General features: G+C 42.3%; 1 protein-coding gene across 1 annotated transcript; it reads left to right on the top strand.

The window, feature by feature from the left end:
- Positions 1-39338: 39338 nt before the first annotated feature.
- Positions 39339-141687, top strand: LOC122539675 (neurexophilin-1-like). The gene is made up of 2 exons (XM_043674669.2): positions 39339-39545; positions 132481-141687. Exons 1-2 carry the CDS (start codon positions 39492-39494, stop codon positions 133243-133245), a joined length of 819 nt encoding a protein of 272 aa, XP_043530604.1. The 5' UTR covers positions 39339-39491; the 3' UTR covers positions 133246-141687.
- The last annotated feature ends 527 nt before the right edge of the window (positions 141688-142214 follow it).

The raw sequence follows: 142214 nt of genomic DNA, 5'->3' as shown, positions 1-142214 counted from the left end.
GGACCAAAGGTTACAGGGAGAAAGCAGGATTAGGCTATTGGGTTGGACGATCAGACATGATCGTGGTGAATGGTGGAGCAGGCTCGAAGTTTGAATGGCCTCTCCTTGCTCCTATCTTCTATGTTTCAACTGATTCTCTGAAGAAATGTAAAACTTTGAAGAGGAATTGTGAGTCTGTGGGATTCCTTGCCCAGTGAAGCAGTTGAGGTTACCTGGTTGAATGTTTTTAAGGTAAAGATAGATTTTTGAACAGTAAAGGAATTAATGGTTATGGTGAGAGAGTGGGTAAGTGGAGCTGAGTCCACAGAAAGATGCTCAGTGGTTAGCACTGCTACCTCACAGCGCCAGGGACCCAGGTTCAATACCCGCTTCGGGCAACTGTCTGTGTGGACTTTGCACATTCTCCCCGTGTCTGTCTGGGTTTCCTCCGGGTGCTCCAGTTTCCTCCCACAGTGCGAAGATGTGCAGGTTAGGTGAATTGGCCATGCTAAATTGCCTGTAGTGTTAGGGGTGAATGTAGGGGAGTGGGTCTGGGTGGGCTGCTCTTCGGAGGGTCAGTGTGGACTTGTTGAGCCGAAGTGCCTGTTTCCACACACTGTAGAGAATCGAACCTAATCATGATCTTATTGAATGGCGGAGCAAAGCTCAATGGGCCAGATGGCCTAGTTCTTATGAATCATACTAGACTTGAAACTACACTGTTTTTCTCTCTACAGATGCTGCCAGACTGACTGAATTTCTTCAGCATTCTAAGTGTTTGAAAAATAATTATTTTAACAAACATAAAAACAACCTTCGATTGTATACACAGAGATCTATTTTTTTCAGAGATGATATTGCTTGGGGCAGCATGGTGGCTCAGTGGTTAGCACTGCTGCCTCACAGTGCTAGGGACCTGGGTTTGAGTCCCACTTTAGATGACTGTCAATGTGGCATTTGCACGTTCTTCCCATGTCTGCATGGGTTTCCTCCCACAATCCAAAGATGTGCAGGCCAGATGAATTGGCCATGCTAAATTGACCATCGTATTAGGTACATTAGTCATGGGTAAATGTAGGGGTCTGGGTGGATTACTTTCAGAGGGTTGGTTGGGCTGGAGGGCCTGTTTCCACACTGTAGGTTATCTAATCTAATATATGCACTTTAAAGAGCTGCTTGGTCACTTTTATCAAAAAGCAGCATTATACAAACTACTTTTGGCTGGAATGGTCACCATAAGATACAGGAACAAAATTAGGTCTTTTCAGCCCATCAAGTGTGCTCTGCCATTTTATCTTGGCTAATCACCTATCTGCATTTTAGTAAGTTGGGTTTCCATAACTGGCAATGCTTAAGGGGAAATTCTAGCAGACCAACTTCATATAGGGTTTTCACTATTAGGAAGCTCGGCTATTGGAAGTTCATGGAAAGGCTAAGTCAATGATGCGATATCTGAACTGGCTGATTCCTTGAGAATTTTTAAACTCATTCACGTGATGAGGGTGTAATTGGCTAGGCCAGCATTTATTGCCCATCCATGATTGCCCAGAGGGTAGTTAAGAGTCAACCCACATTGCTGTAGGTGAGGAGTCACATGTAGCCAGACCAGGTAAGAATGGCAGTTTCCTTCCCTGAAGAATATTATAATGTGAACCAGATGGGTTTTTCCAACGAGCAGCATTGGACTCTTAATTTCAGGATTTTTTTTCCTTAATTTCAAATTCCATCTGCCATGGGTGGGATTTGAACCCAGGTCCCCAGAGCATTACCTGGGTCTCTGGATTAACAGTCCAGTAATAATACCACTGGGCCAGCCCGGGTGTCCTTGGGTGTTCAGGGAGAGGTGGGTGCCACAGGAAGTGGAGTGCATTATTTCTCCCTCCAACTCTATTTTGATTTAGTCCCTGCCCCCCTCCTTCACTGTTTGATCACACAGCATTGCCTTTTGTGAAGGGCATTGCTTGTCACTGGCCACGCGGGTGTTTTCCTTTCTTCCTGGTGGTGGAAATTGAATAAAGATTCATACACCTTGTGTCTCTCACTGTGTCTCACATCTGCACACACACAACATGGGTGCTGGGGAAAAAAATAAGCACTACCGCAGTAAGAGTAAAAAAAAACACTGGGCCATCACCTCCCCCAAAACCAGGCTGTTTTGTCGGATATGTAGGTGATGTTTGACTTTCAGATATTAATCAGACTCCACAACAATAGAATGTTTACAGTGTGGAACCAGGCCATTTGGCCCATCGAGTCCACACTGACGCTCAGAAGAGCATCCCACTTTAACCTTATTCCCTTTAATCCTGTATTTCTCATGACTAATCCACACATCCCTGGACACTATGGGCAATTTCGTACAGCCAATCCACCTAAGCTGTACGTTTTTGAGCTGTGGGAGGAAACGGGTGGACTTGGAGAAAACTAAGAAGCATCCCTTCTCTCTTCTCAGTCCAAAGCATCTCATTCTCAAAGCTCAAGCAGCCTGTTTTCCACAGATTTGTAAACAGAAAAGAAAAACACTATTTTAGATCTCTGATCGCACCAGCTCATCTTTTGATGATGATGTTTCTATTTTAGTCAATCTTTCCATCTTTTGAACATATTGTGACTGTTTGCACAAGAATAGCACAGCGTCACAGATTTTGTGCTGACAAGTTTTGGACATCATCTATCCGTTTTAAATTGCTACCTCAGATAAATAAAGCGAGGTCTGGAAGGCAGTGGCCAAGTGGTATTATTGCTAGAATATTAATCCAGCTAATGCTTGGGGGATTTGGTCTGAATCTCAGCAGGTTTGAGTTCTATTTAAAAATATCTGGAATTAAGAATTTACTGATCACCTGTCTGTTTACTTCCTCCCTCCTCAGTATCCAAAAGCCCAACCACCCCTCTTCTTTTCCTGTTTCTAGTTTACTCTATTCACTGCTCACAATGTGGTCTGCTCTACAGTGGGGAACTGAAGCATAGACTGGGTGACTGCTGTCCAGAACACCTACATTCTGTCTGCAAGACAGACTCTGAGCTTCCAGGTAAAAACAGTTGCCTGCCACGTCAACAGACCAGCCTGTTCCTTGGCCAACATCTCTGGCTCAGACGTGGTGCTGTGGTCCAGTGAAGCTCAGTGCAAGCTGGAAAAACAACACCTCATTTACCACTTGGGAACTTTATGGGTGGCACAGTGGTTAGCACCAGAGACCTGGGTTCAATTCCTGCCTCAGGAGTTTGCACATTCTCCCTGTGTCTGCGTGGGTTTCCTCCCACAGTCCAAAAGAAATGTGCAGGTTAGGCCATGCTAAATTGCCCGTAGTATTAGGTGAAGGGGTAAATGTAGGGGAATGGGTCTGAGTGGGTTGCTCTTCGGAGGGTCGGTGTGGACTTGTTGGGCTGAAGGGCCTTTGCACACTGTAAGTAATCTAATCCAAAACTCTGCAGCCTTCTGGACTTAATATCGAGTTTAACAATGTTAGGATTTGAGACTCGTCTTTAACCCAACCCTCACACACCATTATGTGGGCTGCTACCAAATACCATTGTCAACTACAAATACTCCCCATTAACAGCTACTCATTTCCCCCAGACTGATCTTTACTCACTCCTTTGTCTGAAACATCGACTGTCCTACTCCTCAGACCTGCTGTGCTTTTACAGTGCCACACTTTTCGACTCTGACTCTCCAGCATCTGCAGTCCTCACTTTCTCCACTCCTTTGTCTGACCAACTGTTTTTCCTCTCTCTTTGGGCCCTAACTCCACCCATCACTTCCCCTGCCCCCTCCCCCCACCTTCTGCATAAATACCACCTTTTTCCTACTTACTATCAGCTCTGAAAAAAAGGGTCAGTGGACTGGAAACGTTGACTCTGATTTCTCTCCACAGGTGATGCCAGACCTGCTGAACTTTATCTGCAATTTCTGTTTTTGTTTCTACATCCTCTCAGTACTGCTGTATAAACACGCTGTTTTGTGCAGACACTGAGACAAATAGGATATTTGTCAGGAGGAATCTGTCTGCCTTTGACTATAAGATCACAAGAAAAAGGAACAGGAGTAGGCCATTTGGCCCCTTGAGCCTGCCCTGCCATTCAGCAGGATCCCAGCCCTCTCTAACATTCTTCACATCCACTCTCCTGCCTTTTCCCCGTAACACTTACTGCTCAAGAAACTATCTATCTCAGCCGTAAACATACACAGGAGATCCGTCCCCAGAGCTGTCTGTGGCAAGGAGGTTCAAAGACTCACAAACCTCAGGGAGAAGAAATTCCTCCTCGTCTCACTCTTAAAATGGCGTCTCTTTATTCAGAGACTCTGCCCTCTGGTCCTAGACACACCCACGAGGGGAAACATCCTCTCAGCATTTACCCTGTCAAGCCCCTTAAGAATATATTCCTATGTCACCTTACTGTACAACACACCAAGACATCAATCTAACACCTACACCATGTGTCAGCTGCCCGTATGTTTATTCAAACAAATGGCCATTTCGGAAACTTGTTGGAGTTTACTCCAATCCATTGTCAGTCAGGGGTTCCTTGTATAGTTATAGGCACAGTCTACACCCAGTCTAGGGGTGTGGCCATGGTCAGTCAGTCTTTTAGGCTGGATACATAAGACCATAAGACCATAAGACATAGGAGTGGAAGTAAGGCCATTCGGCCCATTGAGTCCACTCCACCATTCAATCATGGCTGATGCGCATTTCAGCTCCACTTACCAGCGTTCTCCCCGTAGCCCTTAATTCCTCTAGACAACAAGAATCTATCAATCTCGGCCTTGAAGACATACAGTCAGGGGATCAGTCCTACTCCAGTCCGTGGTCAGTCCTGTAGAGGTGGCACAATTGTCAGGGAATCGCAGGGAGGTGGAAAGGAAACAGTCAAAGCTGTGCTCAGCCAGGTCTATGGGGTGTTCATTGACATCGCTCAGGGCACTGGGGGAATGCAATGCTGGGGTCTGAACATTGAGTGGTAAGGACAATGTAAAGGACAGGGCAGGGGGTGTCTGTGGAGGCAAAGAGGAGAGGGGCTCACTGGCCACAGTGGGAAGAGCAGCCAAGGCTGGGTAGGAAAACAAAAGCCTGTGTAGAATTGGAGATCAGCAGGACGATGGGTGGAGGGGGCTATGTGATCCGGCATCAGATGGCATGGTACATGGCAAGAGGGGGAGGGGTTATTGGCACAACCACCACGTGGCCTCAACAGGGGAGTGTACAGGATTGCAATGGGCATCAGGAAGGTGTAATGTCGAGGGACAAGGAGGAAACTTGAAGACAAAGTTCAAATTGGAGGGTCTCTATTTCAATAGGAGGGGGCTGTTACTGGGGAATGGTTGGAAATGAGCTGTCATGGTAGTGCAAGAGGACATGGACAAATGGGACATGGAGGTTCTAGCAAGGGGATTGGGGTGTGTGGGGACATACCTGATGACCGGGTGGAGCCCAGGGCTGATAGTGTCCACCCTGAGCTACATTCTCTGCCATCACTTGCTCTTCCGTGAAAGTGAAATGCAACTGGAAAATGGCTGGGGCAGTGTCCTGGAGGTGTGGAGCCAGTGTTCAGGATGGGTGGAGCCAGTGTCCAGGATGGGTGGAGCCAGTGTCCAGGATGGGTGGGGCCAATGTCCAGGATGGGTGGGGCCAATGTCCAGGATGGGTGGAGTCAGTGCCCAGGATGGGTGGAGTCAGTGCCCAGGATGGGTGGAGTCAGTGTCCAGGATGGGTGGGGCTAATGTCCAGAATGGGTGGAGTCAGTGTCCAGGATGGGTGGGGCCAATGTCCAGGATGGGTGGGGCCAATGTCCAGGATGGGTGGAGCTGATGTCCAGGATGTGTGGGCCAGTGTCCAGGATGTGTGGGCCAGTGTCCAGGATGGGTGGGCCAGTGTCCAGGATGGGTGGAGTCAGTGTCAGTTTGATGGGTGACAGTGTTGGCTCCATATTTACTGGAAGCTAAGGTATTGAAGAGGCAAATACAGGCAAACTCCAGTTACATTTCTTTTACAATCACCTCATCAACCTTGCATGCAGAGTGAATGGGTTTCAAGTTATTCACACCATGCCATTGATAACTGCAAATTAAACATTGGTTTGACAACAATGTAAAAGTTAGCATGTGAGATGTGAAAGGGTGCTGTGGCAGTTGAAGACCATCACTTCACGTAAATATTGCAATGGAAACTATATGTTCCACATTTGACATGAGTCTGGAATGGGAAGTGCAACAGGAACCCCCTTTTTGATGGAACATGCTGGTTCCCTCGACAGCACAGCACCTTCTCCAAGTTGGTACACATGCTCAGGCTGAATAAATGTTGGCAACACGGCCGTCATTATCAAGGTGCAGCATGCCTCTCTGTAAGGTCTGCACTATGTGCATTGGCTGTTCTCAGACCGAAGAACCTGTCTTGCTCTTTATGCTCCCACCATAGATCATCTCCGTGGAGACAGATCTACTCAGCTTCTGGTCACTGTCGCTGCTTTTCTAAGAAGGCAAGTGCATGTAGGAGAGCCACGATGGCCAAGCTCATGAGTAGCAGCAAACTGCCTTTATGGCTGAGAGGGACTTAGCTCAGGGAGCAGCTACAGAAACAGGGTCTTTCGTGATGGGTCATACCTACAGGAGGGCCAGAGCATTTCACTCCCTGACTCCATTTATTGGGGCTGAGTAAGACACAGAGTCAACATAGGCTCCATATATAATAGGACGGTGTGACAGAACTGTCCCAGATGCTAGAGGGGAACATCACACCTACAACGAGGCCATCCTCTTCTACTGTCTGGGAAGGTGACAGCTGCATTGAATGTATATGGAACTGCCTCCTTCCAGGGAATAGCTCAGTCGTGCTCCCACAAATCCATCAGGACTGTGCCCCATGCCATCTGTACAAGGTCACACGGGTCTATTTCACTCACCCCTTGGCGAGGGCAGTGCTGCCCAGGCAGTAAGACTCAGGAACGTAGCTGTGATCTCCCAGGTGCAGAGTGCCATCGAACTGCCCACATGTGGCACTGAGAGGGCCGTATCACCATGCTGCGGAATTCATCAACAGGAAGGGGATCAATGTTCAGGTGATCTGTGATCGCTGATAATCCATCCTGGAGGTTTGTTACCACTGCCCTGGTAGCTGCCATTGCTCCTACATCCTGCAGCACCCTCATGCTCCTGCTGTGTTAGAGGGTTCAGGAGCCTTGTGAGGCTGGGTACTGGGGGACTATGGCTCATGACACCATTGCACTACCCCCTGACTGATTAATTCTGCCCATGCCATGGCCAGGGCCATGGTGGAGCAGGTGGGGCTGCTGAAGATGTGGTTCTGCAGCTTGGACCAGTCTGGGAAGGGGGAGGGTATAATCCAGACAGAACGTGTCACATTCTCCTGGCCTGCTGTACTCTGTACAGTTGGAGCACAGACTGAGGCGATATACTAGATGATGGAGGACTGGGTGAATGAGAGCAATCTTCCAAGGAGGAGAACAAAGACATTGATGCTTCAAGCCAGGCCGGGACCAATTTCCAGCAGCTGAGTCCTGGTAGAGTAGGCCATTGTGGAATGTATGCCAGCCATGGGTTCTCATGCCAGCATTTGGTTTGCTTTATGAGAGCAAACTGCCCGACTAGACAATGAGAAGATGAAAGTCTACAGTGGGCATTGGGGACAGAGTAGTGCTGACCTGGAGAGAGCGTTTGATTGGGAGTAAAATGTGTGGCCTGGTGATTAGACAGCAAGTTGGGTAGGAGTATGTTGTGCGAGAGAGGGAGTGTCAGTAATGCCAGCTCTGTTCCATGAGCTGTAGATCTTTGTGGATGCTTTGCCACTACATTCCTGGAGAGGGGCACTGCCGGGATTGCCCACATTTGGTACAGCAGTCTTTTACAGATTTTACAGATGGCATGGGTGCCAGAGATGCCAGCCTTTCAGCAGATATTTGGTATTCTGGTCTCCTTCCTATCGGGAAGGTGTTGTGAAACTTGAAAGGGTTCAGAAAAGATTTACAAGGATGTTGCAAGGGTTGGAGGATCTGAGCTACATGGAGAGGCTGAGCAGGGTGGGGCTGTTTTCCCTGGAGCGTCGGAGGCTGAGGGGTGACCTTAGAGAGGTTTACAAAATTATGAGGGGCATGGATAGGATAAATAAGCAAAGTCTTTTCTCTGGGGTCGGGGAGTCCAGAACTAGAGGGCATAGACTTAGGGTGAGAGGGGAATGATATGAAAGAGACCTAAGGGACAACCTTTTCACATAGAGGGTGGTGCGTGTATGGAATGAGCTGCCAGAGGATGTGGTGGAGACTGGTACAATTGCAACATTTAAGAGGCATTTGGATGGGTATATGAATAGGAAGGGTTTGGAGGGACTTGGGCTAGGTGCTGGCGGGTGGGACTAGCTTGGGTTGGGATATCTGGTTGGCATGGACGGGTTGGACCGAAGGGTCTGTTTCTGTGCTGTACATCTCTATGACTCTATGTTTCCAGGTGTGGCATGAGGTCTGATGTGGCTAGAAGGGGCAGAGGAAGTAGATAATGAGGTGGGTTTGATGAGAAAACATGTTGAGCCCTATGGCGAGAAACACTCTGAGGGAATCAACAAGACTGGCACCTAGCCAAAGAAACATAGCATTGAGCCCAAAATCTTTTCCTTTCTCTGACATTTTCACTGAGGACAGAGAGAAGGGAGATAGTCCATACACCAACAATATCCCCTCACGGAGACATCACTGAAAGCAACAGGACTGAGGGGATAATGCCATCTGTCAAAGTTTCTGCCAACTTCCCTTCATTTGCATTCCAGAATAAAGCAGGCATGCATTTTAGTTGCCAGTGTCTGATGTTGGCAGAGTGCTGCTTCTTGTAATCTAAAGGGCTGATTTCCCTACAGCATTTCAACACAGAGTGATTGATCACATTGCAGAAACTATAAATGTAAACCAGACTGGGTCCTGTACCGAATATTTTTGTACCAATTCTTTACTTTACTGCAATTTTCTGTATGGTTGCATTTTGCTTGCTTTGAGCAATTTTTTCTTTCTTCATTAAAGTCTCAGACTTGATGAGAACACATTCAAATGAATACCAGGTGAAACTTTCCTGATCTTAGGGAAGGATTATGCTTTCTCCATACAGAGTCTCCTTCGATTCAACAGCAGAGGATGTTTCAGATACCATGGAGTTGTTAATTATCCTGGCAACAAATGGAGGAGAAACTAAGGGTAAAAACAAAAGAGCTTGACGAAAATGCAGATGGTGGATAAAACATTAAGACACAGACTGAGGGAGACTTGAAGAAAGCCAGGAAAGAAGCAAAACAATGGCAATGAACAGCCCTATTAAGGCAATGGTGGCAACACTCCAATGTACAAAACTTTTCAACAGGAACCTATTTTTTGCTTTACAGTATTTACAATTACGTTTAGATTTTTTCAATCAGCAATCTTTTAATAACTTTGCATTTTTAAAATTTATTAATCAATCTTCCATGGGGTTGTGAGGGTAGAGTCACTGTCATGTGGCATTTACAGGTGTAACAGGATCAGAGGGGAGGAAATATTTGAACCAGGACATACAGATATGATTCAGTCCACATTTCTAATTCTGTTCTTATTTATATCGAAAACTGATGGTTAAGTCTTAACATTTACAGCATCTGAGAAGTAGTAGATGGAATTTATGCATATTATCCCAGAAGATGTTACAAGTAATCATTATATTTCTTTGGGTACACACACCAAACCCACATACTTCTAGTTCAAAATCCAATCTCTGAAACAAATGATATTAAAATATATATAAATGGCACACATTATATCATGCTAGGACAAACAAAATTAAACTTTAATGTCACTACTTTGTTTTTTTTTAAAGATTAGATTCCCTACAGTGTGGAAACAGGCCCTTCGGCCCAATCAGTCCACACCGACCCTCCGAAGAGTAACCCAACCACACCCATTTCCCTCTGACTAATGTTCCTAACTCTATGGGCAATTTAGCATGGCCAATTCATCTGACCTGCACGCCTTTGGATTGCGGGAGGAAACCGGAGCACCCAGAGGAAACCCACGCTGACATGGGGAGGATGTGCAAACTCCACACAGTCAGTCACCCGAGGCTGTAATCAAACCCAGGTCCCTGGTGCTGTGAGGCAGCAGTGCTAACCACTGAGCCACTGTGCTTGTTAAAGAGCTGTGCATGTAAGAGACCTGAAACAAAAATAGAAATTGTTAGTGAACCTCAGCAGGTCTGGCAGCATTCATGCAGTGAAAGCACAATTAATGTTTTGAGTCCAGCAACTCTTCATCAAAACAACCCTAATCATTTGGTCTTCCACTGGGAAAAAACTTTCAACATCCACCTAGGCTGACTCAAAACTGGAACTTAAGGTTGTTATGCACAAGCACGGAGCAGCAAAAGAGATTAATACACCAAAAACGTTGTGTCAGGCACCCTTGAATATATATCTAATTTCACTAACAAAACTTGTAAAGTAAGTAATATAGATTTTGATGAAGCATACCCCATTCATAAAACTTTTCTCCCTTCCATTCACCTCAAAAGATGTTTGCCCTATTAGTATTTGGGATTGTAAGTTATTAATATTGTGATGAGGGAAACAGTATGTGTTACTTTGGTGAAGAACCACATCGACGTCATTTACTTTAGCAATGAGAGTTAAAAATGACAAAAAATAAATAGTTTGAGAAAATTGAGTGTAGAAAGTGAAATAAAAAAGGGGAAAAGAATGAAAACAGACAATACTGAGAAAACTCAGTAGGTCTGGAATGTTCTATTTTTGTTAGAGTGAAAGAAACCTGGATTGTATGAGAGAGAAAACAGAGATAGATAGATAGGAAAAGTAGAAAAAGATTAAAAATGTAACAATTTTTTATTTAGAAAATCTTGAATAAATTATGCTTGTAGGATTGAGATTATACATAATACAGGCAGACAATCCTTTATCCGAAATCCCAAAATCCGAAAAGCTCCAAAATCCGGAAGTTTTTTGTGAGTTTTTTTTCTCATTAACAAGGTTGTTTGGCGCGAAAACAGTTAACCCAAGTCGACACCCACTCGACGCATGTCACTCAGATGCGACATGGGTGGGCGTGGCCCAGCATCGGCAAGCCTCATTTCTGTCTCAAGTCCTGTTTTACTCATAGTGAGTCTGTTGTGAGGTAAGATTTTTTAAAATTGCACCATCAAACTGTCACTTATTCTGAAATTTGAAAACTTCTGAATTCTGAAAACCAGCTAGTCCCAAGCATTTCGGATAATTAGATTAGATTAGAGTACATTGGAGTAGATTACATTACAGTGTGGAAACAGGCCCTTCGGCTCAACAAGTCCACACCAACCCGCCGAAGCGCAACCCACCCATTTACCCCTTTCCTAATACTATGGGCAATTTAGCATGGCCAATTCACCTGACCTGCACATCTTTGGACTGTGGGAGGAAACCGGAGCACCCGGAGGAAACCCACACAGACACGGGGAGAACGTGCAAACTCCACACAGTCAGTCGCCTGAGGCGGGAATTGAACCGGATTGTGTACTTGTATATTGCTTCCTTTCTGTGTTGGAAAACATAAACGTACCTCTTCATTGATGGGTCATTTACATATTATGGCCAAAGGCCATAAAATTCACCATGCATTTAGAGTCATAGAGTCATAGAGATGTACAGCATGGACACAGACCCTTTGGTCCAACCCGTCCATGCCGACCAGATATCCCAACCCAATATAGTCCCACCTGCCAGCACCCGACCCATATCCCTCCAAATCCTTCCTATTCATATACCCATCCAAATGCCTCTTAAATGTTGCAATTGTACCAGCCTGCACCACATCCTCTGGCAGCTCATTCCATACACGTATCACAATCTGCATGAAAAAGTTGCCCCTTAGGTCTCTTTTATATCATTCCCCTCTCACCCTAAACCTATGCCCTCTAGTTCTGGACTCCCCAACCCCAGGGAAAAGACTCATAATTTTGTAAACCCCTATAAGGTCACCCCTCAGCCTCCGACGCTCCAGGGAAAACTGCCCCAGCCTGTTCAGCCTCTCCCTACAGCTCAGATCCTCCAATCCTGGCAACATCCTTGTAAATCTTTTCTGAACTCTTTCAAGTTTCACAACGTCTTTCATCAAAATCTGGGGGCAAAATGCTTCTGCTACATAAATAGAAATTAGTGATCTTTCTTTGTATTTATCTCTGTTAAGAAAGTTATTTTAGGTGTAGATTTCTGTTGTGAGGATATTATATTTCCAGGTCAGACATAATTGGCCTGTCATCAAATTCACAGTCACCTTCATGATCACAAGTTGCGTAACTCCAATTGTTTGTAGAATCACAATATTATTACCATCAAATCATTTCAACCTCCCATTATCAATAAAGTAAGCAAAAATATCTGAAAACACTCACGACATGCCTTCGAGCAAATGGAATCTGCAGTGTCAGAATATCTCGCTGTCAAAATTGGATTTGGTAACTCTTTTGGTAGGTACATGTGACTGAACTGCATGTTTTTCTATTTTTCTTATAGTGACCTAAAAATGTTCTCCACTCTCCACTCGGGAACTGAGATCAACTATTTTGAGATTGTTTTCTCTTAACGGTCAAAGCAATCCCAGGGTTTGCCCCCTTTCCCTCCAGGCATTCACCAAAAGAGAAAATCCCCGATGAAGGGATTTTCCTGCTCCTCGGATGCTGCCTGACCTGCTGTGCTTTTCCAGCACCACTCTGATCTAAACTCTGGTTTCCAGCATCTGCAGTCCTCACTTTTGCCCAAAAGAGAAAGGGGCCAAGTTTATGAGGGAGTGACTCCTTTTAATAAGAGCCTGCAAATCAGGCTGTCCTAGCAGCAACAAAAACATGCAGTAATGGAGGGATTCTAATTAACCCTGTTTACTGCCAGAACTGTTTAATTATGATTCCTGTTGTGTTTTTTAGGAGATAAAATGTAGTATTCATTTCTTCAGTTTATAGAGGATCACAATGTCTACATTAATCCTGAACATGTGAGACACTCATGCTAATGTGGACATACCAATTCAAACTGTGTGTATGCTTTATTTTCTAGTCAAAAAAAAAATTTAGTGAGAACTAAACTAATTAATCATATTTTTGTGCCACCTTCCTCATTCAGATATAATAAAAATATTATCGTAAGTGTCCAATAGTGTTTGGCCCATATTAACAGACAATAAATATTGAAACAATGGACTCCATCAGAAACTTTGGAAAAACATTACTCATTGAGTCATACAGAATGTAAACAACCCCTTTGTTCCAATTTTTCCATGCTGACCAAGTTTCATTCAATGTTGAAACTTTATTGCTGGAACAGCACAGCAGGTCAGGCAGCATCCAGGGAACAGGAGATTCGACGTTTCGGGCACAGGCCCTTCTTCCTGAAGAAGGGCCTGTGCCCGAAACGTCGAATCTCCTGTTCCCTGGATGCTGCCTGACCTGCTGTGCTGTTCCAGCAATAAAGTTTCAACATTGATCTCCAGCATCTGCAGACCTCACTTTCTCCTCGAAAGTTTCATTCAATACCAATCTTGATTGTCTTTCATTCTTCAGAAATCCACTCTACTAACACTTTAACCTATTGCATGGTTATCCAAAACTTTCCATAATCAATTAATAATCCTCAGTTAGTTGTCATGTGTGGGGAATATTCATGAGAATGATGCATGTGATTTTCACACAATAATAGATAAAAAAGGTATGTTGTTTGATTTAAAATTTTATGTAGAGATTCGTGAGGATGAATATACTAAAAGTGTGTTCATGTTGTCAATCTTAAATTCACATATATTTTTTAGCTTCTTACCACTGAATATGAAATGCAGTCAAAAGTGCTATCTATTGATGGACACATTTTAATCACTGTATCATTGAGGATCAGCATGTTAGTGCCTCTCTCCCACTTCCTTTGACTCTCTGAGATTTCTTCCAGTTTCTGATGACACTGTGGACTGTTGAACACTTTCAGAGATCATAATGAGAACGGATGGTCTTAGGGATCTCTTCATCAAACTAACAAGACTTCTCAGGTTAGAACCTGTGACCACTGTCAGTAAGAAGCCCTGTACAAGAGTACTCTATTGCATTACTCAGGAGCAATAATCTCAACACGCAGACATTAAAGGTCAAGTGCATGGATATGAATGGTTCACTGCTTAATGAGCCAATTATAATGAGCCAATTTTAAATGGTAATAAAAACCCAATAGTTTTAGTGCTGCCTGATTGGAAATGGAGGAACAAATTCTGGCAGAATGTCTATGCTGCAACTTAACTGACAATTTATAGAATGTAAAACCAGCAGATATTCAGTTAAGATACTTGTTGTGTTGCAGAGAATCCATTTTCATCCCAATAGGGGAGTTGGCCTATAACAATTCCAGAGCTGCTGATTCATGGTGACTGAATACGTCAAACACTGTTCTATCAAATTAACAAAATGTGACAAGAAAACGTGATACAGGAAGTAGATATGACTAACCAATTGACTCTACATACAAGTAGGGTATAATAAGGCTATTGCAACAAAAGATAGTATTTTAATACAAATATACCTATCTATGTTTAACATGATTTGGAGATGTCGGTGTTGGACTGGGGTGTACAAAGTTAAAAATCACACAACACCAGGTTATAGTCCAACAGATTTAATTGGAAGCACACTAGCTTTCAGAGCCACGCTCCTTCATCAGGTCCAGAACCTGGTGTTGTGTGATTTTTAACTATGTTTAACATGGAACATTAGACAAATCTTCTCAAAACTCGCTAACACCCAACATATCCAACTTTAACATGTAATAACAATCATTAAAAATAAGTATCTGTCTTTAAGGTGTATAAAGTCAATTATATAAGTCTATCCTTAGCATGAAAAAAATTACATAAACTCAACTCTATTTTTAACATGAAATAACAAAAATAAAAAAAACTAACCATTGTTAATATGCAATATCAAACATGATTATTATCTTATAATTCTAGGAGCAGTAATATCTAATCGTTTGTATTAATTATCATATCCATTTCTTTTTAAAAAAAACATATTAACAAATGTTAAGCATGTCTAAATATCTTTAACATGTAATATCAAGCAGGAATATCAATATCATTCAGTAATGATGGATGCCAGCATCTGACTATCTTGTTTCAAACCAAAATCCAGATTTTCACGCTGAAATTCAAGGCAGATTACATTTTGGATTTGAAACTTCGGACAATGTTTGACTTTTTTACATGAGATTCATTCCTTCAGTTTCGACTGACAGAAACGATTGCAGTAGGTCTCCTCAGGGTGGCAGTCCTTAGCTAATTTCGTTCAAAATTTAAGAAGTATGTAATTCCAATTATCACCACCAAGTGTCAGCATCATCCAGCCTTTTCACACGCTGTTCTTTGTTAATGTATTTTTGTGCAAAGGTTATTTAGTATTTTCAATTGTCTTGATTACTCTTCTTTGATTCAGGTCTTCTCCATATCCATAGCAACCTCTTCCACCTCCACAGAGATATACCAAAACTAAACTTTATTTGAAAGAATATGATGAGTAAATTAGTGTTCTACAAAGTGTGTACTTCACGTCCTGTCTTGTAATACCAATTTTCCTCATTAATTACTGGAATGTGGGCGTTATTGACAAAACCCGCCATTTAACACCAACACTAGATGCCCTTGAGAGGCCTCTCCTTGATTTTGTGTAATCTATTTGCTGAAGATACTCCTCTAAGAGGGATTTCAGAATTTTGATGCAGTAACTAAAAAGGAATGGTATATATCAAAAACTTCCCAATGTTCCCAATAGGTGCTTTTCATAGGCAAGATTCCTGGCCAAGAATGAAGGGTAGTATCTTATTGCTTTAGCCCCTGAAGCAACCACAAGTTTGGATTTGGATTTTGATCCCAATTCCTCAACAAACAGATTTTACCTTTGATCTTTCCTGTTAGGGAGGATGGACGGGATATCAAACGCTGGAATAAAGTATCTCTGGCAGGAGCCACAATGATACCAGTATGAAGCAGGGAGGAGGAAGAAAATGAATGGAAAATGCTAAAAGGCCATCCACTCATTGACAGATACCTCTACGGAGGTAATACCTGAAGGACATAGAATACAGAGGATGGCCAGAGTGACCAGTCTACCTCTCCCAAAGGACACTATATGAGGTTACAGAGGAGCTAAGCAGTGGAGTGTGGTGCACACCCTATGGATTCAGTGTGTCAATTGTTCACTGACCTCCTAACATCTGGCAATGTGAGCAGTCTGCAAATCCCCAACTGGAGCTATCAACGTCTGCATCCCTTGAGCAGTCTTCTGCTTAGCAATCACCTGGGCTGTACATTTTGCTAACACACACATTTCCTTCTGTGCTGGCGTTGGTGGGGATCCAGCGAAGGTTTACTAGGATGAAGTTCTTATCATAAAGCAGTGGTTGAGGACTCTGGATCTATACTGGATGGATTTTAGGAGGATGAGGGAGGATCTGTTTGAAACTTACAGAATACTGAGAGACTTGTAAAGAGTGGTCATGGAGAAGATGTTTACAGCAGCAGTAGAGACGAGGACCCGAGGGCACAGCCTCAGAGTGAAGGGACAACCCTTTACAACTGAGATGAGGAGGGATTTCTTCAGCCAGAGGGTGGTGAAGCTGTGGAACTCATTTCTACAGAGGGCTGTGGAGGCCAAGTGATTGAGCGCGTTTAAGATGGAGGTAGATAGGTTTATGATTAGTAAGGGGATCAAAGGTTACAGGAAGAAGAAGGAGAATGGGATTGAGAAACATATCAGCCATGATTGACTGTTGGAGCAGATTCAATGAGCTGATTGGTCTAACTCTGCCCTTACCTCTTATGGTCTTAGGGAGCTGACCACAACTTTTCTCCCCACTCAACCTTGCATAGATTTTTACTTAACATCAACCCTCCCATAACAGAACATTTCTAGGGGTAGTTATGGACACAGTTATCTCATGGAAGCATCAATAAGATCCAAACTCTTTTCTGCAAGTCAATGGGATGAGTCTTGAATTTCCAGTGTGGTGGGGGCTTTGCCTTCAATAGGGTATTTGTACCTGAATAGACAATGCTTAACTTAGCTCCCTTAACTTAAGAGCTAGGCATGCTTTTGAAAATGTCAATGGATGTTTCTCATAGTCCCCAATATATACATCAATTACTACAGTGTCTGAGCTAATACAAACTATTTGGTTACAGATAAAATGGTGCACTTTCACCAACACATCATGCTTCAAGTGGTCCCAGTTAAGATGAAGTCTGAGACTTCCATACTTTCAGGTCACATGCTATGAGAAATTGATGATATCATGAGCCTGTCTCTTAAAGATATACTGTATACTAGGTGTGAGACACAACTCAACAAGTCTGATTGCTGCTGCCCATTTGGGACGAAATTTCAGGCTGAGCAAAAGTAAGAAATATTTATGTACATACGAACGGTCTTTATACAGAGTGAAACTTTACAACAAAACTGAGCGACAGCTTTTTTCACAGTTTATCAGTTCACACACATAGTCCCAGATTCCCAGGAGTTTAGAATTGTCATGTTTCAGAAAGAGGCTGGGAGAGTAGACATCCCTGATCTGCACCACCCAGTCCGCCAGGACCTCTTGCCACCTGTCCGCAAAGAAAAATGGCAATTTCCCTTTATCTGCCACATTCGGGGCAAACGTAACAAACTGTACAGACTGACAGTACTTGTTGAAGATGGCATCAGCACCAGCAATGTCCATCTATTCCAGGATAGCCCAGGATGGCAAGTCTTCCTGGCCACGTTGAGTGATAGAATTAGGCTGACATCAGATGAGAGGGGATCAAGGGGGTGTAGTAAATAGTTAGGGTAGTGAGTAAGTGAATTTTGGAAAATAGTACACAAAAATGTATTGGACCTCATGGGGAAAGCCACCCTTTACAACACACACACCTTGGTAAAACAAACATTGCTAAAATACCAGGAGCGATTTAGCCCAAAGTAAGTCTGAAGAGAGCTTGTGCTGTGCCAAGCTTGGAGAAATACCTCTTTTACGTTAGCCACCAGATAGAATGCTGGTGGGTATGGATGCCCTATTTAAAGGGCCTAAATTTGCAGAGATTTAATAACCAGCGAGTTGCCAGCTGGTACTTTGCCTTGCTGTTGGAAGTCAGTTCAAAGACTCTCAGGAAATTGAAGGAAAAGATTTCCAAAGAGATACTGGAAGACTCAATCTAGTGTGGCAGGGAGAAAAGAACTTGTTGAATATCTTGGAGAGATTTGATATTTTATCTATAAGACTCTATATCAGGTTAGACTGTCCCATATAAACATGGAGTGGGGGTGTTCGTTTGATATAGAAGAACTTTACAATAGTTTAGTCTGTGGGGGGTTTCCCAATAAATGATGTCTAATTTTAAGACCTTAACTCTGATGGAAAGGTCTTAAAATGTAAAATCTTGCTTTGCAATTCAGCTGACTGCTTGGGAATCCATCTCTCTTTGAAAATGTTTTGGTTTCCATGGATATAGACCATGACAGAAACTATCATCCAGCTATTTACATGAGAAAAGATGGTGAAAGGAAGTTCTACATGAATATCGACAGTACAAGGTAACAAGAGGAATTGATAGTCAATTGACCAGGACAATTGCTAAATGAAAAATGTGATTGTAATGATCAATATTCATTGTAAATAATGGTTACAGGAGTCAATAGTAAAGGAGTTCCTGCATTTCCTATAACTAAGTTCTATTGATCAAAGTCTGTCATGACCTCAGAATGTCCTCAACCCATTTTTTTAATGGTCAATAAAGTATTTATTAAAATGATAACTTACATTTGTTCACTTAGCATTAATTTCTACTTCACTCATTAATTCCCCACTTATCAATTTATTCACGAGAATAGTGATTCTTTAGACAGCTGATGTGAACTAGCCTCTATTTTTGTACAGAATGAAGTTAATTTAAAACAGCTCCGTGCTGTAATAATACTCATGATAATTCCATAGCTTCTGATTCACTACTGCTTAGCTAAACGTTACACCCATATCCTCCACGCAACAATATCCATGCAATATCCATGACTAAAGGTCCCTGATCAGATCAGCTTCCCATTGCAGCAGTCAACAATGCTCATTGTAAGAAAGAGAGTCAAAGTGACATGCAGAAAAATGTAATTTAATTCCATGACAGTTAATGGAAGTGCCCGATATGGTGTACAGATTCACTGTGACACAAAAAATGTTTTCACTTTATCCTATGACAGGTAATAAAATCCTACATGCTGCCAACAAAATAGTGCAAGAGCCTTTTTGAATTACGAAGATATGGGTTTAAAGAAAATGTAATGGAACCGCGTGTGCGCTGTGAAGTGTGCGATTAATTTTCAGAAGTCCATGCTGCTGTATAATTGAAAGCCCATTGGTGCCAATGTTTCAGTGACAACATGACAGTAAAAGCTGTATACCCGCAATAGCCAGTGAACTGTCAGCACCTCTGACCTGCGTGCCCTGTTACCAACACCCAGCCTTACCAGAGACCACGGTAATGAGATTAAATAACCATATTTTACAAACAAAATGACTGACGTTATTGGATTTTTTTAATGCCCAGGCTGTAATTTTGTCCTCTTGGCAAAATGCAAATTGTATCCTACCACTTCTGGCTGTCTCAGGCTAAATCACTTAAATAATTAGCATAAACTTCCAGAGCACCGTTGTCCTCACAATGAGAGCTGGCGGCACACTGGTTAGCACTGCTGCCTCCCATTGCCAGAGATCTGGGTTCAATTCCTGCCTCAGGCAACTGTCTGTGTGGAGTTTGCACATTCTCCCCGTGTCTGTATGGGTTTCCTCCGGGTGCTCCAGTTTTCTCCCACAGTCCAAAGATGTGCAAGTTAGGTGAATTGGCCATGCTAAATTGCCCATAGTGTTCGGCGAAGGGTAAGTGTGGGGGAATGGGTCTGGGTGGGTTGCTCTTTGGAGGGTCGGTGTGGACTTGTTGGGCCGAAGGGCCTGTTTCCACACTGTAAGTAACCTAATCTTAAGTGCACAACTCACATTTAAAGGGGTGTGCAATTGCTGATTAGTCAATTATTCATATTGATTCTGGGGTCCATGCTATGGAATCTGAGAATGATACTGTACTGAAGGAGATTATTTTGCCCTTGGAGTTTGCACCTGCTCTTTCAATGAGAAATCCAGCAGATTCCACTCCCCAACTCTTTCATGTATTTTTATAATTCTTTCTCCTTCAAGTATTTTCCCAGTTTCCTTTGGAAAACTACTGTTGAATCTATATCTATCATCCTTTCAAGCTGTGAATTCCAAATTCTAATTATCTGATGCATATAAAGGCTTTTCCTCATGTCATCTCTGGTTTGATTAGATTTCACCAGAATCAGGCTCCTGGGGGGAGGGGGCAGTGGTCCTGCCTACTGAGAGCTGGCAGAGGCTGGCTTTTTATTCAGCCCAGTGGCATCACTGGGGAGGTCAGGACTAGCTGCTGGAACAATAGAGATGAAAACCCCCAGATTGTGAAGTAATCTGAGCCACAAGTGGTTAAGATTAGATTCTCTACAATGTAGAAACAGGCCCTTCAGCCCACCAAGTCCACACCAACCCTCATGCACCTAACACTATGGACAATTTAGCATGGCCAATTCACCTGACTGCAGATCTTTGGACTGTGTGAGGAAACCAGAGCACCCAGAGAAAACTCACGCAGACACGAGGAGAATGTGCAAACTCCACACAGACAGTCACCCGCGCCTGGAATCGAACCCGGGTCCCTGGTGCTGTGAGGCTGCAGTGCTAACCACTGAGCCACTGTGCCATGATTTGTCTGTCAATTGCCTTAAATCTGGATTTCCAATGCACTGACCCATGACAGTGTGATTTTGTCCCATGTTCACTACATAGGTTGCCACAATGTGGGTAGGGTTTGGAGATGGGTCAACTCTTGGAAATCTTTAGAGCTTACAAATTGCATTAATCCTCAGAAATACATTTTTGTGTCACTTCTAATCCAAATTAGGTTGCAAAATGGCTGACAGAGAAGGCAGTGGGCAATGGTAATGTCAGACTAATACTCCAGCACTCGAGGCTAATCGTTTAAGGGAACTAAAAGAACTGTGGATGCTGGAAATCAGAAACAAAAACAGAAATTGCTGGAAAAGCTCAACAGATCTGGCAGCATCTGTGAAGAGAAATCAGAGTTATAGTTTCGGGTTGAGTTACTTGTCCTCAGAACTTGCAGCAATTTTATATTTTTGTTTCCAATCACTTGAGGGCTTGGGTTTGAATTCTATAATGGCTGATGGCATTTAATTAAAACAAAATCTGACTCTAATGGCAACCATATAACCATTGGTGATTGTTATGAAAAGAAAGTCTGGTTCACACATGTCATCCTTGCCTGCTTTGCCATCCTTACTCGCACTAACCTTCATGTTGACTCTAGGCATTCAGAATGGACGATAATTCTAGCTTAGCCAATGATGATTACAACCCATCAACAAATAATTTTTAAAATGCATTAATTGTATTTTCACACTTTATAAAGGTATCATGAGTTTAGTTTTCAATTGCTGAATGCCATGCTGTTACTTATTTTTATCACTTAAGTTTCTAAGAGTATAGTAGATTAGATTCCCTACAGTGTGGAAACAGGCCCTTTGGCCCAATAAGTCCACACTGACCCTCCGAAGAGTAACCCACCCAGACCCATTTCCCCCGACTAATGCACTTAACACTATGGGCAACTTAGCATGGCCAACTCATCTAACCTGCACATCTTTGGACTGTGGGAGCATACCCAGTCACCCAAGGCTGGGATCGAACCAGGGCCCTGGTGCTGTGAGGTAGCAGTGCTAACCACTGAGCCACCGTGCCCACGTTAAGGCAATGGTTTCCCCAGCCGAATGCTGTGTTCTGAGCTGCAAAGGGGAACACAATTGCTCAAATTGATCTGTCGTATCACCAGAAGAGGCATTGTAGCGGTATGGGTGTGCTCAGGAATTCAGAGAGAAGCCTGGTTTTGTCCTCTGTGCTCCGCCTTTGGGCTGTTAACTCATTTGGAAGAGAGTTTCACATACATCCTCACGTACAGTTTCCATGGAGGTTCAGCCACTTCTTGGTGATTTCACTAATTTCTGACTGATGGGGAGATGGGAAAAACTCCCATTGAATTTTCGAGTCTAATTTGCAAATGTGAACCTGGATGATTACCATCAGGTAATCGAATGAGAAAACATCCATTTTGTGCAACACAAGCAATAATATGTGAATAGAAACAATCTTGTTTAAATGCTGCCTATAATCCTGATAAGATTGGGATTTTTTTTTAGCAGATTACAGGGTTATTTGCAGCATTGTTATTTTATATACTTATCACTCCCCACTCTGGCTGTGTTGTAATTAGAACAACTGCGAAACAAATTGCAAAATGTTCCTTTCCACATCGCAGCACACCTCTGATGTGACAGTCAGAGAGGAAAAGATAGATCCATATCCCATCTTTACTGATACTGTCTTCTTCTAAAGAGGATGACTGCTGGAATAGATGAGTAGTTCTACATTCACACCTTGTTATCATGAAGTTACATATGGCAATGTGGGTCAGAGATCCATGGTACAATATTCCAGTCCTCCCTCTGTACCTGCAGCCTGTACAAGGAGAGCTTTCAGCTGGGAACGCAGACTCTTTAGAACGTTTCTGTAATCCCATGGGCATGATTTTCTCCATGTATAAGTCACAAGAATTTTATCAAGCTGTCACATCAGGACGATACAACACTGACCAATCACATTCTTGCCTGACCATCTTGACATCAACATTTGTAGCCAAGCGCAGCAGCAACATTTTTGTTTCACTGGAAAGAATCGCTGATTCCGATAAAACTCAAAATTTTATAGTCTGTGCAGTTTTCTCGTCACAGCCATACAACTGCCCACTGTGCTGTCAAACAAATGCTGAGTAAAATTAGGGTTGGGCTATAAATGCTGGCCCAGCCAGTGATGCCCAAATCCCATCAGTGAGTAAAACAAGTAGAATCTTCATCATGTTGCATAGAGAACCTAAGAGCTCCCTCGCTGCCCATAATCAGATTAATTTGTACGGAGGAAGTTGGGTAATTTTTCACCCTGAGAGTGTGTATTCAAATTAAATAAATCATCAGCAAACTTTCATGAGTTTAAAATCAAAGTAGGTTTTTATTTTCACACACTGACCCTGAATTAACACAGCATCACAAACTTGCTCTCCCCCTCTCTCACTCACACTATCAGATAAATAAAGATTGTGCATTTCTACAGTTATTAACTAATTCAGTCTCTGGTTTATGACTTCTGGTCTCCCATGAGGGAGGCCTATGGTCCTTTGAATGGACTTGAAGGCTTAAAGTTGACGTAGGGGTCATATAAAATGAAGGGTTCACAGCAGTTTCAGTTCAGTTACTAAGAGGTCTGTTCATGGGTGAAGTTGAATAGGTTGGAGGGGAAATCCCTCTCCCTACTGGGACTTCCCCACTTTCAATGCATTATTGTTAATTATTTAGGCTACTTGATGACTTGCAGCAAGTTCATGACCTCGGTCTCTGTCCAGTAGCATTGATTTTACAAGTGACGTTTTTATCTAAACTTTCACCCTTGAGGGGATGTGAACCATTTAGTGTCTTCATTTTAGAATTAATCACCACAACAGGTTATATCCTTCTGTTTGCTTTCAGAAAGGGGCATTGGCCCATATCAGAATGTTCGTTTGTTCTCTCTCGAGACAGGGGAGTGGATCTAATGCACAACAGAAGTCAAGTGACTTTGGGCAGCCAACTTTTTCATCATTTTTATTATTTTTTAAAATCTAAAATTAACAGCAAGTTCAAAATATGACATGTCTTTACTGGGTATGACAATTAAGAGAATTCCATTATCCCAAGAAAGAAAATGAAACGCATCAAACGATATGTAATTGTAAGTATTTAACCTGAAAATAAATTTCTCTACAATTTGCCGTGAAAATATTATTCTTTCAAAATTGGTTTTATTATATTTCGGAACAGTACTTAGCATTTCGAGTCCACCTCACAAAAGCTCATTGTCTGGTTACCTTCATGCCACAACCTGGTGCTGTGGCTACAATTCTGACATCAAAAAGTGGCAGATCTTAGTGAGAACGTCCTTACTGATGTGCAGACATTCCCCACACCATCCTTGGCTGATTTTCCGATTTTGATTTCGATTTTATTGTCAGGTGTACTCGAGTACAAGAATACAGGAGTACAGAGAGATTTGCACCAAGGCGCCACTCCCTGGTGCCGTCTTGGGAAACAAAAGACAGGATTGAAAACAGAAGCAGAAATTAAAGAAACAGCCGAGTAAAGTATTCCCACCTCCACCATCAGGAGTCCTTGCCGTCTGAAAATCAAAACCACAAAGTCCATCCCTCAGTCTGTGAACACTCAGGTGCTCTGTGACCCTGCACACCTCTGTGACCGCAGCAGGGACACCAGCATCTCCGCCAAGAGGTACCCGAGCCCAGTCATGGGCTGGAGCCACATCACCACCACAGGAACCGAGTCACCATTCATTCAGGGAAAAGAATTTATTCTATAAACATCTTGGAAACAGAGTTCCCTCTCATTTCTTTTTTGGCTGAATGGGCCGCTGAGTTCCAAGCATGGCAGTGACTTCCAGAATCCAATACTGTGATCAGTGAGCCAACACCACATGCCGTTCACAAAACCTTGGGAGCAGCCGCATGTGCAGCTGGAGGGAACACTGGGAGACCAAGGCCTCCTGCTAAGATCCCTTTCTCTTTCTTCATCCTCCCTCTTCAAGAAACTTGCCCTGCTCTGCAAATGCTCTGCTAAGCTTTGCAGCATTGTAAGACATATGCCTTCAAGTGAACATGCTTCTGGGAACAACTAATTCAAGCAGAAGCTTTGAAGTCAACAAAAATATCTTGAGCAGCACCTGGCATACCAATAATTGTATGACAACTTGAAACATCTGAAAAGGACCTCAAACACTTGGAAAACTGAAACAACAGCAAACAAAATCAGCCAGCTTCCTAACCTCTGTTCTGGTCCCAACAGATGTTATAACTGAACCTTCACATGAACTTGGCTCGATAGATCATATTTTGGTTTGTTTTTGGTTTTAACAATGTAGGCCCTCACTGAAATCGATTCTGCTGTAACAACAAAACACAAGTTTATTAACAAAATAAATTAAGTTAAATTAAAATAAATCAAACTATAGCATAAAGTCAATAATTTTTAGATGCATTTTAAAAGTACAATCCTATTAATCCCAAACCAATCTTTTATAAAGTGAAAAGAAATAAAACAGCATTTGTGTAGCATCCAAAACATACCTCTGACACGAGTGAAATCAACTTCAAATAATACTTGCACCAGAATTTGGGTGTTTAGCGCATTGTGACTCAACTTGTGGGCCTGAATTGCAAATAGCTTCTTCCCGGAACTATCGGACATCTGATTGAACACACTCAGCTCTATGTAACCTCTTCAGGTAACTGTTCTGATCTAAGGGCTGACACTCTAAGGTAACCAAGTTCATTATATATTATTCCCTTCTCAGGAGCATGAGTCCAGATAGCCACACTATTCAATGGACTTCACATTCTCAACTACATTCTGCATTTAACATTCTGAGAAATGAGTCACAATAGTATTGTAGCAGCAAAGCAGCATGGCTATTCTATTTTAAAACTTATCCATACTTGCCAAACTGTCACTGTTTTAATATTTCTAGTGTGTAATCAGAAGCTGCAAGCATTTACTGTGTGGTGGAATTTCAGGAATGACATGATGCAAACTCTTTAGTTTGTACCTCCCATGTTTTTGTACATGGTGGTCTTTCAGCTCGGCACGCCAGACTTCCGGCCTGGTATGGTGGTCTCTTGACTCAATGTGACAGACACTCAGCCTGGGCATGGCCTCAGCATGGACTGCCGGTCTTGAGGTGATTCCTTGAAGTGCATTCCCCAAGCACTTAAGAAAGACTCTAACGTTTGAACTTTCAGCTTTATTTCATTATTTTCTACTTAAAACTCAGAAGGGATCACTGCACTATAATTACTGCAATGTTTAACTTTTAACATCATTCTTTCTTTCTACTTTGTTCTTAAGATTATGTAGCTGGGCATTAGTACCTAAGACGGCACCTTGTGTGGTAACATTACCCACTTTTCACTATACTCCTGTACTTGAGTACACATTAGAGTGAGAAGCAAATCAAAAATCAAATGCAGCCTCAGGTTGAATGAAGCGAGAAGGTAAGTGATAATTATGCCAGGCAGAAATCCCCATTGTGAAGTGATGCACTCCTCTTAATTCTGACAAAATATGTTGTGGCAAGTTGGAAAGTAAATACATACAGCTAATGATAACACAGGTGTAAAGTTGGGAAACACTAGAATCAAAAACTGAAATATTGTCTTTTGTAGGATGGTGTAATTAGAGGAAGGTAAATTGGCAGACAATTTCCATTTCAATGTGAATTTATTTATGATGGAAAAAAATTGACACTGGCCTTACTTGCAGATACATAAATGTTTGTGAGCAATGTTCAATGTGTTTGTAACCCTTATTGTCATTAATATTTTTTAGATGATCACTGATGTAGAGATAAACATCTGCTATTGTTATCAAATTATAGTCATCATAGCTCACCTAACCCTCTGCTTACAGTTCACAAAATCCAGCTCTCAGAATGGAGTCACAGCTAGAGCAGCATAAGCTCACAATAAACTTCAAAGTGTTTCACTGGACAATCAATATTGGTCAAATTTATTTTAATTATGTCTGTGTTACTTTCTCTGCTCGACTTCAACTAACTTTTCAAATCAATTCTGAATTGAAACAGTCAAACAACTCATTTATTTTAGTTTGGGATTTTATATAAATTACTTCTAAAGATACCAACTAGCCCCATGGTTTGTACCAGTTATGTATTTTTTTAAACCAGTGATTGTTTCTTTTTGTACCAGCCATGTGAAACTGCAGCCTAACACATGAATGCCAATGATGTTGTCAAGTAGCATTAAAACCATAAACAAAATAATGTTTCAACCAGATCTTATGTAATGACAGAGTTGCTTTGTGCGTAAGTATAATTATGGAATTAAATTGCTTTTATAAATAAAACCTTTGCTTGCTTTGACACGATGTTGTTACAGCTGAAGAGTAAATATGATCTAAATGGAAAGAGCCACACTCCAACCTCTGCTTGCTGTTAGTCTTATGATCTAAATGTATTGTGTTTTATTATTTAGTAGTTGTAAACTTAAACTGACAATTTTCAACTTTGAATCTTAAAGTATTAAGCAATCTTCAAAGTCCATTAATTCATCATAACCATCCAATAAATGGCCAGTTATATGCAATAAATGTTAATGAGACTAGAACAGTTAAATCAATCCCAGAAATGAGGCTTGTGAAATAATTTTAATTGCATTTTTAAAAAAATCTTTAGTTGAAAATTTTTGCAAACAAATACAGACAGGAACACAGATTTTCATTTCACTGACATTTGGGGAGGTAATCGTAACATGTAAGATTTAATTTGACATAAATATTTTGCAACCAGCTTAGTCAATATTTCTCCATGAAATCAAACAATGGCAAAGGTTAAAGCAACATTTTAAGCTAAAAGCCATTTCATTAAAGTATATAAAAACAAAATAAAATACTCAAAAACTCCATTCAGGCAGCTTCTATAGAAAGAAACAGTTAATGTTTCAGATCGATAACCTTTTGTTTTTATATCAAATTTCCAGCATCCACAGTATTTTTCTTTTACATTAAATTGGAACTTTGGTACAGAATAAGTGCTGCACAAGGATGAAGATTGATAATAGACTGATAATCGTGTTAAAGCCACCTCTGAAGTCTAGCTCTTAATCATTATTTATGAGATTAAAACCACAATCCTTTACTGTAGAACTGTTATTGGCAATTATTTGGCAGCAATCAGTGATGATTCCACAGCTCAGGAAGGTGATAATTAGCAGCAGTAAAAATACAAATGATAGTTAACTGAAGTCAATTATCACATAACAGCCTGCACCATACGACAATCTCCAGGATGCATTGGAAGGTGAACCCTTGTAATGAATGGAGCATGATAACACCACTGATGGTGTGTTAAGAGAACATCATCACTAATGTTACAGAATGTCATAACTAATGGTCCAATTATATTGCAGAAGTGTTTCTTGGAACTAGTTGTACGATGTGCGAACTCAGCCCATTTACATTGCTTGCTAGATTGCGTGCACCATCTGCAGTACTGATCTGCAAGCACAATTGTTCACAAATCACTATTCTAGGGGTATATTTCTAATTTACTCATGGGATGGAGAACCCATGAAGACAAGGGAACGATAGCTTTACACAGTGCCATTATTGCTGTCCAATTCTCCCAAGCAACTCATGGACCGGCTAAAAGGCATAAAACATCAGCTGAATTCTGAGAAGAATCACTGGACTCAAAACATTTACTCTGCTTTCTTCCCACACATGATGCCAGACCCACTGAGTTTCTCCTTCAATTTCTGATCTTCAGCCTCCACAGTTCTTTGTTTCATAAAATATCCATTCTTTAATAGATAGATTTTTTTTTAAATCAGACTACATATGGCTTTGACAATCGGGCTGTGGATAAATGGCAGGTATCATCTATTTTAGTTGCTAAAGGCAGGAATCCTGCATTTTTCAGCAAAAGGTGGGAATCGTCCATTTTGGAAAACACAGTGAATGTGTGCTACTATTACATTAAAGCCTTTTCACCAAAAAAAAACATTGGGAAGCCATGATATCAGAAATAATATTGTCAGGAAAATTTAATTTCAGAGGTGGAGAAAATAGAACGGAGAATTGGACATACAGTCATAGAGTCATAGAGATGTACAGCAGGGAAACACACCCTTCGGTCCAACACATCCATGCCTTTTAACTGTTGAAATTATATCAGCCTCCACCACTTTGTCTGGCAGCTCATTCCATACACATACCACCCTCTGCGTGAAAAAGTTGCCCCTCAGGTCTTTTTATATCTTTCCCCTCTCACCCTAAACATATGCCCTCTAGTTCTGGACTCCCCGACACCAGGGAAAAGACTTTGTCTATTTATCCTATCAATGCCCCTCATGACCTCTATAAGGTCACCCCTCAGCCTCTTACACTCTTAAGGCACAGAATAGCTTCTAAATTAGATATCTAATCAGAAGCTGAACAAGTAAATATACTTCTAATTGCCATTGGGAGTATCTTTTATGATTTTAAACCTCGCTAATGTTTAAAAGAAGCAACTTTTGAAGTACTGAAAGCCTTCGACAATTACTTTATCTCACAACAAATAAAATTCTTGAACATTGAACACAAATGTTCAGCAGATTAATGGAGAAATGCAACAATGATGATTCAAAGTCAGCATTCACATGAAACAGAATTGCTGATGGAATTGCTGGTGAGCCTGTGTTAGCTTTATTATAGTCAAAAGAAAAATTGTCACTGGACAAAGCCATTCAGCTAGTGAAATGGGTCAGAGTGGGATACTCTTTGGAGGGTTGGCATTGGCTTGTTGGGCCAAATGGCCTGTTTCCACACTCTAGGGATTCTGTTCTATTTTTGTACACCTAAATTGCCCAGAAACTATGGAACTTAAGATTAAACCTGTGCCACAAGCTGTTCACCAAAACAAGGGATCCCAGATAATAGAAAACTTATATGTTCTTCACAGTCAAGAATTTTCATTTTTGAGCAGGGAGACATGTCTTGAGTTCAATCTTCTTCGAATGGGTTAAAATCAAGAAACAGCTATTCTTGCAGCCAGCAATCATGTGACAATGGCCCATGGTACAGTCAGGTAAGGAGCAGTCTGGTCTTCATTCAACCAGTCAATGGATAACCAGTAGTGGATATCACAGGTTTCCTGGACTCATAGTAAAATCCCAACAAGAAGACAGCATCAAAAATAGGCAATATTTACATGAGAAATTTGTTTTGTGTTGTTAACAAAATGGAAAGCTACAAACATACTGCGTGAGGAGAGATGTTTTCCCCTTCTGTTTGTTAGAAGGGCATGTGGTGCCAACCACCACCACCAATATGTGCTTGGTTAGTTTTTAGATGCTCCTCATTTAATGACTGTGTTCACAGGGTCTACTTTGTCTAAGATGGTAGCAGAAAACCAGTAGGTTGTTTAAGAAAAAGGGTTCCTGTTTTTAACAAGATTTAGTTTATTACATGATAGTAAATCAGGTACAAGTTATATTTGGAAGAGAGAGATTAATATTGACATTATTTGGAAGACATAGGGTGTGTATGGTCTGATGCATATGACATATAGACTGTCCCCTTTGGGATTCTAACAACTTCTGTCTCTCCCTGCCAAAGTGCCACGCCATCATCAGATCATGTAAGGCTTAATCCAGTCCTCAGCATTAACCTTTCAGAACCATTACCTTGTAGAACATTATTACAATAAAAGGAATTTGGGCTGGAGGTATCAACAAGGTTTGTAAGGAAGTATAGGCAATGAGCTAGCTAATGAGCAGTATATCCCTTTTCAGCTCCTTGATGAATCCGTAACTGAACAACACACCATGGTGAATAAATTACTATGACAGAAGCTGATGTTAGCTGCTGGAATGACATGGAACAGACACCTTCAAGTAGTGTATTTGATTATCTTAACTTTCCCAGAAGAATTCTCAATGTGACAAAGATCATACTAAACCAGAAGCAATCCTCAAATTCAAAACTACAAGTTGTTGGAAAAGCTCAGCAGGGCTGGGGGTATCTGTGCAGAGAAATCAGTTAATGTTTCAGGTCCAGTGACCCTCCTGAGGATCCTCCAATTCAAAAGGACTTTCAGACCTCAGGAAGCAAATCAAACTCAACCTTCTACAATCTAGAGATTTGCTAATCTATCAAGTTCAACACAATGCGTTCTGAGATAATACTGAATTTGTGAAGTTAGACAATTGGGGAAATATGCAGGTGTGGTAAGTGGATATATGCATGTACAAACACAAATGTATAGTATTGACAATGGAAAGTCTTTGGTGGAGGTTGTATAGGGAGTTAAGTTTTGTAAGAGTAAATATTAAGTTACCCCTTAATCATCACCATTCTGATAATGGCATATGGGCCCGTGGGCAGGACAGCTTCAGATCTTGAAGGAATAAGTCCTAACATCTGTATCCTCCTCATAGTCTCTATGACAATATCCATTACATCAATATAACATGTCACCAGCTGTTAATATGTAACAAACCTTTCTTGGCCAATACTTAAACTTCTAATTACACGAGTAGGTGGCTTCCCTTCACCACAGTAGACCTTGCAGACTCCTACAGTTAAAGAGATGGTAAAGGCAAACAACCTTGTGATAAGGTGGAGACATTGTTTAACTGCACAAACAAATGAAACATCATCAGACATCCACACAATTTAAAACGAGAGAGCAAAAGCCTATCATTGATCTGAAGTCTAATATTTACAAGAAATATATTAACCACTTGTTCAGTTTAAACATTTACTGTCATAATGACTCAGATTCCCACAGGTCATAGTTAAGTAATGTCCATAAATGATTACACAGTTAAATTTGATAGCCATCCTCCACATCTTATATTACATTTGAGAGATGTTATGAGAGATATGTTCATATAACTTGTGATAATAGCAATAGACTGGAAGCAAAGCAAAGATATTCAGATGATATGCGTTGATACAGTTTCTCTTGTTGCCTTGGTGCGCCATGTCTGAGATCTTTGACTGAATTGGTATTTAAATTACATGGGTGTTACAGTGTACAAGTATCCAGTTTGGCTCAACGACTCTATCATTCTACTTTCCATAACACTACCCAAAACAAATAATTCATTGACATAGACCTGAAACAAGATTCTTAAAATTTGAGCCAAGGCTGCAAGAGTGAAATCAAGAAACACTTCTTCAAAGGACAGTAGAGATGTGGAACTAGTTCCACAAAACACACTGAAACTTTCAACACATACGGCTGTAGATTTTGATTCAATATGGCATCAATCAGAAGCTGAAAGGCAGAAAGATTGAGTCAGTCACAGGTCAGTGATGACCTAATTGAATGGGGACATACACTCAATGGGATTAGTGTCTTATTTGTGATCCCATGTTATCTTATTTATGAGACCTTGCTGTGTATAAATTGGCCGTCATCTATCACATTGCCTCCTTTACAACAATTACGATACTTCAAAAGTACTTTACTGACTCTAAAATGCTTTTGCACATCCTGAGGTGGTGAAAGTTGATGTATCAATGCAGTTCTTTCTTTTTCTTCATCATCAATACCTCAGCTGTAGCATCATGCGTTCTCCAATGCATGTCCAGAGAAAAAAGTAGCAAGGGTTTTATTACTGGGGAGCAGGAACAGGTGAAATTGCTATCCTTGTGAATAAACAACATAAATGAAGCAATGACAATATCTTAATGCAAATGTGAGTTGTTTCACTGCATTGTGATTTTGCCAAAAATAGATGAAGAACACAACAAACGATTTTTATTTCTAAATCTTGGACTTTGCATTAGTAACTTAGAAATAGAACTAGACTGCTGATTGAAAATAATTTGTGATGTGAATTGCAAAATTTTGCTATGATGTTAGATATTTTATTTCCAGTTCTACATGTAGCATTTAATGTTGGGAAAGAACAATTAAGGTGTGCAGAATATTAGACACTTAGAAATAGCATTGAATGGCTTCAGTTATGCAGATGTCCAACTGCCTTATTATTTGATAATTTGGTCAATTCCAAGCCTGCCACTCTGCAAAATCCCTGACCATCCCCTTATTCCCAGGCACAATTAAAATGGATTCAATGTTGGATTATCTTGTAGCTATTGTATCAGGTCCATACACTGTTGTTGAGATCAGTCATTCCTTCATTTATCATACTCACATCCATGTTTTATTTCGGAGTTTGACTGGTGAGTGCATATATTTTGTGCAGTGTGGAGAGCCTGTGAATGCATCTAAAAATATGTATAACTGCTTCAACACTACAGTGGCATAACTTTATCAGAGTTATGCTGGAGTGAGCCTTGGCAGTTAAAACAAAAATTTTGCTCTACACTTTTCAATGGATGTGCTTAAGGTCAAGAATGGTATGCTAAATTCATACTGTTACACATATTGATTTGCACAATGTTCCTGAGGGAGTATTGCTCCTGGCCTGTGCATCAGCCATCTTCCTGTCATTTTCATGACATATAACCAAGGCTTTCTATATAGGACTATAGAAATAGACCGTAGGAACAGAAGGAAGTCACTTAACTCTGCCAGCTCAACTATCTCCCAAGACTGATGATTCTGTTGCACATCGCCATTTAATTACTCTGTCATAGACCCTGGCCCGAACCTCTGGAATTCATTCCCTAAACCTTTCAGACTTACCTCCTCCTTCAAAACTTCTTTGTCAAAATGATTTTTATATCATCGATACTAATTAATGTACCTCCTATGTGGTTCAATTAAATGTTGTTTGATAATGCTCCTAATATTGAGGATATTTTGAGATATTAAAGGTGCTATATAAATGCACGTTGCTGATCTGGAGTGTGTGCAGATATCACTGTCACTCATAGAATAGCATCAAGCCTGTTTTCACATTTACTCTCCAATATTTACACACATTGGATGGTCAGATGTTGGCCAGACACCATAGAGTCATAGAGTCATAGAGATGTACAGCATGGAAATAGACCCTTTGGTCCAACCCATCCATGCCGACCAGATATCCCAACCCAATCTAGTCCCACCTGCCAGCACCCGGCCCATATCCCTCCAAACCCTTCCTATTCATATACCCATCCAAATGCCTTTTAAATGTTGCAAATGAACCACTTCCTCTGGCAGCTCATTCCATACACGTACCACCCTCTGTTTGAAAACCTATGCCCTCTAGTTCTGGACTCCCCGACCCCAGGGAAAAGACTTTGCCTATTTACCCTATCCGTGCCCCTCATAATTTTGTAAACCTCTATAAGGTCACACCTCAGCCTTCGATGCTCCAGGGAAAACAGCCCCAGCCTGTTCAGCCTCTCCCTATAGCTCAAATCCTCCAACCCTGGCAACATCCTTGTAAATCTTTTCTGAACCTTTTCAAGTTTCACAACATCTTTCCGATAGGAAGCAGACCAGAATTGCACGCAATATTCCAACAGTAGCCTAACCAATGTCCTGTACAGCCGTAACATGATCTCCGAACTCCTGTACTCAATACCCTGAGCAATAAAAGAAAGCATACCAACCGCCTTCTTCACTATCCTATCTACCTGCAACTCCACTTTCAAGGAGCTATACAGTTAGTAAGTTTGCAGCTGACACCAAAATTGGAGGTGCTGTGGACAGTGAAGAAGGTTACCTCAGATTACAACAGGATCTTGACCAGATGGGCCAATGGGCTGAGAAGTGGCAGATGGAGTTTAATTCAGATAAATGCGAGGTGCTGCACTTTGGGAAAGTAAATCTTAGCAGGACTTATACACTTAATGGTACTTACCACTGCAACAGAATGGTCATTGCAAACTGGTCCTCTGGGATATTTGCTCTTGCTGGAGATAAGAATCACTCTGAAATTTAAAGAAGCCACCTGTTCAACTTTCATCTCACTGAAGGAGCGATTTCAGATAAGTAGTACATTAGGAGCACAATCAAACACATTAATTGACACAAAGGAAGGAAGACAGTGACCAGTTGGTACAATAATTGTAGCAATCTGATTGTGTAGTGACTATTTCACCTTTTGATATGTTGGCCACTACTTAAACATGTCAATTTGCTGGAAGTTCTAGCCTGAAGTAAACTTGCCCTGACAGGAGCTAACATTGGACTTTATCTTATTCAGTCACCTCTGATTCTTTTGCAGGTCTTTGTCATTAATGCCCATGATTGAGCTGTGTACTGAGCCCAGGTTCCTTTGATGTTCTCTGACGAGACTGCCTTTCTGATTTCCGTTTATGTATTTTAGGGTGCCCTTGATTTTAAAGTCTTCAAAGAGAACTGCAGTTTGGTAAGTACAGTTTACAATCACAAGTTATACATGATCAGAGCAACTTCAAGAGAGAGAAGCAAATGTACAAGATTAAGTTATTGTGCAAAAACAGAAATTGCTGGAAAATCCCAGCAGGTCTGGCAGCATTTGTGGAGAGAATTCAGAGTCAATGTTTCAGATCCTGAGGCCTTTTTTCAGACTGGACCTGAAAGGTCAAAAGCATAAAACAGGAGCAGAAATTAGGCCATTCAGCCCATCAAGTCTGCTCCACCATTCAATCATGGCTGATAACCCCATTTTCCTGCTTTCTCCCTGTAACCCTGGATGCCATTTACAATCAAGAACCTATCTGTCTCTGTCATATGTGTACTCAATGACCTGGCCTCTACAGCCTTCTGTGGCAGTGAATTCCATAGATTTACCACTCTATGGCTGAAGGAGTTTTTCCTTATCTCTATTGTAAAAGGTCTTTCCTTTACTCTAAGACTATGCCCTCAGGTCCTAATCTCTCCCACCAATGGAAACAATTTCCCAACATCCACTCTGTCCAGGCCATTCGGTATTCTGTAAGTTTTAATTAGGTCCCCCCTCATCCTTCTAAACTCCAACGGGTATAGACCCAGAGTTCTCAAATGTTCCTCATATGTTAAGCTGTTCATTCCTGGGACCATTCTTGTGAACCTTCTCTGAACACATTCCAGGGTCACTAAACCCTTCCTGAGATATGGGGCCCGAAACTGTGCACAATACTCCGAATGTGCCCTGACCAGAACCTTATAGAGTCTCAGCAGTACATCCCTGCTTTTATATTCAAGTCCTCTCAAGATAAATGCCAATATTGCATTTGCCTTCCTAACTACTGACTAAACCTGCAAGTTTACCTTGAAAAGGAACTCCCAAGTCTCTCTGCATTTCAGACATCTGAACTTGTCTGAATAGTCCATGCCTCTATTCTCCCTATCAAGGTGTATGACATCACACTTGCCCATGTTGTACTCCATCTGCCATTTCTTTGCCCATTCTCCTAACCTGTCCAATCCTTCTGCAGCCTCCCCGCCTCCTCAATGCTACTTGTCCCTCAATCTTTGCATCATCTGCAAACTTAGCCAGAATGCCCTCAGTTCCTTCATCTAGATCATTATTGGATAACTCTGAATTCTCTCCACAGATGGTACCTGAGCTACTGAGTTTCTCCAGCAATTTCTGCTTTTGTTTCATATTTCCAGCATCCACAATTCTTTTGTTTTTGTCAAGCTATTGAGCATGTTGGATCTATTCCAGCGTTCAGTTTGATCATGAGTGATCTGATCCCCATCTCTATTTGCCCATTTTGTTCCATTAACTTTGCAAGCACCAATCAACAAAAGACCAATGGGTTTGAGTTTTGGTGTATCAGTCAGGGATACTATGGCACAGTTGTTATAATGCTCCTGGATTAGAATCCAAAAACCTGGATTCATGATCCAAGAATCTGAGTTCAAATCCCACCTCAGCAATTTAAAAATAATCAATCATCTGGACCAAAAGGCTAGTAACAGTAATGGTGCTTAAATCCATCAAGATCATTATGAATCTTCAGGGAAGGAAATCTGCAGTCCATCTCTGGTCTGGCCTAAATGTGACTCCATACACAGGCAAAGTGGATGACCCCACCCCTACCCCTCTGAATTGGCCTCGCCAGCTGCATTCAAAAAGATGGCTTAAGGGCAGTTTGAGATGGATAATAATTGCCAATAAGACCCACGTTCAAGGAATAAGCAAATACTTATTTCTGAAAAGTCAACTGTCTTTGAATCTATCTGAGGAGAAAAAAAAGTTAACTTTTCCAGTCAGGCATGAATCTCTTCCAAGCCTATTCACACCAAACTCGACACGTTAGCTCTATTTCTCTCTTCAAAGATGCTGTCGGACCTACTGAGTTTCTCTAGCATTTTCTGTTTCTTTTCAATTTCAGGTTTCCAGCACCCACAGTATTTTTGGAGGGAGATATTTTGTCTCTCACTTGACTGTCCAGCTCAATTTGGAGTCGGCGCTGTGCAAAGTTATTGGCATGGGGAGGGGAAGAGGGAGGAAGCATCGTTCGGACCCACCTGCCTCATGGAAAGAGATTTGAAAAGAAGGGAGGGGGGGGGGGGGGGGGGTGAGCAAGTTGTGCACGTATATGAGAGAGGGAGAGAGGGGTCAGCACGGTGGAAGGGGTGGGGAATGTTACGTTCAGATGCTGCTCCCCCAGTGTCTGGGTGCAATCTGGATAGCCGCTGGCAGATGGTGAGTGAAGCAGAAAGCCAGTGAGTTGGAAGGAAGATGCGAGTTTCTCACTGGTTCGCCCTCCTTCCCCTCCAGCTCAGCTTCTACCTGGTAAGACTAAGATCGGTAAAATCCCAATTTCAACTCCACTGTCAAACTTCGCGGGGTTCTTTATCCCGGTTTGAATCTACACATGAGGCTGAATCAATAGTTTAAATCATTGAAGTGACAATAAACGCTTGTTTTCAGATGAATCGAGCCAGTTTAAACAGCTTCTAGAAAATCAGCAGTTGCTGATTGGTTGGATTTTTTTTAATCAATCTGTTCAGAGACCTTATTACACACCTCTAGAAGTTTTACTATAGATCCTATGCCTTTGGATCATTAATCCAGGTCATTGGATTACTATAGATTTGACCGACGGCTCTATTTGAAATGGCTGACGCGGTGTGTTGAACAACGTCCGGGATATTTCAGCGCTTGTGGGGTTAATACTTCGCTTTAGTCTGAGGGCTGCTCCTCGTTGTTCATTGCTATACAGCCCCCAAGAGCAAGAGGGGGTCCCGGTCTAGTGTGAGCAGAGAATGTCCCCTCTCAAGTCTTGAGTTGTAGAAGGAAAACTTTAACGTGCCAGTATTTTAGCACAGCTTCCTCACATTGGGCGCAGGCTGTGGGAACGATGCGGACCGACCTCCCCGGGATGAGAAGGAATTTCTGCGCATCTCTCTGTCTTTACTGATCGAGATCTCAAGCTCCGAGAAGGAACGGAGTTCGTGAAATCCCCAGAATATCGAAGTTAATCGAAATCCCACTGGAGCCAGTGGTTTATTAATAAGTGGCTATATTTGGGCAGGTCACTGATTCCCAAAGAGTCTTTCCGTGGGATTTGATTTGACATCATTATATTGTCACGTGGGGATATATCTGAATTTGAGAGAGAATGTTGTAATGACACGAAGGTAATGACAGAGAAACAAAGACCACCGAGAGTAAAGCCCATTGGGTCCCTGGCAGACCCTTGCTGCCCGGTAAACAGCCAATCAGCTACTGAGATCCCCGAGTGATCCACAAGCAGGATTCAATGTATGAGTTGGAAGTGTGGTGGGAGGGATATCATTCCGGATGGCACTGTGCCAGTGGGGAGGACATGGTAGTGCTGCCAATCCATTTGTTCCCCACCTACAACTCACAATTACATGGGGGATGGGCGGAGATAGGGCTGGGAGAGAGGCGCTAGGGATGGGAATAAGGGAGGGGAAAAAGTTGGGGAATGAGGGGAGGAGGGCTGGGAGTGAGGAGTGGAGGGCTGGGATGGAGTGGAGTGGGACTGGGAGTGAAGGGTGGAGGGCTGGGATGGAGTGGTGTCGGACTGGGAGTGAAGGGTGGAGGGCTGGGATGGAGTGATATGGGACCGGGTGTGATGGGTGGAAGGATGGGATGGAGAGGTGTGGGACTGGGAGTGAGGGGTGGAGGGCTGGGATGGAGAGGTGTGGGACTGGGAGTGAGGGGTGGAGGGCTGGATGTGAGGGGTGGAAGGATGGGATGGAGAGGTGTGGGACTGGGAGTGAAGGGTGGAGGGCTGGGATGGAGTGGTGTGGGACTGGGAGTGAGGGGTGGAGGGCTGGGATGGAGTGGTGTGGGACTGGGAGTGAAGGGTGGAGGGCTGGGATGGAGAGGTGTGGGACTGGGAGTGAGGGGTGGAGGGCTGGGATGGAGTGGTGTGGGACTGGGAGTGAAGGGTGGAGGACTGGGTGTGAGGGGTGGAGGGCTGGGATGGAGTGATGTGGGACTGGGAGTGAAGGGTGGAGGGCTGGGATGGAGAGGTGTGGGACTGGGAGTGAGGGGGTGTGGAACTGGGAGCTGGGGGCGGGGCTGGAAACTGGGGGCGGGGCTGGCCTTGAGGCGCGGCGTGGGGGATTAGGGGCGGGGTTTGGAGCTGGGCGGGACTCGGGGTTGGGGGGCGTGGTTATCACCTGGAGGCGGGGCTAGCAGAAAGCAGACTCCGGCTCCTCACCTGCTTCCCTCTTCATTCCGCGCAAGCATTGTCGGAGCAAGGTGTGTCTGGGGCTGGGCGATGATGGGATGGTTCACTCGGTGTTCCCACTCAGAGGCTGTCTACAATGTGGAGAGCCGGTCCCAGATGTGAACGAAGCAGCTTCAACAGACAGAGCAAAAACACACCGCGAGTTTAAAGGAAGATGCGAGTTTCTCACTGGTCCGGCGTGGTTTCCCTCCAGCTCAGCCTGTACCTGGTAAGACAGAGACACTGCACAATGAGAGACCAGTGCATAACTTGTAATGCTGGCGCAACGTTGTGCTTTTCTGTCTGTATAGAGAGAGAGAGAGACAGAGAAGCTAAACCAGGGGTTAGATTCATATTTACATTTCCCCTTTTAATTGCCAACTTGAAATATCAATCGGTTTCTCCCTGAATTGTTAGGATGTCTGAATTTTCAAAGTCAGGTTTTTTCCTATTTGGAAAGCGATTTGCCTCTGCCTTTCAACACCCCTCTCAAAACAAAAGTGTATAATGGGAGAGGACAGGCAGCTATTTCAGGGAGAGTCAACGTGAAATCTAATGTGAATAGCAAAGCGCCTGGATGGAATTAAGGTTTTGGAGGTTGACAGTGGAAGTTTTATCGGTGTGACGCTAACGGGACACTCGTATGTGTTGGCCGCAGGCGATAGAATTTTGTTTTAGCTGCTGCTGGACTTGTCTGGGTGAGGGTTTATCTCTGGGGAACATGCAACAAACAGGCGTCAGTTCCTGTGGGTCTGAGGGCTGCTGGACAGCTCCCTTGTCTGTGATGAATAAACAGCAGAATCTCTCTCTTCTCCCCCACACACACACCTGCAAAATTCATCAAATATCCCCCGGGAATTCAGCGCCCTGGGCATGGGGAGGAAGGGAGATCCCTCTCCTGGGAGTAGCACCAGCCGACACAAGGCACTGGGTTTAAAATCGGAATGAATGTGTCCCCCGGGAGGGGGTGAACATTCACCCAGGCAGCTGAGGGGAAAGTATGAGTCGCTGTATTTGTCAGGCAGCTTGTTGGGCTGAGCTGAGGTTCAGAAATCTCCGCGAAACCAGCTCCACAGCTTTATTTCAGTTATTTACTGAGACCATGTGGGAAATGACAATGTTGGCCCCCCTGCAGTGTGAAAAATGGGTAGCTCTCAGAGAAATTGTGGGAGACTTAATCTTGCCTCAGTGTCGCTCTCTAAAGCCTTGTAAATAATTAGCATTACCTTTCCTATGCGTCTGTAATCCTGGATTTTAACGCCGCATTTGTTTTAAGCATTGTTTGTGGCAAAATTGGATAAACTGGTTGAGGTGCAGTATTAAGGTTGGAGTTATACTGTCTAAGTTCAACCCAGTGCCAGAAGAGACACTGGGATGGGCTTCACACCCATTAGTGTGAGCTTTCGGGAACCTCCAAAACTCTTCCCACATCATAGTGCTACCTTTTTAATAACGCAAACGCACAATCACTCTCTGTGATGATCTGAAAGTGGCGGTATACTATATTATGAATCTGAGGGGTACTAAATTGTATGCTGGCAGTCATTGACCCAGAGTATTCTAGTGATTCCACCCTTTCAGTTATGTCTGTGTCCATAAAGCTTCAGCACAGTGTCAACTCCCATACTGCCTCATAACCATTTGCCTTGATAATGCTATTAGCAGACATTTTTTTGAGAAGGAAATCCACAGGATTAGCTGTAAAAATGTTTCACTGTTTTGATTCATGTGAAAAACTGAGATTGCCTTTTCAGCGTGAACTGTCTTGTCCATTTATGCTGGCCATGGGAGGTTAATTGTGTGCCTAAAATTCCCAATCTTTGAAAAACATATATTTGCCAACTAAAATGTTAATGAGCAAAATCATTTCCAAGTGTCAGCTCTGAATGCCACACAAGTCAAGTGACATTTAAATCCTTGAGTCATGAATTCCCCTTTGCACCTCGCAGAACACAAATGTGTTTCCATCAGCTCTCACCAATGATGAAGGATGTCTGTGAATGAATTACATGACAGCTTTTCAATGAGGGGTTCAGATAACATCAAAGTGAACCTGAGCTGGGATTATCATTATCTGAATCGCAGGATTATTTGTTTTTGTTTGCATTAAATTTTCTTTTTCTTTTTTTATGTGATTTACAATCACAAGAGTTTCTTATGTTTTCCAATTTGCTTTGTTCCTGGTGCATTGCAGTCTGGTCAATAATTTTCTACACAACATTTGAAGACAAGACTCATATTGCAATGTAGGATAAAAAAAATCATTAATTTTATGAATTAGTATTGGAAGGTATGTTATATAAATAGATCAGCAGAATTAGAGAGTTATTTAAACGATAAATTTCAAGAAGCAACAGAGCTCTATGAGGCAAGTATTCATCTCCTTGAAGGTGAATTGTTTTACTTGTTATTCATAGTATTTTCATCTTGTTCCTTTTTTTTCTCACACAGTCACAGTTGCTTACTGTGTGTTATCATAATTGGGATTTATAAATTGCATATTTTTTTCTGTTCCCACTATTTCCCCAGACTGACAGATACCTTTCATTGAAGGAGCTAAATCCCAAGGTTTATTGACTGCTATTTATATTGCATGTTTAAAAAATATTTTGTTAACTTAGAATCAGAATATTATGTTTGAGAGATTCACACTCTCAAATGTGACATAAGTCATGCTGAATAGTTTATCAGGCAAATTTCCAGTTATATAATGAGTGAGATGTATTACTGTTAGCCTGTGAATATGAAATCGTGCTCTGTGTTCCACAAATATCTTATTGGTTGTCCAAAGTACCTCTCCCCTGCAAATGCCTCCCATTTCCCGAGGTAATGTAACTGTTCAGGTATCACTGTGAAGCCAAAGGAGAAATCATAGTTTGAATCACAATTTGAAATAGCATTGCCACTCTGCTTCCCATGGGCAGAAGGTAAGATTTTCCTCAGGAGTGAGTTGCTTTGGAGTTGAGAAAAGAAGTGGGTCAAAAATTGATTGTTAACAGTAGAGCAATATGCTCGACCATTTGTCCTCAAGAATATGGGCATCTAAGTTGAAAGTATTGAACCGCAGAAACAGTGGATACATCCCAGTTTAAACACCAGGTAGTGCTATTCACTAATCTCCAGGAGCAATAAAATTGCTATGATTGGTCTAGAAAATCCTGCTGTAATGTTACTTGTATGGCTGTGGAGTGAAAGTGGGATTGGGCTCAGCTTCGATGTCTCCACCCAGCAGAGTAGAATAGCTTGCCATCATTTACACATGAAAACTACCTGCTTTGCTGAGGTATCAGAGAGCGACCAGCACTTGTGGAACTATATTCCAGGAAATGAAGAAAAGATTAGGGAAGTTTGGCAACTGGGGTATACTACTGACCAATTCCGTTGAGGGAAATTCCTCTTTGTTACCTGGTGACTTTTAATATTACTATTGGATGGAAGCCTGTGGTGAAATCCTCTTTAAATCCATTTTGTTTTGGTACTGAGCAAGCAGCAAGTGAGCTATCTATGACTGGTAAGATTTATGGTGCTCTAAGTTTCAAGTATTTCTAGGTGGCAACAGCCAGTTCTGCCCAGCACTAGGGAAAGGGCTCATTACAAAGGTTTACAATGAGTCACTCAAGCCATTCGGGTCTCACTGAACAGAAGTTCAAAGGACACAGATTGAAAAACGTCAGTAAGTATGTGACAGATGAAAAGTAGACTCTATATTAGGCAAACTGACTCTTAGCTATCCCATGGGGTAGACAGTTGAACTACATGACTTCTGTCTGAGGGACAGAGGGTTAAATCTGAAGGGCAATTGAATAACTCTGTGCAGTTAGGATTGAGACCAAGTTCTGGGAGTTATTAGGCAACTCGGGGTGTTGCAGTCAGGGCTTAGGAAAAGTCCAGGGAGTTGTGGTGACTCACAAGAAATCAGGTACCACTAATGGTTTGTTCAAGCTGAGGGTTGCCATTTATAAGGGTGTGACTGCTTGAGGCAGCTGAACAAGTTAGGGGTTCAGGGAAAGACACACAAGGAAAGATCCAGTTGAGTGAAGTTAGCTATCAGCAAAAAGCTGAAGTTGTGGCAGGGAATAAATACCTGGGCACTTTTTGACATCAAGGAGAACGTGAATCCAAAACAGGAGAATGATTAACTTGAATGAGATCGGTGGACTTAGAAAAGAGGCAAAATGTGAGGGACTTACTGAAAAAATAAAGCTACAATATTTCAGAGATTTGAAGAAACAATAGTGTATTACTATACAAGTTGAAACAGTAAGATACCCTACAATAGATATGTATCTTATTTCTGACATCCAGAAATGACACATGGCAAACATGGATAATATACTGTGACTGAACACTTCACTGTTCACAGAAAGTAGCAAATGCAATCAAAATAAATCTCACGGAATTCAGATTAAATCCCCTTGGATGTTGATGACACAATGAATCATCAAATTTCATTAAACCTCAGATGTGTAGGTGCAGGCTGGATGGACCGAATGGTCTCCTGTGATTCTGAGACTAAAATTCTTCAGTTTTGCTCATTGGCCTTGCAACTCCTTCTCAAGTGCCATGAAATCTTGTGGCTTTATTCTCTTAATAAGTCACTGGGATCTCACCTTTCATCCACTTTTTAAAAATAAAAGTTGGTCCGTAGCCAGGTCAGAATATAATTTGGTGATCTCGTCTGGGAATACACCAAACCTTCCTGTATTACATGCAGTCTACAAAGCAGTGACCATTTATCCATCACTGCTTGCAAATTCAGGAAGTTGAACTTTCCTACAAAATGTAACAGGAATTCTTGTAAGAATTGGAGTTCATGCAACAATCACAGGCCTTTTCAGTTCCCTGCGACTCAGGTGGGTGTAGGAGCGAGTAGAGAAAGTACATAAAGAAATGCCATTTTGTGAAGTAAGTAACAGTGTCAGCACAAATTGAAGGATGGCAAGAAGAAAGACGAAGAATAGTAGCAACATGAACTAGTTGGTACAATAAGAGGGGAATTATTTCTTGCAGATAAAGTAAAGTCACCATTGTTTGTTCGACAAACATAGCATCCATTTTGAATTGAACAAAGTCCAGCAGACACCGGTTTTCTGAATAACCAATTCAATATTGGCAGAGGGAGGAATACCAATTAACTATTGAGGAATATCACCATCTTCAGATAGTGTCATGGGATCTTTAGCATTCACTGAACAGAAGCACAAATAAAAAAAAGACACTGCCTTTCTCTCACATTCATGTGCTCAGGCTAAGGGTGGGACTTAGATTCACAATCTTGTGACTCCAGGGCAACTGTACCAAGCTGTACCATTAAAGAACGGCTTGAAGTAATGTGGGAGACACCAAAACAATTCTTTACAATGTTGTGACAATGTTATATAAACATTTTAAAACATCTCAACAATCATATTTGTCAATAGACAACATTGACACACGGAGGTCTGGTTGGCACAGTGGGTAGGGTCCCTATCTCCAATTCATAAACTTTGGATTCAAATACCCCTCTAGGAATTGGTTGGCCAAAGAAGGTCCATGCATAAACAGTTTGAGTTTCAAAATGATCGAATTGAATATCCTTCCATGGGTGATTTGAAAAGATTCCTGCTCAGAATGTTGGAGTCTCTACCATCACTATACTTCATGTCAGAGTATGACATATACGTTGCTACAGCGACCAGGACTCTTAATGAATGGTAGCACACTGCCACTCTAATATCTATCTATTATAGTCTGTAGTTTCTCCAATAAAAATGTTTGTTTTGCTATAATCATACATATCTTGATATGTCAAACATCGAACGTCTCAATTCATTGAGCTGCAACACCTCTGTGAAACTTGACTAGATTCAGAAAAGATTTACAAGGATGTTGCCAGGGTTGGAGGATTTGAGCTATAGGGAGAGGCTGAACAGGCTGGGGCAGTTTTCCCTGGAGCGTCGGACGTTGAGGGGTGACCTTTATAGAGGTTTACAAAGTCATGAGGGGCATGGATAGGATAAATAGACAAAGTCTTTTCCCTGGGGTCGGGGAGTCTAGAACTAGAGGGCATAGGTTTAGGGTGAGAGGGGAAAGATATAAAAGAGACCTAAGGGGCAACTTTTTCACACAGAGGGTGGTACGTGTATGGAATGAGCTGCCAGAGGAAGTGCTGGAGGCTGGTACAATTGCAACATTTAAAAGGCATTTGGATGGGTATATGATTAGGAAGGATTTGGAGGGATATGGGCCGGGTGCTGAAAGGTGGGACTAGATTGGGTTGGGATATCTGGTCAGCATGGACGGGTTGGACCGAAGGTTCTGTTTGCATACTGTACATCTCTATGATTCTATGACCTCAATATCCAAATCATAAACCTATTCTTAGGTTGTCTTTGAGTACACAGGTATTTTGAAGCTGTTCACCAGGTTTTGCTTGTTTCTTTGTTGGCGTGTTTGCAACTTTTTAAAATTCATTCACTGAGTGTGTGCAGAACTGTATTGGCCAGTATTTATCGTCCATCTTTAGTTGTCCTTGAGGAGTGAGTGTTGAGCTGCCTTCTTGAACCAATACAGTACATTTGATATTGGTACACCCATGCTGCTGTTAATGTGGGAGTTTCAGGATTTTAACCCAGTGACACTGAAGGAATGGAGGTGTATTTCAAAGCCAACATAGTGAGTGGCTTTGAGGAGAACCTGCAGGCAATCTTGTCCGAGATGGTCGAGGGTTTGAACTGTTCTGTTTGCAGGTTGAATTCCTGCAGTGCACCTTATAGAGTGTACACACTGCTGCTACTCAGCATTGGTGGTGGAGGGAGTGGATGCTGTAGAAGTGGTGTCAATCAAATGGGCTCTGTCTTGAAAGGTGTCAAAATTCCTGAGTGTTGTTGGAGCTACACTTCAAGCAGGCATCTGGGAATATTCTCCATCACACTTTTAACTGGTGCATTTTAGTTTATGGACATGAGTTGGGAAATCAGAAGGTGAGTTACTTGCTGCAGGCTTCCTAGGCTCTGTTTTACCTTTGTAACTATAGTATTTACGTGGCTAAACCAGATCAGTTTCAGATCTATGATAACCACCAGATTGTTGATACTGGGAGATTCAGTAAGTTCAATGGCATTGAATATCAAGGAGTGATGGTTGGATTCTCTCTTGTTGGAGATGGAAATTGCCTGGTGGTAATTTGTGTCGTGCAAATATTACTTGCCATTTGTCAGCCCAAGCCTGGATATTGTCCATGTCTTGCTGCATTTGGTCATGGGCTGCTTCAGTATCTGAGCAATTGTGAATACTGCTGAACATTGTACAATCATCAGTGAACATCCCCACTTCTGACTTTATGTTGGAAGGAAGGTCATTAATGAAGCAGTAGAGAATGGATGGGCCTCAGACACAATCGTGAGGAACTCCTGCAAAGATGTCCTGGAGCAGAAATGACTGGCTTTCTATACACACAACCACCTTCCTGTGTGCCAGGTTTGACTCCAGCCAGTGGAGAGTTTGCTTCCAAATCCCATTGATTCCAGTTTTGCGAGGGCTCCTCAATGCTATACACAAATGCAGCCTCAATGTCACTCTCACCTCATCTCTGGAATTCTGTTCTTTTCTTCCAAGTTTAGACGAAGGCTGGAAGGTGGCAAGAAGCTGAGTGGCCCTGGCAGAAGTGCAGCATTACTATGCAGGTTATTGCCAAGTAAATGCTGTTTGATAGCATTGTTGTTGCCCCCTTCCATCACTTGCATCAACGGATGTGGCAGTAATTCACTGGTTTGGATTTGCTTTACGTTTTATGTACAGGACATACCTGGGCAATTTTCCACATTGTTTGGTAGATGCCAGTGCTTTAGCTGTACTGGAACAGCTTGGATAGGGGTATGATTAGTCTGAGGCATAAATCTTCAGTACTGTTGCCGATATGTTAGCAGGGCTCACAGCCTTAGTATCCGTAGCCATTTCTTGATATCATATAGAGTGAACTGAATAACCTGTGACTGGTATCTGTAATGTTGGGGACCTCCCGAGGAGGCTGTGATGTGTCATTCATTTTGCACTTCTGGCTTAGATTGCTGAAAATACTGGCAAAAAAACAACAGAGGATAGTTGGTGCTTGTTAAATAGCCACTGATAGTTGGATGTTTTACTATTCTGACTAACAGCAAGTCCCATCGCAGTTAATTAGCTTTATATTTGAAAATGTGGACCAGTAAGTTCAACTCATCCTACTTATGTGTTTGTCAGAAGTGGACACATTTCAGAGCTAGAACTGAAAGCTGTATAAATTAATAGGACAGTTAGTCTCAATGGTCCCATTCCCTTTCACCATTGTTTGATCAAGTAAAGAAGGAGACAATAAGCTGCCAGCACTCCATCAGAGCTATTTAATCCACAGCCATCAGAAGGTGCGAAAGAGTAACATTCCCCGGAATTCTGCCTCCTTTCTGTGAAGAAGATTCTTCCCTTTAAAAAGTAACTTGCATCCAGTTGCTATGATGGTAGTCTTGCCACACTGGATTACTTACAAAGGCCAGGGGCTAAGGCTGGGCATGGGCCCGTTCTGAGAGTAACGCTGGGTCAACCTTCCAATGTCTCCAGATTGTTCTAGAATGTCTGAAAGGAGCAGAGGCGAGTGTTGTCTTCAACTCACACGCCTCCAGCTAATGTGCTGTTAAACTCATTGAATGGCTTGTTAACTGCTTGGAGAGGCAGTCAATTTTTAAAAGGTAAGAACAATTGGTGGCAACAGCATCATCTGTGCACAACAGTTGGGAGCTATTATTGATCCTGACTGCTGATTTGAACTGTTGTCACCAAATAAAAAGAATAATCAAACGGAGATGCTCATGTACTGCTACAAAGCTAACATAGCTGAAGCAGAGCAGTTTAATTTCTTGATGAGTGAATCTTCAGGCTTTTATGTGAGCCATGAAGCACCTGGTCTCTGCTTCCACACTTGTTCCATTCATCAAGGCAACAGCAAGCTCAGTATCGCTGTAGTCTGCCTTTGGGAATCACTCACCAGACTCTGTTGACATCTCCAGGTGCCTCTAATGGCTGCTCATCTTGCCTCTGGACAAATTTGGCCCCTTTGTACTTAAAAATTGCATTGCATTACTGATGTGATGTGAGATACAGTCAATGATGATCTGACTTCCCAACCCCACATTGGAGATCCAGGGAACTTCAGATTCAAAACCTTATCCAAACGCTTTGTGTTTTAACTCAATCATTGCTGCTGTCTTAATTCCCAAAGGACAGGGGCACAATGATCAACTCCAAACACAACAGAGAACTGAATATTCATCTTCCTAATGCATGTGGCTTTGCAGCACTAACTGTTAAGTAAAAAGGCCGAAGCTTTAAAATGAATTCTTCAGAACATCTGACTCAGCTGTGTTAGTATATTTTTTGAAATTAATATTGCTGAGAACAATAATGCAGACTCCAAATTTTCTTTCTTTGCGTGGTTTAATTTACTCAAATTGAGAGCTTGTAAACTATAATATAAACGACTTTAATTTCTCACTTCCAATCTGTATTTCACAATTTGTCAGAAAATGAAAACTGTGTTGACAATCCTCTTCCCTCTGGAAGTAAAGATGGTGGGGGCTTTTTTAGGATTTCTCTTTAGTTCCCAAGGTTTGGTGTGGGAGGTAGGAACATTGCATTGAGAGAAAATGAGCTGACAACATGATGCAAAAAAAAGCCTTTACAAATGTATTTAAACATTTAATAGCAATAATTTCAGTCCAATAAAGCCTTAAATGCTGAACTAATCACTTCTAAGGCTTATGCTAAGACACAGAGCTATGTTTATTATGATATTGGGATGTTTCTACATCTCCTGTTAATTACTGAGAATTATTTTAATAATTTCACTGAACTTCCTTTTCTATTGCATTGGGCTTATGTGCACCTTGTTTGTGGAGTGTCTGTCAAGAATAAAGTTTAATTGGTTAAGCAAAAACTATAAACACACATATATCCAAATAAATGGTAGTCTTGTTAATGTTGGTCATTCAAATTTAAAAATAGCATTCAGCTACTGTCATCTTTCAGCATTTTTGATGCCTTTCCACAGAAAGTAATTAGAGGAAAAATAAGTTAATCCAAAATGTTTAAAGCAACCTTTTATTTAAAAGTAAGAGCATGACAAAAGGCCAATTATGCTAACAAACAAAAGTCACAGACTCCCTACAGTGTGGAAGTAGGCCGTTCAGCCCATTAAATCCGCACTTACCCTCCAAACAGCATCCCTCCCTGACCCAATCCTCCTACCCTATATTTCTCATGGCTAATCACTGAGCCTTCAGATCGCTGGACACTATGGGTAATTTAGCATGGTCAATCCACCTAACTTGTACATCTTTGGACTGGGGGAGGAAACTGGAGCACCTTGAGGAACCCCACACAGAGACAGGGAGAGTGTGCAAACTCCACATAGACAGTTGCACGAGGGTGAAATTGAACCCAGGTCCCTGGTGCTGTGAGGTAGCAGTGCTAACCACTGCGCCATTGTGCCATCCCACTGAACTGCTGTGCCATTTAGAAATTGTTGGAAAGCTCAGCAGGTCTGGCAGTATATGTGGAGAGAAATCAGAGTTAATGTTTCAGGTCCAGAGACCCTTCTTCAGAACATTGCTTAAAAAGGGTCACAGGACTCATAATGTTAACTCTGCTTTCTCTCCACAAACGCTGCCAGATCCACTGAGTTTCACCACCAATATCTGTTTCTGTTTGTTTCAGATATCCAACATCTGCAGTTTTTTCTTTTATAACAATCATGGTCACATTATTTTCCCAGAAACTGTACCTTGCACAGCAATAACCTGCTCAGTTTGGGTTCTGCCAGGGCCATCCAGCTCTGATGTCATTATAGCTTTGGTCCAAACCTGAACAAACCAAGCTGAACATGAAAGGTAAGGTGAAAGTGTCTTCTTTTGACATCAAGGGAGCATTTAACCAAACATGACATCAAGGACTGCTAGCAAAACTGAAGTAAATTAGAATTGTAAAATTCTCCATTAATTGGAGAATCATACTTGGCACAAGTGAAAATGGTTGTGGTTATTGGATGCTCATCATCTTAATTCCAGGGCATTGCTGCAGGAATTCATCAGGATGGAGGTCCAAACGTTTTCAGTTGTTTTACCACTGATTTCTTTGAATCATGAACATCCGCACTTCTAACCTGATGATGATTGCACAATATAAATCATCATTTGCAATTCTTCAGGTACTGATGTAGTCCATGTCCATATGTAACAAGACCTGGACAATGTTCAAGCTTGGGCTGACAAATGGCATGTTACATTTGTACCACACAAGTGCCAGGCAATGATCATCCCAAGCAAGTGAGAATCTAACCATCACCCTTTAATATTCAATGACATTACAATGGAGGAGGCAGTGCTGTAGTGTTAAAGTCAATGAGTTAGCAATCAAGAGGTTCAGGCTAACATTCTGGGACATGAATTCAACTACCAGCATGGCAGAGGGTAAAATTTGATTTCAACAAAATCTGAAATTAAAAAGACAGCTGAATAGTGACCATGTAAAGATTGTTGTTAAAACAAATTGGTTTATAAATGCCTTTTATGGATGGAAATCTGTCATCCTTACCTAGTCTGGCTTATAGGTGACTTCAGACCCAAAGCAATGTGACTGACTCTTAACTGTTGCCTGAAATTGCCTAAGGGGCTGTAGAGATTGTGAATAGAATAGAAATTCCCTGATTGGGGCTGTTTACCTGGTCCAATCAGGGAGCCCTGGCTGACAGATATAAACAGGAGCACGCCGCAGGGAGTGGAGTGCATCATTTCTCCCTCCAACTCTATTTTGATTTAGTCCCTACCCTCCCCTTCACTGTTTTTGATCACACAGCACAGCCCTTTGATGTGAAGGGCAGTGTTTGTCACTGGCCACTCGGGTGTTTTCCTCTCTTCCTGGTGGTGGAAAGTGAATAAAGATTTGTGCACTTTGTGTCTTTCACTGTGTTTCACACCTGTGCACACACACACCATGGGTGCTGGGGGGAAAAAAAAGCACTACCGCACTTAGGTGGTAGTGTGGGGGTTAAATTAAAAAAGGAAAAAAAAAGAAAAAATAAATAAATAAAGTGCTATACCCTTTAAAAAAAATAAACAGGAGCATCAGAGGTTCTGTTCACTCTGAGAGCTGGCTCTGAGAAAGTTGGATCAGTGCCAGGGGCTCTCTACGTGTAAATAAAGGGTGACTTGGTGACAGGATACCGGCCTCTGTGGAGTTATTTCAGGAGCCAATCAATTCAAGGACAGCAAATGCGAACAGTGCCCAGATCCCATTCAAGAATAAAAATAAATCTGCACTAACCTCATCCTGTAAGGTTACCATTGAGCAGATCCTGACAAAATCTCAAAATTCTGCGTAAGCTCACACTGGATCATGATGCATGGGTGAAACAAATTGAAATTGACAGAAATCAGAAATAAAAAGTGAAATACTTGCAAAATGCAATTGAGTAGCAATAATGATAATGTTCTGGATTCCCTCAAAATGTTTGTGAATATTGTTGAAAGGTTTCTGCAGCATGTCATTTTAAAATCCTCCCCAAACTTCAATCCAGATTCTGCTTTGTGAGTTGATTTTATCTCATTTTAAATCAATTTTAGAGATTGTCTCTCACTATCTTTTGAAGGCAATAGGAGGTTTGCAAGTCTGAGCTTTTTAATTAGCCGACAGGAGATGTGTCAGAGCTCTGGAATTGACGTATCTCCTGGGGCATAACTGACTAGGTCAGTGCCTTCATACAGAGACTTTATATCACTCATTGGTTGTTGCACTGATTCTGCTTATTGGGGACTGGAGTTTGAAGGCTATTACTTAACAAACCTGGGAAGGTCAAAGCCCTGGATGTGTTTGACACGCCACTGCAACTTGAACAAGGTTGCGCTGTATTTTAACAGGCCAGCAGGTGGTGCTGTCTCACAGTTGCTGAGACACTCACCACAAATGGGAGGAAGTGGTGCAACACAGCCAATGGCAGAAGACTGAAACTCTTGCTTACGTGAATAATGTGGAGGAAGAAGTCCTGCAGAACATACTGTGTGACTCTTCTATAAGTTTCTATGCAGAGTTATTTTAAAATTGATACAGCACAGAAGGAGGAGGGCTTATGCCCGAAACATCGATTCTCCTGTTCCCTGGATGCTGCCTGACCTGCTGCGCTTTTCCAGCAACACATTTTCAGCTCTGATCTCCAGCATCTGCAGACCTCACTTTCTCCTCACAGCACAGAAGGAGGCAATTTGGCCCAATTGTATATGTGCCAGCTCTCTGCAGGAGCCAACTTGCCTAGTCCCACTCACTCACCTTTCCCTCTAGCCCAATCATTGTTTTCCTCTTCAGATAACAGTTCCATTATCTTTTAAAATCAGTGGCTGAATCTGCCTCTCAGCCATGTATTGTAGGTCCTAACCACTTGCACTGTGTACTGATTGTAACAAAGTCGAGAATGTGGCTCTGGAAAAGCACAGCAGGTCAGGCAGCATCCGAGGAGCAGGAGAATCGATGTTTTGAGCATAAGCTCTTCATCAGGAATGTGTCACTGTTTGTAACAAAATCAGCCAGCTGGACCTTTTAAAACATGCGTTCCCTGATTGGGGCTGTTAGCCTGGTCCAATCAGGGAGCCCTGGCTGACAGTTACAAACAGAGGTGTCTGTTCACTTTGAGAGCTGATTCCAAGGGAGCTTGACCAGTGTCAAATACTATGCACCTGTGATTAAAGAGTGACTTGGTAATGGGATACCGGCTTCTGTGGAGTTAATTCACAGTGTAAAAAGCTTTTCCTTAAGTTGACTGATCATTTTTCCAATTAATGCTGGTTTCTCACTATCTACCTGCCTGGGCTTCTCATGTTTTTGATGCATATTAAGGAATGCTTATAATCAAACAATACTCCTGGAAAAAATGACAAAGATTCTAACCATTACAATTATTTAACGAAAGAGATGCCGTCATTCTTTTGAAAAACTGATGTGGTATTACATAAGTGCGGTCACACAGTTGCTAACAGGAAGTAGTGCTAATTAGATGAGTTAGAATTGACTAAATGTTCCTATCGGTAATCAAAAAAATTAATTTGACTATGGTAAAGTTGCATCTTAACTTTAACTTCTGTACAGATTCCTCCACAGCAGTGATGCATTTTCTGAGGGAGCTGTGTTTGGCTATGCTGTAATCAACTGGACCCCTCAGCTGTAAACCTAACCCCTCTGAATTACAATAGCTTATTAAACTCAGCAAATAGTCGACCATATAGCCCCTAATTTAGGGATTTCAAGTCTCTAATCCTCAATTGTTAATGAATCAGTTTGGATTATGTCAACAGTGAGTTTGTCCAGGCAACAATTACAGTCGGTGATGTTTGATGATAATACATATATATTTGTTATTGTTTAGCTTTTGTAAGGTAGATGGTTGTTACTGTTTTATTAGATTCAGACATGCTATTCTATATTCACACAATCCCTCTGTTTTATAGCTCATTGTACTGTAGATCTAACTCAAAAACTGTGTTGTTCTTTCTCTGTGAACGCTACATAGCTCATACTGAACAGACTTTCAATAAACAATACTTTCCCTCTGTCATCCTGTACATCGAATACTCAATATACATTAGTATTGTGTTCTGTATGTAGATCTATTCAGTAAATTATGTTCGATGGATTTAATCCAATCATAAGTATGTGACTGCAATGTTGCAGGAGTTGATTTTAAATGTTTTGTCTTATAGATATTTCTTGAATGGGTTTTGAAGACGAATTGCATTAGTTGAGAGTTAGTTTGGGCTTAAAATGGCCGCTGACTCAGCCTTGTCTGTCTCTCGCTGGATAAATCAGATTAAAATTATACCAAAGGTGTCAAAAACATTGTGGAAAAATACATGTTAATTTTTGAACTGTAGCTTTGAAGGAATTTATTTAATGTTTCTGTACTTTAGAATAAAATATAGATAAGTAAAGAGTGTTAATAAAGACATGATTTGTAATAATTCTTGGGGCCTTATCATAAATTGCACTCTTGTTAGTAAACTCCTACAGGGATTGAACTTGTCTCTTCCCACCTCCTCCTCTCTCATCTATTCATAAACTTGCTGGAAACCCTGGATAGTTTTCATCTGCCCTGTGCACATTGCACAGAGAGATACCGTACTGTCTTTTTCAATCTGAAAAAAATCCTATTCTGTTCATTAAACTGATAGATAACGGCTCACTCCTGGGGACATTTATCTTTGCAATTGTCCAATTGTCAGGATATTGGCAAATCTCGAGTTGAAGCTTAAAATGCATTAGATTTTGAGTCAGGGAATTAAAGCTTCTCAAGTTCAGAGATTGAAGTAGAAAACGGAAAGCAGCTCCAGTCATGTCAGTCCGAGTTTGTGACCAGATGTCTCTGAATTTGAATGCCAGCTTTGCCTGACACTGAGTCTGCCTGCCACATCTTTGATGATGCTATCTGTTCAAATGTACAGCTTGTTGTCACTCTAGCCCTCTGGTAGATTCCAACAAGGCTGGGCAAGGACAGCAAATTATTTATTTTCTCTATCCTTTTTACATTTTATTAGTATCCATCCTTTTTAAATTATGTATTGATCCTTCTCCTGTTCATCATACTCTTGGCTGTTCAAGCCAATTATTAGCGATAGAGTGCACTGCCATTTTGACTCATTCATGTCTATTGCTCCATCCAGCAAAAGCTTGCAGTATAAGAAAATTGTGTTGTCCTTTTGTTCTTTTTGTTTGGAACAATACTCTGAGGTATAAGGGGCTGACTTGTGATAAAATAGTTCATAGTTTGTATGTATGCAGTCATCCCTCAAACCCTGTGTGTGGAGCATGTTAGCATAGGGAGGCTGTTGCACTGAAGCTGCTATGTGGTTCTGGCTGACCAGAAAACGCTCTCACTCTTCCAGTCTGTAGTGTAATGTAAGGATATGCAGATCGATGATCAGTCTTTTATGGCTGTGTTCTGGCACACCTTCCATGGCCACCAAATGCTGAGGTGGTACTCAAACCTCGAAGCCACAATGCTACCCACTGCATCACAAGATGTCCTGGTCAATAGTTTACTCAATGGCCAAATCACTTAAAAATTTGTTCCACGTTTTTTCACGCCTTCCCCCATGACACATACACCAATCTTCCAATAAAATTGGAGCTGATTATGTTAATTCAGCTTTCACTTGAGTGAAGCTGATTCAGAGCAGACTAGTAATTGGATGTAGAATTCCCCGGACGAGAGACTAATTACCATCTCAGAATGGTAATTTACCCAGGAGAAAGTGAGGACTGCAGATGCTGGAGATCAGAGCTGAAAATGTGTTGCTGAAAAAGCGCAGCAGGTCAGGCAGCATCCAAGGAACAGGAGAATCGACGTTTCAGGCATGAGCCCTTCTTCAGCCCATTCCTGAAGAAGGGCTCATGCCCAAAACGTCGATTCTCCTGCTCCTTGGTAATTTACCCACTAAAGCACTTGGTGCAAGGGATTGTCTGATGCACAGATGAAGTTTCACGGACCTTTTCCAATGTCTGAACCTAATCTGTGACAGTTGATGGGCTATCCAACCGTGGATGCAATCGTAGCAGGGTCTGATTCCTGTTCTTCACTAATGATAACATGACTCATAGAGTCATAGAGATGTACAGCATGGAAACAGACCCTTCGATCCAACCCGTCCATGCCGACCAGATATCCCAACCCAATCTAGTCCCACCTGCCAGCACCCGGCCCATATCCCTCCAAACCCTTCCTCTTCATATACTCATCCAAATGCCTCTTAAATGTTGGAATTGTACCAACCTCCACCACATCCTCTGGCAGCTCATTCCATACCACCCTCTGCGTGAAAAAGTTGCCCCTTAGGTCTCTTTTATATCTTTCCCCTCTCACCCTAAACCTATGCCCTCTAGTTCTGGACTCCCCAACCCCAGGGAAAAGACTTTGCCTATTTATCCTATCCATGCACCTCATAATTTTGTAAACCTCTACAAAGTCACCCCTCAGCCTCTGACGCTCCAGGGAAAACAGCCCTAGCATGTTCAGCCTCTCCCTGTAGCTCAGATCCTCCAACCCTGGACTTTCCAATATAATTGGAATATTCCAACATAATATAATCTGAAACAGGCACCCCTGGCCCCCTCCTTCACCTAGAGACGTTGGTTAGTTTTTATGGTGCCATAACTGTTGACTGGACTAAATCAGCACAGAGCAAGAATCCAATCTAGAACTCTGCTGCCCTGTATTGCTCATGAGGAGATTTGGCTGTGCATGTACATACTCAGACCAGTCAGATGACTGAAAACAGTTTTGAAACTATTTTGAAACTGAAAGTGGCCAGGTTAGTATTTGAACGTAAAGTACTTTATGTTCAGTGATGTGTCATGACTTCCACTTCCATCCAACCCACCAATAATCATGTATAAGATTCAATCAATATTTTTAGTGTGATTAAATCCCGCACTATTCCAGCAGTTATGCTGAATTCCTTGTTAGTTTTTTACAACATTTATCAGTTTGGCATAATAGTCAAATAAAAAGACCATAAGATAATTCAACAGAATGAGGCTATTCAGCCCATCAGGTCTGATCTATCATTTGATCTTGGTTAACATATTTCTTAACCCCATTCCGCCGCCTCTTCCTGTAACCTCTGATCACCTTACTACTCAAGAACCAAGCTATCTCTGTCTTAAATATACTCAATGACTTGGCCTCCACAGCCTGTACAGCAATAAGTTGCACAGATTCGCCACACTCTGGCTGAAGAAATTCCTCCTCATCTCAGTCCTACAATGTTGTCCCTTCACCCTGAGGCTGTGTGTTCAGGTCCTAGTCTCTCCTACTAGTGGAAGCATTTTTCCAATGTCCACTTTATCCAGCTCTCCCAATATTCTATAAGTTTCAAACATCTCCCACTTCATCTCTCGAATTATTCTCGTAAACCTCCTCTGGACCCCCTTCAATACTTTGAATGCAGGGTCAAAAATTGCTCACAATATTCCAAATGAGGTCTGACCAGAGCCTCACATTGAACTTGCCTTCCTAATTCCCAACTAAATCTGCATGTTATCCTTAAGAGAATCCTGAACTAGGACTCCCAAGTCCCATTATACTTCAGATTTCTGAAGCCATTCCCTGTTTAGAATATAGTCTATGTCTCTATTCTTCTGACCAAAATGCATGATCTCACTCCATGCTCTATTCTATCTGCCACTTCTTTGCCACTCTCTTAGCCTGTCCAAGTCCTTCTGTGGCCTCACTGCTTCCTCAACACTATTTGCCCCTCCCTCTAATACTACCTTCTCCCCAGCCTCTACCCCCCCCGCCCCCACCCTCTTATATCTCCACCCTTCAAGCACTCTGCCTGTATTCCTGATGAAGGGCTTTTGCCCGAAACATCGATTTTACTGCTCCTCAGATGCTGCCTGAACTGCTGTGCTTTTCCAGCAGCACTCTAATCTAGACTCTGGTTTCCAGCATCTGCAGTCATTGTTTTTACCTAGCTTTTACCAAGCTAAATTGCCCCACCATGTCCAGGTATGTGAAAGCTAGATGGATTAGCCATGGGCAATGCAGGGATGGGGTAGGGGAGGGGAAAGGGTCTCGGTGGGATGCTCTTCAGAGGGTTGATGTGGACTCAGGCTGAATGGCCTGCTTCCCGACTGTCTGGATTCTATGAAGTGGGTAACTCTCGGGTGGATGTCAAGTATGCCAAATCTGACATTATGTTGAAATTATCCAAATGATCTGGCCGATATCTATTCAAATCAGCATCACAAGCAGGGTTTCCAATTTTATTGAACTGGTGTTTCGGTGTGATCTTGCTGTGCACAAATTAGTTGCCCCATTTCCTACACTGCAGTGATAATTCTTCAGAAGCACTTCACAGGCCATAAAGCACTTTCAAACATGACTGTCATAGAAGGTGCTGTATAAATACCTCGTGCTCCCGCGAGGAGGTTGAACAGTTCATCAACTTCACCAACACATTCCACCCTGATCTTAAATTCACCTGGACCATCTCTGACACCTCCCTCCCCTTCCTGGACCTCTCCATCTCCATCAATGACGACTGACTCGACACCGACATTTTTTACAAACCCACCGACTCCCACAGCTACCTGGATTACACCTCTTCCCACCCTACCTCCTCCAAAAATGCCATCCCGTATTCCCAATTCCTCCACCTCCGCCGTATCTGCTCCCAGGAGGAGCAGTTCGACCACAGAACACACCAGATGGCCTCCTTCTTTAGAGACCACAATTTCCCTTCCCACATGGTTGAAGATGCCCTCTAGTGCGTCTCATTCACTTCCTGCACCTCTGCCCCTCAAACCCCACCCCTCCAACCTCAACAAGGACAGAAACCTCCCCCCCCCAGGCCTCACCTTCCACCCTACCAACCTTCACATAAACCACATCATCTGCCGACATTTCTGCCACCTCCAAATGGATGGCACCACCAGAGATATATCTTCCTCTCTGCTTTCCGCAAAGACTGTTCCCTCCATGACTAACTGGTCAGGTCCACCTCCCCCAAGAATCCACCCTCCCCTCTTGGCACCTTCCCCTGCCACCGCAGGAATTGCAATACGTGCGCCCACACCTCCCCCCTCACCTCCATCCAAGGCCCCAAAGGAGCCTTCCACTTCTATCAAAGTTTCACCTGCATACCCACTAATGTCACTTTTTGTATCCTTTGCTCCCGATGCAGTCTCCTTTACATTGAGGAGACTGGATACCTTCTCGCAGGGTGCTTTAGGTAACATCTCCGGAACACCCGCACCTATCAACCCCACCACTCCGTGGCCAAACATTTCAACTCCCCCTCTCACTCTGTCAAGGACATGCAGGTCCTGGGCCTCCTCCACCACCGCTCCCTCACCTTCTGCCTCTGAACACTTCAACCCCAAGGTATCAATGTGGACTTCACCAGTTTCCTCATTTTCCCTCCCCCCACCTTACCCCAGTTTCAACCTGCCAGCTCAGCACTGTCCTCATGACCAGTCCTACCTGCCTATCTCCCTTCCCACCTAAACACTCCACCCTCCTCTCTGACCTATCACCTTCATCCCCACCCCCATCCACCTATTGTACTCCTTGCTACCTTCTCCCCAGCCCCAACCCTCTCCCCTTTATTCCTCCACTCTGGCGGTTCCTGATGACGGGCTTTTGGCCAAAATGTCGATTTTCCTGCTCCTCGGATGCTGCCTTTTCCAGCACCACTCTGATTGAGACTCTGATTTCCAACATCTGCAGTCTTCACTTTTGCCCTGCTGTATAAATACAGCTCTTTCTTGTAACTGAGGGGCGTTGCCAGTGAAGCAGCCAGCCTGATGTTCAGGTGAGGTGCTGGGGAGGCAGGTGGATGCTATGGAGTATGTTAATCAGGCCAGGGAAGCAACTCCAATCACGTCAGACATCTTATTTAAGGTGTGGGCTGTTTTCCCAGCAGCTCAACCTGGGCTCATCCACTGGCCTTGTCTAATTCCTGGGCCGACCGTTGTTTCCAAAAGAAAAAGCCAAACTTCCTGGTATTAAAATCTCCAAAGCATTTTTATTAATACTCCAACAAGCCCTGCAGCTGTGCGTTTTGAATAGCAATAGTTGGGCTTTCTAAAGAATGTTAACGGGAAGGGGGAGAAAGAATTGGGACCTTGCAGTGACAGAAGGATCACCTCAATCAGGTAAGATGCATTTTCTCGTATCCTGTCCAAGAACTCTGAATTTAAAGAGATTTTCTACAGATGAAAAATCCTGGAGGAATTCTTCTGGCTTAGCTTTCAAAAAGCTGTCCCTCATTCTACTGCTGCTTGAAGCTAAACCATATTTCACAGCATTAGCAATTTTGCAAGGAGCCAATGGATGGTAACTCATTAGCTGTTTTCACTTAATTGTTGTGTGACATCTGGTAATTTCTGAATCCAGTATCTGCAGACTGCCTCCTGTAACCCCAAGGTATTTAAGTTGATCTGATGCAGCACGGAGATAGTATCAGGTGAATACCAGGCCAGACGGCAACTATTAAAGACAGACTTCATTGTACTTTGAAAACAGCTGCTTTGTGCGTTAAGGAAGACAGGCCAGCTGGTAACACTGAAAGGTGTTTATTTGCGAATGGTTCAAGATAGAAACAAAAAGGCAAGGGCTCCGATATCCGTGTTTAAACAGAGGCGACAGCGATAAATCAGAATTGCTAAATGGCTGTTTATTTTCAGCAAGGATATTCCTATCATTTGTTAGAATTTACTGATTACTTCACCAAATTTAACCAAAGGGCGATGACAATTGGCTGCCCACTGCAAGGGCTGCTTTGGATTTGTAGAATTGTTTAAATATTTGTGAATAAAAACTGAATTTTTCTGGTTGATGGGGTGCAGATAGATTCCTCTTCACACAGGGTGGTACGTGTATGGAATGAGCTGCCAGAGGAAGTGGTGGAGGCTGGTACAATTGCAACATTTAAGAGGCATTTGGATGGGTATATGAATAGGAAGGGTTTGGAGGGATATGGGCTGGGTGCTGGCAGGTGGGACTAGATTGGGTTGGGATATCTGGTTGGCATGGATGGGTTGGACCGAAGGGTCTGTTTCCATGCTGTATATCTCTATGACTCTGACTCTATGACTGGCATGTTGTAATTCTCCTCCTCCTATCAAGCTGATCTGACATCAGACTTAATGGAGACACATAGACCGAGATTTTTGATTGGTGCATGTTTCGTAGGGAGGAAGTAAAGTGCCCAATATGGTGTGAATAAGCACAGTCCTTGCCAGAAATGTGCTGCCTCCGTTCTGGTTAGAAAGGCCCTATAGTTACCCAGTGCGCCTTAACTCAAATCTGTATTACGCCCATCACAAAGAAACTTGAAAGTCTAAGCACTGTTTCTGATTTTTCTTTTAATTTATTCATAGGGTGCAAGCATTACTGGCTAGGCCAGCATTTGTAGCCCATCTCTAAAGGGAGTTAAAATTCAACCACATTGGTTGGGGTCTGGAGTCACATGTAAGTCAGACTGGGTGAAAATGACAGATTTCATTTCCGAAAGGACATGAGATCAACCAGTTTTTTTTTGGTACAATAATCATCATTTTTGTACATGATTGCCACTATCCAACTTTATTATTCCAAGTATTTATTGAATTCAGATTTCACCATCTGATGTGTTGAGATTCAAACCCATGTCCTCAGAACATAAGAACCAGGAGCAGGAGTAGGCCAATCGGTCCTTCGAGCCTACTCAGCCATTTATTAAGATCATGCTGATCTTTTCGTGGACTCAGCTCCACTTACCCACCCTCTCACTGAAGCCCATAAATCCTTTACTGTTCAAAAATTATCTATCTTAATTTTACAAACATTTATTGAGGAAGCCTCAACTACTTCACAGGGCAGGGAATTCCATAGATTGACAACCCTCTGGGTGAAGAAGTTCCTTCTCAATTCAGTTCTAAATCTGCTCCCCCTAGTTTTGAGGCTATGCCCTCTTGTCCTAGTTTCACCTGCCAGTGGAAACATCCTCTCGACGTCTATCTTATCTATTCCCTTCATAATTTTATATGTTTCGATAAGATCCCCCCTCTTCTGAATACCAATGAATATAATCCCAGTCTATTCAGTCTCTCCTCAATTGTCAACTCCCTCAACTCCAGAATCAACCTAGTGAACTACTTCTGCACCCGTTCTAGTGCCAGTACATCCTTTCTCAAAAAGGAGACCAAAACTACACGCAGTACTCCAAGTGTGGCCTCACCAGCATCCTATACAGCTGCAACATAACTTCTTTGCTTTTAAACTCAATCCCTTCAGCAATGAAGGACAAATTGCCATTTGCCTTCTTAATTACTTGATGCACCTGCAGACCAACCCTCTGTGATTCATGCACAAGAACATCCAGCATGCTGCAGTTTCTTACCATTCAAGTAATAGTCCTTTTTATTATTATTCTTACCAAAATGGATGACTTCACATTTATTAACATGTACTCAATCTGTCAGACCTTTGCTCACTCACTTAAACTGTTTATGCCCGTTTGCAAAGTTTCACAGTTCTCTGCACACTTTGTTCTATCACTCATATTAGTGTCATACACAAACTTTGACACACTACGCATGGTCCCCAATTCCAAATCATCTGATCCCTGAGGCACGCCACTTGTCACTGACTGCCATCCAGAATAGCACTCATTAATTCCCACTTCTTGCTTCCTGTTGGTTAACCAATCCTCTATCAATGCTAAAACATTGCCTGTAATGCCTTGCATCTTTAACTTATGCAGCAGCCTTTTGTGCGGCACCTTGTCAAATGCTTTTTGGAAATGAAGAAACACCACATCTACTATGTCCCCATTGTCCACCGTGCTTGTAATGTCTTCATAAAATTCCAATAGATTAGTTAAACATCACCTGCCCTTCATGAACCCATGCTGCATCTGCCCAACAGGACAATTTCTATCTAGATGTTGTTTCTTCCTTGATAATAGACTCAAGCATTTTCCCCACTACAGAAGTTAAGCTAAGTGGTCTATAAATCCCCCCTTTTGTCTACTACCCTTTTTAAACAGTGGCATCCTATTTACTGTTTTCTAATTGTTGTGGTTCTGTTCACCGAGCTGGGAATTTGTGTTGCAGACGTTGCGTCCCCTGTCTAAGTGACATCCTCAGTGCTTGGGAGCCTCCTGTGAAACGCTTCTGTGATCTTTCCTCCGGCATTTATAGTGATTTGTATCTGCCGCTTCCGGTTGTCAGTTCCAGCTGTCCGCTGCAGTGGCCGGTATATTGGGTCCAGGTCGATGCGCTTATTGATTGAATCTGTGGATGAGTGCCATGCCTCTAGGAAATCCCTGGCTGTTCTCTGTTTGGCTTGTCCGATAATAGTAGTGTTGTCCTAGTCGAATTCATGTTGCTTGTCATCCGTGTGTGTGGCTACTAAGGATAGCTGGTAATGTCGTTTCGTAGCTAGTTGGTGTCCAGGGAATTCCTAGAGGCATGGCACTCATCCACTGATTCAATCAATAAGCACATCGACCTGAACCCTACATACCGGCCACTGCAGGACAGCTGGAACTGACAACCGGAAGTGGCAGATACAAATCACTATAAATGCTGGAGGAAACATCACAGAAGTGCTTCACAAGAGGCTCCCAAGCACTGAGGATGTCACCTAGACAGGAGACGAAACGTCTGCAACACAAATTCCCAGCTCGGTGAACAGAACCACAACAACGAGCTACAAATCTTCTCCCAAACTTTGAACTGTTTTCTAATCTGTTGGAACTGCCCCAGAGTCAAGTGAATTTTGGAAAATTACCACAAATGCATTTGCTATTTCTCCCGCCATCTCTTTTAGTCCCCTGGGATGCATTGCATCAGAGCCAGGAAACCTGTCTACCCTTAGCTCCATTAGCTTGCCCAGCACTACCTCATTTGTGATAATTATTGTTTCCAGGTCCTCACCTACCTTCATCTCTTTGTCAATTACTGGCATGTTGTTAGTGTCTTCCATTGTGAAGATACAAAATACCTGTTCAATGCCTCTTCATCTCCCATAACGAAATCCCCCTTTTCGTCCTTTAAAGGCCCAATGTTTTCTTGAGCCACTCTTTTTTTTTGTTTTATATATTTATGGAAACTTTTGCTGTCGGTCTTTATATTCTGAGCTAGTGTTTTCTCATAATCTATCTTAGTTTTCTTTGTAGTTCTTTTGTGGCTTTCTGTTGACCTTTAAAGTTTTCCCAATCTTCTAGTTTCCCATTGATCTTGGCCACTTTGTATGCCTTCTCTTTCAATTTGATAGCTTCCTCTATTTCCTTAGACACCCATGACAGATTACCCCTTTTCCTACAGTCCTTTTTTACGGGATACACTTTTGCTGAGTATTTTGAAAAATTGCTTTAGAAATCCTCCACTGCTCATCAACTGTCCTGCCATAAAGTCTTTGCTTCCAGTCTGACACTGAGCAAGCCAGAATAGTATCAAGAACTTCCCATGTGTAAATAAAGGATATCTTGGTGATGGGATACTGGCCTCTGTGGAGTTATTTCAGCAACAAGACATTTTTACGGTTGCCTGAGCAGGTCTTACTGATCTAAGAGGCAGCACAGTGGCAATGCATCTTTTCCTTAATACTGCCTTGAAGCCTGCAGTTATGTATTCAAATCCTAGAAGCAGGACTGAATTCACAAACATCTGAATTATGGCCAAAATAGGAAGAGCAGCATTTCAGATGATTCTCTCTCGGAGAGTATTGCATTTTCCAAAGCCATTGTTTGTTGGATTGATGTTGACTGTTGTGGTATAACTACAGCAGCTAACAGTGCTTGACACAAGCTCAGAAATGTGACTGCATGTTATATCACTGCAGAAGATGGACAGCACAAGCCACTTTTCTTGAATGTTGGAAGAAGCTGCAGTCTGGCATGACTCCGCTGAATCTCATTTGGTCAATTGATCCACTTGCTTTTGGCTGGTAGTGAGTCCAGTGGCAGCAGATGGGTTTTCACTGTGGCCTGCCAAACTACATTGCAGTATTACTGAACAGATAATTATCTTTTGCAAATAAGGGATGATTTTGGCAGGAAGCCTTCTAATACCATCAGGACCTGCTATGAATCCTGACCCAATAGCTTTCAGCAACATACCCACTGGTGGAAAATTACAAGAGGAAGTCTACTCATTGGCCCTTGTAGTGCAAAGTTCCAGGTTAATGGCCTGATGGCAAAGATTCAGATCTCACCAAGACAGCTGGTGGAGTTTAATTCAGCCACTAACTCTGGCTTAGAAAGGTAGTCTCAGTAATGCTGAGCATGAATCTATCATTGATTGTTGTAAAATAACCATTTGGTTCACTCCTGGCCTTGCCCGTTGTAGTCTACATGTGATTCCAATTCCACAGCAATGTGGTTGACTCTTAACTGCTCTCTACATGCCCTATTCAGCTAAAGAACAATTAGAGATAGCCTTACGATTCCAGCTGATGTTATTAGTTGGCAAGGTAGATCTTAGACTGATATCTGACTTGATGGATCATTGTAGATAAAAAAAATTAATGGAGATAGTCATTTACTCAAAAGTAAACATGCAAAATTGCATATCTAGTTTAACGACGATCAAACAGGAGTTTGCAAAAGAAAGAAGATACAACAGAATAAACCAATCGATGTACATATAACACAATTTGAAAGATTTCAAAATACAATAAAATACAATTTGTCCCAACACCATCAGTTTACAGTATTGAATTTTTCCTCACAGTAGCAAAATTCTATAAAGAGACAGTGTTATGGTTTTTAAACACTGAGCATCTAGGAGTTGCAACTTTGCTATCAGTGCTCCACACCACACTACAGCCTAGCTTGCAGTGAGGAGCACAAAACAGATGGGAAGGATTTTAAAGGCTTTGATGACACACCTTGAACACTATACTGATGTTACTAATGAATAGTATTTGTTCAAGATGAGAGCTTGGTGGGAAAGGGGGAAATTGGTCACTGTTTGACTGCACTGATACATCTCATTGAATCCTGAGAGTTTGCACACCGCAAAATGATATTATCAGAGGTATGATTGTTTTAGGCATAAGTGATCCTGCCTGAGAGAGGATAAATCCTCTCAATAAGTCTGTTACCATGTGAAAAACCAAAACTGGTCTCATATCTCTTTTACTTTTAATATTTTCAACACAGAAACAGACCACTCAGCACAACTGGGTCATGTAGGTATTTGTAAAAGGGTTCTCTCACCTTCTTCATCAAACCTCATTTTTCTCCCACTGGTGTTTGTCTTACTTTCCCTGAAATGAATTGACGCTACTCACCTCAACTTGTGCTAATGTGTTTTCTGTGTAAAGAAGTTATGTCATGAATTTTCCATTGTATTCTGGCCATGTTAAAATTGGCCAGTGTGTCGTATGTACCACTTCTGGTACCTTGTGGGATTTGCCACCTCTACAACAATGTTGTTTAAGGTATATTCTGCTACCTTGCCTGTGACCTAACTAGTGGTTAGTGGTAGAAGTTAGTAATAGACATACCACTGTAGAGTCTCTACAGAAGAGACTCTGTCCTGAGATAACAAGAAGGTTAACTGCATTATAGTGATAAGCACAATTACATTTGGTCAGGCATAATTACGCAGACCTTGGAGAGCTGGTACTGATACATCTGCTCCCTCCAAAAATTACAATGGGCCTCCTTGTCTCTACCCACAGATTGTATGTGAGATTCCTAGGATGGGTGAAGCCAGTGTATCTTTAACACTCTCTTTTTCAAAACCATTTTCTTCAACAACACCACCATATTCCTACAAAACAACAGAAGCGCTTTGATGACATTAATGTTTACATAGATGCAAGTTTGTCATTTATAAAATTTCTCAGCAATGGTGGCTGGAACATTAATTAGCTCACTTTGGGAAATTTTGATTTCACTTTTGGTATTCAGCCTGTTTCACAGACACTGCTGAGTCAGAACATTGGGGGGTTCAAGTCCCAGTACAAACCTCAGAGCATTATCATTTAGACTGATACTCCAGTGCACTGCTTTGTACAAGATGCAGACTTTCAGGTAAGACAATAAACTAAATGCCCTTCTGCCCTCTTAATTCAGCTATGACACTATTTAAAAATGCATGAGAGTTCTAGTTCCTGGCCAACAGATCTCTCAACCAGTAGCACAAAAACCAGGCATCTGTTCATTTAAAGCCATTGCTGTGTGTTGGAACTTTCTGGGTGTTTCTTGGATATTAAGCTGGCTTTAAAACAATTTGGGATATCCTGGTATCAGAAAAAATGTTATATAAATACAATTTAATTTGTTATTTTGCCTTCAATGAAAATTATGGGTCAATTCATCTGATTTTTACATTGTTCGCAGTAACTAGGATATACTTAGTTGTTATGCTATCCAAAATAGAAAGCATCTTCATTTCAGAACAATAATATGCATACACTTAAGAGGGATCACTATTTTAGATGTGACCACTTTGAGCTCTCAGATGCAATAGGGGACACTATGAAGAGGATTGCAAGTAAACATTAGTGATCTCCTGCTTACAGACCAAACACCAACGCTCAATGGTAAAGGGAAGAAGTGCTAACAAGAGCAATCTACTACACCAAGTGTTGGCATTTTCCAGGAGTGCCACCTTGCCAACAAAGGCAAAGGGAGACAGGTATTGGACCACAGAGCTGAGCCATTCACTCTTCCTCAAACAGGATACAAAACCAATGGGATGGAGCCTGACTCTGGTCAGAGGTTTTGCTTAGAGTAAACCAGGTGCAGAAATTCAAGGGTGTGCAGAGCTCCGTTATTTACATAGACTTGGTGCTATAGAAACGCAGAAACTAGCAATAGGAGTAGGCCATTCAGCTTTTGAGCTTGCTCCCCCCATTCAATATGATCCTCTAGCTCAATGCCATATTCTAACTTTCTACTTTCACCCTTTGATATCTTTAGTATTGAAAAAAGTACATCTCTCTTTCATGAATATATTCAGGATGGCATATCCTGACAGAGTGGGGTTGTTTTTCAGCACCAAGCATGGTAGCTTATCAAGCAACTTTTGTTTTTTCACTGGTTGATCTTTGTTTCCTAAGGCACAGATATAAAACTTACAAAAGTGTTCTGCCTTGACATACAGGTCAGGACTGTTCCTTCAAAATCTTTGGGACCAATTGGTTTTCATGTAAGGAATTATTTTGGATTTTGTAGTTTAGATTAGTTTGAATTTTGACAGTGTAGTCCATTCCAATAGTTTGGTAAAAGAACTTCTCTTAATCTGAACAGATCTAAAAGCAAAGTTTGTTTTCCAAAGGGGCCCAAACAGACCCGCAGACGCAGAGAGTTTGGAGCATTTGGCTTTTTGATTTATTTGGGTCGATTTAGATCAAGCAAAGTTTATTTCCAAAGGCCCCAGACTCAGCATGTTATTGGTTTGGTCGTCTTTGCATCCAAAAAGATCTTCAGTCTATTTTGGTTCTCAGACGTATGGATGAAGGATAAGGTTCCACATGGTAGATTAATTAGTATAGGTTAAATCACATGGGATTGAGGGTGAGCTTGCCAATTGGAGAGGTGGCAGAGGGTCATGATGGAGGGTGTTTTCTGGTCTGGAGGCCTACGACCAACAGTGTTCCACAGGAGTATTAAGTTCACTTTTGTTTGTCATTTATATAAATGATTTGGATGAGAATATAGAGGGCATGGTTAGTAAGTTTGCAGATGACTTGAAAATTGGTGGTGTAGTGGACAGTGAAGTTTATCTAAGTTTATCTAAGATTACAAAGCAATCTTGATCAATTGGGTCAATGGGCTAAGAAAATGGCTGATGGTGTTTAATTTGGAATAAATGTAAAGTATTGCATTTTGGTAAAACAAACAAGGACAGGACTTAGGCAAAAGTGAGGATTGCAGATGCTGGAAACCAGAGTTTAGATTAGAGTGGTGCTGGAAAAGCACAGCAGGTCAGGCAGCATCCGAGGAGCAGGAAAATTGACGTTTCAGGCAAAAGCCCTTCATCAGGAATGGAGGCAGGTAGCCTCTAGGGTGGAGATATAAGAGGGTGGGGTGGGGGGTGGGGGGGGTGTGGAGGTGTGGAGGCTGGGAGAAGGTAGCAAAGAGTACAATAGGTGGATGGGGGTGGGGATGGAGGTGATAGGTCAGAGAAGAGGGTGGAGCAGATAGGTGGGAAGGGAGATTGGCAGGTAGGACAGGTCATGGGGACGGTGCTGAGCTGGAAGGTTGGAACTGAGGTAAGGTGGGGGGAGGGGAAAATGAGGAAACTGGTGAAGTCCACATTGATGCCCTGGGGTTGAAGTGTTCCGAGGCGGAAGATGAGGTGTTCTTCCTCCAGGTGTCGGGTGGTGAGGGAGTGGCAGTGGAGGAGGCTCAGGACCTGCATGTCCTTGGCAGAGTGGGAGGGGGAGTTGAAATGTTGGGCCACAGGGCGGTGTGGTTGATTGGTGCAGGTGTCCCGGAGATGTTCCCTAAAGCGCTCTGCGAGGAGGCGTCCAGTCTCCCCAATGTAGGGGAGAACTTATACAATTAATAGTAGGCCCCAGGGTAGTCTTGTAAAGCAGAGAGACTTAGGGGTTCAGGTACATAATTCTTTAAAATTTGTATCGCATGTGGACAGGGTGGTTAAGAAGCCAGATTTGAAAAGTGTAGTGTTAGAAAAGTATATTCGATCGGGCAGCATTCCAGGAGCAGGAGAGTCAATGTTTCGGGCATAAGCCTATAACATCGATTCTCCTGCTCCTCGGATGCTGCCTGACCTGCTGTGCCTTCTCAGTGCCACACTTTTTGACTCTGATCGCCAACATCTGCAGTCCTCACTTGCTCCTGTTGGAAAAAAAACCATTCAGCACGCTTGTCTTCATTGCTCAGACCTTTTGAATATAGAAGTTGGGCAGTTATGTTGAGGTTGTACAGGATGTTGATGAGGCCTCGTCTGGAGTACAGTGTACATTTCTGATCGCCTTGCTATAGGAAGGATATTGTTAAATTGGAGAGGGTTCAGAGCTGATTTACCAGGATGTTTTTGGGAATGGAGGGTTTGAGTTATAAAGATAGGCTGGGACTTTTTTTACTGGAGTTTAGGAGATTGAGTGGTCACCTTATAAAGGTTTATAAACCATGAGAGGCATGGATAAGGTGCATAGCAAGGATCTTTTCCCTTGGGTGGAAGAGTTCAAAACTAGGGGGCAATTTTTTTTAAGGTGAGAGGAGAAAGATTTACAAAGGATATAAGGTGCAACCTTTTCACTCAGAGGGTGATTTGTTTATGAAATGAACTTTCAGAGGAAGTGGTGGCTATAGTACAGTTACAACATTTAAGAGTCATTTGGATAAGTAGATGAACAGGAAGGGTTTGGAGGGATATGGGCCAAATGCAGGCAAATGAAACTAGATTGATTTGGGAACATGGTGATGGCTAGCATGATTAAGTTAGAAATAGAACATAGAACATTAAAGCGCAGTACAGGCACTTCAGCCCTCGATGGTTTCACAGGTCAGTGCAACAATCTAAAGCCCATCCAACCTACACTATTTCATTAGGAACAAGGAACACTACATCGCACCAACAGGTCCTTTGGCCAGCCAAGCCTGTGCCAATCCATATCTCTATCTAAACCTGCCATCTATTTTCTAAGGATCTGTATCCCTCTGTTCCCTGCTCATTCATGTATCTGTCTAGATACATATTAAATGACCCTATCGTTCCCTCCTCTACCACCTCCGCTGGCAACACATTCCAGTGTCCCACCACCCTCTGCATGAAGAACTTTCCACATATATCTCCCCTAAACCTTTCCCCCTTACTTTGAACTCATGACCCCTGGTAATTAAGACCAAACTCTAGGAAAAAGTTTCTTGCTGTCCGTCCTGTCTGTACCTCTCATGATTTTATAGGCCTCAATCAGGTCCCCCCTCAACTGTCGCCTTTCCAATGAAAATAATCCTAATCTACTCAACTTCTCCTCTTAGCTACCACCCTCCATACCAGGCAACATCCTGGTGAACCTCCTCTGAACCCTCTCCAAAGCATCCACATCCTTTTGGTAATGTGGTGACCAGAACTGTAGGCAGTATTCCAAATGTGGCTGAACCAAAGTCTGATACAATTATAACATGACCTGCCAAATCTTGTACTCACTACCCTGTCAGATGAAGGAAAGCATGTTGTATGCCTTCTTGATATTTCTATTGACCTGCATTGCCACCTTCAGGGAACAATGGTCCTGAACACCCAGATCTGTCTGTACATCAATTTTCCCCAGTACCTTTCCATTTACTGCATAGTTCACTCTGGAATTGCATCTTCCAAAATGTATCACCTCACATTTTGTCTGGATTGAACTCCATCTGCCATTTCTCCGCCCAACTCTCCAAACTATCTGTATTCTGCTGTATTCTCTGACAGCCCCTGTCACCATCTGCTATTCCACCAATCTTAGTGTAAACAGTGGTTCCAGCACGGATCCCTGTGGGACACCACTGGTCACAAGTCTCCATTTTGAGAAGCTCCCTTCCACTACTATTCTGTGTCTCCTGTTGCCCAACCAGTTCTCTATCCATTGAGCTAGAACACCCTGGACCCCATGCGACTTCACCTTCTTCATCAGCTTACCGTGGGGAACCTGATCAAATGCCTTACTAAAGTCCATGTATATGACATCAACATCCATTCCCTCATCAAACAACTTTGTCACCTCTTCAAAGAATTCTATTAGATTTGTAAGATATGGCCTTGCCTGCACCAAACTATGCTGCCTATCACCTATTAGCCCATTTTCTTCCAAATGGGTATCTATCCTATCCAGTAGCTTCCCTACCACTGACATCAGGCTCACAGGTCTGTAGTTACCTAGATTACCCTTCTTAAACAAGGGGAGAACATTAGCGATTCTCCAGTCCTCTGGGAACTCTCCCATTTTCTAGGATGCTGCAAAGATATCTGTTTAAGCCCCAGCTATTTCCTCTCTCACTTCCCTCAGTAACCTGGGATGGATCCCATCCGGACCTGGGACTTGTCCACCTTAATGCCTTTTAGAATACAAAACACTTCCTCCCTCCTTATGTTGAGTTGACCTAGAGTAATCAAACATCTATCCCTAACCTCAACATTCGCCATTTCCCTCTCCTCGGTGAATACAGATGCAAAGTACTCATTAAGAATCTCACCCATTTTCTCTGACTCCATGCATAACTTTCCTCCTTTGTCTTTGAATGGGCCAACCCTTTCTCTAGTTACCCTCTTGCTCCTTATATATGAAAAAAAGACTGGAGTTTTCCTTAACCCTGCTCGCTAAGGATATCTCATGACCCCTTTTAGCCCTCTTAATTCCTCATTTCAGATTGGTCCTACATTCCCGCTATTCTTCCAAAGCTTCGTCTGACTTCAGTCACTTAGACCTTATGGACACTTTCTTTTTCCTCTTAGCTAGTCTCACAGTTTCACTGGTCATCCATGGTTCCCTAATCTTGCCATTTCTATCCCTCATTTTCACAGGAACATATCGCTCCTGAACTCTCATCAACCTCTCTTTAAAAGCCTCCCACATATTGAATGTGGATTTCCCTTCAAACAGCTGCTCTCAATTTACATTCATCACGGTTCTGAAACTCAGTCTTTCTACCAATAAAAGTTAACAAACCATACGCCTTCTGAACAATCCTATCAACTTGGGTGGCAACTTTCAGGGAGCTATGCACATGGACACTGAGATCCCTCTGCTCATCCACACTACCAAGAATCTTACAATTTGCCCAGTGCTCTGTATTCCTGTTACTCCTACCAAAGTAAATCATCTCATACTTTTTCTCATTAAACTCCATTTGCCAACTCTCATCCCAGCTGTGCAGCTTATCTATGTCCGTCTGTAACCTGCAACATCCTTCCGCACTGTCTACAACTCCACCAACTTTAGTGTCATCCGCAAATTTACTAACCCATCCTTCTATGCACTCATCCAGGTCATTTATAAAAATGACAAACAGCAGTGGCCCCAAAACAGATCATTGCAGTACACCATGAGTAACTGAACTCCAGGATGAACATTTACCATCAACCACCACCCTCTTTCTTACAGCTAGCCAATTTCTGATCCAAACCACGAATCACCCTTAATCCCATGCCTCCATATTTTATGCAATAGCCTACCTTGGGGAATCTTATCAAATGCTTTACTGAAATCCATATACAGAGGAACCTCGATTATCCGAACCTTGATTATCCGAGATCCAAAGGAGATCTTGAGGTCTCGATAGAAACATTACATCAAAGAGGCGTTTCCAACGCTGATTGTACCTTTTGTTTACAATGCTTAAAAACAAACACAGCTTCCTGAAATGCTGCCGAGAACAGTCCTTGATATCGATGGGAGCCCCAGGGAGTGTCTCCAAATGACTGACTGCCCGCCATCTTTCTCTCTTGCCCACACTTTCCCTGGAATTCTACACTGGGGTGTACCCTGAATCCCCCTTCCCCAGATAATCTCTCCAATATTTTCCTGTACATGGCAAAGGTGGAACCTGAGAAAAAATTGCAGTAAAAAGGTGTGTTTGTGAGCCACCCCCCCCCACCAAAGATAGCAACAGTCTTACTGTTGGTGTCCAGTCTGGCTGTCCCGGGGAAAGGGATGGGGGTGGGGGGGGGGAGGGGGTGGAGGACGGGTGGGGGATCGGGGTGGACAAGCCGGTCGGGGGCAGTGGCGCAGATGGGGTCGCAGTTGGTGGGTCGGGGCAGATGTGGATGAAGTGGCATAGTTGGAAGGGGTTGGGGATGGACATGGGTGGGGGTTAGGTCAGACAGGGGGTGAGGTAGATGGGTTTGAGGTTTGGACAGGGGGCAGGGTTGGGGTCAGACAGGGGATGGGCTTGGGGGTCAGGCAGGGACTGGGTTAGACAGGATTGGGGGGTCAGATGGGGGCATGGTTGGGAGGGTTGGATGGTGACGGGGTTGGAAGGTGTTGGGGGCTCAGACGGGGCCACGAGGTTGGATGGGGGGCAGGGTTGGACAGGGTTGGGGGGGGCCGGATGGGGGGCAGGATTGGACGGGGTTGGTTGGGAGGCAGGGTTGGGGCGGCAAATGGGGGTGGAATTGGACAGGGTTGGGGTTTCAGACAAGAGGCAGAGGTTGGGGCCCACAGGGGACAGCATACGCAGTGTTCTGCTGCCAAGTCTCCTGAATGGGGACATGACTTTAGCAAGTGATCGCGGTGTCAATCCCTTGAACTGAGGACATGGAGGTGTGGAGGGGAGGCTTCAGCAATGCTGCAGGTCCCTTACACACAGGTGTGTCTCTGCTCAGAAACAAATCCCGAGACAGAGAGAGGGAGCAAGGCAGGCAGAGCGAGGAAAAAGGAAATTTCAGCAAACTCCAAGCCCCAGAGGAGAGGCATTGAATCAATTAACCGGATAATCAGTTATCCGAACGAAATACGGCCTGCCCATCTCGTTTGGATAATCGAGCTCCCTCTGTAAACCACACCAACTGCTTTACCCTCATCCACCTGTTTGGTTACCTTCTCAAAGAATTTAATAAGGTTTGTGAGGCATGAATTACCCTTCACAAAACCGTGTTGACTATTCCTAATCAAATTATTCCTTTCTAGATGACTATAAATCCTATCTCTTATAATCCTTTCCAAAATATTGCCAACAACTGAAGTAAGGCTCAAGGGTCTATAATTACAAGGGTTGTCTGTACTCCCCGTTTTGAACAAGAGGACAGTATTTGCTATCCTCCAGTCTTTTGGCACTATTTCTGGAAACAATGACAACATAAAGGTCAAAGCCAGAGGCTCTGCAATCTCCTCCCTGGCTTCCCAGAGTATCCTAGGATAAATCCCATCTGGCCCAGGGGACTTATCTATTTTCACACTTTCCAGGATTGCTAATACCACCTCCTGATGAACCTTAATCCCATCCATCTAGTAGCCTGTATTTCTATATTCTCCTTGACAACATTGTCTTTTTCTGTGTGAAAGCTGACGAAAAATATTCATTTAGCGCCTCTCCTATCTCTTGGCACTCCACACACAACTTCCCACTACTGTCCTGCACTGGCCCTAATCTGATCCTAGTCATTCTTTTATTCCTGATATACCTATAGAAAGCTTTAGGGCTTTCCTTTATCTTACCTGCCAAAGACTTTTCATGTCTCTTCCTGGCTCTTCTTCAACTCTCTTCCTGGCTGACTTGTAGCTCTCAAGTGCCCTAACTGAGCCTTCACATCTCATCTTTACATAAGTCTCCTTCTGCCTATTGACAAGGGTTTCAACTTGTTTCCCTCACTTGGCCACTTCCTCCCTGCCTGACAGGTACGTACTTATTAAGGACACGCAGTAGCTATTCCTTGAACAGGCTCCATATTTCAATTGTGCCCATCCTCTGCAGTTTCCTTTCCCAACCTATGCATCTGAAATCTAGCCTAATCACATCATAATTGCATTTCCCCCAGCTATAACTCTTGCCTGTGGTATATGTATATCCCTTTCCATTGCTCAAGTAAACATAACCAAATTGTGGTCACTGTCATCAAAGTGCTCACCTACCTCTAAATCTAACACCTGGCCTGGTTCATTACCCAGTACCAAATCCAATGTGGCCTCGCCTCTTGTTGGCTTATCTACATACCTTCCTGCACACATTTTCCTTAACTAACAATGGCACACCTCTCCCTCTTTTATCATCTTCCCTGATCTTACTGAAGCATCTAACCCCCGGAACGTGTAAACACCTAACTTGTATACCTGTAGGGGAAATAAAGTTCTAGAAGCCTCTGCACTCTGGTAAGTTTTTAAATGAAGAACGTACCTTCCCAGCAGCCCCCTGGTTTCCACTCTCGCCATTCCAGCTGCAGAACTGGACGCCATTGCTCCCATGAGGTAAGTTTTTAAATGAAGATATTGTAGCAAAGTGAGAAGATATGGTCAAATACAGGGGATTTTTGGATACTTTAAGTGTACTGAAAGCACTCACTTATGAGCCATTTCTCCAGTGGTTCATGGAAGAGTCTCATTTTCTCATCTTGCTTGTTGTGATGGTCTCCTGGTGTGGGGTCTCCCCGTATAGGGTCTCCTGGTGTGGGGTCTCACTCTGTGGGGCCTCCTGTTTGGGCTTCTCCGGCTTGGGTTCTCCCGGTGTGCGATTGTCCCAGTGTCGGTGTTCTTGTCCGGTGTGGGGTATCCTACTGTGGGGTTCACCCAGTGTGGTGGTCTTGCCCAGGAGGGGACGGAGTCAGCCAGGAATGGCGTTCTTGTCCCGGTGTGGTGGTCTCATTCTGGCATGGAGGTATCATCTTGGTGTGGAGTTCTCGTCCTTGCTTCAGTGGAGGCTTCCAGGTCTTCCAATGGCCCAGCATGAATTTGAGTCCTGGCACAGAGGTTTCATCTCAGCATGGCGGGGCGGTCTTGGCCTTGTGTTTTGCTTTCGGTCCAATTTCCCAGCATATCTTGAACCCAGGAATCATTAGTTGAACTTGGAACATTTGTCTTTCTTCTTATGTATGACTTCTGTCATTAATTTAGGTGCCATGATATGGAGACCTTTAAAACTTTTTATTGATTTTCTTTTTAGATACATACACATAACAATAAATTGCTATTCTGTTCAAAGTAAACCTGCATTGGTTGTGGGTTCCTGAAGGGACAAAGTGGATCTAGCTGTTGACCCCTCCCTCTCACCATTGTTCACCTCTGACCTGTGATTTAGCACCAATGTCAGGCGTTGGGTAGATGTTGTTCTGATATCACCTCTGATTGGCCGACAGATCAATGAATTCTGCCCTTGGGGTCCTCCATTCTGGGTCTGCCACCAAAGTGCCTGAGTGGAACAAGATCAGACAGATCTTCCTTAAGAGGTGCTGTGGTGTTTTAGCTGGTACTCAAGTCAGTGCCAACGATGCCTGTCACTTCCACAAAATTGCACTGTTTAGCTTAGTTTCATTATCCCTGTGAAACTTTAGTGAGTTATAATGGTTTAACACAAACACATTGAGATGAATTATGTCTAGGCTTCTAACCTGTATTTTCCTAGTATATATAATGCAGTAGTATAAAAATAAAAGTAAATTAAATTCATGAAATGATTCAATTCTGGTAGAATCTCTCCAGAGGAGGTAGATATTATTCAGCTGGTGAACATTGTGAGGTGCAGTCACTTTTAAATATATCAATGAAATGAGGGGCCAAGCTATGCACAGCAATATCTCACTAACAGCAATAAGATAAATGACCAGACAATCTGATATTGGTGATATTCACAGAGGGACAGCTGTGGACTCAGACATAGAGAGAACCTCCCTTAATTTCTTCAAAACAAGCCGTAAGATCTTAAGCTGATGGGGTGAAAATCTCAGCTGAAAGACAGCAGTTTTAATATAGATGACCTTCAGTTAAGGCAAAGCACAAATTACTCCTTAGAAAGATTAGTTTATACAATTTCCATGACAACAGCCCAGGACTGTTTGGTTACAATCTGCACATTATGCAAAGCTGAGAAAGTCTGAGCTCTCAATTTTGAATTTCAAAACTCACAGGATCAAAGTTAGGAGAATCGGTTACATCAAACTTAAAGATTTGACATAAGGGAGTAATTTTTCTGGAAAGTGACAGTATTGGGAATAGATGAAACAATCTTTCAAACTGTCTTCTATAGCTCCATAACATGGTTGTTTTTGTTTGTTTTGTGTAATAAACTGCTGCTCAGTTGTCAAAGAAACTCTGCAGCTTTGTATGACTATATTGCCCAAAATTATTTTAAAAACTGTAGATTTAAGGTGAGAGGGGAAAGATATAAAAGAGACCTAAAGGGCAACTTTTTCACACAGAGGGTGGTGCATGTATGGAATGAGCTGCCAGAGGAAGTAGTGGAGGCTGGTACAGTTACAACATTTAAAAGGCATTTGGATGGATATATGAATAGGAAGGGTTTGGAGGGATATGGGCCGGGTGCTGGCAGGTGGGACTAGATTGGGTTGGGATATCTGGTCGGCATGGATGAGTTGGACCAGAGAGTCTGTTTCTATGCTGTACATCTCGATGACTCTATGACTCTAAAGTTTAAACTACAACCTTCTGACTCTGACGTGAGAGTGCAGCCAGCTGCACCAAAGTAAATTCAAAGCTTTTCTTCATATCTGCACCTAAATCGCCACTGCAACTGTTTCATTCCACTCGCTGACATTCCTCATAGTCTTCCCCGACCATAGCTCTTTGATGTTCAGATCTTACCTATAGTAGGATGAAAAATCTGGTCTGTAACAACCGACTTCCTGGGTAAATAGGACCGACACACATGTTCCTCCTTATTTCTTGTGTCTAAAACCCAATCTGTGGGATGCTGCTCTTTGTGGATGTCCCCCAACTCCACTCTGTCATCCTCAATCATGGTTTCCCCAGGAACTGTCCAGCATTGTGATGGGATGAAACTAATGAGCTGTCCTGTGGCAATTGATTCCCTCCGACTATGCTGGCCTGACGCAAGTGAGGCTTAGGTCTTAATGTAGATGGGATGCCTGAACAGGCCAATCCAAGTCTCCAGCCATCGTATCTACTGGCAAGTCAACCAGATATTGCTCTTGAAGGGGGAAAAGTCCATCCCCTGGTTTGAGATTGCACTAAATGCAATCTAATTTCATGAAATAAACATCTAGATTTCATACCTTCCATGTTCTTAGAGATTTCTAGGGTGATACTATAAATTTTGCTTTGATGTATACACAAAGCTATTTTACATCAGTGACAAATTAACCAGAACATGAAAGGGCACAGAGGATGTATTGTGGTCATGTTAATTCTTTTAGAACATGCTTGGACTCTGTTCAGATTTCACAGGCCTCTGCAGATACAGAAAGAATACTGCAGTTGAAGATAATACTGCCCACAGTATTTACAATCAACACTGAACAGGATACCTGGCCAAAATAATATCCGATCCCAGTGAAGAACTCCCAACACATCATCCACAATTCAATCCAATTACCCTGGTGTCCCAATTTCATTTGATTTCTTTTAGCAAATTAAATGTGCACTTCTAAGGTTTTAAGTACACTGGGCAAGTACAGTAAATGTGTCCTGAAGGTAGTTAGTGGATTTATTTCGAATGTTTTTCACCAGATGCTTGGCTGCGATGCCTCGCCTGATTTGCATTATGGTGTTGGCGGCTGCAGAGCCTCATTACAGGCAGCACAGAATGCAGACATACAGCAGGAGTCTGTAATGTACCATAGGGCAGGTAGACTATGTAAATGTATCATTTAACCAGCAGCGTGTGTTACATTCTGAGATGGCAGCCAAATATTTCAATAGCCGTGCGGTTCTCTCAACCAGTTTTGTGAAATAATGCAATCAGATGGTCGTACTGGATACTGAACAGATTGTATTCTATCTTAAGATTTCAGCATTTTACAATGTCATTGGAATTTTGAAAGTGCGCCTTTAACAGCTTAATGACATTTACATTATTGTTTTAACATTTAGTTCTTGAGAATACAAAATAGAGAGAAATGCCAAAAGTCATTCACAGTTAAGGGACACAATCAATAAGGAAATTGGGAATATTGGACTTGTTGATTTAAGGAAATATTTAATATAAGACTTGTGTCTATGTTGTGCTTTACTGCATTTGATGCATATGAAGGTGCAATGGCTAGTCAACTGGAAGTGCAGACAGCTGTCAATTTGTGCATAGCAATGAGATAAATAAGCATTTTGATTTGGATGTTTGGTGACATTGGTTAAAGGAGTAATGAAGATCAGGACTCTTTCCTTTTCAAATCGTGCCTTGAGGATCTGCGATAGACACCTAACTGAACGTGGAACTTTGGTTTGAGGTCGAATCTGACTGAACTCACCTCTGACAGGGAAGAACTTCCTCCCTGGAATCCTATTCAGATTATAAACTTCAATTAAAAGGTGGAAACCAATAACTCATGTGGGTTTTCCAAAAGTGTTTATATATAAATTTGGATAAGTACATGAACAGAAAAGATTTGAAGAGATATGGGCCAGGAGCAAGCAAGTGGATCTCGTTTAGGTTATGTCCACCATGGACTGGTTGGACCGAATGGTTTGTTTCTTTGCTGTATAACTCTGACTCTATAAAGGTTACGTTGCTTGACTAATTTGGAACCAATATAGTCTCCATATCTACATGCCAGCTGCAGCTTCAACACAAATCCTCTCTGCCTTGCAGATAACAAGAAGAGCAATATTTCCTGTTGTTAAACATGAAGTGATAACTTCCTGTCTTTGTCTTCATCATGTAATTACATTCAATTTTACATTGCACAAACCAAGCGTTTTCATTTGGAACCAGTAACCTAATTTATCTGAGTCTGTGCTATTTAAAGCTGCTTCAATGAGATGATAATACCCAATAAAACGTGGGCATGTGCTTTGAAAAGGCTATACATTATTAAATGCAAACCAGCACTCCACAGTGCAAGGTCTTGTAGTTGTCTACATAATCAATGAAGTCAATCTCTCAAACTGTAAGAGCTCAATTGACAGATCGACTATCAAGCAGTGATTGCTTAATAGTCTACCATTCATCCAACATACAGACAGATCTGGGTGTGTAGGTCCACAGTTCCCGAAAAGTGGCAGCACAGGTGACCAAGGTTATTTAGAACGTATCTGGCATGCTTGCCTTCAATGGCTGGGCCATGGAGTACAAGAGTTGGCAAACCATGTTGCAGCTATATAAAACCCTTGTTAGGTTGCATTTGAAATATTGTCGGCAGTTTTGATCACCATACTACCAGGAGGATGTGGAAGCTTTGGAGAGAGTGCAGAGAAGGTTCACCAGGATGTTGACTAGTCTCGAGAATACTGGCTGTGAGGAAAGGTTACAAAGATTGCTTTCACTGGAAAAACGGTGGCTGAGAGGAGATCTGACAGAGGCCTACAAAATTATGAGAGGCACAGTTAGGGTGAATAGTTGGAGGCTTTTTCCCAGGGTTGTAGTTTCAGTTACAAGGCGGCACAAGTTCAAGGTGAGAGAGGGAAAGTTTAAGGGAGATGTGCAAGAGAAGTTTCTCATGCAGAGAGTGATAGGAGCCTGGAACACTCTGCCAGATGAGATGGTGGAAGCAGGCTTGTTAGCACCATTTAAGAGACGTCTGGATGGTTACATGAATAGGGAGGGAATACAGGGATATGGACCAAATAAGAGCAGATGGCTTGTTTTTTTTTACTTAGGGCATGATGATCAGCAAAGGCTTCGAGGGCTGAATGGCCTATTCCTGTGCTGTACTTCTCTTTTGTCCTTTTGTTCTTTTGGGCTAAGTGCATCTCTTATATTTTAAACTAAACTTTTGAATTTTCTTTGGAATCTGCCAAATCTTTCAGTTGGGACTTCATTATTGCCTATCCCAGTCTCATTGTTTGATTACGCACCTTGACTACAGTGGTCACTTATACTGATGCACCTATAAAACACAATATCCCTGTCAAAATGGAGGTAGTTCAGTAATTCTCCTTATCAATCTAGCTTGGAGACAACAGTGTAGTAATTAGATACATAATTTAGTTATCCACCACCAACTGCATTTTGCTGGAGAAGTCACATTTTATCAAGAGAGGTTGCTGTAATTTTGGTCATGTCTTTGCTATAGCCTAAAGAAGTTTTGTTTAAATAGACTCTGTGGACTGTTTGTTGTTGAAGCAGAATCAGTTTAGTAGGTAAATAGACTTTGTAAAGTAAATTATTTACGAGTGTATCTTCACAAGATTTGCTCTGCTTCCTATACTCTGTCTAAATTATTTGCTGACACAGAAACATGTCAAAATATACTTTGGACCAAAGCAGGACAGTAAAGCAATTTGGAGGCACTCTGTTATTTCTTGTATGACAGAGAAGAATCTAGTTTTCATTCTGGAAACATCAAAGATGTCAAGTGAAAGTGCTGATTCTATTTTGTGTGCTGAAGAGTCTTATCACATTTACTGCTACCTGTGGAGTGCAGCCAACACTACAGCCTAATGTATGCAAAGTGCTGTGATCCCAGCTGATCCTTTTACTGAACACATGTCTAAGACTAAAATCTGGCTTGATAGTTCACATTTCTTTTAAACCAGGTGATTTTACACTGAAATACAAGCATGCAGTGCTGCAGTTTAGATTTTATTAGTACAACATACGTTTAAGATAAAAAATTGATAATAAAATAGAACAAACTAAGCTATTTACACATTAAACACAATTTGAAGATATCAAACATAAACTAAAATAAAATCTCATCTATCCCAATCATCACTTTACAGTACTCAAATACCAGAGGGTTTGCTGCTGTATTACATCTGTAAGTTTAACATCACTGTTTATTTCAATCTCTAGTCTTAAGAGCTTGATACCTCTTCCTTGAGCAGTCACACAAATGAGCTTAAACTTTCTTAGCTTCAAACAACCCATCCAGGTTTCTAATCAAACAGTTGCTGTCTGGAACTTTCCAAATAAAGCACTGTCACTGAGGTAATCCATTTCCTAATTGTTCTGAACTAACTCTTTTCTGCTGGAGAAACTGTACTTACATTTAACCTTTAGTGAGACCTTCCGCAAACTAAAACCAAAGGCTTTCCAGTCTATGGATTGTTCCCCTTAAGCAAATACAAATCAATTCCTAATTCTTCTAAGCTGAAAGCGACTTTTCTATGTTTATTTTCTTCTGTCACAACACTATCATAATGCAAATTCCTATTATGACTGCAGGAGCTGTTCTCTCACGCATACTGTTTTTTTTTTAAAAAAGCATGGTTCTGGAAAACCTAACAGGTTAACAACTTGTTAACCACCCTCATGCCACTATTTCAAAATCTAACTTGAAAATAAATTACATTAACATATATGAAACACATAGCTTAAATTGCACAGACAAGCTTTCTCCCGTGTCTTTTCATTTTTCTCCTCTTTTGCCTCTATTGGAGGGTACTATTCGACACTTCCTCTGACAGGTTCTTACTCTATTCAAACCAAAAGTCTTTCAGCCAAAAGCCAGTCAGGAAATTTCAGTCTTCAGTTGTTTCATCTTAACTGAATTATTCCTTTGCTTATAATCAGCCAGCTCTGAAGTCTTCAGCACCCAACCAACACAAAGCTGAACTGACAATGGCACTGTAAAGGTCTTCCTGCTGATTCATTGACTTTATTATCCCTCTTAAGCCTCAGATTTACATTACAAAAGTAATTATAACTTGGATTAGTCTAACTCCTTCTCATTATAGCCGGGTATCTTCATACTCTCCAAAGTGATTCATTATTAATCAAATTCTTTTTTCTCTCTCTAGTACTTGAATCCATGTTATTCCTGCATTTTGCAGTACTACATGACATTGTCATCCATTAGTCCTTCCAAAGTAAATTAACATTTGTCATCCGTATGCTAAACAGTACACTGAGGCCTTTAATTTCAGAGGTACTTTAATCATTACTATTGTAGTTGTATGATTAAAATAACCCAAAGAAGAATATCTCCCCTATTTTAGGTTCATGGTTATCAGTAGTGATATTTCAGATTTTATTTCTATGGACTATTTTCTGCAGTTACTGCGAATGCAACTTGTTATTTTCCAACACATCAGTGTTTCCTTTTGGTATCACTGTCTAAGCATTGAATGCAGAGAAGCTTGCGGTATGACATTTCAACAAGAGATCGGGAGAGGAAATACAAATTATATATTAACCATTCCAAAAATTACACAGGAACAGATGGGCCTCATATATCTCCATAGATTCTTGAAGGTGGCAGGGCATATTGAGATATCAGTGAGCAAAGTATATCAGGTCTTGACTTTCATAAACAGAGGCATTAAGTGCAAAAACAGGGAAATTACATTGAACCTCTATGAATCTCAGATTATACCCCAATCATGGAAATTACACTGAATCTCCACAAATCTCAGATTATACCACAGTTAAGAGTATTGTGTCCAGTTCTGGTCACCATATTGTAAGAAAGATGTTAAATCCCTGAGTTAGGTTCAGGAGGAAATTTACCAGCATGGATCAGGGATAAGGGATTTAAGGCTAGGTTAGAGAATTGGGTTCATTTCCATGGAGCAAAGATGATTGCAAAACGATTTTGTAGAGGTATACAAGATTTTGACAAGTGTAGATAAGGCAGTTAAAGTAAAGCTGATCACACCAACCTGATGTGTACACCAACCTAATACCAACCTAAGGTTTTAGGCAAGAAACCAGAGGAAGACCTGAATCTCACTGCCATTAAGGGTGGTGAATGTAAAGGAGAAGAATGATTGATTCCAAAAGGGAATTGGATGGGTATTTAAGGGAACTGAATATGCAGAGCTAGAGGATAGAAGGGATAATGAAATCGACCGGATTGCTCCACAAAGAACCATCATGGATTTGATGGTTGAATGGTCTTCTTCTGTGCTGTAATGATGCTGTGAGTTACTCCCTAGACTTAGCCAGCTATGTCGGGATAGTCTGGTTGTCCCTGGCTTGCCTGAGTGTTTCTAACTGCTGCTTTGACTCCTGGTTACTGACTGCAATCCCCAGTCTGGGTTGTGGATTGTGGTAATGGGTTAGGCTAATGACACTAAGCATTGGGGACTTCATGGCATTGACAGTGGGTTTTTATAAGTCAGACAATCAACAAATGTTCAATAGGTTCCTGACACCCTCCTTCGACTGACTGAACTGGTCCTCACCCTGAACAACTTCTCCTTCCAATCCTCCCACTTCCTCCAAACGAAAGGAGTAGCCATGGGCACCCGCATGGGCCCCAGCTATGCCTGCCTCTTCGTAGGATATGTGGAACAATCCATCTTCCGCAACTACACTGGCCCCACCCCCCATCTTTTCCTTCGCTACATCGATGACTGTATCGGCGCCGCCTCGTGCTCCCACGAGGAAGTTGAACAGTTCATCCACTTCACCAACACCTTCCACCCCGACCTCAAATTCACCTGGACAGTCTCAGATTCCTCCCTCCCCTTCCTCGACCTTTCTATTTCCATCTCAGGCGACGGAATCAACACGGACATCTACTACAAACCGACCGACTCCCACAGCTACCTGGACTACACCTCCTCCCATCCTGCCCCCTGTAAAAACGCCATCCCATTCTCCCAATTCCTTCGACTCCGCCGCATCTGCTCCCAGGAGGACCAGTTCCAAAAACGCACAACACAGATGGCCTCCTTCTTCAAGGACCGCAATTTCCCCCCCGACGTGGTCGACGATGCCCTCCACCGCATCTCCTCCACTTCCCGCTCCTCCGCCCTTGAACCCCGCCCCTCCAACCGCCACCAGGACAGAACCCCACTGGTCCTCACCTACCACCCCACCAATCTCCATGTACAGCGCATCATCCGCCGTCATTTCCGCTACCTCCAAACGGACCCCACCACCAAGGATATATTTCCCTCCCCTCCCCTATCAGCATTCCGTAAAGACCACTCCCTCCGTGACTCCCTCGTCAGATCCACACCCCCCACCAACCCAACCTCCACTCCCGGCACCTTCCCCTGCAACCGCAGGAGGTGCAAGACTTGCGCCCACACCTCCCCCCTCACCTCCCTCCAAGGCCCCAAAGGAAACTTCCATATCCACCACAGATTCACCTGCACCTCCACACATATCATCTATTGCATCCTCTGCACCCGATGTGGCCTCCTCTATATTGGGGAGACAGGCCGGCTACTTGCGGAGCGTTTCAGAGAACACCTCTGGGACACCCGGACCAACCAACCCAACCACCCTGTGGCTCAACATTTCAATTCCCCCTCCCACTCCACCAAGGATATGCAGGTCTTTGGACTTCTCCATCGTCAGACCACAACAAAACGACGGTTGGAGGAAGAACGCCTCATCTTCCGGCTAGGAACCCTCCAACCACAAGGGATGAACTCGGATTTCACCAGTTTCCTCATTTCCCCTCCCCCCACCCTGTCTCAGTCAAATCCATCAAATTCAGCACCGCCTTCCTAACCTGAGATCTTCTTCCCGACCTCTCCGCCCCCACCCCAGTCTGACCTATCACCCTCACCTTGACCTCTTTCCACCTATCACATTTCCGACGCCCCTCTCCCAAGTCCCTCCTCCCTACCTTTTATCTTAGCCTGCTGGACAAACTTTCCCCATTCCTGAAGAAGGGCTTATGCCCGAAACGTCGATTCTCTTGTTCCCTGGATGCTGCCTGACCTGCTGCGCTTTTCCAGCAACACATTTCCAGCTCTGATCTCCAGCATCTGCAGACCTCACTTTCTCCTGCAGCACAGACAATCACACAATCCTGCTTTCTGTTTAGAAAAGACACATATTTCACAGCCACATGAAGGACTGCAGTTTATTATTTACAATGAGAGTAATCCAAGCATTGAACATTTTTAATCAATTCGAACCAACTATTTGGTATTTTCAACTTTGGCTAGCTAATTTCTAATGCTGTTATTACCCGTCAGAATGAATCGAAGTAAATCATTGCTTAAACTCCGCTGAAGCATAAAACAAATTAGTTTTCTGCAGAACAGAACATAGGACTGAACTTTCCTACCTCCAAATGATGTGAGCAATGGTGAGAAAATTGGGATAATCATGTGAGATGGTCAGAGAGGAGCTTTGTGATGTCAATTGTAAGAAGTTCCATTTTCCATCAAATGTTAAATGGTCATACAAGATTGTTTTGTGTGAGGGGTGAGTGGTCTATTTTCACACATTGGTGTCCTCGTTATGAAGACTTCTCATTTCATTAACATACAGTTTCTCATTCTCCTGCCCAACACATTGAAACTAGAGCGATGTCCCAAAAAGGAAGTCAGTGTGGTAATCTGGTATGATCAAATGACCACAGAAACAAAATTGGACATTCTAAATTGATCTATAGCCTTAGAAATCAGCCTTGACTTAAAATTGGCCAAACTAAACTAAACAGTTTTAGCTAAATGAACAGTGGAAACCAAAGTCAAAGAGGTTACAAATGTTCAACAGTAACCAGTTACAACCAGACCAAGAGCTGTGTATTGAAGAAGTATCAATCAATGTTCTTAAATCTTGACTGCCTGAGGATGTGCATCTTCCACCTCCTGGCGATCCCATTGGATGATTTGAACCCAGGTCATGACCCCATTGGTCAACAGCCAAAGAATATTTTAGAAGGCCAAGTGTGAGGGGAGGGTGGTGGGTGAGATGTAGGCCTCAGTGAAGATTCAGCGTGGCCCAGCAGTGGTGCTCCAACCACCGAGAGAGAGAGAGAGAGAGCTCAGACAGGTGAATCGTTGTAGGTAATATCATTTCTCAAACAGATAGGAAATTTGGGAAAAGCTCAGATGGTGTTTTAACAAGGAATATTTTGTTAATAAAATCAAATTGAGCCACAAACCGAATTCTGTCCTTTTGTAGGCTTCACCAACAAGAACACTTGGGTAAAGTGTTTTTAATACATAAACTGATCAAAATGTCCAAAACGTAGCCAACAGTGGTGCCCTCTGGTGGGCTTCAACCAAAAGTGTTTGCATAATCACTGAGTTTGAACACTCAGACATCAAACCTGAACTTGAATTATGGACTCAAGAGGGTACAGGTGGGTGAAGGTTTCTGACCAGTGATAAGGCCATAAACCAAGAGCTTGTAATGTGAGATGGCCAAACAGCCAGGGTTAGTACAAGGACAGGGACCCGCAGGAAAGGAAATCCAGCACAGGCTGGTACAGGGGACGGCAGAAAGCTGAGGCAAGGAAGCCCAGTATGGGATCAGAGGACTTAGGAGGTGGTGAGAAACAGATACTGGGGCCAGGGACACAGTGTTTCAAAGAAGCAAAAAAGCAACTAATGAAAAATCAGGGATCCAAGAGAGAGCAGTAAACTGAAAGGAAACAATAGGAGAAGTGGCCCAGAGTGGTAGGAAATCTTAAAGTGTCAAAATAAGAACTGGCCCAAGTGGGTCGACCATTGTAGTAACCAAACCTCAGGTCAGGGACCCATGGGACAGAAATGCTGGGAAGAAGTGTGGAAAGCTGAAGGGAAGCTCAGCAAGGCTCTAGCGACAGCATGGAACAGCAAAGAGGTAGAGAATGGCAGAAGGTAAAGCTGGAGGAAGGGAGAGTCAAAGCAGGAGATGTTGATGACCCAGAGCAATAGACTGCACCAGGAGGAGCAGCGTGTAGCAGTAACTGGGCCATTGCCCAAAAAGCTGTGGCCAATCTGACCAAGAAATGCAAAAACCCTCGGAGTTCTGCACCAGGCAGGGAAAGAAAACTGAGCCAGTACTGCAGGCCATTCGAAATGCCAATCTGAGATTGAAAAACTAACGTTCCAACTACCCGCGAAAGAAGGAATATAGACACATTGGGAACATTCGAATCAAATGGGGATGGTGAGTCTGGGATAGACAAGCAGGAATCGGAAGAACAACCCCGTAGGTACAGCAAGAGCGATGAGGATTGGGGTCCCCCCACCTCCGTTTCCGGAGGGAGGAGATCCTTTAGCACCCTCAAGATCACACCCTTCCCTGATAAACCCACTGACCACGATCCGTCAGGACGCACGGAACAGTAATCTAATTACTTCTACAACCCCACTTATGCTGAAGATAGCAAAACATATCCTCATATTTGAGCCCCAGCTGACCCCCACATGTTTTTCCACAGCGCCCACCAACAATGGGTTCTCCACGGGCATGATAATGTCGAGGAGGTAAAATTAATGTGAATGTGCCTGAGCCCCGATCCATCTTGACTTCCCCAAACCTCCAACTGTGGGGGAGGGGAGCTGCAGATCATGAAATCCTAGCTGATGTAGGATATAATGTGGGAGACATCGGCATCTGCAGTGAAAGGGAAAGCACCCAACTGTATTCGCTAGGCACTTGTGTACCCAGTTCACAGGAGCCCTCAATAACCTAGACTGGACTGTGCTGACATTGCAAACCAGGGTAAATTGGACCCGAACCATTGTCTCACCAGCTGCTGAAGCAGCGAGGAAAACTTGTGAAAATGCTGACCCCCCCCGCCCCCGACAACACCACACAGAAGAACGAGTGATAAGGAGATGGCCTGGGCTGGGGAGAAAGAGATTCATGAATCACAGCACCCCAAATCGGGCAAGGGAAAAATGCGCACAGTAAACCCCAGTGCCATATGGAGAAATTAAGGAGGTGCCTGAAACAAGGGGAGTTATTATCGGAGCCATCTGCATCTATACTCCCATCCCACAGTGAGAGACAGTGATCCGCAGCAGGGAGGTCTGAGGCAGCAACCATTGCCACTGTAAGGGAATTGCTACAATTGTAGGCGCACTGGCCACTCTGCAAGGGACTGCAGGAAACCCAGGCTCAAGCCAGCCTCAAGATGCTGGAAGGAGTGGAGTGACAAGCAGTAGATAAATTGGTGTGGGAGGTCACGCAGCCAAATTTAATGAAGGATATCCCACTGTCCAGCTCCTCCTACCCCCAGTTGGACACATTCCCCAAAGCATGACGGAGCCACGCCTCTCTTCAATGGGTGTGTAGCCCTGGATGGGACAGTCCCAGGTAGATGGTGAGGTGAAAGGTCAACCTGTTGAGTTTTTAAGGGACTCTGGGAGCTTCAAAATGACACTGAACACATCCTGAGATTTTGATAACAGATGGCACACCTGTAAGAAAATGTTTCTGAGTTGATTCACTGCACCCATATGAGAAGGTGGAGACAGAATCTGTAGAATTTCAACCAGTGACAGAGGCTTCCATCGCCCAGCAGTGTTACTTAATCGCCATATCAACACTGAAGGTTCAGACCTTCTAAGGAAGTATAATTTACCTTTGACCCGACCAATTGTTGTGTTTGGCAAATTCCTGAGCTCCAGAAGATCCAGGAGGGGGTGAGGGGTGGTGGTGGTGGAGATTGTGAAAGGCACCTGCACACAGCAGATTTCTAGCATGGGGAATTTTGGATTCGACCCACCGAAAAACCTGAGGACCCAACAGCACAGGCAATTCTCACAGAGCACAAGAGTACATGCGGTCGTATAGAGGGTGAGGTAGTGATAGGCCAGACCCAAAGCCACAAAAACAATACACTTTCCCCAAGAAGGGAAAGTGACCAATGTCGTTAAGCAGCTTGTTAAAGTAAGGAATCCTACAGCCCTCTAGCGCTGGATGCAGTCATCCCCCGCAATACGGGTTAAGACCAGGAAACCCATTTCCCAGCCCAGATAATGCGGGCAGTGTCTGCCAGTAGCTCTACATGCCTGCCATCCTCAATCCAACAGGGCTGCAGAGAGGATGAATCACACCCTCAAAGGGAGGCTGTGAAAGGTCACCCAGGAAAACAACTTGCCCTGGAACAAAGTTTTCCCCTTTGTCCTATTGTTCTTCAGGAACTTACCCTCCAATTCAACTGGATTCATCCCCATGTTCAAATGACCAGACACTCCATGAGAGGCACCAGATGCTGAATAGGACTGGACTTGACAGAGCCTGAAGTTGAAGCCCTCTGCCATGAGAAAACTGTGACAGTTCTATTAGGAAATGTCCGGGCTGCTCACAATACAGCAGCCATCAGAATGGCAAAAAGGAAAAGGCAGGACGAGCTGCACTTTCAGAAGTTGAATCCGATAGAGTATAAGGTAGGGCAGTGGGTGATAGTGCCAATTTTCCAACCAGGAGCACTCCTGTACCCCAAATATTCAGGTTCCCACTCAGTGGTGGATGGGGCCAGCCGGTCCTTGTACAGAATTTTGCAAGACACCGGATGATATCTGGGTGATAACCCCCATACAGAGCCCAAAGCAATAGTCACTGACTCCATGTGCTTCAAGGGAAACTGGGAGAAGGAGTTCTGATCTAGACCCTGACCAGTCATTGACCCAGATCCAATCCTGACCAGCCATTGACCCAGATCCAATCCAAATTGGCCATCCTGATCCAAGACCAGGTCTAGTGACTGATCTAGATCAGGGTCACAGAACAGCCATAGATACTCAATCTCAGGAATTGACCCATAGCTGGCCTTAGTTCCAGCCAGAAGAGGCAGGCCTTGGCAGTCGTTAGAGACTGTCTGCTAACAAAGTGTCCAATGTGGTGTTCTAACCCAGAGACAGAGACAACCCCTTTAGAAAGACAGTCATTCTGACACTCACACAAGAGAAAGTCCCTGGCACAGTCCTCACACCTGACAGTGTCTGATTCTCTCACACACAGACACACACACACACAGACACACACACAGACACACACACAGACACACACACAGACACACACACAGACACACACACACTCACCCACAAACCCTGGTGCTACGCTAATCCATCCAGCTCAAAGACTAATGTCATAACCCTTTGTAGACTGTAGCTCGAGTCTGCCAGTCCATCCTAGATATACAGGGCCACAAAACCATACTGTATAATAGGTAAGCATCAACATCATTTTCATCTTTTGGCCAGTTTTCTTCTTGTCATCTAAATTTTAATCATCCTGATTTCTGATGGTGGCCAGTACACTGACCCACTTCTGACAAGGTCCCATTTTGGATTAACCAAAGTCAGACCAAATGAGAGGCCTGACATGCATGCAGTTGACTGACAAAAGGAAAACTGGGAGAAATCAATAATAGCAATTTTTGGGAGGAGTTTGACCCTGTGTGGTCCAAGACTAGACTGAATTAGAAAAAAACATCTCCACAGGTGGTGAAGGTTGGGGAGGTATCTAAAAGTGATCAGATATTATGTAAAGTTAATAACAGATGTCACTTGATGCTGTCTCCATGAAGACAATATGCAGCCTGTTGGTCTACATTGTTGGCTGGATTACCGGGATGTAATCATAGGAAGTGCTAATTGGGAAGAGTACACATATCCTGGCTGTACATAGTTTGTCTAGAGGCAGGAGGCAGACAAAATGTGAGGATGACATTCTATGGATCTATCCCAACAAATCCATGATGTTTGGCTATAACAACCAGGGGGTTGTATACAGGAAGATAAATGGATTATTGCTATCTACACACACTTCATCTGTTGAGGTGTTTCCACAAACAGATGCACAGATATGGGATGTCTGACTACTGGCCTGCAGAACAGAAATTGGGCAACAATGTCCCAGGAAGTTGGCGCAACATCGAGGGCCGAAGGGCCTGTACTGCGTTGTAATGTTCTATGAAGGTTAATGGAGGGGGGAAGCTATGCCTTGTACAAAATTAGATATGAGCTAAAACCAGTCAGACGTGCACCCTACACATTTGTTCAAGGACTACCCACAGGACCACAAAATGGGGCAGTTTTAAAATACAAACAAAACCCTGTATGACAACACACACCATAAATTGGTATCAATGGTGTGAGATATATCTAGGACCCGGGTGTCAGAACAGTGCCTTTCCCAACTTCAGAAATTACACTCTTATTTGAATTATCGGCTATTAGGACAGAAATAAGGATTGACGCAGGGAGGCCAGACCCCGGCCTGTATGGTGAGAGAGGTGTGTTAAATGGCTTGGCAACAGCTTACAGAACAGGAATGTCTCCAGTCAATTCCCTCGATTGGCTAATTTTGATAATAAGACCAGACTTTTAACACAAGTTAAACAGACCTCAGATAAAATTAATCTAGACAATTGGCAGGATACTGAGGTGGGAATAAAAGAAGGTCAGGCAGACCAACACCTTGTAATGGTGCTTGGACAGCAGGCCAGGACCCTAAATGAGATCACAGGGGAAAGATTGACATTAGACAGCAGAATAGGACCCTGTGCTTTCATAGAGTCATAGAGGCATAGAGATGTACAGCACAGAAACAGACCCTTCGGTCCAACTTGTCCATGCCGACCAGATATCCCAACCCAATCTAGTCCAACCTGCCAGCACCTGGCCCATATCCCTCCAAACCCTTCCTATTTATATACCCATCCAGATGCCTTTTAGATGTTTCAATTGTACTAGCCTCCACCACTTCCTCTTGTACTGGAGAGATCCAGATCACAGACATCATCAGGGTGGTGTATGGGGGGAGTGAGAATGTTGCATCACAACTTCCCTAAACCACTTCCAGTTTGGGACATCCACATCCAAAACACCACCTTTTGTCTTAGGCCACACTTACCAGCCAGGGTAGGCCTAATTGAGCTCAGAGGCATTGACAGAAGGAGTGAGAACTTTGTCAATGTTAGTGACGAACTCAGGCAACCTTTAGGTGATTATTCCGAGAAGTACGACACTGACCTTGATCTCCTACCAGGAAAACAACACAGCTACAATTGACAAAACATATAAAGATTTTGCTCCTGTTACTCAGCAGACAGAGCAAATTCAAAAGGGTATCAGGGAAATCAAAGTGATGAATTGGCGGAACTGGGGCTTGAACATGCAGATACACCCTTGGATATGTCTCCTATCATCCCTGGTGTGTTCTTCATCCTGTTTACTTTGATCTACTTCACTGTCCTCATCATTAAATTCATCGGCTGAAAAAAGGAACTCATCCAGAAACTAACTAAGAACTCTATGCACCGAAAGTAAGAGAAAAGAGATTAATTAACCCGGAGTGCGTGGCGGAAGGACTATATAAATTGTTGCGTGGGTATGAATTTTACTCTATCAAGTACAGCTAATCACCAAAGAGACTTGAGGGTGAGCCAGTGTATATAAATAGTGTCTAATTCACAATTGATGTATTACGTTATTTGTTTATAGTATGTTAAGCTTATTGATCTGTGTAAATATAGAAATTGTCCCATTGGGCAGCATGAGCTCATGGGGCAGGTCATGTTTAATTAATTTACTGGAATTATTTGAGGACATTATGAGCATGGTGGACAATGGGGAACTGATGGATGTGGTGTATCTGGATTTCGAGAAGGCATTGACAAGGTGCCTTACCAAAGGCTGCTGCACAAGGTAAAAGTGCATGGTGTTACAAGTAATATATTTGCACAGATAGAAGATTAGTTAATTAAAAGCAAAGAGTGGGGTTAATTGGGTGTTTTGCTGATTGGTGATCAGTGGCTAGTGGTATGCCTCAGCGATCAGTATTTGGACCACAATTGTTTACGATTTACATAGACAATGTGTAGTGTGTCTAAGTTTGTGGATGACACAAAAATGAATGGTACAGCAAAGTGTGCAGAGGACACTGAAAGTTTGCCGAGGTACATAGATAGGTTAAATGAGTGGGCAAGGGTCTGGCAGATGGAATACAATGTTTGTAAATGCGAGGTTATCCATTTTGGTAGGAATAACAGCAAAATAGACTATTATTTCGATGGTGAAAAATTGCAGCATACAAGGGCCTGGGTGTCCTTGTGCATGAATCACAAAAGGTTGGTTTTCAGGTGCACAGGTAATTAAGAAGGCAAATGGAATATTGTCCTTCATTGTTTGAGTGATGTAGTTTACAAACAGGGAGGTTACACTGCAGCTGTTACAGGGTGCTGGTGAGGCCACACCTGGAGTGCTGTGTACAGTTTTGGTCTCCTTATTTGGGAAAAGATGTCCTGCCACTGGAGAGGGTGAAGAGGAGGTTCTGCAGGTTGATTCTGGAATTGACAGGGTTGGAGAGATTGAGTAGGCTGAGAATATACTCATTCGAATTTAGAAGAATGAGGGGGGCTCTTATAGAAACACATAAAATTGTGAAGGGAATAGATAAGATAGAAGCAGGGAGGCTGTTTCAACTTGTGGGTGAAAATAGAACTAGACATCATAACCTCAAAATAAGGGGGAACAGATTTAGGACTGAGTTGAGGAGGAACTACTTCAGGCGAGGCAATGGGTGGCAATGGCCTCGCAGGATTGTTGCTCGACTGTTAATCCAGAGACTGAAGTAATGTTCCCAGGGACCTGGGTTCAAATCTCTCCATGGCAGATGGTGTGATTTAACCTCAGCAAAATCCGGAAATTAGAGTCAAATAATGTCCATGAATTGATTGATTGAAAAACTTATCTCGTTCACTAAAGTCCTTTAGGGAAGGAATCTGCAATCGTTACCTTGCCTGTATGTGACTTCAGAACCACAGCAATGTGGTTGACTCTTAACTGCCCTCTGGGTAATTAGGGATGGGCAATAAAATGCTGGCTACTTCAGTAACGCCCTCATCCCATGAATGAGTAATTTTTAAAAACCCAAAGAGTTGTGAATCTGTGGAATTCCATGCCCAGTGAATTCTTGAGGCCACCTCGTTGAATGTTTTTAAGGCAAAGCTGGATTTTTGAACAGTGAAGGAATTAAGGGTTACGATCAGAGGACGGGTAGGTGGAGCTGAGTCCTCAAGAAGGTCAGCCATGATCATATTGAATGGCGGAGCAGGCTCGATGAGCCAGAGGGCCTACGCCTGCTCCTATTTCTTATGTTCTTATGTGAGGAAGATAGTTACTGTATGGGGCATCATTGTTTATGCATAACGGGGAGCCCAGATACTCAAGGAGTTAGTCTATCCACCTGAGACCTTATACGTTCCTGCTGAAGAGCATGGTCAGAGCTTGAGACCCCATTTTTGTTTAATGCTTCAACGGACCAAAAGGAGGGGGACTGGGGGCAAGTGAACACTGGTCCAAAGTTGGACATTCTAAATTGACCCACAGATGGAGGAATCAGGCCTGACAGAAGACTGGCCAAACTATTGGCTGCGGAGAAATGTGGGAACCAAGGTCAAGGAGCTTGCAAACGTTTAAGGGGAACCAGTTACAACCAGCCAGAGGGAGAAGTATCGATCAGACATTCCAGAACCTTCACTGCTGTGTACCTGCTGGCATGGCAACAGTGAAGGTTTGACATGACCCCATTGGGTTATTCGAACCCAGCACGTAATCCCACAGGCCAAAGGCCACAGAACATTCTGGAAGGTAAGGGGTGAGGGGGCATGAGAACACAAACCTGGACACCAACCCCCTCAGTGAAAACTCAATCTGGTCCAGCAATGGAACACCAGTCACTTAAAATCATAGAGACATACAGCATGGAAAATGATGCTGGATGTTCCCCAACATCATTCCCAAATGATGTTGGGGAACAAGGAAATGACTGAGGAACTGAATAATTAAAGAAGACATGAGTAATAGGCAAAAAATTCAAGAGAGTGAGGGAGCAAAGTTGATTATGGCGGCCTTCACCAAGGAGAAGGTGCTAGAAAAACGGAATAGCCTGACGGGCATTAAATTATCTGGACCAGATGGACTCCACCCATAAGTCCTAAGGGAGGTAGCTGAAGAGATAGTGGAGGTGTTAGTGGTGATCTTTCAGGAATCATTAGAATCAGGGCGGGTCCCAGAGGATTGGAAAGTTGCTAACATGACACCTCTGTTTAAAAAGGGAGTAAGGCAGAAGATGGAAAATTGAAGACTGAGTAGTCTAACATCGGTGGTGTGTAAGATCCTGGAATCCATTGTGAAGGATGAGATTCCTGAATACTTGGAATTGTATGGTAAAATAGGGCAGAGTCAGCAAGGTTTCATCAAGGGGAGGTTATGCCTGACAAATCTGCTAGAATTCTTTGTGGAAGTAATGGGTAGGTTAGACCAAGGACAGCCAATGCATATTATCTACCTGGACTTCAAGAAGGCCTTTGACAAGGTGCCATATAGGAGGCTACTGAGTAAGATAAGGGCCCATGGTGTCAGAGGCAATGTGCTAACATGGATAGAAGCTTGGCTGTCTTGCAGAAAGCAGAGATAAAAAAAAAGTCCTTCTCAGGATGGCAGCCGGTGACAAGTGGTGTTCTGCAAGGCTCGGTGTTGGAACCACACCTTTTCACTTTATACATTATCGGTCTGGATGAAGGAACTGAGGGCATTCTGGCTAGGGTTGCAGGTGATACAAAGGTAGGTAGAGGGATTGGTAGCATTGAGGAGGTGGAAAGACTGCAGGAGGATTTGGATAGGTTCGGAGAGTTGGCAAAGAAGTGGCAGATGGAGGACAACGTGGGGAAAGTGTGAGGTCATTCACTTGGTCTGAAGAATAGAGGCAGAGGCTATTTTCTAAAATGGGGAGAAGGTTGTGGAGGCCAGGTCATTGAGTATATTTAAGATGGAGATAGATAAGTTCCTGATTGTAAAGGGGATGAAAGGTTACGGAGAGAAAACTGGAGAATGAGGTTGAGAAACTCATCAGCCATGATTGAATGGTGGAGTAGACTGTATGGGCTGAATAGCCTAACTTCTGCTCCTATGTTTTATGGTCTTATGGAAACAGACCCTTCGGTCCAACTCATCCAAGTCGACAGATATCCTACATTAATCTAGTCCCATTTGCCAGCACTTGACCCACATCCCTCAAAGATAGTGTGAGAAAACGTTTTGGGCTTTGTGGAGAGAAACATTCCATGAAATTCACTAAAATTGACATGTGGCTGACTTATTTAAAATCTAAGGGCTAAAGTTTACAAGCCTTCTGTGCAGCTGATTTTGATAACATAAGCAATATGAATTCAATACATGTGATCTTATACTTATCACCCACTAAGAGAAAAAGAAAAAGACAGAGAAAGAAACTCCAGCGAGGACTCTGCAGTTGTTATTTATGTGATACACTGATTAATGCAGGGCCCGAAAAGCAAGCAGAGTGCTGGGATCACCAGAGTTGCCTGTGCTTTGGACAATTTGCCCATCTCACCGACAAAAGCAATGGGACACAGAATTTAGCTTCCAGTTCAATTCAAATGGATGAACAAAATATTCCTTATTAAAACAAAGTGTGAGCATTTCCCAAATTCCCATAATATTTGCTATCTATCTAGCTATATCTGTCTGAGAAAGGACATTACCTGCAACAATCTACATGTTTGAGCTGGGCTGTTGGAATCTCCTTCCTCTCCAGAGAATTTAATCTCTAGAGTGCAGTCATGTTTATTACCTGGAGTTAACCCATTCTGACGTTTCAATGTCAAAGGTTATTCAGGAAAAAAAACAAAGAAACAAGTTGGTTTGCATTTAGAATTTTTTTTAAATTGTCAGTATGTATACAGTTCCTATCCATACAATTGTCCATTATAAATGTTTATGTTCATATTTAGAAGAGTGTCCTCACTGAGGTGTAGGAGTGGAAATAAGGGGGTGATTGTAAATAGTTTGGTCAGTTCACATAGACATCTCAATTTTTAAAATTTATAATGAAAAATATAAATATAAGGGCAGTGAGGTTGTATTTAAGCTTATATTAAGTGAAATAGCACCACACAAGTACAGCCAATTACCATCTCCAAAAAGATTTCCCTCCCTGAACATTCAAAGGCATTACCAGTTAAGCCCCAAAACACTCAAGACGTTTGACACCACTCAGGACAAAGCAGCCTGTGAGATTGGTTCCACATTGACAAGCATTCACTCCCACTAACACCGACACTCAGTAGGAGCAGTCTCTACCATCTACAAGATGCTCTGCAGAAATTCGCAAAAGTTCCTTGGCGATGGAGGTCAGGCCGCAGAGAGTTGAAGCAGAGCACTCAGCAAGGAGGAGCAAGGCCTGATCAGAAGAGATGAGCTTACCCTTCTATTGTCTTTGAAGTGTCACCCTCCCACCTTCACCTCAGCTTGGAGCAATATCTAATGCACCATCAATGAGCTGTCCCATTTTCTGCAACAACCAAAGCACAGGAAGATGATGGCAGTGTTAGTAATCATAAAAGTCACCGTCAGTCTAACTCTATGACAGTGGCTCCTTCTGAAGTGCAGCAGGAGACTTCAGTAACGTCTGACAATTTGCTGGCCTTCACTGTATCCCAGATAACAGAGAGCCTGTACAAAAGGAGAGGAGAGTTCATTGTCTTCTTAAATGCCAGACAGAGGGAGGAAATGAGTAGATTTGTCTGTATAACTGACCCTGGCACTTACATTCCAGTCCAGCTTCCAGTGTGCTGGCCACTTACAGAAGCACTGCTGGGACTTGAGAGCTGCCAACTTTCCGATAGGCCACCACCCTTTGAAGTGAAGGAGGAGAGAGCATTCTTTCACACAGGGACTGAAGCCACGACCAGTCAGCCAGATTCCAAGGAGCAGGAAGGACAACATTTTGGGCTGAAACCCTTTGTCACTCCTGACCTGCTGTGCTCTTCCAACTTCACATCTATTGACTCTGCCTTCCAGCATCTGCAGTCCCTACAGTCACCATGATGGTGTTCTTCAGGTTATTGCTGGGAATAGGCTTGAATCTTTTTCTGATATCTGTAATGAAGTCTTTCCAATCTTTCTTTTTATCCACTGTAATATAGTTCTTTGTAAAAAGTTTTGTTTCATAAACATTTAGTTCTTTTGTTAGAGGTACACCAGCACTCCTTTTGTGAATATATTCAGTAACTGACTGCCAAAATTTACAAAATAAAGCTATGATCTAACAAGCCAGGTTTCATTCTAGGATCTGACTTGTCCACTATTGAGTAGGCAAAAGTGAGGACTGCAGATGTTGGAAACCAGAGTTTAGATTAGAGTGGTGCTGGAAAAACACAGCGGGTCAAGCAGCATCTGAGGAGCAGGAAAATCGATGTTTCGGGCAAAAGCCCTTCATCAGGAATTGAGGCAGGAAGCCTCCAGCGTGGAGAGATAAATTGGGGGTGGGAGGGGGTGCGCGAAGGGAACTGGGGAGAAGGTATCAAAGCGTACAATAGGTGAAGGTAGCAAAGCGTACAATAGGTGAATGGGGGAGGGGTTGGAGATGATGGGTCAGAGAGGAGGGTGGGGGAAGGTACCATCCCCACCCCATTCACCTATTGTACTCTCTGCTCCCTTCTCCCCACCCCCACCCCCACCCCCACCCCCATTTATCTCTCCACCATGGAGGCTTCCTGCTTCTATTCCTGATGAAGGGCTTTTGCGCGAAACGTCGATTTTCCTGCTCCTCGGATGCTGCCTGACCTGCTGTGCTTTTCCAGCACCACTCTGATCTAAACCCATTGTCCAGTATTGACATCAGCTAGGATTACAACACTATTTAAAGGAGATTGTCTTTATTTTCTTGGAATCCTCTCATTCACGGGAATAAAAATATTGGAGATGGGCAAAGATACTTTTTTGATTTTTCAGGTTTGTTTGAGATGAGAAACCATTTCCTCTGCTTTGAAGCTCTTCAACCATGTCCTGAAACAAACTTGCTACCACAGCGACATTTGCTTCCTCATTTCCCCTTCCCCCACCTCACCCTAGTTTCAAACTTCCAACTCAGCACTGTCCCCATGACTTGTCCTACCTGCCTATCTTCTTTTCCACCTATCCACTCCACCCTCCTCCCTGACCTATCACCTTCATCTCCTCCCCCACTCACCTATTGTACTCTATGCTACTTTCTCCCCACCCCCATCCTCCTCTAGCTTATCTCTCCACCCTTCAGGCTGTCTGCCTTTATTCCTGATGAATGGCTTTTGCCTGAAACGTCGATTTTACTTCTCCTCGGATGCTGCCTGAACTGCTGTGCTCTTCCAGCACCACTAATCCAGAATCTGGTTTCCAGCATCTGCAGTCATTGTTTTTACTATGGGACAAAACCTGCAGAGCTTGTCCAGCCAGAGCTGGCAATGCTTTAAATGATGATAATGACAATAAATCTTTGGTACTCTGTCTGGATGCAGAGTTGCCACTGCAATTCCCTCAATGCTTACGTCTGTGGTGAATTAGATTAGATTACTTACAGTGTGGAAACAGGCCCTTCGGCCCAACAAGTCCACACCGACCCACTCCCCTACATTTACCCCTTTACCTAACACTACGGGCAATTTAGCATGGCCAATTCACCTGACCTGCACATCTTTGGACTGTGGGAGGAAACCGGAGCACCCCGAGGCGGGGAGAACGTGCAAACTCCACTCAGTCAGTCGCCTGAGCCGGGAATTGAACCCGGGTCTCTGGCACTGTGAGGCAGCAATGCTAACCACTGTGCCACCCAATTAGTTATGAAACATTGACCAATACACTTGAAAAGTATTGTTTTGGAAATCATGCAGCACATTCTGCAGGAGATCCTCAGGCCTAGGCCCAACAATCTTCAGCTGCTTCATTAATGACCTTCCCTCCATTGTAAAGTTAAAAGTAGGGTGATGGTAATGACTTGACAGTGTTCCGCAGCATTTGTGATGCCTCAGAAACAATTAATATCCAAATAAACATAATCTGGTCAAAATCTAAGCTTGGGGCTGACAAGTGGCAAATAACATTCACACCACACAAGTTCCAGGCAATGAGCATCTCCAGCAAAAGAGAACCGTTGTTCCTTGCCATTCAAAGACATCACCATTTCTGAATCTCCCACTTCCAACATCCTAGGGGTTACCATTTACCAGAAACTAAACTGGAATTGTCATATACATACAATGGCTACAAGAGGTCCAAGGCATGGAATACCGCAGCGAGTAACTCATCTCCTGACTCTGTAAAGCCTGTCCACCCTCAATGAAGCTTAAGTTAGGACCATGATAGAATACATCCCACTTACCTGGTCAATTAAGAATGGGCAATAAATGTTGCCCATTCCCCTGAATGAGTGAAAAAACATACGTGCTTGAGAGGTGCACTATGCTGAAGTCAGACAACCACATTGAGACTGCAAGCTTATTTCAGGGCTCTTGGCATCTTTTAGGGGCATTATCTTTTCACTGACAAATGGTGCTGCTGTAGAACGGCATGCTGTGCCTCCTGATAAGATATGATCGCTTTATTACAAGAGTTAGTCTCATCATTTTGGCACTAACTGGAAAAAAATAATTGAAATGAAAATAACAAACTGGATTATTTTTTAATGGCCAAAAGAAGACAAGCAGTTAATGATCTCGGACCATGTGTCATTTATTTATCTAGAATGATGACTATTTCCGAAAATGTTGCAGCGTTTGTCCAGAATCCTTCAATTTAGGCATGTGCTTTATCGCATTTAAATAAAATTATAATATCTGACGAAATGATAAAACATTAAATGTTGGTTCCATTTTTTTTAGCATTGACAAGCTACATGTGTTGGGTGCCAGGAAAATGAAATGGTCTACTATTGCTGTGATTAAAATGAGCCAAAATAATAACTTAACACAATTTTTTTTGACTTGCCTTTTAAATGAATTGCACAGTTGCTTTTCAGCTACTTCAGCTAGTCTCTACTGCATAAAGAATGCAAAGATTTACTGAATACAACACACAGTCATAAATCATTTTCAAACCGTGATTTCACACCCTGCCATAGACAGACAGGGCCTACTAATTACTGTGCCTCTAATGCCTGCTGAGCTCTCATTCTGACAACACATTAAAAAATAATTACAAAGTTGGCCTTTAATGGAATTAGTCCCTTGCCAGAGAAGCATATTAGCTTCATTTACAAGTTTAATATTTCTTACAATGCTGCTCATACAATAAGAAAATGTGCAGTCATTAATTAGTAATACAAAAGCAATATACTTGGTTTTTTTTCTCGGTATACCGGCTGTAATGCATGAACAAAACATCATTGGATTCAAGAATCATCACCAGACTGCTGACTAATCCACATGTATGGATGGAATTTTATTGAGTTTTGGGGTCCTGCCTGTTGCCTAGAGAGTCGGTAAGAGACCCACACTGCCTCTTTTAATGGCAGGCCGATGCGGCCACAGCCCGAGCAGGTAGGCTTTTCACCAGAATCAGGCCCCCGGGGGAGGGGGCAGAGGTCCTGCCTACTGAGCAGAGGTTCAGTGGCACCGCTAGGGAGGCCAGGACTAGCTGCTGGAACAATAGAGGTGAAAATCCCCAGATTGTGAAGTATTCTGAGCCACAAGTGGTTTAGATTAGATTCCCTACAGTGTGGAAACAGGCCCTTTGGCCCAACAAGCCCACACCGACCCTCCAAAGAGTAACCCACCCAGACCCATATCCCTCTGACTGGTGCACCTAACACAATGGACAATTTAGCATGGCAAATTCATCTGACCTGCACATCTTTGGACTGTGGGAGGAAACCGACGCAGACACGGGAAGAATGTGTAAACACCACACAGGCAGTCACCAGCGGTTGGAATTGAACCTGGGTCCCTGGTGCTATGAGGCAACAGTGCTTACCACTGTGCTGCTCTAAGTATCAGGAGCTAAGTAGCTTGGCTGGGAGTCAAACCACAGGCCTTCCTCAATTCCAGTAGAAAAAGGAAGATGGCTGATTTTGGGTGCTCCACCAACCTGCCCAATTAACTGCCCTCTTCACTTCCAAGCATGGCTTGGGAGGGGGCAACAGATTCTACCCTATTTTGTTTGTCTGATGTAGAGTCCTCTCCCAAAGAGGTTAACTATTAGATAATTTAGTTGCCTAGGTTTCAGCCCTTATTAGATCCATGTAGACATTCTACCCCAGTATGTATTCTACCGGATCACACTGGATCACACTCATAATGTACCAGGTTGTGTGCGTGCATGTGTGTGTGTGTGTTTCTGAGAGTCGGTGTTTATGTGTGCATGAAATATGTGTTTCTGTGTCAGACTGTGTGTAATAGTGTGTGTCTCCTACTCACTGATTTGATTTAGAAATGGAAAATGTATTTACAAGTGACAATTATAAGAAAAGAGAAAATGACAGACCTGCCAGAAAGAGGACATACACATCAGGCATCCTAGCTCAGCAGGAGCAAATGTTTTGAGACAGAAAACACATAAACAGAATTCAGTATTGTCAGTCTTTCTTCCATATTTCTGTTTCAGCAAAATGGTGAATGTTCCTTTTCGGAAACGCATCACTTCCCATTTCACACACTCAATATCACTACCAAGCCAAACTCCCAGCATCGGTGTTAACCTTAACTCTTCCCCATTCAGTTAAATCACTGATAACATTTGAGTGGCATTGCAACTTAAGGCCGCTTTGTGCTGTAGAATGAGGTCTGTTACAGTCTGCTTTAAATTGTCCCATCTCGTTTCATGAAGTGGTCCTCACAGCCAAAAGAGTGAACCAAGTTTCAATTCCATCAGTTTGGTCTGGATTTAAAGTCAAATCCGAGCAATTTACCCACTACGTTATGTAACAGCCGGAATCTTGCACACAGTCACCTACCCCACCCCCACATTCAGCTGGATCAGTTACGGAGTGCAGGGTGAAACTGCAGTGTCTCTGAATCGACACAATCTTCAGGTGTAACTTTTCTACTTACTCACAATCTAAATTTACAAAGTTAAAAATCACACAACACCAGGTTATAGTCCAACAGGTTTAATTGGAAGCACTAGCTTTCGGAGTGCCACTCCTTCATCAGATGGTTGAATTTACATTGAGGGAGAACTTCAGCAGGACTCCCCATATCTCCTGCCATAACTTTTAAATCATGATTGAAAAGGCCAGATTAAAGGGGTAAATATTTCTCCAGAGTTTCTGTGGGTCTCACAGGGAAAGATTGGATGTGGCACTCAGAAAACTCTCTTTCAACATATTTCATTAATTGTAGTTAAACACTTTAGCAGCAGGGAACGATTTTGATGTAAAGCTGCAATGCTCAAAGCAGCTTAATATACTACATGTTTCTTTCCATTGTTTTAAAAAGAGCATTACAAATCATTTTGGAATTAAGAAAATTGTGCTTTTCTTTTTGGGGACACAAAGCATTCATGCCATTACAGTACATACTACTGACAATAATGCAGGCATACTGTAAAATAATTCAGTTCCCAAAACTGTATACAGTTAAGTGACCAATTCTGCGGTTTCAGATCTGAACTTTACAGTTTCAAACCTAAGTGACTTCACCCCGAACACACCGGCCATTCCATTCTTGACACCAGCTAACTCAGAAAGCCAGAGGTAATTACTGTGAGCCTGTTAGAAAGGAGAGCAATCAGCTTTAAAACACAGATGGATTGGATGCCATTGGCTTGAAATTCTTCAGGATAAGGAAATATGAAAAGATCACGACATAGGGTGTCAGTGAAGGAGGACCCTAGTTAGCCCAACACAATAATAAGAAAATTTAAATAACTGTTCAGGAAGATGGTGCATGGAATTTCATCATCAACCCTTAAAGAAGCTGCCTACTGAATTCCTTTATTCAATAGTTGGAATTTGAGAAGGGATCAGTGCAACGAGTGGTGATACAGGGAAATAGCTGGTCACCATCCTACATTTCCACCATGTAAAACTGCTGAAATCATTCTTCTTTTTCCTTACACAGAAGACAGGCAAAGCACATGCTTATATCTGTGTCAATAGCTGGATTTTTACCGAAACAAGTCGCCAGTCTGTCAGAGCTGCACATCAGACATGGCTGGCTAGAGGATTCTCCCACTCCTACTGCCTGTCATGTCCGTTTTGAAAAATATACTGAGGTCAGCCAGCTGGACATCATAGAATATGAGTTCCCTGATTGGGGCTGTTAATCTGGTCCAATCAGGGAGCACTGGCTGACAGATAAAATGGGGAGCGTTCTTTCACTGTGTCTCACACCTGCACACACACACCATGGGTGCTGGGAAAAAAAAATAATAATAATAAGCACTACCTCACTTAGGTGGTAGTGTGGGGCTTTAAAAAAAAACAGTAATGAGAGTGTCAATTCTATATAAAAAAAATTTTAAAAAATTTTAAAAATGGGGAGCGTCAGAGATACTGACACTCTGAGACCTAGCTTTGAAGAGGCAGTACTATAGTCAAGAACTGTTCATGTGTAAATAAGGGGTGACTTGGTAACAGGAAACCAGCCCCTATGGAGTTATTTCAAAAAGATTTGCAATTGATAATCAACCTGTTTGACCACACCATGAACACCCTTTTCTGAAGCATTACTTAAATTTTCTTTATTTAAAAAATATGCTTTATTCATAAAAAAACTCTTTGTATATATACATTGTCATAAAATTAGTTCAGTTCTATACAGTTGCATATCAAGTGCAAAACATTGGACTTTAACTCTATCCAAAAAAATGCAAAGACCTCTTTTATATACATGATACTAATATTTACATATACTGAGGCACCAGCAGGGCCCAATAACTGGACAGACCCCCACTTATCCTCTTAAACACTTACTCTAACTCCAGTTAGACCGCACCACCAAGAACATCTCCCCCTCCCCACCCCTCTCTGCATTCTGCAAGGATCATTCCCTTCAACAATCCTTGGTTTGCGCCACTCTCCCCACCAACCCCCCTGAACTCCCAGGTACCTTCCTCTGCAACCGGAAAAGATGCAAAACCTGCTGATAGACCACCTTCCTCACCTCCATCCAGGGCCTCAAACAGTCCTTTCAGGTAAGACAGAAGTTCACCTGCCTCTCTTCCAACCTAGTTTACTGCATCAGGTGCTCCCAATGTGATCTTCTCTACATCGGGGAGACTGAATGTAAACTTAGGGAACGGTTCACCGAGCATCTTATCCAGGCCTGCAAGGGCCGACCAGATGTCCCAGTGACCACCCATTTCAATTCCCCTTCCCATTCCCTTTCCCGCATGACCATCCTTGGCCTCTTCCACTGCCACAATGAAGTAAACCGCAAGTTGGAGGAACAACACCTCATCTTCCGCTTGGGCAGCCTACAGCCCAGAGGACTCAACATTGAGTTCTCCAATTTCATGTAACCTCCCTTCCCATCCCCAACTCTTCCCAACCCCTCGCCCCACTTCCACTCCTCCCTGCCACTAACCAGATTCATTTCACCCAAGATCGTACCCTCTACCCTTCTTCACCTATCCCCACTTCACCACCCTGTCCCCATCGCTCCCTTTATCTGCAGCACCCCCTACACCCACCCCCACTCCTGAAGAAGGGTTACACCTGAAACGTCAACTTCTCCACCTCCTGATGCTGCCTTGCTTGCTGTGTTCTTCCAGCCTCCTGCCTGCCTCCCCACTTACCTTCAGCAGAAAGACCTCAGATAGTGGTCTTTCCTGAGATGTAGGAACTCTATCATTGTACAACCTCTGCTGAAATCATTAGCTTACTACAAACCTATCACCTCTCTATGCATCTAACTCTGATAATCTAAAAATCAGGGAAAAATGTGCAGCAGCATGAATATTCAAATAATCAAATAGCTGTTCTCATTCATGTGCTATTATTTATATGGTAATGAGTTTAATACATTATTGCAAATCCAAATACAGCTCAAGGGAGTTTCAGCTTGGTCCATATTTAATTTATATTTTTCATGGCTCCCAACCAGAGGAACTAATTTTTTCACAGCACGTACTTTAAACTGCATTCCATCAAATCATCAAAAAAAGCATTTAAATCCCTCTGACAGAAATCAGCATTAAATATCAAACTCCCTTCACCCCACTGTTCCTCAATTCCAAAAGGAACAAGAGCATTTAAGCATGGAGGCAATAACATTACTGAGTCACAGCAAATTTGTTTTTAAAACTGGGGAATCACATTCAATCAGCTAGATTAAGGTTATGCCTTCTCATGAGCTCAGCAAAATTTCAAACATGTTGGATTGCCCTTAAAAATGATTTAATATCCAGGTACGTAATTATTGAGAGGTGTTCTTTTGTTGAAGCATAAGTAATACAAATATTCTCAAATTCAGTTAGCTAACCTTTTTCAACCATAAACTTTGCTTTGTGGATTGTAATTAGCCAATGTTCTATCTGAAATTCTATATGCTTAGGATGAGTAATACATTTATATGAGTATTGAAAATCAACAGATTATTAAATCAGAGCAGGAGGTCCAGCACTTTCATATTAAGTTATAAAAATGCAATTACTGCCAGTTATTAGAAAGTTTATTGGAATAATTAAATCAGTTATTATAAACCCATCCTGGCCCAAGTCTATGATATTTACTGTCTTTGCTATTTTTTGTTCAATTGTTCTATCTTGACCTATTTCTAAAACTGGGGTGGCCTGGTGGCTCAGTGGTTAGCATTGCTGCCTCACAGCATCAGGGACCCAGGTTCAATTCCAGCCTCAGGTGACTGTCTGTGTGGAGTTTGCACATTCTCCCTGTGTCTGTGTGGGTTTCCTCCCACAATCCAAGGATGTGCAGGTGAGGTGAATTGGCCATGTTAAATTGCGCATAGTGTTAGGTGCATTAGTCAGGGGTAAATGTGGAGGGGATGGGGGTTCTCTTTGGAGGGTTGGTGGGCCAAATGGCCTGTTTCCACACTGTAGAGAATCTAATCTAATTTCTGTATGTATTTTGGGACTAATTCCAGCAGGCAACTGTGCCCAGTGGGAGTAGAGACTGGGGTAGTAGCAACCCATTTAACAAACTGTCAACCTTTCATTTCATTGGGAATGCAAAATTAGTTTTTTTTTCTCCTTGTTTGTCCTTTCCCTAATCCCTATATTGCTCTTTTCTATTCAAATAATTTCCCTTAAATTAGAAATGTAGCTATCTTTTCTGATATTTTGGGCACTTTCTTCCCACACAGGGAAAGGGTGCGATGCAAACATTGGACCTGTTTTATATCGCAGAGTATCTATTGCCACCTGCTGTTGGTTAGCCTAATTCCTATCCCAGTGCAACTCAAATGAAAATACCAAAAAGCTCCTGAAAGGGTGATCTGATAATAGCACAGTGTAGAGCAACAGAGTATCTGTATCATGAGTGTATAGACAAGGCAACAGATTATCATCTCCTTAACCATTTAAATTTAAAAGTCTGGGAAATGATAGAGGATAGAAAATGAAGATAACTTAAAGGGTGAACTTGATTTAAAAAAAAGGTGTAGGCAAAAGGCAGGTAACTATAGGCCAGTTAGCTTAATATCCCGTAATCGGGAAAATGATGGAGGCTACCATTAAAGAGGAAATAGTGAGACATTTGGATGAAAAGGGTTCCATCAGGCAGACGCAGCATTGATTCAGGAAGGAAAGATCATGTTTGACAAACTTCCTGGAGTTCTCTAAGGATGTAATAAGCGCAGTGCATGGAGGGGAACAGTTGGATGTTGTATACTTGGATTTCCAGAAGGAATTTGATAAGGTGCCACATAAAAGAACCATCCATAAGGTAAGAATGCATGGCATTGCAGGGAATGTACCAGCATGGATAGAGGACTGGTTAACCAATAGAAAGCAGAGAGCTGGGATAAATGAGTGTTTCTCTGGTTGGAGAGCAGGGTGCCACAGGGGTCAGTGTTGGGCCTGCAACAATTCATGATAATAGCACAGTGTGGAGCAATGGAGTATCTGTATCGTGAGTGTATAGACAAGGCAACAGATTATCATCTCTTTAACCATTTAAATTAAATGATTTGGAAGAAGAGATCAAGCGTAACATATCCAATTTTGATGATGACACTAAATTAACAGAAAGACAAAATGCGCAGAGGATGTGGAGAGTCTGCAGAAAGATTTAGATAGGTTAAGTGAGTGGGCAAGGGTCTGGCATATGGAGTCCAATGGTGGTAAATGTGAGGTTATCCACTTTGGAAGTAAAAATAGTAGGTCAGAGTATTATTTAAATTGTGCAGAGGGGCTTAGGAGGGTTTGCACATGAATTGCTAAAAGTTGATGTGCAGGTGGAACAGGTAATCAGGAAGGCAAACAGAATATTGGCTTTCATTGCTAGAGGGATTGAATTTAAGAGCAGGGAGCAAGGAGTTGGTGAGTCTGCACCTGGAGTATTATGGGCAGTTCTAGATCTCCTTACTTGACGAAGGATATACTGGCTTTGGAGGTGGTGCAGAGGAGGTTCACCAGGTTGATTCTGGGATGAGGGGGTTACCCTATGAGGAGAGGTTAAGCCACCTGTGACTGTACTCACTAGAATTTAAAAGAGTGAGAGGGGATCTTATAGAAACATATAACATCATGAAAAGGATAGATAACACAGAAGCAAGCAAGTTGTTTCCACTGGTGGGCGAGACTAGGATTAGGGGACATGGCCTCAAGATTAGAGGAAGTAGATTTACAACAGAGATGAGGAGGAACTACTTTTCCCAGAGAGTAGTGAATCTATGGAATTCTCTGCCTAAGGAAGCAGTAGAGGCAGCTTCATTAAATATATTCGAGACACAGTTAGATGGGTTTTTGCATCGTAGGGGAATTAAGGGTTATGGGGATAGTGCAGTAGGAGGAGCTGAGAGATGGATCTTAATGAAGGGCGGAGTAGGCTCGACAGCTAAGTGGCCTACTCCTGCTTCATTCGGTCCAATCTGTCAGATATCCTAACCTAATCTAGTCCCGTTTGCTAGCACTTGGCCCATATCCCTCTAAACCTTTCCTATTCATGTACCCATCCAGATGCCTTTTAAATGCTGCAATTGTATCAGCCTCCACCACTTCCTCTGGCAGCTTATTCCATACATGCATCATCCTCTGGTATGAAAAAGTTGCCACTTAGGTCCCTTTTATATCTTTCTCCTCTCACCATAAACCTGTCTTGAAATCATTATTAGTATACTGTAGCCCATTGTTAGTCACTATCTCATCTGGGATAAACTGAAAAAAACATGCATTGTCTCACTATCAGTCTTGATCATTGTCTTGCTAAATGATTTAACAATGGGAAATTCAGAGAAGAAATCTGTCACAGGGATGTAATCTGCTCAACACCCTGTTAACAGGTGTCTTGTTACTACAAGATGTGGATGGAACATTGTAAAGGCTGCCTCAGTTGTAGAGTCAAAAATTCATAGTGGTGTAGAGCACAGAAATAGACCCTTCGGTTCAACTTGTCTATGCCAACCAGATATCCGAAATAAATATAGTCCGATTTGCCAGCATTTGGCCCATATCCCTCTAAATCCTCCCTATTCATATACCCACCCAGATGTCTTTTCAATGCTGTAATTGTATCAGCTTCCACCGCATTCTCTGGCAGCTCATTCATACACACACTACCCTATGCGTGAAATAATTTCACCTTAGGTTCCTTTTTAAATCTTTCTCCTCTCACCTTAAACCTATATCCTCTAGTTTTAGACACCTCCACACCAGGGAAAAGCCCTTATCTATTTACCCTACCCATGCCTCTCCTGATTTTATAAACCTCTATAAGGTCACCCCTCAGCCTCTGGTGCTCTAGGGAAAACAGCCCTAACCTATTCAACCTCTCCCTACAGCTCAAATCCTTCAACCCTGGCAACATCCTTATAAATCTTTTCTGAACCTTTTAAAGTTTCACAACATGCTTCCTATAGCAGGGAGACTGGAATTGCATGCAGTATTCCAAAAGTGGCCTAACCAATTGCTGGAGTTGGTAAATTTGGCATACCTCTTGTGTCATTGAACATCTGGACTCATCCCTGGCCAATATGCAAAGTCCTGTCTTGTCATCTTGAGTGTTCAATACCCAGGTGTACTTTGTGTAACATGGACATGATATCCTGGTGGAATGCTTTTTGATATTAGCACGTTTGTCCTTGAAAAAGGCTTGTCATGAGATACTACATTTATGTCTGTATGATTAAAACGAAGAAAACTTCTCAGGTACATCCTCAATATAATCAGGTCATCCCTGGAGAGTGATCTTTTGCAAATCTTACAGTTGCTCATCTTTGGCCAATTGCTGACACTGGTACCAGCCAAAGTGTCTTCAACTTTGTGGTCAAGAACATCAAAGTGTAGATCAAGAGGCATATCTTCGTTTCAGTGTGGTTTGGGTAAACTGTTCTATATGTCAGATGTGATCATCCTGACAGATATCACTGTATTTGTATTTACTTCAAAGTTATAGCCTAGCATCTTAATGAGTAGATGCTGCAAACACAATGATACTCTCATTAGTGGCTTGTGTCATTTCATCTCTAATAGCTTATGATCCTTTTTATCAATGAATTTCTTGCCAAATAGGTATAATGTGAAACAACATGATGAACCTGCACTATAATGGAATAGTTGGCTTGTGCAGGTGTCAGAGTGTTTGGACCAAAGGCACCGAGACCTTTTCCTATGCAATCACTTTGAGAATTATGTCTTTCCTGAAGTCATCGTATCCCAGGAGGCAAGATTTTGCTGACAACAATCTTACTCTGTAAAATTTAGAATTCAGGTTTTCCAGCAGAGGTATTTTGCACCAACATCTTTCAAGTCAAAGGCTGAAATGCTTGGATCCCGGTATACTCTGATGGTGCCATCTTTCTTTAAAATACATGTGATGGACTTTCGCCAATCTATGCAGTGGTCAGCCTTTAGCATTATGCCATTTCACTCCACCTTTGTTCAGTTCTGATTGAAGCTTATCCTAAAATGTGTATGCTGCACTTCCTTGAAAGATCAATGAAGGAAGTTGTGTCATCCCTATGCAGTAATACATTTCTAAATTATAAAGTGCATCAACTGTGTTGGAATACAGTGTTTGAGATTCTTAGCTGATTCGGTTATGTCATGTGAGGCCTGTTTTGCATGGTCAGTGTGATTTGAATCTCATGAATTGGGGCTGTACCAGGATCTATGCACGCTGGTAACAATGACTGTCATTAGGGGAAAAGGTCTAGGGAAACTACTGGCACTAAAGGCCAAAAAGTCTGATGGTTGCAAGTAGCTATTAGAGAGATATTAGATATACTGGTAGTGCATTTCCATGAATCCTTAGGTTCTGGTATAGTCCCAGAAGATTGGAAAATCACCAATGTGACACCCTTGGTCTAAAGGGAAGAGACAAAAAGTTGACTTAATATCTGCCATTGGGAAAATGTTTGAGGTTATATAAAGGATGTAAGAGTAGCTCATTTAGAAAGATCAAGCAAAGTCAGCATAGATCCCTGAAGGAAAAACATATCCAACAATTTTGTTAGAGCTCTTTGAGAAGGTAACATGCAGGATAGATAAAGGGAAGCCAGTAGAAGTAATATATTTGGATCTCCAAAAAATGCTGAATATGGGTACTGTCATATAGCTATTCAATAAGATAAAAGCCCTTGATGTTGGGACTAGTGTATAGAATGAAGAGAGGATTGCTTCCCTAATAGAAGACAAGTAGTTGGCAATCTGTACCTAGTGGAATGCCTCAGGAATTAGTGCAGAGATCACAATAATAGAGTCATTGCATCATACAGCATAGAAACAGCCATTTGACCCACTATATCTATGCTGGCCAACAAACCAAACCACACTAGTCCCATCTCACAGGGACCGTTCCTTCCGGGACACCATACTCCATTCCTGTATGATGACCAACATCACCCGCATGTAACAGTAAAAGGTGCAATACCCAGTCCTTCACCTCTTCCCTGCTCACCATAAAAGGCCTTTCCAGATGAAGCAGTATCTCACTTGTACCTCCTCCATGTTGGTCGATTGCTTTTGCTGCATCCAATGTGGCCTTCTGTACATTGGAGAAACCAAATGCAGACAGGGTGACCTCTTTTCAGAATGGGTCCAGTCCATGTGCAAGCATGACCCTGATCTTCCCATAGCCATCATTTTAACACAGCATCCTGCTCACATGCCCACTTGTCTGTCCTCAGCATGTTACAATACTCTAGTGAATCATGGCTCAAACTGGAGGAACAACATCATCTCATCTTCAGACTAGGCACTTTACAACCTTCTGGATTTAATATTAAGTTCAACGCCTTCAAATTGAACTCTGTCCCATTTCTTCCCTTTCTTTTAGCTTTACTTGTTGCATTCTCTGTCACCATGACCTCTCTCCCTTCCCCCCACCCCAGTGGGACTGTATGTGCTTTCCAATGCAGCAGTTAGACACACCATTGTTTTACCATTCTCACATTCCGATCCCTTAATCTGCACTATCAGCACCCTTTCTCCCCCAAAACTCCAATCCCCTCCACCCTTCACGCCAGCTCTGATGAAGTGTCATCTAGACTCGAAACATGAGCTTGCTGTGTCTCCATGGATGCTGGTTGACCTGCTGTGATTTACAGCAATTTTCTTTATGTTTTACGATTCCATTATCTACAGTAATTCGCTCCCCCATTTGCCTGTACTTGATCCATGGCCTACTAGGCCCTGGCATTTTAACTGCTCATCCAGAAATGTTTTAAATGTTACAACAGTATCTGCCTCCATCACCCTCTCAGTCAGCACGATCCATCTATTTACTAACCTCTGATGATAAACTTATTTCTCACATCTCTGACAAAGTCACTTGCTCCTCACCTTAAACTTAATGAGAAGCAATATAAAATATGCAATATATATGAATGATTTGGATGAGCAAAGTGAGTGTGCTATAGCTAAGAGATGACACAAAAATAGGTGGGAAGGCAAGTCGTGAGGATAGTGTAAAGAATCTGCACAGGAATATAGAAAGGTTAAGTGAGTGGGAAAAAAACTTGACAGATGGAGTTTAACGTGGGAAAATGTGAATTTATGCACTTTGACAGGAAGAATAGATGAGCTGAATGTTATTTAAGTGAGCAAAGATTGCAGAAAGCTACAGTATAGAAGGATTTGCTGTCCTCATGCATGAATCACTAAAATAAAGCATGCATCCAAGTTTGGTGAGTAATAGGGAAGGCAAATGAAATGTTGACCATCAGTTCATAAGGAATGGAGCATTATAATAGGGAGTTCCTGCTAAAACTGTACATGACACGAGCCATTCCACACAGGGAATAGGTGAATAGCTTTTGTCTCCTTATCTAAGGAAAGATATATTGGTATTGGAAGCAATCTAGAGAAGGTTCTGGGTATGGAGGGATTTTCTTATGAGAAGAAATTGAATATGTTGGGTTTGCACTTATTGTAATTTAGAAAAAATTGAAAATACCTTATTGAAATGTAGAAGATTCTTAGGGACCTTGGCAGAGAAAGAGTTTCCCTTGAGGGTAAGTGTGGGATCAAAAGGCATAATCTCAGAGGAAGGGGACATCCATTTAAAACAGGAATGAGGAGGATTTTTGTTTCAGTCAGAGGCCAGTGAATCTGTAGAATTTCACACTGTAGAGAACAGTCAGGGCTTGGTATTAAGTATATTCAAGGCTGAGTTGGCAGATTTTTAATCAGTAAGGGAATCAAGAGTCATGTGGATGAAGCAGGACAGTAAATTTGAAGACAATCAGATCAGCTGTAATCACATTCAACAGTGAAACAGACTCAATATGTCTTGTTGCTTTATGATCTGACCGTAGTCCTGCTACTGCTGGACCATTGGTGTCTCCCAGTGAGGTAGAAGATTTTGTGAAGTCAAGAGAAGCTTGTGCATTGGCAGCTGTGATGTGATTCTGTCAATGCATGGAATTGATAGTGTTATATGTTGTGAGATAATCTCTCTCGTAGGGTGCACGATTTGCTGATGTACATCTTTTAGATGTACAGTAATAAACTATTGGCACTAGCTCCCATGATAATTTTAGCAGTCAGAGTGTGTATGTATGTTGTCCTGCCTTTTCAGGACATATGATATTTATGGTTGTAAAAGCTTCTGATTTCCTTATATAATTGGCATGATGTATAAGATTAACAATATGAAAAGTTTGGTCATCTTCCGTAACTTGCCTTTGATTGATTGACTTTGAACCTATTGATGTGTTTGTGTTTGAAGGCCACTCCTAAACAGTTTCCTTGCTGACAATATGGTGTTGTACTGTCTTATTGGTCACCAGTGCTTTGTTCTGGGATCTGCCTCAGCCTTTGGAGCTAACTTTCTTGCACGTGTGCAAAATATCACTGGCACCACATACTTTACAGGTACCAAGAAAAGCTGGACAGGTTTTAGGTCAGTGTGATGAATCACATCTATTGCAGATTTTATTGAATTGATATGTTTTGATGACAATAACAATAGTGTTGGCTACACATAAAGCATGTAATTGTTGGCCTGCCACTATGGCCTCAATCCTTGCAACCATTCTCAAGTAATGTGTCAATAGCATGGATCAAAAGGTCCTTACTAAAGGCTTGGATTCCTATGGAGATGATGATTAACTCAATAAGTGTTCGTGACAAAAGAACACTCTTGCCCTTTGGTATGGTTAATAGACTCTTGGGCTTGATACCTACATGACATGATCTGTTAATCGTGAAATTAATTCTTTAAGTATCTTTGAGATTTCTTTTGGATTTTTCTGACTATCCATTGAAAGAACGGATTTGTTCATTTTGCTGAATCCCTCTTTGTCAATGGCAAGCACAAGTTTTCTTGGACTTATCTGTCATTTGACCTGTAAAATAGAATTGCATAATTAGTTGTAATTCAGCACGGAGTCTCAGTCCATATTGAGGTTTCGATTCTCCATTTTAAGTAAATTACATAATACCACCTTAACTTCTTCATATCATCAGCAAATGTAGCCACCACACTGTCCATCTCTTCATCTAAAGCATTTAAACACATTGTAAAGAGTTGAGGTCTCAGTACTGATCCCTGTGGCACACCATTTGTTACATTGTACAAACCTGAAGAAGTCCCATTTATGCCTAGTCGCTACTTCTTGTTAGCAGCTAATGTATCCATGTCAATATGTGACTTCCAACGCCATGAGCTTTTATTTTCCTCAATAATATTTGGTGAGGTGCCTTATCAAATGACCTTCTGAAAATCTAAGGACAGTATATCCATTGGTTCCCAATTTTTGGAACATTGAGCTATATACATTTAACCATATGTGCTACTTACTGCATGTTACTATCCATAAATTTATCCCGAAATAAAAACGAATGTCATTAACTTCACCATTATTTTGACAACTAACTTTGGTCCAATGAAAATGGTTTAGGAAATGTTAGTTGTTCCATGTGTAGACTTCAATGGCTGCACTTTCTAAACTGAAAGTATTGACAATAGAGATCTCATAGACAAGGGTGAAGTTGAGGAACTTGTATGGAAGGCAACTAGTCGGGACTGATGATTAAAAATGGATCAGTCCTATTTGGTTTATTGCTCTTTCTACAAACTTTACTGTCAGGAAATCTCTGCACTTGTGGCTTACTGATGCAAGGATTTATTTTGATCATTGTTCATTTCCCAGTGGTGTCTTTAATTGTCTGTATGTGAGATGAGCAATTCAGGCAGCATCCGAGGACAGGCAAAATCGACGTTTCGGGCAAAAGCCCTTCATCAGGAATAAAGGCAGAGAGCCTGAAGCGTGGAGAGATAAGCTAGAGGAGGGTGGGGGTGGGGAGAGAGTGGCATAGAGTACAATAGGTCAGTGGGGAAGGAGATGAAGGTGATAGGTCAGGGAGGAGAGGGTGGAGCGGATAGGTGGAAAAGGAACTGGACAGGTCGGACAAGTCCGGACAGGTCAGGGGATCGAGTTGCTGGAGGTTAGAAACTAGGATGAGGTGGGGGAAGGGGAAATGAGGAAACTGTTGAAATCCACATTGATGCCCTGGGGTTGAAGTGTTCCGAGGCGGAAGATGAGGCGTTCTTCCTCCAGGCGTCTGGTGGTGAGGGAGCGGCGGTGGAGGAGGCCCAGCACCTCCATATCCTCGGCAGAGTGGGAGGGGGAGTTGAAATGTTGAGCCACTGGGCGATTTGGTTGATTGGGTGCGGGTGTCTCGGAGATGTTCCCTAAAGCGCTCTGCTAGGAGGCGCCCAGTCTCCCCAATGTAGAGGAGATCGCATCGGGAGCAACGGATACAATAGATGATATTAGTGGATGCGCAGGTAAAACTTTGATGGATGTGGAAAGCTCCTTTGGGGCCTTGGATAGAGGTGAGGGAGGAGGTGTGGGCGCAGGTTTTACAGTTCCTGCGGTGGCAGGGGAAAGTGCCAGGATGGGAGGGTGGGTCGTAGGGGGGCGTGGACCTGACCAGGTAGTCACGGAGGGAACGGTCTTTGCGGAAGGCGGAGAGGGGTGGGGAGGGAAATATATCCCTGGTGGTGGGATCTGTTTGGAGGTGGCAGAAATGTCGGCGGATGATTTGGTTTACCAACCTTCGCATAAACCAAATCATCCGCCGACATTTCCGCCACCTCCAAACAGACCCCACCACCAGGGATATATTTCCCTCCCCACCCCTCTCCGCCTTCCGCAAAGACCGTTCCCTCCATGACTACCTGGTCAGGTCCACGCCCCCCTACGACCCACCCTCCCATCCTGGCACTTTCCCCTGCCACCGCAGGAACTGTAAAACCTGCGCCCACGCCTCCTCCCTCACCTCTATCCAAGGCCCCAAAGGAGCTTTCCACATCCATCAAAGTTTTACCTGCACATCCACTAATATCATCTATTGTATCCGTTGCTCCCGATGCGGTCTCCTCTACATTGGGGAGACTGGGCGCCTCCTAGCAGAGCGCTTTAGGGAACATCTCCGAGACACCCGCACCAATCAACCAAATCGCCCAGTGGCTCAACATTTCAACTCCCCCTCCCACTCTGCCGAGGATATGGAGGTGCTGGGCCTCCTCCACCGCCGCTCCCTCACCACCAGACGCCTGGAGGAAGAACGCCTCATCTTCTGCCTCGGAACACTTCAACCCCAGGGCATCAATGTGGATTTCAACAGTTTCCTCATTTCCCCTTCCCCCACCTCATCCTAGCTTCTAACCTCCAGCAACTCAATCCCCTGAGCTGTCCGGACTTGTCCGACCTGTCCAGCTCCTTTTCCACCTATCCACTCCACCCTCTCCTCCCTGACCTATCACCTTCATCTCCTTCCCCACTGACCTATTGTACTCTATGCCACTCTCTCCCCACCCCCACCCTCCTCTAGCTTATCTCTCCACGCTTCAGGCTCTCTGCCTTTATTCCTGATGAAGGGCTTTTGCCCGAAACGTCGATTTTGCCTGTCCTCGGATGCTGCCTGAATTGCTGTGCTCTTCCAGCACCACTGATCCAGAAGAAGGTTTCCAGCATCTGCAGTCATTGTTTTTACCTGTATGTGAGATGACCCAGGGGAAACATGAGGGAGAGATCCAAAGGTGTGCAATGGGCCTTCCGCAGCAAGTGGGCACTGCAGAATATACTCTGTTTAATTGATGTGGTAACAATATGATTGAGCTCTTAATTTAATTGCACCTCATGTTCAGATCACTATATGAGTAATGCCTTGTCAGCTATGAGGAAGCTGTTGAGGAACTGATTTTGGCTAACAATACTGGAGCAAACTTAGGCTCTCAAGTCAATACTGCATGTTAGGAAATGCAAGAATTGATGGTGACCCTGTTAGCCCTGATCAGTCTCCGTGGGAATACACTTGGCGACCCTACCTATCCTCAAAATAATTTGGGTGACTAAAAATGCAAAATGGCAAGATCAAATCACTACACTATCAGCAGTGTCACCTGTTCATGCTTTCACCTTTTGTGGACTGCATTTTCTCTTTTCTGGCATTGTAGGTTGTGTCACAAGGTATCTGGTCTCTGATAATCAACAAGAAGTTGATTACTTTCGATGACAAAACACAGCAGAACTGAAAATCCTTTTTTTAATTATGCAGAATAACAACATTTAGCGCTGCAGTCTAAGTTGCACAGAAGTAGGGCAGAGTCCACATCAGCCAATAATTTAAATAGACACAGGTTACAGTCTCGGAGCATTCAAACTTAATAAGATGGCTCTAGTGCTGCCATGCCATTCAGCCCCTAGAGCTTTATAACTCAGTTACTGTTCCACTTAATCTTCAATATAACTTAATCATAATCCATTTCTCGCACAGCCAGGCTCACTAATCATTGAAGTAAAAAATAATACATGCATTGCACGTGAAGGTATTTGATATTCTCTAATTCCACAGAGAAGGCAGTCAGCCAGATGTTTGATCTGGAAATAGCACCAATTGTTTTAACAAAATTTATTTAATAACATTTATTAAAATAAAAGGCAATGTATTGTGCAAATTCTAACCATCTATTCCCGCAAAAAGAGAACTCCAGTCTCTTATAGAAGATCTTTTATAGTTCATTCAGGTTCTTGGATCTTGATGTAGTGCCATTTCTCTTTGATCTTCAATTCTGTACTTAATGATGATCTTTTCCTATCTATTATTCATCAATCTAATTCATTCAGTGGTAAAACCTTCAGCTTTCCAGGCTTCTAGTTTCATTAATGCAGGGCTGTCAGCCTCACCTTGTTAAGAATGAAACTCTTCGATACAATGGTTACAAAATCTGGCTCTGTAGCATCAATAGGTTCAGTGTTAAGAGTGCTGATTTAATTGAAAAATTAACAATCGCATTTCTAAGAACAATGTTTAACTTTGTATTTGATATATATTTTGCATCTTTTATGTTAAGAAAGGGGAGTTGTGGTTATTTTTATTTAGTTTTTTTTATTGGCTTAGTGCCAGAGTGTCTGGAGACCTGTTTGTTTACATACAGTTTAATGATGTTTTACACTCTTGACGTGGAGAAATGGGTTTAGCAGTTCAGTGCTGTAAAAATAAAAGGGAACACTACTGTTGCTGAGAGACGGGGCCAGGAGCACACAGAGAGATAGAACTTTAGAGTCATTCAGTCAGTGTGAGCCAGAGAGAGATTCTGAGAGCAAAATGTAGGAAACTCGTATTTGCTGTGAGGTAAACAGTGAGTTTAGTTTGCAGTTGCTTTCGGTGCCTTAGGCAGAGATTTCAGTTGATGAAAAGCATCTACTGAATGCACAAACTTTCTCTGAAACGAAACCCTTTGCAGTGTACCATCCTGAGCTAGAAGACTTGGTGTGCAGATAGTGGTAACTCTGGAGTGTTTTTGTGTTTGTAAAGGATATTGCTGGGATAAAAGTAATATCATGAATTTGAAATCTTTTATGGTCTTTGCACAGAAATCTTTCCAATTGTTTTGTCTAATGTAACTAAGTTCAGGTCGTTCTTCTTTAATAACATTTTAGTCTTTGTGTTAAATATACACTGACAGTTCCTTGTGAATGTGATCAATAACTGATCTTGATGGTTAAAGCTCAGCCATATTGTGGCTTATAGCCAGGTCTTATTCTGGGATGTTAGTTATTTAGTATGAACATCAGCCAGGATCATAGCAAGATCCACTCTTGGTGTGACCATGCAAAAAGCCATGTTGTTGAGTGTGATAAATGGGTCTTATGTGTGTTTGGTTGGAATATGCATAATTGACAGATTGAGATGTCAGTCAGCATTTAACACTAGTTTGATGCCCCACCTGCTATTCTTGGTCAGCTGCTCCAGTTAATGCCCTGTGTTAAACATACTCATTAGAAGATGTTTCTTTCTTGCACAAAGTCAACCCTTTCCCATTCCTCTCTGGCCTCAGTACACCACAGTTATTTAAAGGTAACACAGCTAACCCGAAGCTCATTTGATTGTGGTTTTACTTATTTATATTTTTATTTGCTCTATTGGCCCTTGCTGCGTATGTGGAAATATTGGTTGATGGAAGTGTTCTGAAACTTTGGATAAAATCTGCAGCAAGGAATTCTGGATATTGGATTCTGAATCACTGCCCGTCATTGGGGCAATGATTGCTGCTATATGGGAGGCTAAAGCAAATCTATACCTCATCATGGGGAGATTAGTCACCATCCTTTTTAAGTGTAAGGATCCACGGGCCTACTAAGTCCAGTGTGGTGGAGGAAAACCATTCATTGGCTAATTAGAAGAGACTCTTGTGTTGAACTAGATGTAGTTTATTGCATGTTATCAACTAGTTATAGGCTACATTAATATGATATTCATTGTTACAGAGACTCAGAGAAAGGTTTGGATGTTAGGACTCTCTCCTTTGAGATCCTACGCTGTTAGAGTCATAGAATCATAGAGTCCTACAACACAGAGACAGGCTCTTTGGCCCAAACTGGTCCATGCCGACCAAAATGTCCATCCACACTATTCCCATTTCCTTGCACTTGGCCCATATCCTTCTAATCCTTTCCTATCCTTTCAAATGCCTATTAAATGTTGTTAATGTACCCACCTCAACTACTTCCACTGGCAGCTCATTCCATATACGTACTATCCTCTGTGTAAAAAAGTTGCCGCTCAGGTTCCCTTTTATTCTTTCCCCTCTAACCTTAAACTGATGCTCTCTAATCCTCGATTCCTCAACCCTAAGGAAAAGGCCGAGTGCATTTACCCCATCCATGCCTCTCATGATCGTATGCACTTCTATCAGATCCCCCTCAGTCTCCTACGATCTAAAGAAAGAAGTCCTAGCTTGCTCAACTTCTCCCTATAACTCTGACCGTTGAGTCCTGGTAACATCCTTATAAATTTCTCTTACATTCTTTTCTATTTAATAACATCCTTCCTATAGCAAGGTGACCAAAACTGAACCAAAGCGACCTCACCAACATGCTGTTTAACTGCAACATAACTTCCTAACTTCTATACTCAAGGCCCTGACTGATGAAGGCCAGTGTGTCCTGTCTATTTGTGACTCCACTTTCAGAGAACTGTGAACCTGAACTCCAAGCTCCCTCTGTTCTACGACACACCTTAAGACCCTACCATTCAGCATGAAACTCCTAAATTGATTTGACTTTTCAAAATGCAAGCCATCATACGTATCTATTTTAAACTCCATTTGCCATTTCTCAGCCGACTTCCCCAGCTGATCAAGGTCCTGCTGCAATTTCTGATAATCTTCCTCACTGTCCACAATAACTTCGATTTTAGTGTCATCTGCAAACTTACTAATCATGCCCTGTACATTCTCATCCAAATCATTGATACAGATAACAAACAACATTAGGCCCAACACCAACCCCTGAGACACTCCACTAGTCACAGGCCTCTAGTCCAACAAGCACCTTTCCACTATTACCATCTGCATCCTACCATCAAGCCAATTGTGTATCCAATTTGCCAGAAAGGAAAGTGGGAGCTAGTTAGAGTTCAAGTCTATATGTTCCTATGCGATTCCATGCGATCTAGCCTTACTGACAGCCTCCCATGTGGAATCTTACCAGAGGCCTTATTGAAGTCCATATAGACTGTGTCTATCACCCTGCCCTTGTCAACTTACCTGGTCACTTCATCAAAGAAGTCTAACAAATTTATGAGGCATCATCTCCCATGCATAAAGCCATGCTGACTATTCTGAATCAAATGCTGTTTTTCTACATGAACATAATATCTTATCTCTTAGAATCTTCTCAAGTAACTTACCTAATACAGATGTTAACCTTACAGGTCTATCGTTCCCATGTTTTTCTTTGCAGCCCTTCTTGAATAATGGCACAACATTTGCTACTCTCCAGTCTTCTGGAACCTCACCCGTGGCTAATAATGATGGAAAAATACCATGCAGGGCCCCCTCAATTTCTTCTCTCTACTCTTACAGGGTTCTTGGATGTACCTGGTCAGGACTAGGAGATTTATCCACCTTCATACAGTCTAATATACCCAACACCTCCTCAAATGTGATATGGACTGTCCCCAAATTCCCAAGTCTTCATGTCTTTCTCCACGGTAAATACAGAGGACAAATATTCGTTGTGGACTTTGCCCATCTCCAGTTGTTCTACACATACATGTCCACTTTGGTCCCTGAGGGGTCTTATTCTCTCTCAAATTATTTTTTCTCATTAGTATACTTAAAGAACCTCTTTGGATTCACCTTAATCTTCTCAACAAAGGCTACCTCATGCCTCCTTTTTGCGCTCCTGATTTCCTTCTGCAGTAAACTCCTGTATTCCCTTTAAACCTCCAAGGATTCCCTTGATCCCAGCTGCTTGTACCTGAACCATACCTTCTTTTTTCTGCTCAAAGCCTCAATATCTCTTCTCATCCAGGGTTCCCTGTTCTTGTCAACCTTGCTTTTCCCCCTCACAGGAACATATAGACTTGAACTCTAACTAGCTCACAATTAAAGGCCTCCCACTTTCCTTTGCCTGCAAACAAACAACTCCAATCAACCCCTGCAAGCTCCTGTCTAATTCCATCAAAATTCACCTTGCCCCAATTTAGAACTTGAACATGTGGACCAGTTTTGTCCCTCTCCATAACTATTTTAAAATTAATAGAACTATCATCACTGGTTCTAAAGTGCTCCCCCACTTTCACATTCGTCACCTGTCCTGCCCGATTTCCCAAGAGTAGGTCGAGTTTTGCCCTTTCCCGAGAAGGACCCTGATATATTTGTTGATGAAACTTTCCTGAATGCAGTTAACAAATTCCACCCCATCTCTGCCCTTAACATGGGCATGGTGAGTCAGTGGTTAGCACTGCTGCCTCACAGCACCAGGGACCTGAGTTCAATTCAGCCTCAGGTGACTGGCTGTGTGGTGTTTGTACATTCTCCCTGTGTCTCCATAGGTTTCCTCCCACAGTCCAAAGATGTGCAGGTCAGGTGAATTGACCATGCTAAATTGCAAAGTCAGGGATAAATAGGGGAATGGGTCTGGGTGAGTTACCCTTTGAAGCATCAGTGTGGACTTGTTGGGCTGGAGGGACTGTTTCCATACTGTAGGGAATCTAATCTTAATGCTCTGGCAGACTCAGTCTATGTGAGTAAAATTAAAATCCCCTACTAGAACAATCCTATTGCTCCAGCAAGTCTCCAAAATTTCCCTGCATATTTGTTTCTCTAATGCCTCTTGACTATATGAGGGCCTATAGTATAATCCCAATAATGTCACAATCCCCTTCTTATTTCTTAGCTTCACCCACAAAGCCTCACTGAATTGTAACTGATCCTTCAGTTATTTCATCTCTGATTACTGCTGTGATACTCGTCTTAATCAAAAATGCAACTCCCCCTCCCTTCTTTCCACTACCTCTATCCCCCTGAAGCACCTGTATCCTGGTACATTAAGCTGCCAGTCCTGTCCCTCCCTTAGCCATGTTTCTGTAATGGATATAATATCCCAGTTCACGCCCTGAGTTCTTCAGCCTTACCTGTCAGCCCTCTTGCATTGAAATAGATGCAATGTAATCCAACAGGCATTCCTTGCTTTTTGTTATGTCCCATCCTGACCTGTCTTTTCACTTTACTATTTCTGATTACTGTATCTCTTTCCAGCCTCATATTTGCCTCCCTGCTGTTGAGTATCCCACCCCCCGCCAATCTAGTTTAAATCCTACCCACTCTTCCCCATGACATTGTCATGGTGAGTAATGTTCATGGCACTCAGTACGGTATCTTTCACAGACTTTCAGACCTATACACATCTCTTTTTCATTATTAGTACTGGTAGTTCCCAGGTTGTTCCTCAAGTACTGAAGCGGGGTCTGCTCCTGAGTTTGTTCGCAAGTTAATTTATACACAGGTCAGAACACAGTGCAGAACAATATAACATAGTCATTTGTAAGTACAGGAAATATTCATATGTCAACTCTTTAAACTTACACTCCTGTATGCGATTGCATTTGCATTTTGAGTATTCCTAAGCCAGACATTCGTAAATCAGAAACCTCTTGCATACAAAACCAAACGTTGCTGGAAAAACTCAGCAGGTCTGGCAGCATCTGTGGAGAGAAATCAGAGTTAACGTTTCCAGTTCAGTGACCCTTCCTCAGAACCCCTTGTATATGTTTGTGTATATAATTACATTTGCCCATGAAATATGAGAGACCTGTAAATTCAGATAATCTAGAGGTTTCATTATTTTGCCAAAAGATGTTCCTGAAAGGTTGGCAGTTTGCTGAATGGAAGATTAGATTACTTACAGTGTGGAAACAGGCCCTTCAGCCCAACAAGTCCACACCGCCCAGACCCATTCCCCTACATTTATCCCTTCACCTAACACTACAGGCAATTTAGCATGGCCAATTCACCTCACCTGCACATTTTTGGACTGTGGGAGGAAACCCACGCAGACACAGGCCAAATGTGCAAACTCCACACAGCCAGTCACCAAAGACAGGAATTGAACCCAGGTCTCTGGCACTGTGAGGTAGCAGTGCTAACCACTGTGCCACCCACTTGATCATTGACTTTATTGCTCTTCCTGAACATCTGAAGTCTCTGGATCCATTTAAACTCTTAACTTCTTAAATTTCCCTCATGAGGATATCCTCTGCTTTAAAAAAAAATTTCTTCCTTGCAGTACCTTAACCATCGGTCGTCTCTTCTCAGTAATAGTTTCCATAGAAGTGAATCTCCCACACCTTCAGTCTGTGAAAGCTAGTTTTTATTATCAATCTGCCTGCAGATCTGTGCTGAATTCTGTAGACTCTTTACTTCACCTTATTGAATGATTTGGACATTTTGATTTGCACTCAACAATTACATTATTGGTGAAAACAATGTTTCCTTCCTCAGTTCTGTTATTTGAGAATTATTTCCTGCATGTACTCACCAGAGGCAGAAATACTCACCATTGCTAATATGATCTCTGTCACTGTTGCTAAGCATTATTCCTGGTGTGATAAGATCATTAAATAATCTACTAGGTTGTGTCTCACCTCAGTATCTAATATCAGACTTGAAGCTGTCCTAGATATTTGCTCACCAACCTGGGTTCCTCTTTGTTCATATATACTGTACTCATAAACCTTGCTTATTGCAGTTTGAACTGTACTCAATGTTAATAACAGTAGTACATGAAACCTGAAGTTTATTCAAAGTGAATGAGCAATATGAAACCAAGTAAGCAGCCTTTTCTAATCCATAATTTGGTCATCTGTCCCTGTGCCCAAAGTGTCTTTGTAGCAGCCCTCAATGAAATGGGCTGTTGTGCTCCAAGTTTCAACTCTGAAGTGCAGGAGCTTACTGTGAGTGGATTACTGATGTGCCATGATGGTGCAGTGAGGCTGGTACATGTTCATGGATGTGCGATGCGTGCAGTTACTGCCTGTGATGTGTTCCCTGAGATGTTGGTGTCAAGTGTCTCAGATAGATGTCCAGAGGAGCAAGTAAGGGTGTGGAGTCACCAGGTAATAGCTCTGACTTTCACTTTGGGAATTCTCATTCCGGTTTCTAACTGGCAGGTAGCAGAATGGGAAAGTAAATATTATGAGGTACGATTAACTAATAATGAGGATGTTAATGAATGATAAACTATGAAAATCAATCTTACCACTAGCAGCAAGAATCTTGTCTTGATGTCTAACCACTTGTTTGGAAAATGAGACCTTATGCTTTCAATGTCAAGAAGGGCCACTCACCCAATTTCCCAACTTCTCTCCATGGCCCACGTCATTCAAGGATTGGGAAGCTTTCTCCCAATGTTGTTGCACTGTTGTCAACTATAAACAGTATTTTCTTAACTATAGTTTATCATCTGATAGTATAATGGCACTTGCCCCAGTGTTTATCTTGAATTTCATGAGATGACTATTGACATAAATATCAGCTTGCTAAAAACCTGAATCTGAATTATTTACTTTCCTTCTGAACAATTAATGTTTTCTTCAATTGTACATATTCTAACATATGAATCTCTTTGTGGGGGTGGCTATTTGATTTCTTGCATTTCGATGACTGAATCCTTCAGTACATTTTCTGAATGTGTGACAGATAAAGAAATCATTTTACATAGCTGGGCACTGTCAGTGCTTGCGAGGTTCTCTACTCCACAGTGATAATATTGTGATAACATTTAATGTCTGAAGCTGTCCTACTAGTTCTAATTGTTGTTTTGTACCTTATTTTGTATGGTGTGATTTGTTTGTAGAGCACAGAAAATTACACTTTTCGCTGTGCGTTGGAATATGTGACAATAATAAATCAAATCAAGTATTAGCATAGATAAAGTATTGAGGGACTAAAAGGAAACTTAGTCAGGATTAACGGTTTTATTAATGCAGCAAATGTTGTTGTGGTGTCACCATAGTCTTACCAGACCATGGGGCTTCTCATTAGAGAGAGAAGCAACTGGTGGTGATTTAGCCTAAGAGCCACCAGACCTCAGGTAAGGAAAGAGAGTCCTTTCATGGTAACCTCAAACTGGTGAGGGGGATTGAACATATGCTGTTAGTATCATACTGCTCTGTAAACCAATGAGCCAGCCAACTGAGCTAAACCAATACCCACACAGCAAATAGTAGCTAGTGGAGTGTGACAGTGCTGTGTGCTGTGGCCTTGATTATTTTCAATCCATATTAATGACTTGGATGAGATGGATAATTGTATTGTAGCCAAATTTCCAGTTGCTACTAACTTAGGTAGGAAAACAAATTGAGAGAAGAAGCAATGAGTCTGCAAATTGATAAGGATAGGTTAACTTCATGAACAAAGAAAATTGGCTGATCGAGTACAATGTGGGAAAAAGCGAGGTTGCCCACTTTAACAGGAAGGGTAGAATAGCTTAACATTATCTGAATGGAGAGAGACTGCAGAATACAGAGGGATCTAAGTGTTCTTGTATATGAACCACAGAAGGTTAATGTATCAGTATAGTAAATAGCACAGGCTAGATTTAAATGATTCTAGCCTGCACCAACTTGAGCTTTCTGCTGAGATGTGCAACTACTATCACTGTCATTATGCTTAACACACAGCATGACGTTTATATGCTCCCTGCATCAACTTGAATGCTCCCTGCATCGTGGGCGGCACGGTGGCACAGTGGTTAGCACTGCTGCCTCACAGCGCCAGAGACCCGGGTTCAATTCCCACTTCAGGCGACTGACTGTGTGGAGTTTGCACGTTCTCCCCGTGTCTGCGTGGGTTTCCTCCGGGTGCTCCGGTTTCCTCCCACAGTCCAAAGATGTGCAGGTCAGGTGAATTGGCCATGCTAAATTGCCCGTAGTGTTAGGTAAGGGGTAAATGTAGGGGTATGGGTGGGTTGCGCTTCGGCGGGGCAGTGTGGACTTGTTGGGCCTGTTTCCACACTGTATGTAATCTAATCTAATCTTGAAGGGACACAGGGTTATCCACATTGTGATCCCCAGCTCTAATTTTGGGAACTAACAATCTTAATTCAGAATAATCCGAGTCAAAAATGTATTTGCACTTGGGAAAATAAATGATTTTGTTGAAGGAAAATCATGTTTTAACTAACCCGATTGAAGTTACTGAAGTGATGGAGAGGATTGTGAGGGCAATGTTGTTGATGTTGTGTACATAAACTTTCAAAAGACATTTGACAAAATGCCACGCAAAACGTTTGTGAGCAAGTTGAATACTAGCACATAAAGGCAGCAAACAAATTTGTCCACAAAATCCCTGAATCACTGGTGAAAATCAGTGACCAGGGTGACAAGTCTGAGCTAAGTCATCCCATGAGTAGAAGGGAGAGATCTGATGAGGAGTGGCTCCTCTAATCAGAGGCTGGTTCACTTCCATGCTTATTGCTGATGGGCTCACCAGTGATTCAGGGAGAAACAGCCTGTGATTGGAGGAACAGCCAATAGTTCAGGAAGGAAGTTGGCAATGAGGAGGTTGCCAGGGCCAGGGACAACAGCCAACTATCTTTTACTTGATGTAACCACTTGCAGGTTGCAGAATGGGTGGGTAAATATTTGAAGGAAGAAGGTAGATGTAAATTGGGAGAGAGGGAGAGTCTGCAAGCTGTTGAGGGAGAGAGAGGCTGTAATGGGGATGGAGAGCAGAGGTAGCTACAAGGAGGTTGAACAGAGAGGGAGATTGAATGGGGAGGAGAGAAACACTACAGAGAAGAAGAGACAGTTTTAGACCTGTCAATGAATGAACACTCTGCTGACTGGAAGCCAGTAAAATTTGAAATTAATGAGGTAACAAAGTACTTGTAACTGAATCTAAGAATATTAAGAGAGAGTAAGAGTATAGTATTGAAATAAAGAATCAGCCTTCGTTATGTTCATTGGCAGAGCAGATGGAATGGACCCAATAACCTTCCCTAGCTCCTATTTTCTATGTTGTGTGAATGTGGATTTTCTACCTTAAGAATGCATACGTTCAGGAGCTAACATATAGGAACAATTGCGGTGAATGCTATTGTAATGAATGATGTGTCAATTGTTCAATTTAAACCTGAAACTGAGACCTGAGGTGCTGTAGAAAGGCTAGCAATTGCCTAGTCAAAATAAACCATCCTTTTGAATAAGCAATGAAAATCATTAAATGTGATCTGAGATCTGTTTAGGATGATAATTTCTGTGTATAGAACATCGTGTCAGTTATTTTGGAAAAAAAACTCTCCCGTATTTATTCCTGATGTGGTCTTTTGCCAATCTAAATATTGTGGTTTCTAGAAAATCAATGTTTTCTTGGTGTGTTCTAGCTGTACATTTAATGGCAGGCTGATAATCACGTAGGGTTTTGATTAATTATTTTAATTTTGCTTGTATGTGAGTCCAAATTCCCCATATCTCAACATAAATACAGAAGGTATTGCTACAACATGGCTGCATCACCTGACAAAAATGTCAGTGAGACCTAAAAAAAGGCACCCTTGAAAACCAAGGTGTAGCTCTAAAAAATTAAAAAGTAGCCCCAGAGAAATCTCATGCAAAGCCTTCAGAGAAAGGAAAATACTTAGTGCCCTGGTTGAAAGATGCTCAGAAATGGTTGTGGGGCACAAAGCAGAGCGCTTTGGTGATAAGTTGTTATTTTTCAGACTAGAGAGATCTAAACAGTAGAATCACATGTAGGTCAGTATTTGGAATGCAAACCTGTTGATATATATTAATGCCCTAGATTTGCCATAATTACAAAATTCCCATAAGACCTGACACTTGGAAATGTGGTAAACAGCAAGGAGGGCACTAACAGCTCTCAGAAGGAAATAGAGAGATGAAATTTAATGCAGAAATGTGTCAGCACTTCATGTCAGGATAACAATGAGAGCCACTATAAATTAAATTGCTCACATTTAAAAAGGGTGTCAGACCAGAGAGACCTGTGGGCATATGTGCACAAATCTTTAAATGTGACAGGACAAGTTGAGAAGACTGTTTAAACCAAATAACCTTTCAAGTAGAGGCATAACCTACAAAAGGAAGGAATCTATGCTAAACCTTTTGCAACGCTCTGAATTAATCTAAGGTAGGCAATGGTCTAATGGTATTATCACTAGATTGTTAATATAAAGACACAGGTAATGTTCTAGGGACCTAGGTCCAAATTCCCCCACAGCTGATGGTGCAATTTGAATTCAATAAAAACTTTTAGTCCAGTGATGCCAATTGCTGGAAAAATCCATTTGGTTCACTAATGCTTTTTAGGGAAGGAAACTGCCATCTTTACCCGGTCTGGCCTGCATGTGTTTCCAGGCCCATAGCAATGTGTTGACTCTTAACTGCCCACTGGGTAAATTAGGGATGGGCCAGCAATAATAGTAAAAAAAATTAAAGGATGCGACAGTCCTGAAGAGATTTACGAGAATGGTACCACGGTGAGGAAACTCAGAAACATGGAGAGGCTAGAAAAGTTGACTATCATCAATAGATTACTTTACACTGCATCATTCCGAGATTTACTGTCAAATAAATTTAGACAAATATGCCAAAACTATCTAAAGTTAAGCACTATACATTTCTCAGTCATTTTTTTTTCTTGTTTCTCAAAGCTGCAAACTGAGAACTGGAAAAAACATGCGGATCACTCATCGTTAGGGTTTCATCAAATGCTGAGAGAAAGTAAGGACTGCAGATGCTGGAGAGTCAGAGTTGAAAAGTGTGGGGCTGCAGAGTTAGAGATTGAGGAATATATAAGAACAACCTGACAGTGATTGACTTCAGTTCGATCTCCCTTTTCTACTAGTAAGCAGAAAGCCCACACAGGACTTTGGCGGATGCCTAACTTGGAAACTCAGTTCTAAGCTGCAGTATGTTGAAGGCTTCGGTTTATATTATAATAAGCCTCCGAGGAAAGCTTATAACTGGCAGCACTCAAGGAAGACCTTTCACTGAATTGACTCTTGAATGAAGAACTGTTACACAGCAGAGGAAATTTTGCTGTCCAGTCCTATTCTCCCCACTAACACATTCCTCATTCTAGAATTAGCTGTCCCAAATACAGTAATAACTGTTGGCAATCACATAACCTTTTTTTATTTAATTAAAGTAACGTGTTATTTGCTTTTGATGAAAATGTGCAGTACCTGTTCAGTGTTTGATGGAACTCTAGATACATTTCAATCTAAACAAAGCCACATGGGAATAAAATCATAACCAACAATTAAGTGTCGTAAGAATAGAAAATAGCTCCATGAACCAAGGAATGCTTAGCTGATTCCCAACATCATTCTGGCCCCTCCAAATCCATAAATTATCTTCAGCTTCTTTCATTTCAACTGTTTTGATCAAGTGCATGCAACATCACTGTTGTATAAAGGTTTATATGGCCAGTTAGAATTGGGGCAGAGTTTACATTTCAAGATGATCCAGAGTAACCATTTAGCAAAACTTTTTTCTGGGTTTGAAGGCATGCTTATTTACTTACGTGTGGGAAGTGAGTATCACTGGCAACACCATCACTTCCTGCGTATTCCTCATTCCCCCGAAGAGGTGATGGTGAAATGTAGTCCCATAGTTTATGTGCAACGGTCTTGGGAGGGGAGCACCATTCCCTCAGCTGCACAGTTGTTTGGATAATCTGGGCACATTGTTTGGAGGCATTAACATCCAGTGCAGAAGTCACCATTGCATGCAGACCTCAGTTGCAATCGGTAATATTAGAAGAAATGTATGAGAGGAGTTTCAAGATATTGACCCTGTGGTAGTGCTGATGAAATGGTGATATACTTCCAGATCACAATAATGTTTGACTCAAAGGGAAACCTGCTGATTGTGGGGTTCCTCTCACCTGTTACCCTTATACTTCCAGGCGAAAGAGATTGCAGGTTTAAATGATACTGTCAAAGGAGCCTTGGTCAGCTCCTGCACATTATGGTTGGTGTACACTGCTGCCACTGTATACTGATGGTTGATGTAGTGATTGTTTCAGATGGTGGATGGGCTGTGGACATTGTTGAGTGTTGTTGGAGCTGCACTCAGCCAAGCAAGTGGGAAGTATTCCATTGCACTCCTGACCTCTGCCTTGTAGATGTTAGAACAGGTTTTGGGGAGTTGCCAGATAATTAATGATGCCTTTTAATATGAGTTCTGTAAATGTTGCAGTAGGTTTTCAAAATAAATATGTGTGGTCTACACAAAGCAATATAGAAACAAGTTACTGTGCATCTGTTTTTAAAATGACATTTGGTATCTGTTTCTACAGGTTGCATTTGCACAAGGAAGTACATCAAATCACACTGAAGATGTGAAATTTAGAGGAACTAAAAACACACAAAAGCATGTCTTAATAAAAAGCAACAAGATATCGCCCCTAAGCCAGTGGATGATGCAGACTCTGCCAAGTACAGGGAATTCGACTCTCCTGGGATTTCCATACTCCTCACCAGTCTCTTACTCCAAACAGGATCTTTGGGATTGGTTGGGAAATATATCGGATCAACATGAAGACCCCCAGTCTCGAGTCAAGAGACGTCCAATTGTTAAAACGGGGAAATTTAAGAAAATGTTTGGATGGGGCGATTTTTATTCAAACATCAAAACCGTGAAATTAAACCTCCTCATCACTGGAAAAATCGTAGACCATGGAAATGGTACGTTCAGTGTGTACTTCCGTCACAATTCCACCGGCCAGGGAAATATTTCAGTCAGCCTTGTGCCACCCACAAAAGCAGTCGAATTTGACCTGGCTCAACAAACAATAATTGACGCCAAAGATTCAAAAATATTTAACTGCCGTGTCGAATATGAAAAAATTGACAGAGCGAAAAAGACTGCACTATGTAATTATGACCCGTCCAAGACTTGTTACCAGGAACAGACACAAAGCCATGTGTCCTGGATCTGTTCCAAACCCTTTAAAGTTATATGTATCTACATTTCATTTTACAGCACAGACTATAGACTGGTGCAGAAGGTGTGTCCTGATTATAATTATCACAGTGACACTCCCTACTTTCCATCTGGATGAAGCAGAGGGGGTGGGGAAATGTATTTTTTTTAACAACATGTGGATTTGGAATGATTAGCAGATTGACTTGCACACTAAAGGTCTTGGGGTGATAACAGTTTAGTAACGGTTGTTAAAAGTGTTCTGTGCCTGTTATTACAGCATTGTGCAGCTCTACAAGTGTCAGTAATAATGTCTAAAAAAAAATCCACCACAAAAATATTCACAAAAGTTCATGTGGAATATCAACTTTCATGGGACACTTCAACAGTTGGTGTCTGTTTCTGTCCCATTGGTAATAAATATTCATGGCTAGAAGAGCTTCAGACTCATGTTGGAAATAGTTTATGGTCTATGAAATAGTCCGGGTGACAAAAATAGCAAAATATTTGACCAATCATTACCTAATTATCATCTAAAATCTTCCTTCATGATTTGATATCAAAGCTTCTAAATAATTTTGCAGGTAGACAAAGTACATTACATTAATAGTAAAATGGATGAATAATTAAATAATTGCCTCCTCCATTAACTGAGGACACTGGTAAATTGTAGATATTATGTAAAATGGCCACATGTCTAAACAACTTCCACTCAACATGTCTTGTTTAATAATCTCTGCTTCTCCCAGTCCCCGATGTGCCTGTTACCTTCATAGCATAGTTTTATAGGTCAGGCGGAATTAATATTACATTATTTATCATAGCATCTGGATAACAGTGATTGAAAACTTATAGTAAAGGGAGGATGTCAAAGTAGGCGAGCTCATTAACTTAGTGTTCATTTTCCTTTCTCTTTGTCGAATTGAAACATTCTTCCTCATGCTGTTAATTTTTTGCCCTGCATGGATAACAATGGTTTGTGAGTATATTTGCCACCAAGCCACCTTAGCAGTCAGATAATGTCTCTGACCAAAAGAGATACAATATCCTATTGTTACATTATTAACTACAGTCTTCTAGTTTACTTATTTTAAGATAAAAATTGGGGCGGGGGGGAAAGAGAGAGATGTAAATGTAAATTTAGTATCTCTTCAAGAAATTAACTAATGCATGAGGATGAGGATAAGGTTGTGGTCAATGGAGCTGTCACCTGCTGTGCATGTAATAACAATAAGGGAGTCTTGGAGGTCTGGAAAGGATGTGAGTACCAATAACAGCACAAGTATTTTAACTATTATACATAATGCCATTGTTTGCACTGAGAAATGCTCTCTTCCACACTGTGTATGTAAACTGGTATGTCTCTGTTGTGTGTATGTGTTCACTTCCACTATTTGCTCAGTTACTCAAAAAGAGGAAAACCTGAGAAGACAAATTGTTAATGAACCTTACTTGTCAGTCAAAAGATGGAAACCAGTTTGAGCCAATTTTTTCACCATTTTTGTTTCTCATAAGAATACCAAGAAAGCCAAATTTGTGTAAACATATTCAATGTTAGCTGGTAGAATTAGTAAAATGCACTATACACTGTATATGAGAACATTTCATAAGGCAACTCTTTCTGAACAAATAGTATCTGTAATTTTTTTGAAGAAAAGCTAGCAAATCCTAAGAAGGTACTTACTGGTGGAGTAATTGCACGTACTTAGGCCACCCACCTGTCATCTCATGACAGGTAACATCAGTGTGACTACCTTCTTGAGGAAACTCACAATTATCGAAACTTTAGACATTTCTGATTTGTAATTGGAGACCATGAGGGCTATGAAGCTTCTCTCTGGATAGTTCCGTCCTCACCAATAGCTGAGGTGAAAGTTATTAACTCATCTTGAGGTCAGTTGGTTAGATTGGTCCTGTCGAGCACCTAACTTGTGGTTGATGTTGTTGAATTAATTAAATACCAAATAGTAGCCCTTCTTGACATGGTGCCATGACCTGCTTCCCACTTTGAGCTTCAGCACATAGGCATGTTTGCAAATGGATAGATGTAATATTTATTAGTTCTCTGAGACTGCAAGCATTCAGCACCGACTAGAATTTGGACCTTCCTTTCTCTATTAGATGAGTTGAACTACTTCTTGTCTGGGTCATGATGTGATGCAGGAGAAGGTAGCAATGTCACGGAAAGGTGCACTCCAAACATAATCATTATGTCTCCTTCAGCCAATAAGAGAACAACACTGAGAGGCTTGTCAGCATTACCATCCTTATTTAACGGTTAAAATAGAGGGAACTGTGACACTGAAAATAATTTAGGTTTCTTTTTCAAGCTGTATAACTCAGGACATTCATCAGAAATCTCCCCTTCAACTCATACTTTATCATCACTACCACGATCAGCAGTGCTGGACCACATTAATCTATCATACTTACTAATGACAAGCATCATCAATCAATAAAATATTAATCTAGGTGTGTCTAATCAAATAATGAAGCAATATGTCTGATCAAAGTCTGTAACAATCAATCTTTCAGATCCACGACATTTTATTTGGCCACCAATGACAGCTGTAAAAGAAGTATGGTCACCATAGAAACATGACATGATGATCTTATTCACCTCATAAAATTTCAGTCACTTGAAGTGTGATGTAACAATGACTGTTAACAAGTGATTTTTATGCTGTTCAAAAAATGAACGGCTATAAACCTTCACCTACATCAATGATACACATATAACACTGGAGAAACAGATATGAAAACCTAAGTTTATTGAATAAGCATCACAGTATGATCAAAAATAAGCCTTTGAGTTTATTTTTAACAGTGTTACTGAACCACAAATGCTACAGCTCATCAGATTCAGATCAATTATGAAACTAGGGTAGATTGTCCAATTCCCCTCACTTAGGTCAGATGCCTTAACTGTAAATCAGAAATCCTGTGGTGATTCAGGATTCATAAAATCTACCTACAACACCAAATTATTGATGCATCATAAAGCAGGAAAAGCAGACAAGGGAAAAAGATAATAAAGTTTACATTATATAGCTTTTTTGACATTCCCAGAACATCTCAAAATGCCTCAAGAACCAATAAATTATTTTTTAGATATTTTCCGAATAAACCTGCTCAGAGATGTTACCATACACCTCAAGAGCAGGTCGGACCTCAACCCAGGCCCCCTTGGCCCAGAGGTAAGAATATTATCACTGCACCACAAATTACTTCTCAACATACAGGGTGAAACCTAATACAGGGTGAGGAGGTCATCAGACTGAGCCCTGCAATGCCTCTTCTAGGGAAGGCCTGATGTATTAGGTGCCACTCATGTACTTAACTGGGTGGCAGCCATCTTCCACAAGACCTAGGACATCAGGGGTGGAGAAGTCTTTCCCACCACAGGGCAGTTAGTGGTAGCCCTATTGAATGGCAGCATCACTGGAGGGGAAGAAGTGAGGACTGCAGATGCTGGAGATCAGAGTCAAAACGTGTGGCACTGGAAAAGCACAGCCAGTCAGGCAGCATCTGAGGAGCAGGAGAGTCAATGTTTCGAGCATAGTCTCCTGATGAAGAGCTTATACTCAAAACATCGACTGTCCTGCTCCTCAGATGCTGCATGACCAGCTGTGCTTTTCCAGCGCCACACTTGTTGACTTTTTTTAGATGCTGAGAGATTCAATGGATATTGCCACACAACAGACAAAAATAGTAATTGCTGCAAAAACACAGCAGGCCATAGATGAAGGGTCACAGTATCTGAAACGTTAACACTGCTTTCTCTCCACAGGTGCTGCCAGGCCTGTTGTTTTTCCAACAATTTCTGATTTGTTTCTGATTTCCAGCATCTGCAGTTCTTTGGGGTTTTTTTGTGATATAAAGAGGTTCATTTCTTTAGATGTCACGTTGCATCTGCAGATAGACAGGACTATTGTACTACATTGGAGGCTAATATAAAATTAAAAGCTTCTTTAAAAAAAAAGCCATCATTTATACTTGATTCAAATACAGTGATCTTAGTTCAGGTGAAAACTTTAAATACAAATAGAATAAAGGAGAGCTTGGTGGACCAGTTCTGAAGAAGAGCCTAGGAACACTAACTCTGTTTCTCTCTGCCCAGATGCTGCTAGACCTACTGAATTCCTCCATCACTTTCTGTGTCTATTTTTAGGTTAAAACATGTAGGAGTGAGACGGTTATTACAATAAGGTGTTACATTAACTTTTAATGCCCATTGGCATTACTTTCAACTTTCTGATTAAGGGATCCAGTTGTAGGGTTTGTGCCAGTTTCTCTCTGCCCCTCTGGTGGTATCTCCATGCAATCAGGGAATCCTTACAGTGTGGAACCAGGCCATTAGGCAAATCAAGTCCACACCAATCCACCGAACAGCATCCTACCCTCCTACCCCCGCATTTCTCATGGCTAATCCACCTACACATCCCTGGATACTGTGGGCCAATTTAGCATGGCCAATCCACCTAACCTGCACATCTTTGGACTGTGGGAGGAAACCAGAGCACTCAACGGAAACTCACACCGACACGGGGGGAATGTGCAAACTCCATATAGACAGTTAAACAAAGGTGGAATCCAACCAAAAAGTTCCCTGGTGCTGTGAGGCAGCAGTGCTAATCTCTGAGATGCTGTGCTGCCTGTAATCCAGATAAGGATCCTGATCCTGAAATTTGAATTCAGTTTCTCAGAAGGAGCTTAAGACCATAAGAAATAAGAACAAGAGTAGGCCATTTGACGCCTCAACCCTGCACCACCATTCAATAAGATGCAACATTCCTCATGTCCACTTTCCCGCCTTTTCCACATTATCCTTGATCAGGGATCTATCTATCTCCGTCTTAAATATACACAAAGATTCTCCCCCCACAGTTCTCTGGCATGAAACTCCAAAGACTCACAACCTTCTGAGGAGAAATTCCTCCTCATGGACATTTTGAATTGGTGCTTCTTTATTCTGAGACTATGCCCTCTAATCCTAGATACACCCATGAGGGGAAATAGATTAGATTAGATTACTTACAGTGTGGAAACAGACCCTTCGGCCCAACAAGTCCACACCGCCCCGCCGAAGCGCAACCCACCCATATCCTTACATTTACCCCTTACCTAACACTACGGGCAATTTAGCATGGCCAATTCACCTGACCTGCACATCTTTGGACTGTGGGAGGAAACCGGAGCACCCGGAGGAAACCCACGCAGACTCGGGGAGAACGTGCAAACTCCACACAGTCAGTCGCCTGAGGCGGGAATTGATCCCGGGTCTCTGGCGCTGTGAGAAATATATTCTCAGCATTTGATCTGTCAAGCAGCCTTAAGAATCCTAAATGTTTCAATGAGACATCACTCATGCTTCTAAACTTCAGTGAGTAGAGTCCCATAGAATCTTATAAGACAATAAGATGAACTAATTGAACAGTGTTTTCTCACAAAGTTAGCACTTAATATGAAAGAACTTCATATTACAGAATCTTCTCAATATTAAAGATGTATTTTACAGGATAATCAGTGAATATAGCAATATGGAGGAGAATGGAAAATAATAGATGGTCTAATTTGGTTTTGCATGTATATTGATTCAAAGTATGTGAAAATGGACATATGAACCTCTTACTGTGATACATTTCTAAGCACAGTTTCAGTATGGCTGTCTGAGATACAAGGAAAATCTGAAATAAAGGTCCTGGAGAAACTCAACCGGCCTGACAGTCTCCATGGAGACACGATCAGAAGTACCATTTTGAGTCTAATATGACTCGTTGGAACTGAAGAAGTATAAATATGATGTTGACAAAGAAGGGAACAGGGTTGGAGGAAGCAATTGGAGCAAAAGGAAAGACCTTGGAAAGAAAAAAAAACACAAAAAAAGTCATGGGAAGGTTTGAGATAAAAGATACCTTGGAACAAGAAAAAGGGAATGCTGATGGTTAAACTGAAGGACAAAGCTTTGGTCTGGGGCAGGTGTTAATAACAGAATAAAAGCAGCTCTAATTGTAAGCAAAAACATGAAAACAAGGTACAGACATATTTATCTTTTTTAAAAAATCCAAAACCCTATTCCTATCAACTGGTGAAGTCAGTGGGCTATCAATTTTTATCCAGAATTCAAAAGGATATAAATTTCATATTTCAGTGCGATTGAATGTAATTTGATGATGTATGATACTTTTGTACATAATGTCTCAGCTTCTTGTAGATGTAAGAATGTTGAACTTGTGAACTTCAGTGTCTGTGTTTATCTGGCATAGAGCTTATTTATTTTAAGAATGATTTATATTGGTTAATATTTGTGGTCACTAATATTTACATCCAAAAGCAGTAGCGGACTCAAAAGTATTATTTATTCTGCATGCAGTTTTGTTTCTTCCTGTCAATCAACACTGATACAGACTATTTGCTTGTAAGACTCTACCAATATGTAAATGGTTTTCTAGGAGGTACATAAGACCTGTCTGTACAGGTGCTGCTCACATTTCCCTGTAATCCCTGTGGAGAAGAGTTTCGCTTCGACTTGTATTTCTCCCAGATTGAGCAGACGAGATCTGAGCTCACGACTAAGCAAGTAAAATAACCTCCATTAGGCTGGATATAACCATTTGTAAATATAAACACACTTTTAATGAATAAATAAATATAAGTTCATTTCTACTGGGCATCAGTGGTTAGCACTGCTGCCTCACAGCGTCAGAGACCCAGGTTCGATTCCACCCTTGGGCAGCTGTCTATGTGTAATTTGCACATTCTCCATGTGTCTGTGTGGGTTTCCTTTGGGTACTGCGGTTTCGTCCCACAATCCAAAGGTGTGCAGGTTAGGTGAACTGGCTGTGTTAAATTACCCTGTTGTGTCCAGGGATGAGTAGGCTAGGTGGATTCACCATGGGAAATGCAGGGTTACAGGGATAGGGTAAAGGAAAAAGTTCTGGGTGAGATGCTCTTCCGAGGGTCGGTGTGGACTCGATGGGCCAAATGGCCTGTTTCCACACTGTAGGGATTCAATGCAATGCAATGAAAAGTCAACAGAAATAACACCCCAATCTGAGAAGTGGAAAAAATGTTGAAACATCACAAGAAAAATCACAACTCATTAAATCATGTGCCCAGTGTAGTCCCTTATAAAGTTGTAGTTTCCAGTCTCAGTGGAAATTACTCCCTATGGACAGAGAAGAAATCATGCAGACAACTGGTGACATCTTGGTCTCTTAGTGACTTACTCAAATCAGTATTTTCCAAAACCTGGAATTAGGTGTCTGCTAGTTGTCTCAGTTGCATTTGGTGTTTGTAGCTCAGGGACACCTAAAACAGGGGTGACCTTCACATTAAATCCTGGCCCTTGTCACCTCATGAAAAAAAACAAAGATTAACCTTATTTCTGCAGCCTCAGTGAAACTATTCTGAGTTACAGAAGATGGGATAAATATTGTTGATCAATATGAAATTAGACCATACTTTCCTGCTTGTAATCTGAACACTCTTTGTTAGAAGAGCAGAGAATCTTCTTGCAGCGTTTCACAGCCAATTTGCAGGCACCTACCTGGAGAAATTACATCTAGCAGAGCTTTCATTATATGTCATAATGGAGGGGTCTCCTTTTAGTAAACAATAAGTTATAACAGACAATCAAATCAGCAGAATATGCTCTAAATCATATAGTGCAGTACTGTTCTTTGCGTAGATATAACAATTTTTTGAAAAAAAGAGCATTCTTCATCAGATCTGTACATAGATCAGTTATAAAGCTTTCTCCTGTGGGAATTCTGACAGATTAATAGGGCAGTGGATAATTTGAGTGTACACGATGATGATTCTACTATAACCATAAAACTGTATGCAGTAAATGCCAAGAACTCCATTCTTCTTTAATATGATTGATATCACAAATCTCTTGTATTGCAATAATGGAAGCAACACTCATGCTGTAATAAAATTATTACTCTCTTGAAGTGACCGTGATGTTAATAGCTTTAGCCCATAATGAACAGAGGGATGTAACTCATCAACGGTGACAGCTGCCTTAGCAATTAATCACTGTCTTATTACTAGCACAATTAAACTAGGTGAAAGCACCCATTTCAGTTCGCCTGCAAGAAGGGGTCAAGGTGAGAATTACATTAGAAACAATTGGTTGAGGACTGGAATGCTGAGAATGCAGCATCACCTCTGATTCAATGTGTCGCTCCATGATTAATTGGTTACATCACAGTGACATCATGTTGAGCTACTTATTATGACTGAGGCAGAATTAGCTGCATTTAGTTACTTCAATTAATCACCTTGCAGTATAGTAGCAGTTGTTAAATCAAAGTCACTTTATTGAATACGTGAAATTTACTATCAAAAACCTGCTATTACAAAATTATTATCTCACTGTAACTACAATTTTTACCATTACCAACTCAATTTCACCATATATTACTCAAGCTAACTGTAAGTAACATTTAACATTGAAAATAGCATTTACTTTAACTAAATAAAAGCCTAAAGAACTACAGATAAGGTAAACCAGAAATAACAGTAGAAATTGCTGGAAAAGCTCAGCAGATCTGGCAGCATCTGTGGAGAGAAATCAGAGTTAACGTTTCGGTTCCAGTAACCCTTCCTCAGAACAACAGAATTCTGAGGAAGGGTCACTTCACCCCAAACATTAACTCTGATTTCTCTCCACAGGTGCAGCCTGACCTCTGAGCTTTTCCAGTAATTCCTGTTGTTATTTATTTTAACTACTTGATTGTGGAAAACTTAATTTCACAGCAAAGGTGCATATGAATTCTCATTTATAAAACCTCACTCTTTTCATTTTCATTTTCACTCCATATTCCAAATAAATGTAGAGGACGTTTTTTAAAAATAGTTCATCTGGTTAGCTTCCACTGCTTTGATAATGATCTTCCCCTCCATCATAACGTCCGAAGTGGGGATGTTAGCTGATAATTGTACAATGAGCAACATTCACAACTCTTCAGATACTGAGCAGTCCATGTCCAAACACAGCAAGACCTGGACAATATTTAGGCCTGGGTTGAATAAGTTACAAGTAACATATGTGCCACACCCGTACTAGAAAATAATGATCTCTAACAAGTGAGAATCCAA

Source organism: Chiloscyllium plagiosum, unplaced genomic scaffold (assembly GCF_037043375.1).
Source record: "Chiloscyllium plagiosum isolate Xiang-an unplaced genomic scaffold, Cpla_swu_hap1 HiC_scaffold_32, whole genome shotgun sequence".
NCBI classification, from domain to species: domain Eukaryota; kingdom Metazoa; phylum Chordata; class Chondrichthyes; order Orectolobiformes; family Hemiscylliidae; genus Chiloscyllium; species Chiloscyllium plagiosum.
Note: the sequence above shows the minus strand (reverse complement) of the source record. Positions and strands in the feature narration are given on the sequence as shown.

What these genes read in the sequence shown, in the direction of transcription:
- LOC122539675 (XM_043674669.2), top strand. Translation starts at nt 39,492, where the DNA reads ATGCGAGTTTCTCACTGGTCCGGCGTGGTTTCCCTCCAGCTCAGCCTG. An exon ending in TCCAGCTCAGCCTGTACCTG is followed by an intron (nt 39,546 to 132,480) that starts GTAAGACAGAGA and finishes CTGTTTCTACAG; the next exon opens with GTTGCATTTGCACAAGGAAG.